At 41.5% G+C, this 128,406-nt stretch overlaps 7 protein-coding genes and 1 pseudogene across 8 annotated transcripts in view; 6 read left to right on the forward strand and 2 right to left on the reverse strand.

Moving 5' to 3' along the window:
* The window catches only part of chn1 (chimerin 1), an 8,619-nt gene extending 8,526 nt beyond the window's left edge, over positions 1-93 (forward strand). The window contains exon 7 of the mRNA XM_061088978.1: positions 1-93. This exon is cut by the window's left edge and continues 79 nt beyond it. Within this exon, the coding sequence (XP_060944961.1) occupies positions 1-93 (93 nt within the window).
* A 5,027-nt stretch (positions 94-5,120) lies between these two features.
* Positions 5,121-12,119, forward strand: LOC133021721 (acetylcholine receptor subunit alpha-like). The gene is made up of 9 exons (XM_061088687.1): positions 5,121-5,163; positions 6,093-6,235; positions 6,329-6,373; positions 6,967-7,076; positions 7,545-7,740; positions 8,963-9,200; positions 11,213-11,436; positions 11,669-11,905; positions 11,991-12,119. The coding sequence occupies exons 1-9, from the start codon at positions 5,121-5,123 to the stop codon at positions 12,117-12,119; spliced, it is 1,365 nt and encodes a 454-aa protein (XP_060944670.1).
* Positions 12,120-14,067: 1,948 nt separating this feature from the next.
* Positions 14,068-23,811, forward strand: gpr155a (G protein-coupled receptor 155a). Its single transcript, XM_061087977.1, has 16 exons — positions 14,068-14,205; positions 14,332-14,861; positions 16,126-16,525; positions 16,876-17,044; positions 17,142-17,297; positions 17,834-17,917; positions 18,003-18,123; positions 18,232-18,316; positions 18,536-18,626; positions 18,743-18,956; positions 19,067-19,156; positions 19,277-19,407; positions 21,033-21,128; positions 21,214-21,278; positions 21,422-21,559; positions 21,961-23,811. The coding sequence occupies exons 2-16, from the start codon at positions 14,408-14,410 to the stop codon at positions 22,154-22,156; spliced, it is 2,490 nt and encodes an 829-aa protein (XP_060943960.1). The 5' UTR covers positions 14,068-14,205; positions 14,332-14,407; the 3' UTR covers positions 22,157-23,811.
* On the reverse strand, positions 23,756-27,809 carry scrn3 (secernin 3). 2 transcript variants are annotated; one of them, XM_061087979.1, is made up of 8 exons: positions 27,746-27,809; positions 27,362-27,542; positions 27,077-27,258; positions 25,970-26,169; positions 25,277-25,489; positions 24,574-24,736; positions 24,296-24,476; positions 23,756-24,190 (listed from the first exon to the last, which is right to left on the reverse strand). In XM_061087979.1, the coding sequence occupies exons 2-8, from the start codon at positions 27,515-27,517 to the stop codon at positions 24,029-24,031; spliced, it is 1,257 nt and encodes a 418-aa protein (XP_060943962.1). In that variant the 5' UTR covers positions 27,518-27,542; positions 27,746-27,809; the 3' UTR covers positions 23,756-24,028. The 2 variants fall into 2 exon arrangements, with proteins under 2 accessions (XP_060943962.1, XP_060943961.1); XM_061087978.1 differs by having other exon boundaries at positions 27,362-27,545; positions 27,746-27,799.
* A 610-nt stretch (positions 27,810-28,419) lies between these two features.
* cir1 (corepressor interacting with RBPJ, CIR1) lies at positions 28,420-33,400 on the forward strand. The gene is made up of 10 exons (XM_061088356.1): positions 28,420-28,582; positions 29,061-29,155; positions 29,416-29,489; positions 29,617-29,630; positions 29,752-29,804; positions 29,904-29,952; positions 30,414-30,534; positions 31,328-31,434; positions 31,703-31,788; positions 32,188-33,400. The coding sequence occupies exons 1-10, from the start codon at positions 28,511-28,513 to the stop codon at positions 32,891-32,893; spliced, it is 1,377 nt and encodes a 458-aa protein (XP_060944339.1). The 5' UTR covers positions 28,420-28,510; the 3' UTR covers positions 32,894-33,400.
* Positions 33,401-35,528: 2,128 nt separating this feature from the next.
* On the reverse strand, positions 35,529-37,260 carry sp9 (sp9 transcription factor). Its single transcript, XM_061089143.1, has 2 exons — positions 37,240-37,260; positions 35,529-36,827 (listed from the first exon to the last, which is right to left on the reverse strand). The coding sequence occupies exons 1-2, from the start codon at positions 37,258-37,260 to the stop codon at positions 35,529-35,531; spliced, it is 1,320 nt and encodes a 439-aa protein (XP_060945126.1).
* Positions 37,261-40,802: 3,542 nt separating this feature from the next.
* Positions 40,803-80,612, forward strand: LOC133021997 (obg-like ATPase 1; annotated as a pseudogene).
* Positions 80,613-86,290: 5,678 nt separating this feature from the next.
* sp3a (sp3a transcription factor) lies at positions 86,291-93,648 on the forward strand. The gene is made up of 6 exons (XM_061088177.1): positions 86,291-86,471; positions 86,830-86,927; positions 88,805-89,975; positions 90,879-91,065; positions 91,171-91,367; positions 92,199-93,648. The coding sequence occupies exons 1-6, from the start codon at positions 86,465-86,467 to the stop codon at positions 92,489-92,491; spliced, it is 1,953 nt and encodes a 650-aa protein (XP_060944160.1). The 5' UTR covers positions 86,291-86,464; the 3' UTR covers positions 92,492-93,648.
* The last annotated feature ends 34,758 nt before the right edge of the window (positions 93,649-128,406 follow it).

Consider the following 128,406-nt stretch of genomic DNA (forward strand, 5'->3'; position numbering starts at 1 on the left):
GCGGACCTGGACGCCATCACAGCGCTCAACGACATCCGCTACCAGAGACAGGTGGTGGAGACGCTCATTAAGAACGAAGACGTGCTCTTCTGAACACAGATCAGGACTTTTATACAACAGCCCTCTAATCATTCTTTGGTGTAAAGACTTGATTACTGTTTGTATTACACGTAGACTGTATATTAAGATGGACGACAAGATGGCCCCCCCCGAAAGTAAAGCCAAATCGCTTGATCGCCACCTGATGGCTGGCTGCAGTGTTGGTCATATATCCCGCCTCATCCATGTTAGTGGATGGGACATGGAATAACTAAAAATATCTGAAATAGATTCTCTCTCTCTCTATTTTTGATTTAAATTTGTTATTTGAAGCTGTAAGAACGGGATTAAATGTAATGATTGACAGCTGAGACTGACTCACGATTACCACTCTGCAGACTCTGTCTCAAAATGCACAAGATGGCAGCGTTTGTATCCGGGACATTTTGGCTTCACTTCTGGATAATGGCGGCGAAGTGGAGACGCATCATCCATCTCTAAATACAGTCTATGCTTTTACATCTATTGATACATTTTTTTAATGCCCTGTGTATGGACTAGTGCTGACCCAACATCTGTCCTCCCCTGTGCTGGGCGTGGATGATGAACCTGACACTTGTACGTACTCTTTGTCTCCCCATTTTTGTCGGGGGATTTTTCAGAAGCTGACAGACCAGCATGCATGGTGCGAGGTCTTTGTTGCATTGTAGTGGTGACCCAGCATGTGTTAAACATCGAGTAGCGCTGTGATTTTGCTTTTGTCTGATTTTGTAGAAGTTTTAGTTCACATTCCCATCTGCCCCTGCGCAGGTATTTCTGTGAAACGTTGCATAGCTGGATGTAAAAAAAAAAATGTTCTGGGGTAATTTCTATGATGCTGTATTTTTTTATCTCCTGTTTCTATGTAACCTGCAGTGCTTAGTTGAATGAGCCTTTCCTGTTACTGAGTACACACTGGTACATTTGCCTGATTGTAACATTTCTGTTATAAACAGCATTATTTGTGAATTTAATTTTTTTAATGTAATGTTTTTTATAAACAACTTGTGCATGATCACTTTAATTTATTAAACCTTACTCTGACAAAATCAAATGCTTTCTGAGTCGTCTGAACTGTAAACCTGCATTCATTATTTTTGATGGCCACTTGGCTGCAGCAGAGACAAGCTGCATGTTTAAAGTCATGTTTATGACCACTTGGAAATTTTGAGTCCAGTACAAATTTGTATTTTTTCTCTGACTTTGGTCTCCACCAACTGCTGAAGGGAAAATAATCCCCATGTTGTCACCATTCCTATGTGTCTGTGTTCCATCGACCTGGCAACCGCCTTCAAATTTTTAATGATCATTTATTCTATTGTTTATATAGAAAAAAGGAATTATTGTTATCTAATTTAGTTTTTGAATGTCATATATCACATATGGTAAACAACAGTCATGTGCAAATAGACTCTTTCCAGATATGGAGATGCAGTGAGGCAGTGGTGCAGGTGTAATGCTGCCTATGTAGTCAGTTTATTTCAATATGCTTTTATTTTAATAAAAGTAAGTCTGGCAATATTTTATATTCATGGAGAAATCGTGTGAAAAGACCAAAACCAATACTAAATTTACCTCACAACAAATTATTGTCTGTGCAGTCAGAGCTAGAGGTTATTTTTGTTATACAGTATAACAATGGTGGTTGAATCTATGAGTAAGTAAATAGGACTACATACAGTATATACTCAGTTGGTGACCAGCTGGATAAAAAACAACAACAAAAAGAAAAACTTGGGATTTTGTAATATCAGCTGTGTAGGGAAGCTCCAAAGTAAAAAGAGATGTTGTTGATTTTGGTCCTTCTGTGGGAATTGTTGACAAACAAACATACTCAGTCTAAGCCTTATGCTTTAGGTAATAATGAAATATATAACTGTATATAATAATTATTGTAGTTTAAAAAAATTGACATTAGCCACATATTTCTCTTTGGCCAGAAAATGACCGTGGCACATAAGAGTGATAGTCCTTCAGTTCTGCATATTCATAATGACAGGTTGTGCCTAAAAGCCACACGTCATGTGACTGTACACAAGCCCCCCCGACAACACATCAGTCACACTGATTCAGTGTGTGATTAAAAACAAACCCACAATACCTGAGGCAGCAGCAATGTAGCACTGGGAAGACTGTTAATTACTGGATGTATGTGCAAACAATGTCACATCAAATTTATGCATTTTAGTTTTAATTACCCAAAGGTTATGTCTTTCCAGGCAATTTCCATAAAGCAGCCACGCACAGCCGTCAGTGGCGTATCACATGATCCCTACACTGTTCAAGCTCAAATGGATTAGCTTGGATTGTATGTTTATCATATACAAAATTTTGTGTTAAATCCCATTTTTTTCTCAGCAGTGAATTTGGACATATGTCATATGACTTTATGTAGAATTATTATGGACAGACATATATATTTTGTTTTTTCTATACCGTGTTGTCTGCATCTTCACGTTGGGCCACCCCCAGCATTTAGGTTTTTGTGCTTCAATTCCCCCACAGAACATCTTAGTCGCATCACTTCTTGACATTTAATCTCTTGGGTTGTGTGACCACATCACACTGAGTTAATGTTCGCTGAATTCAGACTTGTCTCTTATGATTGTGTGGCAAAATTGGATTTTCATCCAACCGTTTAGCCTCCCCCTCCATTATCGGCCATTTTAAATATATCATGCATTCATCTACATCAGGTATTGAGTCTAAAGGGGGTAAACCGCGCCAATGAAGCTATCGAGCTTTCTATCTGTGATAACACCGCGGTGAATTAATGGTCACAAAATGTATGATGTGGTGGATGTGCCTTATTCACAGTAATGAGAGTAGATCTGAAAGGCTGTGATCCATGAGATAAGTGACCTTTCTCTCTTGTGTTTGCTTGCCAACAGAAGCTTGAAATAATCACAGTTATTTTATTTCACATGAAACATTCGTACAAGAGTAACATTTACTGTATACAGTGCATTTTTTAAAAAAGCTAACATATTTCCATTACATTAAATGCAGCAACACTGAATCTTCATATACAGTTTAAGTGTTCAAAATGATGAAAATATAGGATTTTCAAATTCAAGGAATAATATGCAGTGTACTCAACATTTCTGTATTTATATTGGGATTTATATCATGCAGTATTTATAACTCAACACACATCATAACCTTTTATGTGAAAACTCTAATCCTCTTAATCTTTATAAAGGCATTGTGTGTTGTCCAGTTTTAATCCAGCGCCTGCAGATATCACGTCAACACTTTCACTCACATTCGATGAGCATTTATTCACTTGCAGAGCAGATATAAACACACAGCTTTGAGTAAGAGACCGCCAGAGGTGCTTACATGGTGTGAACTCAGGTGACTGGGGAGGGAGCGAGAAGTGGGAGGTTTGAGACAAATCTCTCTTAATTCAGACGTTGCCAAAATGGTCATTTTTCTCTAAGTGAGATGAATGAGGCCTGTGGTTGAGTGACTGGCTGATTGAGCGGATTGGGGATGTGAGGAAATTGAGTTGCCTGACCCGACACGGGCCTGACGGGGTGGGGTAGAGCAGAGACAAGGGTGGGGGTGGGTGGGCATGGGTGTAACACCTGGCCCTGTGGATACAAAAGGTTGTTTGAATATCTGATGTTATCTAACATCATTTTATTATTCATTCTCAGGTCGGCAATTGGATGTGAGAGGCACTGTGAAAGTCATTCAAAATGTTCCTTATAACTGCATTGTATATTTTCTGATAACACTTTGCATTGTCCTTTTAAAAACATTTAACAAGCCTTATAAAATAAAATTATATTCAAACAGCCTGTGAACATCCTTATGTGAAGCTGTATAAACAGATAATAATTGACAACATATGGACACACATAATTTAAATGTCTTTATAGCTGCTCACAATTATATAATAGTGTTTTAAACATTTATTAAATGTTTCAGTAGTGGTTATTTATGCTGAATGTGAGACTTTAAGTAAATTGTTATCATTCTTAAACATACAGACAATTCCAAGTTTTTTTATTATCAAATAATCAAACAAAAATAATTCACATTCAACAAAAACATATAATAAACACATTTTCCTGCTTTTCCCTCTCATCCAATTGCCATTCATCTTCATTTAAATTCTAGGAATCAAGGTTTGTTAAATTTATCTCATCCTACTTGACTTAAATCAAATTTTAGTGTTTAGGGATTTGTGTTGTTTTTTTTACAAAAATACACATGAATTTATCAAAAAAAAAACAGGTACACACAAATTCATACTGTACATACATAAATCTCACACACAGTATAGTTACAGGAAATGAATCTGGCTTCAAATGAGAAACATGTTGTCCCCACTAGAACTTCCAAAACTTCCAAACTACTAATAATGTTATTTGCTTTATAATCTTGTATGAACAGGCCACCTTATAGTTAAGATTTTACTTCTTAACAGTTGTAGGAAATTTTAAAAATCTCAATTCTGAATAATAGATAATAAAAATGTTCATTGTACATTTAGTATTAATGGAGGTGATATGCTAGGAAATACTATTTCCAGGTTAAAAAATAAACTTGACAGGGCTTTATTTTTAAATTTAGGGTTAAAATCCACAGCTCTAAATATGTCATATAATTGGAAACACTTTTTAAAGAGTCAAAAAATTATATTTGGACGTTCAGATCTGAAGCATAAGTCTTTAATTCCTAACACAAGAGGAGCTGACGGCAGTGAGCATGTGTTGCGTCTCTGCACCTCCTTGTTGTGTGTGGTCAAGTTCACGAAGGGATATTTCAGTGTTGGATTACTCTGGCATGTTGATCTTATAACAGATGACAAAGTATGTGACCCTCTCAAATGACAAGCATTGGCAGCCAGTCACTCACATCCGCTGCCACACAATAACATCGAGGCTGCCAGTGGAGGGTCTGGAGGTTGTGCATGAAGTCAGTTGCCAGTGCTGAAGAAATGTTTTAGATGGGTCGAAGCTTTTTAATTCTCAGGTGATCAACAGACAGCGTGTTGAAGTCGGATCGTGCTTTTGGATTTAGTGGCAAGGATGAATACTTTGTTTTTCATTCTTCATCTGCTCATTCTAGCAGGTAAGAACCTAACTTTAAAACTTTAAATGTGTGTAGATAACCTGCATAGACATATGCATTCATATTTGAATTAGCTTTCGTGTTTCAAGTAAAGTTTAGTTTGAAAAAGTTAGAAAAGAAAACACTAACCCTTCTCTTTATTAATTTTGATCGATGAAACTGCTCCTGGGTCATTGTAAGCTGATCCAATTCAACAAACATAACTAATGAGCCAATTTTGCCTGTTGGTCTCCATATGCTGAAGTCCCCTGCAGAATTATGTTCAGGCGATTCCTTAGTTTAGCGAGTTAAACGACTGGAGAATTCAACTGCTCAATCAACGTGTCGCTGTAAAATGACCTCCGTTTCAAGGTCAGCTGAAATTTGAAAGAGGATCCTGCTCTAGCTTGTGACGGATATGCTGCAGAGAGGATATGTCTATAAACGTCGCCTTTACTGGGGGGCCTTCACATGCGTTTGAATGCAGTGTAGCCAAATTTAGACTCCAGACCCGACACAGTGAATAGACACGGTTATATATACACACGGTGCATTTTAACGACAGCATACATGTTTGTGAACATGTGCTTGAATGCAGTTCACACACACACACACACACACACACACACACACACACACACACACACACACACACACACACACACACACACACACACACACACACAGAGACGTCATACACCTGTAGTATGACACTATCACTATCGCATCTATTTCCAGCTCATGGTAACTCAATTCATCTCAAGTACCACATGTTCTTAAAGGAATATTCTACTTTGGCACAACATAAGTTTTTTCCAACACACTCCACAACACTGAAGGGTCAGACACCTTCTCCCCCTAAAAAGAGTAATTTCACTATCCAAATGCTGCCAAAACAAATAACCCACTGTATCTGAACACCTGTACCTGCCGTGTGTTGTTTGTTTTAGGGGCCGCCTGGTGCTCCTCTGATGAGACAAAGCTAGTTAAGATTCTCTTCAACGGTTACAATAAGGTTGTCCGTCCTGTCAACCACTTCAAGGACCCGGTGGTTGTTACTGTGGGCCTCCAGCTCATCCAGCTCATCAGTGTGGTGAGGACTCATGTCACACTCATATCAAACCTCCTGCAATATTAAGATTCACTGTCACATCCACTGTCTGAATACGTTCCTCTGCATCCACAGGACGAGGTCAACCAGATCGTAAGCAGCAATGTGCGACTGAAACAGGTTCGGTTAATATATTCTCAAAAATTAAAAAAAATATTATTATGCTTCTAACTATTCATCAATGCCTAGACATTAATTATTTGTGTCATGCTCAATATAGACTTGAAGAGTTACAAAAAAATACTGATAAGTCATGAAATTAAGCATAACAACTAATGTAAAACCACAATATTGAGCTTTTTGATTGATTGCATTAAAATGCATTGCATTTTTTTGTGCCATCTTATCTATCGAGGCTTAAGTCAAAGTTGCGCATCCTGGTCATCTGCTCCACTGATGTTTCTATTTCTCCTCATGAAGACCTTTGTCATGAGGAGACAAGCTTGAACTGATGTTCAAGCTAAATCAGTAACATTTAGTAAGATTATGATAAAAGATACGAGCTGCATCATTCAGCCTTGAGTTTGAAAAGGTCACAGATGATATTTAGGATAAGCCCTATTTTAAATTAAATTATAATCTTCTCTATATGATATGTCCCCACTGGTTGTATATATGTGTGTATGGTGTTTTCAGCTCTTATTGTTTTTAATGAAATAATAATGATTGTGATACCTGATTTACTATCTGTTGCTCTGCTTGTGTTTTCTCAGCAATGGAAAGATGTGAACTTGCAGTGGAACCCGGAGGATTACGGGGGCATCAAAAAGATCAGAGTTCCCTCCACTGACATTTGGCGGCCTGACCTGGTGCTCTACAACAAGTATGTCACCGGGCTATATTTGATCCGTGTCCTGTGGGTCTTTGTTTTCGTTTTTTCCAAAATCCAGTCTCTTTTCATTACGATAAGCTTTACGTGACCAGAAGCATCCAAACAATCAGCCCACCTGTCAGCGATGTTTCTGAATCACACTTTCCTAGGCTCCAGTCTGGAGCGTGTGAAGGCTCAGATTTCATCAGGCTAAATCTGGCCTCTGTATTGCACCCTCCCCCCCCCCCCGATCACCCTCCTTCCCAGTACCATATGCTGCATCTTACACACTGCTGTTTTTCCCTGACAACTAGCTCCACTGCCACAACAACTTGTGCCGTCCTGAGTGCTGGTTGGCTGGGCAGTGTGACAGCAGCGGCAGCCCACCCTCCGGCACTGACATGTCCCCCCACGTTAACATTTAACTTACTGCCGTCCCCCCATGTTGATGATGCTGCCTGTGTCTCCCTGTGCCCGCAGTGCTGACGGTGACTTTGCCATCGTGCACCAGACCAAAGTGCTGCTGGAGTACACCGGGATGATCACGTGGAACCCACCTGCCATCTTCAAGAGCTACTGTGAAATCATCGTGCTGCACTTCCCCTTTGACCTTCAGAACTGCAGCATGAAGCTGGGAACCTGGACCTACGATGGAAACCTAGTCGTCGTCAATCCTGTAATTCCCGTCACACACATGTCTCAAAGGGAGAAGCTCTATATGTTGGGAAACACACATATTCTCATTCTGGTGAAATAGATGAGAGGATTCACACCACTCTCATATCTGTCATTTAAGATGATTGAACTAGTTGAAGCTGAGCCCAACATTTTAATCATCACTTTAACAATCCAGTACCCTTGAAATGCTAGATGAACGCAAAAAAAAGTTTAGAAAAAAAAGCACTCGTATAAGAAGTGGCACTAAAGAGCAACTTTTCTGAATTAATTAACAAATCGCTGTCAACATCAGAGGGCGTCGCCTAAACAGGTCTATTAAATAAAGGTGGCAAAATATACAACAGAGATGGCTAAACTCTCCTAAAACCCCTCATGAGGCTAAATGCAGCAGCCTATTAGCTTTTCCTGCCAGCTCCTTGGTAAAATGTGCAAAGAGTGTCAGAGTGAGCAAATCAATGTGAGTGTTGGTATGTTTCTATCAAGTAACAGAACCGAAACTGAAATAGAAAAAAATAACTAAAAGTATACAAATATCTCAGGATGGGAAAAAAAAGGGCCATTGCCTACACATAGAGGATTCAAAAGAAAACACTTTTGAAATAACCAACATGTAAAAACAGCAAATTCCAGTTTTGTGGGGAAATATATTTTTTATTTACCATTGGACCAAGGCAGGTTACCTTTCACCTGTTGTTAAGCTAACCTAGGCGAACCGTCTTGCAATTGCAGCAACGGAGTGGTTTCAATCTTCTCCCCTATTCCTCAGCAAAAAACACAATGAGTGTATTTCTCATTATGTACAGCTAACTATATTAATAATAACTATTCCATCACCCATTAAAATAGTGTATTGTGAAAAACCAATGGTTTAACATGATGCCACATTATCTCTGAGCAAACGTCGTGAAGCATTTGGAACAATCCTTCATCAGGGAGTGTGGGATGTGGACACACAACAAACACAGTTTCCATTTCCCTAATAAACAACCCTTTGAACCCACAGAGTACAAAATCAGCTTAAGGGAACTGTCACCAGGCACAATCCCCCCCAAAACAAATGTAATCTCTTTAGCATTTTACAGAGAGATTAGTGCAATCACATCTACAGGTAACAAGATTATAAACAGGAGAACATTTTTATTTTTAAGAGGAAAACAGCCAACTTGAACTTTAAAGAATCATCCTAAATTCGCTCCCTGTTTATTGTTTCTTTTTATCAGGACAGTGATCGACCAGACCTCAGTAACTTTATGGAAAGTGGAGAGTGGGTGATGAAGGACTATCGGGGCTGGAAGCACTGGGTCTACTACGCCTGCTGCCCAGAGACACCTTACCTGGACATCACCTACCACTTCCTCATGCTGCGGCTCCCTCTGTACTTCATTGTCAACGTCATCATCCCCTGCATGCTCTTCTCCTTCCTGACCGGCCTCGTCTTCTACCTTCCCACTGACTCTGGTATGTTGACAGAGCTGCCGTTTTCAACTTTGTTTTCTTTCACAGGGATATGAAGTTATCGATTGGTAGTGCGATTATGACATTATGTCTCCCAGATCTGCACAAATGCTTTATAGCTTCTTCCCTGACACGTACCACATCCTTCCACCATGTTGAGTGGTCATTCGTTGTACACTTTTTGTGTATTTTTGCTTACGAACAAACCAAGATACAAATAAACACACAGGGGCGAAAGCATAACCTCATTGGAGAAAGTCATAACAACAAACCCATAAGGGTAAAATGGGATTAAACTGTCCACGATCCTCCTTCCTGAATAGACAATATTATATAAGGCACAGCTCTCCCTCTTTGTTGATATTTAATATCTTGTGTCTTCTTATGCACACACAGATATTTTTGCAGGATGTCATAAATTGCATCTATTGCTTGTAAATCTCATTGTCTCTGAGCCAGTTATTCATCCTGTAGCAATTTATTTCTGTACTTTCCAGTTCATAAGATACAGGTTATGTAACATCTGATATAACCAGGCTGTGCTTGATTTGGCTTTATATTCTCCAGTTGTTTACAAGAACTGAAGGGAATATGTTCTATGAAAGTAAGAGTTTTAAGACAGGATTGACACCACGTCCAACAGACAGTTGGCTTAGCTTATAGCACAAACACTAAAAACAGAGAAACTGCGAGTCCTAACCAGGGTAATTTAATTTACCTACAATCCCCTGTACACCTCAGTGATGGCTCATTTCTTTATTATCAATGTGTTCTTGATACTCACTGATAACATGTTCGACAAACCCTCGTCTTTAATGGAGCCCGTCACTCTCAGTTGTATTTACACTGGCTCCAACAGGAACTGCACCGCTCTTGTGCACATCTGGCCGCGTTCCCAGTGTGCAGGTCTGCCTCATTACCCAGAGTCCCTCTGTGCTGTCATGTCTGAGAAGCAGGCCTTTGCTTTAATGTATAATACATCACTTGATCCCTGTTTCTGATATGGCCGCTGACAGGATGGTGTACAGCTGAAGGAGAAGCTTGTGCCAAAAGAAACTCTCTCAGGGATAACAGCTCTTACCGAGCAACAAAAACAACATGTCTCTCCTTTTACGTGTTTGAAATGGTGTCAGAATCTGTTTACCTCCTCTTTTGTTGGTCAGGTAAAAAAAAAAAAGTAGCCTCTCAGTCTTTAAACATGATTTGCTTGTGTAGGTGCACAGTGCCGTTATTGTGTTTTTAGAGGTGGACTTATTGAATGATGGGGAAAGTATATATTGTATGTACCATACTCATATAAACCAGGCTCGTGTAAACAGCTCTCCCATGTGGCAGCGTAATAATGAGATTGGATGTTGGAGGCGCCCTGAGAAAACTGAGAATACCGTTTGATGTGACTGCTCCACATTTTCTACTCCATTTTCACAATTACTTCAAAATGTCGTTTTAAGCTCAGACGCTGCAAAGAAAACACTCAGAATGTCTTATTGAATAAGAATAAGAATAAGAATAGGATAAGGATAAGAATAAGAATAAGAATAAGAATTAGAATAAGAATAAGAATAAGAATAAGAATAAGAATAAGAATTAGAATAAGAATAAGACTTTAATCTATTGGACTTTTCACAAAGATTATGAAGTGAAAGCTTTTTATTTTAGATAGCTAAACATTAAAATAAAATTCATATAGGGATGCAAACCTTTTAAAAGTGTTTTAAGAGGCGATTAAAAAGCAGGAACAGATGTAACATGTCTGATCTCAGCTGGTAAGTCGTTCCAGAATTTGGGAGCAAAAAGCATGATCCCCTTTAGTCACTAGTAGGGCTCTGAGAACTACCAGACATCAATAAAATCCTAAAATCGATCCAAACACAAACAGGAAGCCAATACATTTTGGAATATAATGTGATGATTATTAATTATAATGATATGTAGGATTTTTAAAGTTCCTGATAAGAAACATTTTCCAATATCAAGTTATGATGTTAACAGAGATGCATTGCTGTGTCTCCCAGGGGAGAAGATGACTCTCAGCATCTCCGTCCTGCTGTCTCTGACTGTGTTCCTGCTGGTCATTGTGGAGCTGATCCCCTCCACCTCCAGTGCTGTGCCGCTCATTGGGAAGTACATGCTCTTCACCATGGTCTTCGTCATCGCCTCCATCATCATCACTGTCATTGTCATCAACACCCACCACCGCTCCCCGAGCACCCACACGATGCCAGACTGGGTCCGCAAGGTGAGTTCAGCTCGGAGCGAGATTGATGACTGATCATTTTGACTGGAGAGCTGAACAACAACAAATGAATCCATCACATTTCCAAGCCTTGGAAAACTAGTCCTAACCATTTTTACTCTGCATTACATCGCCATCTAGTGGCACTAACACAGATTGACGTAGATCAAACTGCTCTGATGATGTACACTCCTTGACAAATGTGTTGATCCTTTGTCTTTTTTTGTCCTGGCAGGTTTTTATTGAAACTATCCCCAACATTATGTTCTTTTCAACGATGAAGCGCCCGGGCAAAGAGAATAAGAATAAAAGCATCTACGGTGCCGACATGGACATCTCCGACATCTCTGGCAACCAGACCACCTCTGTTCCCTACCAGTCGCCCATCACCAAGAACCCTGACGTGCACAGCGCCATCGAAGGGGTCAAGTACATCGCAGAAACCATGAAATCAGATGAGGAATCCAACAATGTGATGAATTGTCGCACACAGAAAACATCTCTAATCTATGAGTGTAGCTTTGCGTGTATTGACATGTTGTCCCTGTTCTTTCCAGGCTGCTGAGGAGTGGAAGTTTGTGGCCATGGTGTTGGATCATATTCTGCTGTGTGTCTTCATGGCCGTGTGTCTCATTGGCACGTTGGGAGTGTTTGCGGGACGTCTCATCGAGCTGAGCATGCTCTGAAGGCTCTCAAGTTTTTCCTGTTTGACCCATGACCAGTTTTCTCGCTCAATGAGAAACAACACCTTTGTTTGTGTTCTGTTCTCTGTGATTTGAAGAATGGAATCTTTTGTCCATGTACAACATTTTTACACTTAGTATGCTAAAGTGCATTTTTTGTCAGACAAGTTTTGCTTTTCTTCTTTTTCTCAAGGAATATAATGTTTGTGTATGATTTAAATGTTTTATTAGATACAATATTTTTTTCCCCTAGACGTACTCATAGGGGACAACTTAATAAAATGGTTTTGTCCATTTTCAGGATGAAATGCATTCTTGATTAGTGACTGCTGCCAAACCCACTTTCCTGACAAGATTGTGACTTAGCACATTTTGTCCCATCATAATCACTTTAATTTAGGTAGGTATAGGACTTTAATTTAGTTTTCACAATGGAGTTAGGGTGTAACAGGCTGATACTTTTACACTCAGGGAAGCTGTTGGACAACAACCGCTCTCTGAAGCACTGACGCCTACTATTTGACATTTAGATAATTATGCAAATATTTGCCATTGCACTTGTAGCTCTTGTTACAACACATGACTGACAGTGAAGGTAGAGAAACAAAAAGAGAGGAAGGATCATTCCTCCTAGAAGTACAGACATGCAGGGAACAGCAACAAAGTAGAATCCGACAGTTAGGATAAGAAGATTATACATACATTGAAAAATATTCTCCTTCAGGGAAACCCTTGTACCTATAGTGTTTTTTAAAGGGTCTTCCTGATAGATCTCAACTCAGTTAGCTCAAGTCCCTCGTAGTCAGAGCTCAGTACAGGTCTGAACACATCCGGAGAACACACCTTGTTTTGGCAATAACTCTTATCATCGCTTTAATTCCTTGTAATCCTACAATTATTAACTTTGGTTTCTACTAATAATAAAAACAAATTTATATAATAGCAGTATTGCTGTATTGGAATTTTTTCTCCAGACCTCCCCAGTGCCATTTAAAACAAGTACAAAAAAGTCAGATCATTTGTATTGACAACACGTCTGGAGCAACTGACACTGTCTGTCCTTAAACAAGGGAAAAGCTCAAGGTAAAAAAGAAGAACAAATTTAAGGAAATGAAGAATTCCAGGAAAAAAACAAACAAAACAAAAGGATAATTTTCCCAGGAAGATCGGACATGCAGTATGTTGAGCAACAGAGTGGATTCAGACAGTTGGGATGAGCAAATAATAAATAAAGTAAATAGGGTCATGAATTGAACATTGGCTGTGACCAAAATCTCACAACTCATTATGAACACACCAGATGCATTTCATGGGGACTATTTCAGATGGCGGTGCCTTTTTGCTTGTTGCCATAGCAGCAACAGTTTTATTATTATTTGACAGTTAGACCATATTTAAACATTGGGGGGGAAGTGTAGTTAATTACTGGTTCAATATAGGCTATACACAATAACCTAAAAGGACATGAGGCAACATCCAATGACATCGCTCAAACTGTCAAACAAACACAGAAAGACAAGGAGGCGTCTGGGATATTTGCATTTGGCTGAGGTTTAAAATAACAAAAACCGCATGTTGAACACACACACACACATGCGCGCGCACGCACACACACACACACACACACACACACACATGCGCGCGCACACACACCCTCAGGGGTGGGAAGGTCCAGCTAACCCCGCCCCCCTGCTCCTCGTTGAAACAGTTGAAACACGTGATTGGTGAAGTTGTGTTGACAAATCTCGGAGTACGGAGATGAAGAGTGAATTCCGAGACACATGAAGGTGTCCTGCGGCCGTGGACCGACTCCAGGGGACAGTTTGGTAGTTTTAAAATAGTTTAGTTTACCAGCTTCGTCTTCAGTCGTCCGCCGGCTGTTAGCCACCAGCTAGCCGGCTAACTGTGCTAGCAGGAGCATGTGAGGGGGGGGGGGGGGGGGCTCCGCCACTGTCACAGAGGTGAGGGTCACTTGAGTAACTTCCGACAACATGGCTGGGGGGGTGGGACCACTCCCAGCAGTTTAACAACCCGTGTGAACGACTCGTTTCGACAGTAAAATGTAAACTCACCGGGATTAACTAAACACGTAAGGCTGCTTGTGAAGTGTCTGTTATCTGTTTACCTTTGAACCTGCCCATGTGAGCACTTGGCAGAGTTTTGGCAGCGGATGTTTCCACCTTTATCCTGACTGCTTCCACTCCTTCACCTTTAGCCCCGAGCCGTGATCAAAACACGACCTCACCGTGAGCTCGACCCGGGGATGATCGGCTGTCACCGGGCAAAGCGCGATGAAGCCCCCGGGCAGCACCTCCACCGCCGCCGGCCTCTTCAACTTCTCCTACCCGGAGGAGGAGGGAGCCATGGATCCGTCGGGTCTCTCCTCCGGCACCATGTCCATCGAGAAGCTCCTGCCGGCTCTGCTGCAGTGCTTCGGGATCATCCTGTGCGGATACATCGCGGGGAGGGCGAGCATCATCACCTCCACCCAGGCGAAGGGACTCGGCAACTTCGTGTCTAAGTTCGCTCTCCCGGCGCTGCTGTTCAAGAACATGGTGCTGCTGGACTTCGGGAACGTGATCTGGTCGTTCCTCTGGAGCATCCTGGTGGCCAAGGTGTCCGTGTTCCTGCTGGTCTGCGTCCTCACGCTGATCGTAGCCAGTCCCGAGAGTCGCTACAGTAAAGCTGGGCTCTTCTCCATATTCGCCACACAGAGCAATGACTTTGCTTTGGGATTTCCTATAGGTGAGTGTCATGGGTTTAGACCTGTCGCCACTAACACTGCCTCTAGTTCACTGCTGCAGCTGAGATCATGTTGTCTCGATGCTTGTTCAGCCATCATAACAGAAGTATAATATTTACACTGTAAACTACCTTTGTTTACCAAAGTTGAGTAAAGGGCTTTCTTCTTTTTATATTTAAACGTGTTTCTTTAGTCATTGAAGGATTTATTCTTTACATCTTTGATCTCTCTCGTACATGCTAATACGTTTTACAAAAACAAAACTATAAATACAAAACTCAGAATATCAGAACAATAAACCCATAAATAAAAGGAATACAGTTTATCGGAAGAATTACCAAGATATGTTAAAACAAATTTGGAGGTGGTGTCTGTGTTTTTTGACCCAAGTAGTATTCATAATCTTGTACACACACACACACACAAACACACACACACACACTTGTGGCTTTGTATGTATGTATACCTCTGATCATGCTTACACTCCACTACCAGTGGTTGAAAAGATAAATGTGCATGATATCCTGGAATAATCTGGCCTGATTGTCAACCTATAAAGAAAAGGATCAGGCCGTGCAATCTTAGAATAAAAATAATATCTGTGATCTAATTCATCAACAGCAATATCCCAAAAGTCCATTGAACATTTTATCTTGGTATAATCTATGGCGGCATCATCCAGAGTTACGCTCATACTCTGTTTACATACTTGTCATGCTTTCTATTATCACATTTAAAAAATGACCCAACCAATGTAAGAATGAATAACTGACAATCATGCAAATTTAAAATGGGAAGGAAATTAATGTCAGAAGATGTTCTTCATTTCTGTTGTGCATGATATATAGCAGCAGCAATTTTAGTAGTAAAACATGCTACTCCTACAGTTTTCACTAAGGGTATTTTATTTACCTTTCACCCCACTGACTAAAACTTAAGCAACTTTATTATAACATTGTCTCTGCTGCAGGAGTCTAGTCTGAGCCAAGTCATCAGGCTTCTGCTCTTTATTTAAATTTATTTAAATTTAAACCTGCAGACTGTTAAGCCAGTCATTGTTTTGCAGTGGCTTGTTTGTTGGTGTTTGTCAAGTCATGTATGCTGCAATTATGATGCAATCAATATATTTTCTTAAAGGGTCTGATATAAAAACCTAATGGTCATAAATGGGGAGGCAAGAGGCTGCATGTGTAATGGTAGCAAATATACTTTGTCATTTATTAATCCACAACATACTGAACCACTCTCCTTCATCTTTATCCCCAGTTGAAGCCCTGTACAAGAACACCTACCCAGAGTACCTCCAGTACATCTACCTGGTTGCCCCCGTGTCCTTGATGCTTCTGAATCCCATCGGCTTTGCCTTCTGTGAGATCCAGAAGTGGAAGGATCAGGGAAACCACCAGCAGAGCAAACTTAAGATAGTGGCACTCGTGGTTTGGCAGGTCTTAAAGAACCCCATAGTGTTCATGGTTGTCATCGGCATTGTCGCCCACTTTGTCCTGCACCAGACAATTCCTGCCTTCATGGCTAACTTCCTGGATGGCTTGGCCAACGCTTTCGGGGGAGCAGCCTTGTTCTACCTGGGTCTGTCCATGGTGGGCCAGCTGGGAAAACTCACCAGATCCACAGTTGTTACACTGATATTACTCATCACCGCAAAACTGTGAGTTAGAAAAATTTCTACACATCTGCGCATGATGGTCGTGACTGTGTGATGACCTTGCATTTTTCTAATGAGACATGTGGTAGACGTGTAGAGAGAGAGTCAGCAGGTGAGAGCTTTGTGAAGATCTCCCAATACATTATTTAGCGTCAATGGTTTAGATGACACAGAGCTTTCTCAGACCACAAGCCTTTCACCAAATGGATAACATGTTATGAGATCTCATGGATGTGCAGCATCATAATAGCTTGTGTATATAAATATTGTAATAGTGCAGCACTTTCACAGAGAGTGTTTACTAACCCCTGGAATAATGGTATATGACACCAGTCTTTTGATGTGGCTTTCAGGTTGCTAATGCCCCTGATTTGTAAGGAGATGGTGGAACTGTTGGACACCAGCAACACCAGCTCGTTGAACCACTCCAGCCTCTCCAATTATGCCTTTCTTTACGGAGTGTTTCCAACCGCGCCGAGTGTGGCTATCTATGCTGTCTATTATAACGCGGAGCTGGAAGTTGTGAGTTGTTCACGTCTACACACCAACCTACTTTCTGCCATTCACATTTTTTTTCTCTGTAGCTCACCATATGTATTATTTTAATTCCTCTGAACAGGTAACCTCCGGGATGGTGATCAGCACTTTTCTCTCAGCGCCGATAATGTATGCGTCTGCCTGGTTGCTCACGATGCAAAGGATGGATCCTCAGGTTCTGATGAATTCACTGCAGAGTGTCAGCTTTGACATAAGCATAGTGAGCTTAGTTTTACTGGTGAGTCACAGGCAGTCCCTTCATCGTGATTTGCACGTGCTTGTTGTTGGGTAATCTTTTCTAACTGACCTTCTATAGTCTGAATTGTAGGTTTATTGTGTTTTATCTCAATTCACACTCGATAGTTTGAGATAATGGGAAAATGCAAGAACATGTTAGATGTTTGTTTGTAACAATGTCAAAGGGTAATGGAAAAAGTCACCATCATTTCAGAGTGCGTGTTAAGGTTTACTGCTGTACACACTTCCTCATTAATGCTCACTTTCAACTCATCTTTTAAGGAACCTGTTGATAAGAAAAGCAGAAGTGAAACATGTTCCTTAGTGTCTTCTGCAGTATCTTGTAATTCAATGGTTCCTCAGTCTTTCTGCTCATCGGATATGTCATCACGTGGAGTAATTCAAACTCTCCTTTGCTTTCAAAGTGAGCAACCAGCCCACAAAGTTACCGTACATATCAGTTGTATTTAGCATCTGTGCTTAAGTTTGTGCTTAAGTAAACGTGAATAATTGGAAATCTGTGCTTTCTTCTGACAGGTGTGGACTATTGCCGTCATGTTTTTAAGTAAGAAATCGAAAAGGCTACCTCAAATTTTCACAGTCAACCTTTTCGTCGCACAAGTGAGCACATTGTCTCTCTCCGTATTTGTTTTATTGCCCATGAATTAATCTAAAAGACTAATAATTGTCATGTATTGGTCTCTAGTTTCTAACTTGTATCGGGATGATCCTGTGGAACTTTGTGGTGAAGGAAAACAACTTCACTGGCCAGGTCCTGACTTTCACATTATTATCTACTTCACTCTACAGTACCTACGTGTGGCCAGGTATGCTTTGAACACACCAATCGTATCACAACAACTCCAACATTAGATGTTGTGTCACTCAAATGGGTTTGTTTTGCTAATGCTGTAATCTGTATGTTGTCGTTTTAGGTTTAATAGCGCTCTCACTCGTGCTCATGAGAAGCTCAGAGGATCTGAAAGTTCCATCAGGTGTTTTGGTAATCGCGGGCTGGGGGTAAGTCCCTTCAAATAGTAATTTGAACAGAAATGAAACTAAATCCCTGATGAAACAACGTTAAATGAACATCTTTACAGTTGTATTGTACCTCCTCTCTCTTAGCTGAAAATGATCAAACACTCATTACTGTTTGTTTCATGTACACAATTCTAGTTCACTTAACAGGTTTTGATACTGTGAGTGACTTCATTGTTGACTTTGTCTTTATATTAACAGGATTCCAGCCTTAGTAACGGCTGGGTTGCTCATTTCTGGGGCAGAAATATCCTACCCGATTGACTCATCATTCTTTTACGGCAGACCACAGGTAACAACATTATGGAAATTATTATCCTGTCATCTGTTGTCTGAGATTTGTGTGGGAACCAACTAAGAATTACAAAAAAAAGTCTGAATGCTACTAATATTTTTGCCAATCGACAGATAATCTGCACAATAGTAGTAGCTTCCCTGAGCATACTGCTGGGAGGCAGCTCGCTTGTTTGTCTTAGTCGAGGAAGCTGGGCACAGGATGACCAAATCCTGGAGGGAAACTCTTCGCTCGATTTGGCAGAGGATCTGGTGATGGAAGTTGAACCCGAGAATCAGAATCCTTTTGAGCCGGTCACCTCGTCAGGAGATCTCAACAGCAACGGCGGTACTTTTCTCTTGTGATTTCTCATCTGCTTCTTCTGGTATGAATGCTGTGTGGTGGAATGCTATCATCAGAACACAGAGTCAGTCTCACGTTTTTCACTTTGTTATCAGCATGCCTCATATGTGACTGTGCACCGCCCCAGCCCATGCCTGATATGATCACCAGCACAAATACGAACAACACACCAGTCAGCCTAACAGGTACGGTATTGAAACACAAATAACATGTATTTCACCACACAACGACCATAACACTTTAATTTGGTTTAAAAAACACACACGATTCAGTATTTTAAATCTATGTTCTGCTGCCCCCCTCAGCTCAGTGTGAGAACAAGTGCGTGTCCACCGACTGCCTGCTCGTCCAAGTGGAAGAGCTCCAACAGGTCGCAGACAGACAAGTGGCTCGTCATGTGCTCTTGTGTCTGCTGCTGACTGTCAGCCTGTTTGCTGTGAGTAAACCACCACCTTTCACTTCCACACATGAAGACCTCTGCATTATTACATCCAGTGCATCACGAGCCAAATCAGACAAATGACTGACCCAGTGTTAATTTCGTTGACGATAACGATAACGAAAAATATTCGTTAACGCCCCTTTTCCCATGACTAAGACGAGACGAAGACGTAACGAAATGGATCTCTGAAAATAAAAACTATGACGAAATCTATTTTAATTTTCGTTAACGAGACGAGACGAAACGAAAATGTTGGCGGATGACTAAGTCACAACAATTTTTAAAAACATAATCGTATCAGGCCGTCATGAAGTACCTGGAGCGGCGAGTGTCTGTGTGTGTGTGCGTGTGTGTGTGTGTGTGTGTGTGTGTGTGTGTGTGTGTGTGTGTGTGTGTGTGTGTGTGTGTGTGTGCTCCCAGATGCGCTCCGGTCCCGCGGCTCCGCCCCCTGCCGCAGCGCACTCGCTCAGAGAGACAGTGAGATCAGAGCTCGTTCACATGCCGGTCACTGACTGACCGGCTGCTTCTTAACTATGGAAACAGTGAAAACACGGAGTTTCTCTGGTCTCAGCTGCTCTGAGATCAGCGCCGCAGCCTCTCGATCAGAGCAGAAGCTGCAGTTGGTTTATACCGAGCTTCACTGTCCGCCTCCAGTCTGATCTGCTTTCACTTTTTGTTTTCACATTTCGCCAACTAAAATATATAGGCTGCAGCTATATGTTTTTATTTATTTAAAAATAGGGTACTTCTTATTTCATACATTTCCCACAAATATGGGGATGACTCAAATAACCCTACATAGTTCTGCGTTAAATTTATTTCAAAGTAGGCCTACACTTGCCTGTGTATTTTCTTCTCCTCTTCATAAGCATTTGGTGTTTCCCTTTGTTGTAACAGGTAAAAATAAATAAAATGTCATCAGTTTTCTTTATTGTTGTTCTATAATTTCATAAATGCAATAATCTACATATTAGTATCGTATAACTTTATATAAAATTTTATCAGCTTTGTTTTCAAATATGTTTTGCGGCTCCAGACAAATTTTATTTGGGGGAAGAGGGGGCAAAATGGCTCTTTTGATAGTAAAGGTTGCTGACCCCTGCTAAAGACCTATAGGAGGGACATCTAATGGACAACCTAAGTACTGCAAGCTAGACTAGTATGCAGTTGTAGACACAACACCGGGGGTCCCTGGACCTGAGAAGGGAAGATAAGGAGTTTAATGTGGCTATTAAATGTGACTAAAACTAGACTAAAATGTAATTTGTTTTCGTCGACTAAAACTAGACTAAAATGTAATTCGTTTTCGTCGACTAAAACTAGACTAAAACTAAGAAGGATAAAAATGACTAAAACTAGACTAAAACTAATATGCATTTTCGTCAAAAGACTAAGACTAAGACTAAATCAAAAATAGCTGCCAAAATTAACACTGGACTGACCTTTGTAATTTCTACCCCCCCTGTCAGTATCAGAGGAAGATTTCTCCAAATAAACCTGTTCAGAAATAAGAGATGCAATAATAGACTAGCATTACAATATGTGGTTTTGAGAATCTGAAAAAATGTTTGAAAATATTCCCCCCCCCCAATACATTTTCTTAATTTCTGCTTTGACAGAACTTGTCCAGCTGCCTGTGGTTACTCTTTTACGTTGTTCCTGGTAGACTCTACTTGGAACTGCAGTTCTTCTGTGCTGTGGCCAACTATGGACAGGTCTGGCTCCAGTTAATGCATTACCAAGAATATGAGTGTGTGTTGTTGCACCATACCAGCGTCAAAATATTATTTCTGTTTCTAGGGTTTCCTCTCCTTTGCTCTATTTGGGCTGGACAAGAATTTGATTATATTACCATTTAAAAAGAGGTAAAGAATATTAATCTTCCCAAACTCTCACACTCTACATACATTTGTCAGGCAATGCATATGTATACATTACATGTACTTACTGTATTATAAAGTGTATTGTTAACATGCCTTTCAATTATTTTTGTGAATTTTTTTTTGAGGTTATATAAACTGTGGTATGGAAGGAAGCGAGAGCAGCCGCTGCAGACGGATTTACCTGAGGAAGTCAGGATGACCTGCACCAAGTTCACCAAGTACCACAAGGACCAGTGTTGTCATGACATTGTTAAAAAGAGAAGGTGAGAGCACACATGAGCTGCTGTCAGACATGCACTTAACACCGGGATTTGTCCTGTAATTTCCCAGGGGGCCTGTTTGTAAATACGCAAATACCCATTTCAGTTGCTTCTGACATTTTACGGCACTTTTCTTGCCAGGTTCCTGGTAAAAAGTCCGGTAAATGTCAGTGAGCCCATGTGAAAATACAAAATGTTGAGATGTGAAAAGCAAACTCCTTAGAATTCCTTATCTCGACATTTTCTGAATTAATGTATTCCCTGGTATAATTCACAAACCACAATATTTAAAAAATCAACGACTGTCTTTGGCTCTGTCTTCTTTATACTCTGCGTCTTATAGCCACCTGTAAACAAAAAAAAAGTGAACCAACATTTGGTTGAATGCTCCTTTTGACTTTCAGGTGTGGGAAGAGGGCTACAGTTGACTGTTTTCTCGGGTGTGAACTTGTGGAGTGGCTTCAGCAGGTCGGCTTGGTTCAGGACCCTGGCGAGGCGGGGCTCTACGGGATGCAGCTCCAGCAGGGCGGCGTGCTCCAGCACATCAGGCAGGAATACGACTTCCAAGACAGCCAACTGCACTACCGCTTCATAAAATAAGACAGAAAGATCAGGGTTAACGGTTCTTATATCTCAAACTTCTGATCATAGAAGTGAGGTGGAGGAATGACACTGATCTTTTAAGAGTGCACACTGGAAAGTCAGCTTGCAGTGCCAGATCCTGGCCTGCACCCAACAGCACAGTGGGGTGTTGAAACAGACATCAGATTGTGATCTTTAGTGTCACATGAGTGCAACGTGCGTGAAACTGAAGGGCCAAGCCACTATGCATTACCTGAAGTTGGTTTTGAAGGGAACCACAAATTAAAGGTTCAGTGTGACGGATTCAGTTTCATCTTAACGGGTGACATAAAACATGAAAGGGCCACCTTTAAACAAAAGTTTAACATGTAACCCTAAACTCTCTAGTTTAATTTGTGAAATATGGAACTGCAGCACTGTTGTCAATCAGGGCGGGAACACGAGCTGTCAGATGATCACACTTGCATAGAAAGCTCCATGTTTTGTCATAAAATCTAAGTAGTTGAAACTGGGAGGAACAGAAGTGACAGTTAAAATCACTTGTGTGGAAAAACTAGAGCTCTAGTTTAGTCCAGGAAATCGCTCTTTAAATTCGAACAAATCTCTAAAACAGAACAGAACAGATGCTCCTCACATTCTCAAATTTTAAGTTAATATTTGCTCTTCACTGGTTGATCATTTACATATCTGTGTTCCTGACTCTTGAGGTGATGTCACTACAGCCTTTAATCTGCAGTAAAGTTTTGTTTTGTTTGAAATTTTAACGTAACTAACTACAAGACTACTAGACTGAAGGTGTTTGCACTTAACAGGCCGATTTTCAAGATAAGCATTTCTAATCCTTTGGGGTGGAACAAGACTAGAACATTTTTAATGTAGTAAGTACACTGGAATTTACAGTACTCAAATTTTATGGCATTATGTGAGCAGTAATCCACAGGGGGGTGCAGGTAAAAACTCCTGAATCAGTATTTCCTCTATGTATACACCTCAGATTTTATTTTTGCTTTCCTACCAAAGATACTCGCCAAGGAAAAAAGGGAAAGATGTGGTTTTTTAATTCTAGTTCATTTTTATATTTTTTTCTAGTCAGTTTAATGTATGATTAACTTTTGTTTCCCCAGTTATTCTTAACTGGAAATGTATGATTAATCTCAAATAATGTTGCTTTGCTCACCTACAGCTTAGCATGACTCTGCACTGATATATAACAGGGATTGTGTGTGAGCAGTGCACAGTCACACACAGTTCCAAAAAACAAGCAACCACTTTGAACATCTAAAATAAACATCCTCTGTATTTCCATTGCCTTGTTATATCCGTTAAAAGTTTTAATAACAAGAAGCGCAAACAATATTTCAAGAAATTACAAAGGCCATTATCATTTTTACATGGACTATATATGAACCTGGAGATCTCAGGAAAGTTGCTTTAGTAGGAGCTGCTATAATTCAAAGTTTCACTCAGGTTCATATATATATATTTTTAATGCTGTTAGAAACTTGTTTTTATTTTTTAAGTGCAACTATTTGAGTTTATTACTAACTCAATCAAACATGTTGGTCTTTTAATAAAAACATTTAATTTACTGTTGAGCACACAATGTCTGTCAAAGGCTGAATGTTTGAGATTTTTATTTATTTAAAAATAAAATTTACAACTGAACCCTAAAATCGTGTACCTTGTCATCTGTGCATGAATGTCATTAGAATATTGAGTCCATTCTGTACAACATTTTACTGCCTGAATATCCAAGGCTGCTTATTTTGTTTTGTACAATGTTGTTATTTGATTATGTAAGCATGATGTTTGAATTTGGACCAGACTGAAAGGCACAAACCACACTATTGTCACCCTTGAGAAGTGGTATGAGGTTAAGTCTCAGGCTTTTCAGCTCTTGGTGTACGCAGCCATCTCCGCCTGGACAGAGTTCGGGAACAGATTTGCGAAAAGATCAGGCTGCTCAACACCATGTGAAAGAATCTTCTCCATCTGTGACATGTTCTCCTTTTCCAGCTGCCTCATCGACTCTGTGATCTTCTTTCCTCTTTCCTTTAAAAGTCAAAGAGAAGATGATTACATTTTATGCAGATCGTGACCACGCTGAACTTATCGACACATGTAGGCAAACTACAGGCTTGAAGTAAGTTGTTGAACCTTGTGAGAGTCGATGATGGCGGTCACCACTTGGTGTTTGACAAACAGTTCGTGTTTGCGGTTGGGTTTGCTCTGAAAGCGCGGTATCTTCTTCACAGGATCATCTGGGCCGTAACTGGGAGAAGTCGTCTCCTTCAGCTGATTGGTGTGTTTCACAAAGATAAAAGGCTTGAATACAGACCTGTAAACACAAATGTCATAAGTAAATCATCACAAACTGCAGTAAAACAAAATACATAAAGACGTCTCACCAGCTGAGGTGATTCCAAGTTCCTTACCTTTCAGGGTCTGGAGTGGCTGTAAAATAGTGAACCCCTGGCAGAGCAGGATTGGTGGGGATCACAGACACCATACTTCCTGTAGTCATGAACGTCCCCTCCATGTTGATGCCACTGTCTTTATCCCTCAGGATGCCCATCATCGTCTCAGCTGTGATGTGGCCTTCAGGAAATAAAACCAGCACATTCATAAACATAGATTTGCCTGATACAGTCCCACAATTCCACTATGAAGGAAAAAAGAATTACATGAGTCTAACTTAATAAATGTAGAAATATATAAATAAATATATTTAGTGAATTAATAAAAAAGCTGAAATAAATGAATACAGAGATGTATAAATAAAGTCATATAGAAAATAGAAAAAAATTGTATAAATATAGAAATAAAACCATTTAAAAATGTACCAATACAGAAATAAAAGAAGTGTAGAAATATGTCAATGATAAATCAATTTAAAAAAGGACAAAAATCAACATAAATAAATGCAGAAATGTAGAAACACCTACAAATGTATAAATATATTTAAAAAATGAACGAACAAAAACCTGAAATAATTACATGTAGAAATGCAGAAATAATCTCTTGAATCAATTGAATCAGATCTTTATTTTTTTTTATCTGTATTGTATTTCTGCATTAATTTATATTTATGTCGTTTTTTGGCCCTTCATATTCCACAGTGAAGTGCACACTACAAACCTTGGCTCTTTTCCAACAACTTCTTCCCCTCACAGTAGCGGCTCCCTGAGGCCTCAATTCTGGCCGTGGTCATGTACGAGAAGACTGTGGCGAAGTTGAACTCAGACTCTCCGTCCCACCAGCCTTTGCTTCGTGCATATTCCCTCAGTTCTGGATGTTCCTTGTCTATCTTAGACTTTATGCCATACTGGTTGGAGATGTTGCGATATCCACCTATGACAAAAAAGGTAAAATGTAAGGATCAGTCATCCAAATAAATACACACATTTAACATGTACTTACCAGTGGTCCTGGTGGTCAAACTATCTGATGGAGATACTTGTATACACTATATATGCTGTGTACTTGGCATTAGTGCATCAACTTCTCTCCACTGAATACCATTCTAGTTTATAAAAAATCGAATCATTCCATCACTAGTTTAGATTTGAAGCAACACTATGTAACTTTAAGTGAACAACAGCGCCCTCTGCAGCAACATGTGGTGATTAATTCTGTTGAGCTCTTGGGTTTTCATACAGAGAAAAACAAAGATCTTGACCGGAGCTCGGTCTGCGTATATGTTACTATGAAGTTTTCACTTATGATTAGAAAAATTGTAGGCTGAAAAATAAGACATATTTTGAACTCTATTGCAAGAGCAAAGCTGACAGGTGCTGATACCTAGGCTCTTTTTCTGTAGGTCGTTCTCACCTTCCACTCTCTCGGCAGCCCAGTGCTTCCCTGATGTTTCCAGCAGCCAGGCCTCCTTCCTGTCTGAGATGAGGAAGCTGTTGTGGTAGGTGAAGCCGGACTGATCCTCCATGCAAGATCCTCCCTGACCGTATTTCTCCAGCAGCTCAGTTATGACGTCCACCGCTTTCTCGGCCGTGTCGGCTCTCTCAAGTCCGAGCCTGTGTAAATTGCACGGTCACAGCTTTACATGTTTCTCACAAATTTAGTCTGAACTGACAAAAACCATCGTAAGACAAAAACGATTCTGCCTGGTGCTTTGTTTTTAAAGTTGGCTTTGCACCACAAGATTAAAATATTTGGCAGTAGATTATTCAAGACTAATATTCAAGCATTAATTTAAACTGAAACTAGACTTCCTGTATAGAAGTAAAGGATGTTTGTCTTCTTCCAGTTTCTGCGTTTACTCTCTTTTCCATTTGAAAACACTTTGAAACGTGCTATATAAATAAAAAAGCATTATTATATAGTGCATTAGGTATATCACAAATTATAAATAGACAACTCATGTTGTTGCTCTTTACAGTTTTATTGCTGAAGCTTCAAAACCCCCTCACATCTTTTCTCTCATTCAATGTGAGCATCTACCTTGCAACATCCTGTAGCTACTTTAGATATTACTAATGTACGCTAATGTTGGTAGATCTGGTCTGATCCGGATCAATCAGGGGGCAGATCCATGAATTTTGTGAGATGTTTTTCCACATTTTCAGTTTTCTGAGGAAAACACTCATAGATCTTGAGAACAAATATCTAGAAAATACGGATTACTGACATCTATGACAGTGTGAAATTTAAGGAGAGTGTTGGGCCTTAGTGGAGTTATTCAGTCCATTTAGTCCCATTTTAGTTGTCTAATTTTGTGATTCTTGAATCAGTTTTTCTTAATTCCTTTATTCTTATTCGGTTGTTTATTTATTTGTTCTCAGAGCTCTTCTGGAAAAGAGATCTTAACCGTAATTTCCTAATTATGGAGGCGACATGTTGAAATACAAATTAAATACAGATTTTAAGAAGTTTGGCACCAACAAAGGTTTACAACCACTAACAGCTCTACATGTGGTTTACCTGAGAAGATCCATGCCGAGAAGAGCCTCATCACCATCAGCACTCTCTCTGCCCCACACTGCCTCGTTCCCAATGCACACTTGATGCTCATTGGCACCCATCTCCGCCCCCCACAGCCAGGCTGGTCTGCTCAGCACCACTGCATACGTCTCGGCAACCTGGTCGATCTCTATGTACGTACACTTAGTAGACAAACAAGACACAGGGGCAGAAGTCTGTTAATGGTTGTTCGTTGAGGAAACTGAGGGTTGAAGGGCAATAACCAGCTGTCTGTGTGTCACCCACCTCAACCTTCTCCCCTGCATCGTAACATTTGGCAGGAAAATACACCACCTCCTGCACCTCATCACTGGGCCTGTCTGAGTTTTTCCCGAAGATGATGCGCTGTCCCTCAGTGGAGGGGGGCAGAGCCACAAAGGTGTCACAGGAGGACGGCTGCATTGTTTGTTTTCTGTCAGTCTCGAACCTGCTGAGAGGAAACACAGAGAACAGTCCCACTGGTCAGATAACATGTATGACACATGTACAAACTTATGTCTAATGATCACATCTAAAGATCTACTATCTTAGTATAAACTTCCACCGCACTAAAGCACATTATGCAAGGATTTAGGTTCAGATAGAGACCTAAATAATTATATTAACAACAATCCAACAATACAATCTCACCTGTGTCTTCCAGTCAAACCGAACAGTCACTGTCAGTTTCTATTCTCCTATGTGTTACCACGTGACTACTCTCTGATACGGAAGCACTGCCGTCACGTGACCCGGAGGAAGTCGGTTTTGTATTCGTAGAAAGGCGAATGGAAAACTAACATTTGTGCACGTTTCACACTTTTCCCTCACAATTTTTACACACTTATATTTTTTTAAAAATGTACTATATATTCAGTATTATATTTGTGTATTTATCCTGTAATCCAAATGCTGATATTCTTAAACTTTTTAGTATTTGCTTATAAAACAGGTCGGTTTTGCTTTTCTAGCAGTCTTCTGATTATGTAAGAAATAGTTTATATGTTATATGTTTTCCAGTGTAATTTGTATTATAGAAATGTTTGAGATATGTCACATGAATCATATTTATACCTCTTTATCTTCATACACAAAATAAAAACCTGCAGTGTTTTATTAATATATATATATATTTTTACATGTGTAGATCTGTGATACAACTGCAATATAATGCTTTATATATTTATGCATATTACATTAAGTTTCTATAATAAATGCAGAAAACATTTTAATTTGCTTCATTGATTCAGCGGCTCTTCCTGTCTGTAATAACCAACGTGGAACTGACTTCACGCGGCCATGTTTGTTTACAAGCGGCTGCGCTCACGTCACTGTTAGCTCGAGTTAGCTCCACGTTCTTTCTTCAGAAAACGTCACAGACTTTGGTTCACTGTCTGAGACCATCACCCTTCCACCATGGGGAAGTCGTTTGCCAATTTCATGTGCAAGAAAGATTTCCACCCTGCGTCGAAGTCAAATATCAAGAAGGTGAGCGCTAGCTACTGTTAGCTACAGTTAGCTTCTGTTAGCTACAGTTAGCCTACGGATTGGAGTTATTAAACAGCAGGTTAGCCGACGAGCTAACACGCTTTGGCTACTTTTGCTAGCCCAGGTTTCTAACAACGACCACACAGTTACTTGATATAAATTGTTGATATCCGTCTTAAGGTATTATGTTCTGTATGAAAACCCAGTGAAGACAAACCATTTCAGGGATTTATGTGACGACGTAATGGAAGGGAGCTAATGCTAATGTTACTGTTAGCTAAGGTTTGCTTCACCACTAATATCAAAGGCTAACCACTCTTGTCCCTATTAAATAAACTGTGGTTAGTATTAAATAAGACAAATCATATCCCATAATATGATGGAATGAATCAATACACCTCTGATAACATTATGAGTTGACATTATATTGAAGCCCCTGCAGAATATGTGAATCCTCCTCTTCATTCTTAACTCACAGGTATGGATAGCAGAGCAGAAAATAACTTTTGACCAGAAAAAGCAAGAAGATCTTATGCAGGCGTACCTGAAAGAGCAGGATGTGTACGACAACAGGTACGACCAATACACAGCATGATAACAGAGATAACTTACTATTGCGTTTATTTTAAATAAAGGGTTTTTGTGCATTGATTGGTGCATAATGAATGTTTTATTCAATAAATGGAAGTGATTTTTTAAACTTTAACTTACCATTTGGCTAAACTGCTGAGGAGAAATCCTGTGGACTTTTACCGGAGACCTCCCCCAAAAGTCACATGTTGAAAATGCTATTGTGTTTGTTATTGTTTGTAATGTTATTGTCTAACCCGTAGGGTGTTGATGGGGGATGATCGTGTTAAAAATGGCCTGAATTTCATGTATGAAGCTCCACCTGGAGCATCCAAAGGTAAACACACACTTGACCTGAGCATCTGTGGTCCCGTCTAAATAGTATATTCTGTCCTATACATTTGATTTTGATATTAACAGTTTAAAGTGTGCTCTTCTTTTCATATCCATCTTCTGTCCTCAAGAGGAAACGAAAGAGGTAAAGAAGAGAAAATATGAAACCCACCCAGTTTCGCAATCTGTATTTGTCTGATATTAAACACACTTTAAACATCTATACAATATATTATAGTTTATCATGAAATGTGTTTATTTGTCAGGACGGAGAACAAGAGTATAAATTTGAGTGGCAGAAGGGCGCTCCTCGAGAGAAGTGAGTGGTTGACTTTATACACGTGGACATTTTCTGCGCATGTTGTCCAGTGCTCTGATAGAATTTGCCTTATTTTTATCCTTTTTTTTTTTTTCGTAGATATGCAAAGGATGACATGACCATTAGAGATCAGCCGTTTGGAATCCAGGTGCGTGGTGAATTGTATTTACTTCAAGAAAATGTACATCAGTGATTTACAACATGTGGTTAAATTTAAGGAGGTTGTGGTTAATGGTATAAGAAACTGAATGAAATATAATGTCTCCAACACGATTATTTATTTTTCCTTTCTCTGAAATAATCAGTACATTTGATTCTCACACAGGCATAACCTGTGCATATGTATAAAGAGATTTTTATCACTGAGGGATCAGAAAATTAAAATGGTCATGATCCACTGTTTCAGAACATACATTGTATTTGAATGATTACCCACTGCACTTTTTCCAAAGTAAAACTAGAGCTTGTCAGTTTAAAGTATTTTTCTTTTTTCAAATTGGTGTTCCTCTCAATATGTGTAGCATATTATTTTTCTTTATTTAATTATCAGGCATGCATCTAAGGTATTGAGACGACTGCATGTAATGTCTGTTGTTGTTGACTTCACAGGTGCGCAACGTGAGATGCATCAAATGTCACAAGTGGGGCCACGTGAACACAGACAGAGAGTGTCCTCTGTATGGCCTGTCTGGTATCAGCGCCACCTCTGTGGTCACAGAGGAGGTAGCAGGTAGAGTACACGCAATACTTGATTGAAAGGTCATTTTAAACATGTTGCCCTGCTGCTCCCTTGTTTATAGTGTGGTCATTTAATGATGACATCAAGAATTTATAGCACTGAACTAAAAACAAGTAATAAACTAGAATAAACATCAGCAGAGAAGCACATGCAAATATTAACGCATAAATATTTGATGAATATGTAATCAGTCAGTGTTGAACTGATGTGTACATTTTACCTCCTGAAATTGGGTTTACAGTATGTATTTATACATTTTTGGGATATGTATAAACTATTGTTATTTTTGCAATTTAACAACAGTAGAATAATTATAATGTGTGTAGAAATAGAGCAGAGATCCAGAATATCCGTGCGGCTTGATATTTGTGGCTTTTGTGAGTCACTAGACGTTGCAGCTTGTGCACCACCTGTACGTTCTGCTCCCAGGTTTCAGCTCCATTCTACAGCTGATTCTGACTTCCGCAATCAGTGAGGGGAGTAGTAAAGTAATAACGTTTTCCCGAGGGAGAGTCCAGTCAGTGCATGGTGTTGATGGTGGAGTACTGTAATGGTCCCCCTCCTGTGCCGGGAGAAAAAGTGTAATTGTTGTGTATTCTGATTCCCCCTAACTGCTGCTTTGGCAGGGAATGATATTGTATGATTTGCGCAGCCGGAAGTGCAGTGAGTTGATTTGATGTCCCATTCTGTTAACAAAGCCACCCCTGAAATTCCCACTGTGGAGATAGTGGTTGGTATGGGTTTGACATCAATGGGACTCTGAGGCTGTGATTTGTGCTAACAGGTCCGTCGATGCACCCCTCAGAGTTAATGGCGGAGATGCGAAACAGTGGGTTTGCCCTGAAAAAATGTGTCCTTGATAGGAATGCCACGTTTTGCGATCCATCACAGGTAATTGTCTGTCTCACGCGCCCGTCTTTGCACACATTGGTGAATATAGGAAAACACACATTCTCTGCCCTTCAGACAGAAAAGACTAAGCATATCTATAGCTCTATATATAGATTTATGGATTCTGCTAAGAACAACAATAATGACGAGATGACAAGATACAGATGAGATCTTTCAAATGTTATGTTTTTTTCGTTGCTCAGATTTGCCTTTTGTGAGCAGTTTTTAGAAATTTCAATATAAATTTCAATGTGCTTTAATTTGATAGGAATATGTTGCCAGTGATGAAGAGGATGATCCTGAGGTGGAATTTCTAAAGTCATTAACGTCCAAGGAAAAACAGAAGCTCCTCAGGTAAAAATAAAGCACAGTTTACTCGTATTCAAATATTAATGCTTAAATTAATTAAACTGCAGGATAATTAAACCAAAATTATAATGCATTTTGACAGTTTGAGCAACTTGTTTGGCTTGATGTTTATAAAGTAACCTGAAAAGAATTCCCTTAAATGATCTGATGAATTACCAAATTACCACGATGTTGTCCTACATAGAAATAAACGTATGTGTTTACAAAGTAAATATCAGGTGATTTTAAATGCTAATATGAACGTGGTATCACATGTGCTTTCCATTTGGGTGCTGTGTTTTTTTTTATTTAGCTTGCATGTCCTTGCTTCATCAAATTTATTTGACATCTGTCAGCTGCGTTGTTGGGAAATTAAGATTTTTTTGTTTTATTATTATTTTACAGAAAACTTGATCGTCTGGATGAGAAGAAAAAGAAAAAGAAGAGCAAAAAGCAGAAGAAGAAAAGCAAAAGAAAACAAAAGAAGAAGCATGAAAGTAGCAGCGACTTCTCCTCCAGCAGCAGCAGCAGCAATGATAGTGGCTCAGATTCAGACGACCATGGCAAGTCCAAGAGCAAAAAGCGAAAGAAGAACAAGAAAAAAGATTCCTGTCGGGATAAGAGCTCCAAGAATGAGCAACAAGTCAAGAGTGAGAGAAAGGCATCCTCCCCTCACAGGAGCAGGTCACGGAGCCCTCACGCCGGACAGCCAAGGCCTGAAGAGGAGCCACAGAATTACAGACAAACGCGAACAGAGAGGGGAAGGAGTAGGAGTCGAGATCGCAGCCCGGAGAACAAGATCAAGTCGGAGGGAGGTCAAGAGAGACAGAGGCGCACCAGCAGGGACAGGCAGAGGCCCGGCAGCTCCAAGGCTGGTTGGGAGGAAAGCCGGAGCCGCGACAGAGGCAGGGAGGAGAGAGGTTCAGACAGGCGTCGCAGCGGAGATGGAGAGAGGAACAGAAGTGGCACAGATGGAAGGAGAGGTAGAACAGCAGATGGGAGGAGCAGGAGCAGGGAAGGAGGTAGAGAAAGGGGGGGCAGAGGAAGGAGTAGAAGTGGGAGCAGGGAGAGAAAAGAGAGGAGCCAAGACCGAGAGAAAAGAAAGCGCTGACTGTTGTTTTGAAATGACTTTTCTTTTCCCCAAAACAATTGCAATGACCATGTGATGTGAAAGAATTTAGATTTTTTTTATTTTTTTTATCACTTTAGTCGTAGTGAGATGTGATGTAAAAGAAGTTCTTCAGGTTATCAAACAGAGTCACTCCATTTAAACTCGAATTGCAGATATTGTGCACGAGTCTCGGTTTCCTCCAGTAGAGGGAAGCAGTTGACAGTAAATATGTGGATGCAGCTCATCGCCTCTGTGTTGTCTAGCGCCTTATGAAAGGGTCTAAATTAATTGATAACCATTTGAAGCAATTTGCAGCCGTGATCTGTTGATGGGAAAATGTTGGACTCGTTTTCATGGTCAGTTGGCCACGAGACGGACTAGTTCTGTTGCTGCAGTTTTATTAATTCTCACTTCGTTGTGTCTTTTTTTGGTGGGGAATTATCGACACTGTAAAAATGACTGAAAACCCTTTTATTTTTTATTTTGTGATTAAATGTGTAATCCTCATTTGAATGGCTGTATTTGTCGCGGGTGAAACGACTGTCTGCGTCATAGATTTGACGGAAGAGGGGAGATTGAGGATTAATCTGTTGATTGGTTAAGTTTTAAATGCTCTGGATGCCTGATATTAAATTATACAATTTTGCGCATGATAAATAATTTTTGAAATATATTTAAAAAAATTCAGACCGTGTCCTAGAATGACACACAATCAGGAATTTTTTTGTACAGTTGTGCAATGTGTCTATGAGGTTTTTCGGGCGTTAAACAGAACTAATATAATTTCAGTCCAGCGAGTTGATACAAATAATACAGAGCAAAGTTATAATTAATGCAAACAAGTGTTTTATTTTTTGGGGACAATGTATTATGTTAAATTTAAGAATGTATATTTTTACAATTCAGATTTTCAGCCTAAATGTTTAGAATTTATTTGACATGTTCAGTCTCCGATCTTGATTTTTTGCTGACAGATAAAATAAAAAAAAGTCGACAATTAGCTTATACTTTATACCAAAAAAAAGATTTTAACACAATTTCTATCGCTGGGTAAAAGCATTATTTTAACCTGCAACTTTCAGATATATTTTCCCTTGAGTGCTGCTGCTGCTGTGTCTTTATGTATTTGGAGGAAATTCAAATTGTCTAATTTGTTACTTTTCACTATCTGGCCGTTTCCTAGAAGCTGCTGTTGCACAAAAGGAAATGGAAATAATTTCCCTCTATTGCCTTCTGGTCAATTTAACATCCTCTTGAAAAAAAAAGAGAAAAGGAGCGGGTGTCTGGGTGAGATGCTTTTCCCCCCCCTGACGTATATTCCAGGTCCTGGACTCAGGCTGTAATTATTCCTCGGCCCTTTTCTCCCTGACAGTCGGACGCTGCACTGGCTGAGCACAAAGAAGTCAGAGAGCATCCTTGAACCCTTTCAATGCGGGGCCACTGATATTCAAATAACACGCAGCCACCATTTGACTGCGCTGAGCAGAGACCATTTCAAATTCAACATTTGCATGTGACTCTTTGCCCTTTTCTCTTTTTTTACCGCCTGAAGTTAAAAAAAAAACTGTTCCCATGTAACATCTACGTGGTTTTTGGCAAAGAGGGAGAAAAAAAGACGCATCCTTATTCTCGGTCCATCGATTGGTATGCAAATGAAAAGCAGTTAATTTGGACAATTAGAATAAATATTCAGGGACCTTTGTCATCAAACCCCCTCGGAACCCCCCCGATAAAGTGGAAGTGAACAAAAGATGCCTCGGAGATTAATTAGATATTTGATAAGACACGAATCCCTAATCGCAAATACAAAACACATGGGGCTGCGATGTGCTCCAAGTCATAATTAATAGCATTTAACAAGATTTTCATTTAGGCATGAAATGTCTTTTCCGGGGCATTAAACATTGATTTATTCCATAGGGGAAATAAATAGTGAAAGTCAAGGTATTATAGGCCTATGGGTGATTTTAAGAAAAAAACCATGAGAATAACATTTTAAATTATTTCTTTTTTTCCCTCACACAAATAATTAAACAAAAATAAATATATAAAATCCGCATCACACAATTACAGCCTTTTTTAAAGATGTTTTAATTACGATAAAATGAAAGCCTTATACGTGTGACTTTATACAGGTAAACATTTATATATAGATATTTTTTTAGCAAAGAAATAAAAATGGTAAACCAAAGTTGGAAAGAAAGCTGTGTACATACATATCCACAAAGTGCGTCGAAAGTAAACTCCCTGATTTCCAGGATATACCAACACGAACAAAACAATCAGAGCCAAACATTTACATGGAAAATAACACATGGATAGTTTTAGTCGTCAATATACAAGATGTCACTCACATTGTCCAACCAAAGTTCAACAGGTTTCCGCGCACCCTCAGCAAACATCCGTTTCATTTTCAAGTTGTCCCTAAAAATGTCTCCACAGGCCGGGACAGTAAATCAGAGGATTTACTGTGATTTACTCGTTACGCCTGTTTGGAGAATATTTTTTTCTGACTTTGTAATTGCCTCTCGACACATTTTCTCCTGTATTGTCTGTCAGATAAGACCCGTGTTTCAATGCTGTGCAGATTTTGATGTGTTTTTGTTTTTTTTGGGAGGGGGGGGGCGCAGCCTCATCAGGGCTCGTCGTGAGGAGACGGGTCTTTGACATTGATTCTGGGATCCACACCCTCCATAATAAGTTCTGGGGACTCGGACCTGGGGGTCTCCAGGTTGCTGGTGTCGGTGTCGCTGTCGCTGCCCTTTTTGCTTCCGCCCGCCGTGTGCGTTTTGATGTGCTTGCTCAAATGGTCACTGCGCATGAAGCGCTTGTTGCACACCGGGCAGGCGAACCGCTTCTCCCCGGTGTGAGTCCTCAGGTGTCTCTGGAGCTCATCGGACCGAGTGAACCTTTTGCCGCAGAAAAGCCAGTTGCAGACAAAAGGCCTCTCGCCGGTGTGCCACCTCAAGTGCGCCTTGAGGTGAGACGTCTTGCCGTACACCTTGCCGCAGCCGGGGATGTGGCAGCTGTGGAGGCCCTTCCTGCGCAGGCTGGCCCCGGCGGGTCCCAGCCGCTCGGCCTCCTGGCAGTTCGGACAGTCGCACGTCGCCCGGCCGGAGTACCGCCGGGACGACCTGGAGGAGGAGCTGCTTATTCCCGAGCTGCCCCCAGAGATCATGGCGTTGGCGGCAGAAGCGTCCGTGTACGTGGGGATGACCGTTTTGAAGCCGTCCTGCGTTAACAGGTGCTGGCCGGTGGACAGGAGGTGGGACGCGGAGGGGCTGATCCCCGTGGAGCTGAACGCCGAGTGGGTCAGCGAGGAGAAGTCCGGGTTGTAGCCGCTCAGCTGGGAGTGGATGGCCTGGGGCGTCCCGGAGTGCAGCGAGGACTGGAGGGAGCCGGCGGGGTTCTGCACGTCCAGCCAGGACCCCGGGTTCGTGTGCACGTCCCACCACGACGACGCTCCGTTGGCTACTTCGCCGGAGATGGTGGAGTGGAACCCGGACTTGTACCACGACTCGTACGGGTGCGCCATGCCCACCCGCGGGTACAGGGTCTCTGCTGACGTGTGGACCTTGGAGATAAACGCCGACTGTCCCGAGTCTTGCGCCGAGACGCCGGCGGAGTTGGAGAACAGCCCGCTGTAGTCTGTGGAGAAGGCGGAGGAGGTCGGGGAGGTGGAGGCTAGGCAGAAGGCGCTGTTACTGGAGCCACTGGTCGGTGGTAGTCCCGATGACGCGCGGCTGGTGGCCACCGCGAACCCGGACAGGCTGGAGCCCAAGTTGCAGCTGGAGGAGGTTCTCTTCCACGGATGAAATCCACCTTTGGAGAACGCGCTGGAGTCGGGTAGAGTTGTGAGGGGACTGGTGTTGCCGATTTTGTTGCAGGTTGCCGCCAGCATCGCTAGAGGTGTAGTTCCAAACCGTGGCTCTTCCTGGAGGAAACACAGAGAAAGTTGGACTTAAAACAGGCAACAACACAGCTGGGAGGGATTCACAACAAAACACAGCGTCAACAACTCTATTGTGTAACAGTTTTAATTCTTAACAGTGAACTGCAGTAAATGTGTTTGGAGATAGAGGAGGCGAATCAGGCCACGTTAAATGATCTGTTTTACGCTGCGTAAAACACACAACAAAAGGCACTGCATACGATTAACATTTTAATAAACTCATTCATCAGCTGCAACAGAGAGACCAGGCAGTAGAGTGGACTTTTAATCATAAATAACAACCCACAACAAGAGACGCTGTGGAAACTCTGAACTCAACAAACTTTGAGGGAAAACGTCAGCCACAACAACTTTACGCACAACTTCAGCGCACAGATCACAAAGCCGGACTCACCCCAAGTATAGACGTAGCCATATCCAGGGTCTGTGCCGAGGTGAGGAGTGTTCGCGGTGTCTGTGCTGCAGCTACACGGCTCCAATGGGACTCCAGACTCACCGTGTCCGACGCGGGTCACACGGTTTCTCTCTTGGCTCGCAGCTCTCGACACTACCTAGTTGTAGAGAGCGTGTTCTTTGAAGTACAGCTGGCGAGGACACGCAGCCAATCCGAGCGCTGCCTCCGTGGCCTGGGCTGGAGTCAGCCAATCAGAGGCTCGCCCGCAGACAGAAACACCAAAAACCCCGCCGTCAATCATCTGTTGTGCGCGGCTTCTGCTCCGACTGTCATACAAGACACGATTTGGTATGTTTTCTTTTTTTTAATGCACACAGTTATTTTTTTTTTCTTCTACGAATTCTCTCACACGAAGCTTCAATGTCTCCTTTCCATTTTGCAGAATTGAGTTCACACGCCAGTTCTCCAGGAGGTAAGCGTTTCACTCATTTCACCGCGTTTGTCGGTTCTGGCACAACGACGCGTCTCCTTGTCCGTGCAGCTCCAGGTTTCCCTTCCGATGTTTTTTCAATATTCAGATCATGTGCAAGACGTCACGGGAGGAAACTGTTGCCATTTAAATTGCAGAGAATCCTGGAGGATGCGAGAGACGCTGCTTGTGCTGATGACTTTATAAAAAAATAAAAAAACGCGACTGTAGTCAGTGCATGCTGCTGCGCGCTGTATGGCACAGTTTACGCACGGGTGGGGAGGGAAACAATTTCTGTGATATGCTCAAGCTTAAAAATTGAAAAGTCCTTGTTGCTTAAATTGGAATAAAAAAAAATGTCAGATGGAGTAGTTTATTGAAGAAGCCCAGAATCAGGCCTGAAAGCAGGCGTCGCTTCCCTTGCCACGGTTATATTATTTAATCATTGTCTGAATAAAAACGATTTACAGGAGGGAAATTGACAATAGTTTACCTCCAGCCCAAATTCCTCTTGCGTCCATGCTCGTGCGTGTTCTCCCCCCCCCCCCCTGCTTACTTGTTGGGGCAGTGGAGGTGAGGGGTTAATTAAAAATGACAGCTCGCTTTATCAGTGCGCACAGCAGATCCCCCCCCTCCCAAAACACAAAGTATTTTATAGGCGGAAAAAGTTGTAGTATCCAGGGGGCGCCCGCTGTTAGGCCGCCAGTCATCTCCATTAAACACATTTAACAGGAGGCACGATGCCCGTCCTGTAGCTGGGAAATAAACATTTAATGCCAACATTATTACGCATTTAATTAAACAGTGGATAGTTTAGAGGGGGCCGCGTTTCACCACTTCTCCCTAAAAAACTCGCCACTCTCCTCCTATATATTTTTTTTGTCTTTTATTATCACCATCCAATGGGCTCAGCCAGCTTATGCCACAGCTTGTTGTAAATGCTCGGCGGGATAAATGGCATAATGTAAAATTGACCTGCTCCGATGTGAATCATCACCCCCTTTAAAAGTTAAAGCAATTTTCCAGAGAAAGGCTTGACCGAAAAATGTGCATTACAGTATTCAAAACGGGCAAATAATGCTCCATTATGGAGTGTGAATGCTGCCAGTCAACACAGGCGCAATTTGTTCAAACATTCTTTTTTTTTTTTTTTTTTCCTTTTTTGCGTTTAAAACCCCACCTTGTTGCAAAGGGTGAATAAAGAATCCTTCTCATCAGACAGTGAGCGCTGCCAGGAAAATGGAATCATCTTTGCAATCATGACAATTTGGCAGAGTGCTGTTAACAGTATTAAATGTGGGTGCTGGATAAACAAAGTTGATTGTCGCTAAAGAAGTTAAATTAATTTGTGCATTAAATGGAAATCAAGGTAAAAAATAAAAGTATGTTCTCTGCATTTACAAAAATTTAAATTGATTCACCCTTGAATTAAGTTCACACTATTGTTTAAAAAAACATAATATCACAGTTTAATTTATTTGAAATTAATATTTGAGATATAATGTTTATATATATACATATTTGTTCTGATGTATTTTAGGATTATTTGTATCGTCTTGCATTTTTATAATCAGCAGTTCAGCTTGGAATAATGATGCCCTTAAGTTCTAACAAAGAAAACTGCATTGGACTTTTATGCAACAACTCACTATACATGTCTTTATAAATATAAATGTCTTTCAAAGGAAATGTATTTGTAGCTTGAACCCAGAATAATCCGATAATCGAGCATTTTCAAATGTTTACCTGAGACAAAGGGAGGGAGAACATGATCTTGCCTTGTCATTCAAGTGAGAATTTTGAGTCGAATCTGTAATTCTGGACTCTATTCGTGAGCCACTTCTCTGTGGCAATTAGGAGCCTATTACAAGCCATTAGATTGATCAATGTACCTTAAACAATGGGAATGATTTATATGGTCGAACAAAACGCTCTGCACCTATTGTGATGAGTCTAAGTGGGGGTGCATCCATCAACAAAAGATAAATGATTAATTCAGACCCATTCATTTGAATTCTCCCGACAAAGCAGAGCCCCACTCGCCTCAAATCCAGATTATTAGAGGCTCATTTTCTGCATGTTAAACCAGACAGCCTGCCGGATTGGGTGATGGTTTTTGGTTGTGCCCCTGTGTGTTTTAATTTGTATTTCTACTGAGGGAAGTTTATTTGAGGACATTTAACTAATTGTTGTAATTTTGTGTGCTCGTGTGGTTACACCTGTTTCTCTCAAAAGGGGGTTGGAGGAAAGTGCAAGGATGTTGTACTTTATTTCTCCGGTGCTGAAGCTATTTTTCTGAGGACTTACAGAGGATGCTTGCTGAATTTAAAAAGTGAGTGCAAGTATGAAGATTTTGTCAAGATGCTTTTACTAATGATATCTTATATTTAGTTTGTGATGGTGCACTTTATTATACAAACACTGCTTAAAAACAGTATTTATCCTCTATTTGCTCCTGGTTTGCTTTAATAACAATGTCTACACTGCTATTTCCCATGAGTCTATTACTTGCACTTTGCCAGATCAGGGCTTCATGCATGCAGAGGCCACAGCAAAGACAAATGTCATCAACTTACTGTTACATTAAAGTGCAGCCTGAAATAAACTGCTCAGGAATTAATGATTAATTTCTATATGAAGCGTAGGGGAAGTGAGAAACCGGCTTGGAGCTGTCAGCACACAGATCAAAGTCCTGGATGTCTTAAGTTAAACGACTGTCAGGCATATGATTCAAACGTTAATAGAAAAGCAAGCAGCTGTTGTCAAATCCTCTGATAAAGATTTACTCATCTTTCTGAGCCCCCACCTTTCAAGTCCTCTGTGGAATCTTACAGCAGCTCATCAACCTGCATTGATAGTATCGAATGCTAAATTTGGCCGCACAGGTCAGCTCGCCGGCTTACAGGCTCGACTTTCATTTCCAGAGGCTGCATGTTCTATTCTGAGCTCGGGAAGGAACCAGCCAGTTGAAGTGCAGTCGACTGGTTGCATTTAAGGACTTTGCTTAGCCCATTTTCTGTCAATGACGCGTGTGTTTGTTCTCCCTTACTGTGGTGGAAGTCAGCAATAAAACCTAAAAACTCAAGTGTGAGAAATGGCTCCGAAGAAGGTGCGTTTAGTTAAGGGAGCGCTCCATTCAAAAGCAGAATGCACTTTAGATTATGTAATGGCATTTGCTGCTCCTGACTGCAAGACGTCTCCACATTGTCTTTATTAGGGAAAAGGAAATGATGCAGCAACGCCTCCACCACTGATTGGAAGATTTGGCACCTCATTGAAAATAGGAATTGTTGGCCTTCCCAATGTTGGGTAAGTAAAAGCTTTTTTACTTGTCCATAAATCTGTAGCCTTCTTGCCAAGCACTGCATGTTGTGTTCACTACAAGTGCCTTCTATGAAACTTTGTAAGGCCAGATGTTAACTGAATAATGTAAACACTGAAGTCATGAAGTTAAACTTGAAGACATTTATCAGACTGTGTTTCACATTTTCTGACAGGAGTTGCTGCACACAACACTTTATACTGAAACAAGTAAAATGTTAAAGCAAAAGAAATCCTTCTACATATACGACAGTCCATTTTTTTGTCCCTGAACAACCTGAGGACTTTTTCTGCTGTTAAGCGGTTGAGAACCATGTGCCCCCATGATCGAAGGATCAAATCCCACAAGAGCTTTTCATGCAGCGTCTTCCTATGTCCTTACTATCTTTGTGTCTAAATAATGGTGTGAGACTTCTTATAGCAAATTAGTGAAGGTCTGTGTAGTATGTATTCAGTGTGTCTAAATGCGGGTTACATAATTATGGCTGTGTGTTTTCAGCTGTAGGAAATTGTTTCTCTGTACCATCACATTCCATCCAAATTTGAATGACAGCGAGCAACAGTGTACCTTTCTTCCTCAATCTCTGCTGCAGGTAGGACAGACAACTCTTGTTATAATGACACTGGTGGTCATTAAGTGAACTGCACTCAGGATCATGTACTTCGCAACCAAGTTAGCGTGTTCCCACTGTAGGCATGACTGAGAATCCTGGGCATCGGCCCAAACAGTGACATGACATATACGAGACTACGATACGAGAAAACGTGATTGATTGACATCATGATGATAAATTTGGTAACTAATGTTACACTGTCATCGCAGACTGTCTATAAACTATGAGTCTCTGGTGCTGGCAAAGTGCTAAAACAAACTGTGGAGATAACTCCGGCTGTGTGATAAAACTTTGTTATGTTTTTTCAGGATTCATAAAGTTGTTTTCAGCTTTTGAATTGAACTGGATACTCTGCCGTTCTCGTGACATTGGTCAGATCCATAGACTGTATACAAATTACAAATTCCCAGGTGTGGAAAATGAAGCCAATGTAGAAGTGCATGAAACCAGTTTTGTCTCGAATGACCAGCAGAGGCGACTCCACTGATTGCAAAAAGAAGTTACTTTCTATAGAAGTCTGGGAAAGTGACCATACTTCTCAGGTCTTCTTCATTACATCATCATGTTTATTTTGTAAATCATGGCCCAGGTCAGAGTAAAATAAATAGATAATAAAACATGGCGTGCACTGGGGTGTGGATACGGCGTGATTGATCGCTAGTACCAAACAATGGTTGCAGGTCGCTGGTAGGTGGGCGTGTAATGTCCTCAAGCTCTGAATCAGGCTCCACCCCTGCTCCTCCAAATATGGTTACTGCTGGTTTCAAAAAACCAAGATGGCGCTGTTCAGAATGCCAAAAGTCGAGGTGTTAAACAGCAGCTCACAAACCTATAGCGACGTCATGGTGGGTTGCCACGTGATCACATTCCTGTCATACCAGATGGGTTTCTCAATATCAATCTTTTTCTGTGCCAATGTGGTTTGTGTTGGAGTCAGTCGTCTGTTGACATTATCGGAGTCCATTCCTTAGTTAGTCAGTTAGACAGCCGAGGAGGGGTGAATAAAGAATGCCACATCCTTTTATTGGAAATGGTGATTGGCGATGGTGATTATTTGTGTTTGTTAGCAACCTCTAACCTGTTTGTAATGGTAAGGTGGACGATATGTGGAGAATCTGTACTGCAGGGACATTATGTGTGAGTTTGTGTGTACGTGCGTGTGTGTGATGCCGACACACTTTCTCACACTGTCTGCATGTCAGACCTGGACGGACACATCCACCTTGTCCGCGTCCACCAAGACCTTCAGCATCATCCCTGACAGGGTCTAATCACCGGGCCGATCCTGCAGGGCTTCTTTCATGACCTTTAGAGAGAGGTCATCCGCTGTCCACATGACAGGTTCTCATCTTTTTCAGCTCCTTACATTTATTTTGTTTTCAAGCAGCCCTGAAAGATTTCCCAACGTGAAGGGACAGGTAAGACCCAAGGTGACGTAACTTGGTCAGTAAATAAACCTGTGAAATTGAAGCCCACTATTTTAAATGACCACCTTAAGTATATAGTTCCACACCCTATATTGATAATGGAGAATAAGCAATCGGTTTAGATTGAGTTTTCTGAAGTTGTTTGTGCTTCTTCCGTCCTACCAGACTTTGGATCCTATTGCACAGAAATCTCTTCAGTGGCCAGTGTCTTGATTTCTACTGGTCTATTAGAAGTAGAACTCATTGAGGTTGTGTGCTGACAAACTACAACTTGTCAACCCTCTTACAATTTTCTTTGTGAATTCACGTTCACATGCCAGCCTGCTGTTAGTTGGGCGTGACTGGCCATTCTTCACAAACAGGGGAAACTTGAGAGTGTGATTCAGCCTGCCCTGTAGCTATTTCTACACCATTTCTAGACACTTTTCTGTTTACGACCAATTCTCCTGCTTGTAGACACTAAAAAGGTTTGGTTTTGTTCTGAATGAGGAGTTAAATGGACAAAATGCCTCGGGTCAAAGTTTTCCTCCAGTTATATACGAGACACATAAGGCTACCGGTCTTTTGTCAAGTGCATCAACACAGACCTCCTCAGGAAACTCATCATTGACTGGTGTTCAAATGTAAATGAACAAACCAATGTGAGAAATCAATATTCATAATGTCTTTGTGAACAACTTTAATATACTAAGTAAACAAAGGCATATTTGGTCCATTTTTTGGGGACGTTTTAGACAGCTCAGTTGTTGACAGACCACAGTTGTTAATTAATTGTTGTGCTGTGAAAAACCATTGTTAAAATAACCTGGTTTTCCACTTTATACTCAGTTTGACTCAGGAATTCTAAATATTAGAAAGTTAAAGCTATCTGTCATTCAATAGGGTTTTGGATTGGCACTATAGCTTCTCCCAGGACAGTTGGGTCAAACAGACCATTGGATGAGTCGGATTAAATCAGATTTAAAAGACAAAGCAATTGGTGACAAAGAAGTCAAGGCCAACCTAGAATACAATGAGCCCTTAAAACCCCTTTAAGACCCAAGTCTGCTTTAAAGTAAACTGAGTCAGACGACCGAGTCAAAGTTATTTTAGAGTCTATATGTAATTTGTGATATGAAATCTTTCAATGACTATGATTAAATGAAACATTCTTTGTATGTTCTCAATATACTTCTAATTATACATTTCATCCCCATCATTTCCTGCATGCTCCGCCGAGACGCCTGAATGTTCCTGATATTGTTCCTGTTGTTGTGAACTCACCTGACCAGACAATCTCCTGTTTCATTATTTACAAAGCAAACTGCAGAAATGTATGCACCCACATTTTTCAGTCAGTTTCCTGAGCTCTGGAAATGGGTATTCTGAAATATGGTCATGTGATGGGTGTAAAATAAATACTTTTGTCTGCCATTTTCCTAATCGTCATCATTAACCCTGTCCACCTCTCTAGGTTTACATAGAGTTTAGTCTTCATTTACCTAAATCCATGTTTTTATATTCGCCTTACCTCCATATAAGAACTCCACCACCACCCTGATCACTTTTCCTATCATTGATCTGCATATTACACTGTAATTCACATTTTATTGTGTAACTAAGAAATTTGCTTTGTACTTTTTCATTATATGACGTCTTTTTTAACACCTTTCAGTGGTTGCAATGTTACTGATGTTTTTAATTCTACGCGCCAAGGTGACCTAAGAAAAGCCTTCACGTAGAACAATGATCTAACTTTATATAAGGAATTAATGCATGCACTTTAGCAATCTCAAGCAATTTCATGCCTATAGGACTTAGCAAACAATCATTTCAATGTGAAGAGTGAGGGGATAAGACGGAAAGTCCTGGATTATAGTTAACTGCCATGCCATCATTACTCTTAGACACTCACCATTGTCTGTAGATTTTTGAAGTACACTTGAGCTGCTTGTGCGGCAGAAAATAAATCTCTCTGTGATCACAACATGGGGCAGCGTTCGTGCAATCCAGTCCAACAGCTGAGATCTATCTGAAACGTAATTTGCCCCTTCGATTCCACCTACAATTGATCTATTATGGGATTATTTGACCTTGTAATTTGGTGTAGTATTTAACAGAGCAGTTTTGATTCAAGTGCTCAAATATACAATCCATTTAAAATAACCTTTTCCGGCTTACAGAGAAAAACTAAAAAAGGCAATCCTGCATAATTTACTGGAGTGTTTCAGGATCATTCTATCAAACCATCAGGCTCTGCACACTGGCTCTTTCAGATGGCCTGACCTCGCTGCTGTTTTTATTTTCAGGAAGTCGACCTTCTTCAACGTGCTGACAAAGAGTCAGGCTGCAGCTGAAAATTTCCCCTTCTGCACCATTGACCCAAATGAAAGTAGAGTGCCCATTCCAGATGAACGCTATGATTTCCTCTGCCAATTCCACAAACCTGGCAGGTATGGGGTCTCATCGTTCATGTTTTATTCACACTTCAGGTCTGTAGTCTCACGACGGTGCTCCTGCTATAGGTGTGAGAAAAATGTAATGTTGATATGTAGCTGCCAGTTCTGTATGATGTATATTCACCGCTCTATCTGAGGTGTTCTGTTGAAGGAAAAGCACCTGCAACTTCTGCCCCTGGCTGTCATATACGTTTCTAGAGGCTGTTAAAGTGGACTGGATTCAGATTGGTGGTGCGACACACACAAATTACCAGTGAGATGTCTCATTTTTGACAGAAAAGAATTGGCAAGCAGAATATCAGAGGAACGTTTCAGTACACACAGTTTAGTCACCAGAACTAGGCGTCTGCTTTTCAAAGAGCACCATGAATCTCACTACATCCCGGTTCTGTCTTATTAGCAACACAGTCAGGTAAACACGTGCAAAACAGCATCCAGGGTTATAAGTAAATACAAAACAGGAATAAAAAATGCATGCTGTAAGTTTGGTGATATGTATATGTGTGCCTCACGAAAAAAAGAGCAAAAGCAGCAATGGATTGAACCTAAACACAATATTTTACATTAACTAGACTCAGTAGAGCTCATACTTCCACCAAGGCCCAACAGCCAGTCGTTTTTATGTAATCCTGCTGACAAACCAACCAACCAACAGGGTGAAAGCATCCTTGGCAGAGGTAATAACACCATTGAGCCACACTATTCCACTGGGCGACATTCTTCTTCATAGCATTGAACTACACACCTCATCGAATGTGTATGAATCTGACTTTGAAAATAGTCCCTAACAAATGCTCAGTCTACTCCTGTTTGAATAATATGATTAAAATCTACAGTACCCAATCGATTTGAAAAGTACCATCACCTTATTTAAAAAAGGGAAACAATACATTTATGAACCAATGAGCATGGAGCTGGCTGCCACACTATACAATAAGGTTTAAAGAAAGAAGTTTTCACTATTGACACTAGTGATCACTTTGTTGTACCTTTTGAGACTATAATTTATGGTGATTTTAGATTGAATTACATAATAATGACATTTTTAATATTTTTTTATTTGTTTGTTATTTAAATTGTTTTATTAATGATTCAGTTTAATTCAACAGCTTCACAAAAATCCTTGAAAAAACACACCTCATGACTGGCACCTCAGGGTAAAGTTTCTAACAAAACTAATTTGTTAAATTTAGTACAAATGTGAAGTAGTTTTTGTTTTACTAACGAGCCACTGATAATGTTTGAAGTCTTAAATGTCGAGCATTTTTTTACTTTTACTTCTTGGCTTGCAGAGACATCCCAGCATTCCTTAATGTTGTCGACATTGCTGGCCTGGTGAAAGGTGCTCACTCTGGCCAAGGCCTGGGAAATGCCTTCCTGTCCCACATCAGCGCCTGCTGGCATCTTCCACTAGACACGTGAGTCACAGGTGGATGTTTATATATCCCCAAAAATCATGTATGTGCAACAACGTCAAATATTTTATTTTGTAGAAGTTATACTATCAATGACATTCAGTCGCCAGCCTTTTTTCAAGCAAATGCAGTAGTTGTGTCGTTACTTTGCTGGTAGGACACCTTTGTGTGGTGGGAGCCAATATCAATATCACAGACAGGTTTAATGAAGTCAGAGCAAACCTAACGTTCCTACTGGGACGTTTCCTGAATGAGAATCATATATGTGAAAGGATCTGTGTCTGGTCGAGCTTCACACAAACGGTATCATATCCTGAGGCTTGGAAACAGCACAAGACGGTGGAGAACGACAACCCCAGGTTATTGTAACGTGATTCTTAATGTCACTTTTGATTAAGTTTGAGTACAACAGAGGTAAGTAAGTTATTAACAATCATATTATGAGAACGGAGCTATTCATTTTCTTCTACTCTCCTTATTGTGAATAAACTGTTTTTTTCATGACAGATCTAATAATAATAGATACAAAAAATACACAACTACTGCTTATACAGCGTAACAGTGACTGCCTACTTTTAGGAGTAACAGTTTTGGTTCTGCAGGTACATTTCCAATTCATTTTCTCCATTGACAGCTCAGAAAGTCGTTGTAAGAAGAGTTTTTAGGCAGACCCAAACGAGATGAATCCTGCCCATCAAACATTTGATTTGGAGCAAATAAAAATTTTAAATGGGGAAAGAAAGGCAAAGGTACGAGACTATGTACATAATTTTTTACTGCAAATAATCACTTTCAAATGGCTACCAGTGCTCTTCTACTTGAATTTACCTCGTTGTAGTGATTTGCACCCCCTTGATCCTAGCTGACAGGATATTTTGTGATTGTGGTAAATATTTCCATGGTAACAGCGAGCTCCACCAATCAAAGCCATCACTATTATATCAAAGGATTATCATTTCACATTGTTGTAGCTTGTGTTAAGTCTACCTTGGATGGTTAAAATATTATGACTGATAATCAAAATCTTTGTTCAGAACATATTGACACTGCTCTGCTCTTAACCACAGTAAAATAATTACATTTATGACATTAATTGTTGTAAAAATGTAAAAAATGATATACATTTGGAATTATTCGAAATACTGCTACTCTGTGAATACACTCCTGTGTCCCTCCACAAGTTCCCCTCTGTCTCAAGTTCTTCTGTGTGTCTCTGACATGGTCTTTGTCTTGCACAATTAAAGTGTTACACGCTAGAATAATTCAAATTACAGCAACTCAAATGAATGAAGGGACCCTTTTTAGAAATAGCTGAATTTGTTTACTGATCGTGTACCGTTATTGACTTTCCCTCTGTGTGAAAGGAGCTCTGATTAGAGAGTTGGTGGTGGCAGGCGGAGAACAGCCCATAGAAAGGGTTCAAATTAAAGCCATTTTCCTGCATTGTTCCTTAGCTGCGTCTCTGTATCCCTAACAAGTGTATTACTTCTGTTCCGGTGCAGTTTTAAAATGGCCCTTCTGCCTGATGTGTGTGGTTTGTGAGGAGTGGAAATGGATGACCACCAACTGACCGTAAGACTTGACTAGTGTTATTCTATATCTTTTTAATTGTCAACAGTTCCCTTAAAAAATACCACCCAATTGTATTACTCCATCTCTCAGTGCTTACTTCCGCTCTGTGACCAAAGCATCATTCATCGCAAACAAAAACAGAAATATTTGCTAAGACAACACACATACACCCAGTTACCAGTGAATGAATCCTACCTTCAGGAAGGTAATTACTCTCATTGTGCAGGCTGTAGATTGTGGAGCTGTTGAACTGCAATACATCATCAAGACAGGTATTTCTGGTATTTAGCCCTCATGGTTATACATGGGGTGGAAACACTAAGAGAAACACCTGTCAAGACAATTCATATATCCCAGCTACATTTAAAGTGCATCGCTGCTTAAAATGAGGATGTTTGGAAATGATGCTGGTTCCATTTCAGTTTAAATACTTTGGGGCTACAGAGAAATGATGCAGTCGCCTGTATTCACGTCCTAATTCGTTCTTGTTAGTCCTGACTCAACCACTAGTGGTAAATGCTTAGCTTTTCAAACACTTACAGTTCCACCTCATCATTGGTCCAATTAAGGAAATCCCTCATCTTACTTTTCATCATAGTGATTTCTCACTTGTAGAATTTTCTGAAAGTGAGCAACCAACTGCAGAGTAGACAACCTGCTTTCCATGTTTTCATCAGCACACACATACCCAGTGTGAATGAGTGATCACACTATGAAGCTAAAACACTCATGTCTACTGACATTATTTTATTTTCGAAACGAAAAACAAAGTATGAATGTGGCCAAAAGCCTCTGAACTGACCACAAAGTCAAATCAACACCTCTCAACAAAATTTTGCATTAATTTTAGAAAACCACAAGTTCTATAAGGGCCCAACAAATTCTACAGTGATTCTGTATTGCTTTATTCTTACTTTCGTGGTTTATGTGTGTTTTTATATACGTTATTATGTTCCTTTGATATGGACTAAATGTATGCTGTACATCCTCACCCAAAACCAACTCTTTTGTTTCTACTCGCACCAAGACAATAAACATCCACAAGAATTCAGCAATCGAAAGCTTCTCCTTCTGTGTGTGTTTACATCTATCTGCTGCGGCAGGCCATTGTTTCCACTCTCCCTTAGAAACAATGTGGTATGTTTCACAAGTTAACCATTAAACATAGCTGGTTTTGTTTTGTAATTATATCTATTTGGTGTCAGGCGGACTTCATAGCTCAAGCCACTACTTTTATATAGCCTGATTACATGGTTGTGGGGATCACACTTTTGTGTGTCTGGAGTGGTGCGTTGTTGTTTGTTTTGTGTAGTAATTAGTAGAAGAGTCTATAAAGATACTATGGAGAGATGAACAGCGTTAATAACATGAAACAGCTCAGCGGGATTGCTAGTGCAAACCAAGAACACAAGCAATTAACCTGAATCTGATAAAGATAAGTTTGCAAACTTGTCAAACTTCAGAGATCAGCTCTAATTTTCAGCCAGATCTGTGTATGAGTCCATTATTCCCTACATCGGTTAACAGATCTTTTTCGAGAAGTTATGATTTTAAATTGTTATGAGAATAATCCTAGAGAAATACATATGTCACAGATGTTTTACAAAGACATGACGGTGTATTACCCTGATTCACCTTTTTTTCCAGGGAGTAGACTTACAAGGACGTAGACGTAACGATTATTTTTCAACGTCTAATGACTTGAAACGTCTGTGTAAACAGTGGATTTGCTTTCAACAACACCTTCCAGAAACTATTAGGGCACATGATGATATCCTGAAAGCTGATTCTGATGATTGCCTGGTGTTCCCTGGTCTCATAACCAAATGGTTTGCAGGCTAAGTGCTCCCAGCGCTTCTGCAGTGACTAGAACGCGGCTGGATCCTCGCCGTCTGAGACAAGACACAGACATGTTCTACTTCATCCGCTCCTCTGTTCCCTGCGAGCAGCCCTGCCAGCTCACCTGGCCTAATTCCCAGATGTTTGGTTTCCAGCAATTAGATATTTGAATGCTCTCATGGTGCAGCCCCCCCCCCCCCTCCCCTCCCCCAATTCACCGTAGGAAACCTTTAGCTCACTTATTTACAGTTGCACGACACTCAGTAAGAATCTAGCCTGGAGATACTGTGGTGTAGCAAATTTAATCTTGAGGGACTGGCTGTGGTTGTGGGCAGCCGACTGGAAAGTAGCTGTTATTTTTGGCGTTGCCTCTTCTCCCACTGTGATATTCAAGCTTTCAGCACCTGAACTCCTGGTTAAGTCGAGGCCCATGCACCCCTGCCCCCTCTCCTCCTCTAGTGCCTGAAGGCGACACAAGTCCGTCCTCCAACGTTATAAAATAACTGGAATAGTTTTGAGAGACTTTAAATTGAGAAGTTACGTGAGCAAATATAACCTGACGCTATCCTTTGTGGAGCTGAACATTTTTGTCTATTTTTCAATTAGTTAGCTACTGATTTGACAAGTAATCCATTATTTAAAGCATTCCTCAAGACAAGATGATAAATATTTGAGGACTTGCTTGTGTTTCCTGTTGACAACGAATGATAGGAGGATTCAACGGAAACACATGGTCATTGACTTTGAGTGGCGTGACGAGATACAAACTGCATTGTGTTTCCGTTGCGTTGCTCGTGCTCGAAGTTGAGCAGACTTCAACTTTCATGCTGCAGCAGAGGCAGCCAATCAAATTGTCTTTAAACAAGTACAAGCCGATCAAATCCTGTTGCTGCGAATGAGGAGGCGGATCGAGGCAGTTGGTGAAGCTGGTGTGGTCGTGGGTCGAATTTCCCACGAACTTCTATTTAGTACTATTCTATTTTGTACAAAGCGTGAAACTGTGATTGCTGTCATTATGATGATTGCGTCAGCATCAAGTATCGGGCGCGCCCACTGTCATTGCAACACATTGAAATGAGTCCTGCATTAGACTGTTGGATAAGTTCAACACTTTAGGATCACCCAAACCTTTTATTGAATAACTGATGTACAGTTATTAAAATGCAATTACAATTGTTGTCAGTTTGCACATAATTGGTTTCATTATTTATCTTATATCATGCACTGATGGGTCACCCACACAGAGTGCGTGTTAGTACAGAGACGACATCCTTATGAACGTTTGGGGTAAAATTCGTTGTCTTGCCAACAGTTAGAAGTTCGACGCGTTGAATAAAGCTGATACAGTCTATGTGTTATCTGTTAAGTGAATTTTGCTAACTGGTACTCGGACAGAGCCAGGCTAGCTGAAAGATGATTCGCCCAGTCGCTGAGCTAAGCTATAATACAATCAGCTTGTTTTAGGTTTATATCCACCACACATGAAGGACAGTGGTGTCAATCTTCTCCTCTAACTCTTGGCATGTAAATGAATACGACCTAATCTTTATGTATTTCATATGCAAACACACAGTTAATTTTCACTAACAGTGAACGTAGACAAAAGGCTTGTGCCCACAAGAACTAGCACTGTGCTTAAAGCTCAGGGGGAAATGCTTGTGTTTTATAGTCTTGGATACGAGGGAAACACCTTCATAAAATAATATGGTTGAGAGACTATTCTTAAGATGTACGACAGAACACTAAATTATTGTTCCCATATATCAATGTGCTTCAATAGTAGGTGAGAGTTGTCTTTTTACTTTAGGAACAATCTGAAAATGAACAACTTAGTTTGTCTATTAAAATACCTGTCAAACACTTTGGGAATGTTAACAGAATCCGACTTTAATCATGGGTCAAGTCACCAAAATGTCAAATACACTGACTTGTTCCTCTTCGAGAAAATAACCCCACTTACTCACCTAAAATGTTTTCAATTTAAAGATGTCCAATGTTGTCAGTGAGATCCACTTGAATCAGTATTAGCTGATGAATATCTGAATTGGAGAGAACGAGTGATCAAATTAGCTCTCTTAACAGCATCTGGCACGATATTTGTGTTTTGGAAGGTTTTTCATTCAGGAGTCATCACTCACTCCACTAATCGCTTAGAGCAAACAAATCAAACTGTGATTGTTGAGCTACAGGCGCTGAGAGCAAACTGGATCGACTGTTCACTGATGATTTATGGCCAACCTGCCTCCTGACTGACGCCGAAGTGGCTGCTGTGCAGGAATTCAGGCTGATCACTCACCAATTCACACATTCTCAAACTTGACAAACATCCAAAACACCTGAGTCAGCCCAGTGACTATGTGTGTGCTTGAATGTGTCAGCAAAATGGTTGTGCAATCCCCTATTGCATCAGTGTCTTTAAAACGACTGATATTACAATTTAAAATATGACAACAGATAGTTTAAAAGGGAGAAATCCTCCAAAGGTGTATGAACGTATGAAATAGGCAATGCAATGCTGCACTATTGTAAATACTGATAGTAAAAACACATGATTTAACAATAAAATGTTTATATGAGTTATAAAAGCCTTGCAAAGATGACCTCTGGGGTTGATTTTTACAAGAGGACATTCTCCAGCAGTGAGATGATCCCAGCTCACTGCATGTATGTCTATAGTGTTAGCCTGCAAACATGCTTTCCTTGTTTTTAATACTAATCCACACTCACAGGGCACGTTTGAACAATAGGCATAATTCTGTTTGTTATATAGTATAGCATTTTAAAATTGTTTTAATGACAAACAGATCATAGAGAAAAAAAATGACAAGATCAAGTGTTAAAAATGAAACTAACATTTTCTGAAATATTCACTTGTATTGTAACTGACACTGTAATCTGTTCTTCTATAATTTCATCTATATTCTATTTTCTATAGTTAGATTTACTATAAGTGCAGCTTTCTCTTTATTATTGGTGAGACCTGTGCTTTTAGTACAAGTAATTATTATTTGTGGTCCTCTCAAATTCTTGCAGCACATGAGATTTTATATATCTTATATAGGGTTGTACCATCTGCCGTCCTTGTGTCTTATTATCTGTTAGTAAAAATAACAATTGCCTAATAATTAAATCAGAAAAAATAAGCTGCTTGTATGTGCTTCCTTGTTTATGTTACTTGTGTTGTTTTAACCAATATAGCGATTCTAAACCTTGCTCATTCAGCTGCACAGGGACCGTCCTCCTTTTGTGTGTTTTCGGCCTGTGTCGAGGTGCTGTCACAGCATTTAAATGAGCATTTTGCTTCAGCGAGAATGAAGCGTTTTTGTCAGCCTCCACTCATCATGGATGATTAGAGCAAAATGTCTACCCATCTTGACTGGAGATCGCCACGGCCCCAGATAACATGCTTGGTGATTGAAGGTCGCAATATTTTGAATTCTAATGGGGCTGCAAGATGAATTGCCTGAAATAGACTGTAGAATCTGCCTGCTTCCTCCTCATGCCCCCCTTGCCTGTCCGCTGTGAAAAGAACCACTGGGAATGGCAAGGCCCGATGATCATAGAATTATTGGATGGTGATTCTAAACCCTTCAAAGAGGAGTTGCTATGGAGATCTCGTTCCAAACTGTGAAATGATTCACCTTTGAAAGGCTGGAGGGCCTGAAAGCTGAACACATCATTGTTCAGGTGGCGGTTGGTTAGGAAATTGCTGGTGCCTGTGCAATCAGCAGCACTATAGTAGTTAAGGATCTAAAAAGGTTTGTTCGCTGAATGATGTGGGACAACAGTGGTGTGCATATGACAGTTCCTTTCAATCACGGCACTCTCATGCGCCGCAGTTTAACAAAATAAATGCAATGACAGAGGTTAAGCTAATGATAAGGGAATTAACACTGTTGTTTTCTGTCTGAGCTCATGAAAACCTGCACATTCACTTTACCAGAACTGACTTGTCTGAACGGCTTTTCCCTACCCTGCCTGTTTTGCAGCCAGTGACGCTACACATAAGATGCACCTTTAATACTTAGTTTGGTGTGAGAAACCACGACTGACAGCAGATTACACAGACACTTTGTGAGGAACTGATTTTAACACCATTTCACTGGGATCTATCATGAATGATGGGATCATGGAGAAAACACGGCTGAATCTCTGAAGGGCTCAAACCCTCCATAGACATATGCAAAGACTGATTATGCTGCAAAATCTGTCAGCACAAGACAATTTGCTGTTGATTTCATGTATCCCAAAAAATGAATGTCAAGAAGATATTCCCTGAATGAACATAAATACCCTTGTGTGCATTGCCAGTGTTTTTATGCTGGGAAGACATCCATAATGTGCTTTTCCTGACAGACCCATAAAATAGCTTTTACTGCTCTGAATACCAGGAGAATTGCGGCACTGACTTTGCATGAACATTTTAAAAGCAGTGTGAGGAATGCACGTTCTTTAGATGTGCTCTTACCCATCTTGCATGTGAAAACATGCACAGGAAGTAAGGAGTCAATGAATACTGTAATTTAACTGAATTATGTTGACCACATATCCTCCCAGGTAGCAACATCAGAGAAAGCAGCTCAATCAGTATTGATCTCGAGTTGACTCAGATGACTGCCTTGTCTGTGTACCTGACAGAACAGTAATGATATAAGCTAGCAGGAGCACGCTTTTGGGGCTTTTAGATGTAAAACTTGTACTGGAAAGCTAATTAAAAATATTCCTGAGATGCAGAGAAGCTTGCATGCTGGGGTTAATGTTAAAACATGAACAAAGTACCTGATACATCTTCTTATCTTTGTTCTTATTCATTTTTAAATATAATATATGAGTTTTATCTTCTCAGGCTACACCATCTTGCAGTGCCGCTGTAAGTCCATAATTTTAGAGCTTAGCCTGATCCCTAATCAGGCCATTGAACACCACTCACCCTCCACAGACTAATCCCTTTGTTCTCTCAATAAAGGAGCACCTGTTAATAAAGTCTTTAAAACATACACGATTTGAGATGAAGCAACAGCATGTAAATCGTGAGACAGACCTGACTCCTGAGACGGGGCCTTTCCAACCTCTTTCTTGTCCCGTTTTATTGTGTGTTTTACTGTATTGCGTGTAGCTTTGTGTGGCTCTGCGGCCCTGTAAGCGCTGTCTCCACAGGCCCAGTTGTTAAAAGACTAATTGTGGAGATTGCCCCTCAGATTTCTCTCCTCTCTTTCTCCGTGTGCATTTGTTCTCCATCTCTAAGCCCTGAATGGGGCTGGGGGGGGGGGTGAAGTCGATGTGAATGTTAAATTAGGCGAAATTAATTAAAGCAAATTACCTTGGAATATGTGGCAGTCAGAGAAGAGTGTCAGCTGATAACTAAATAGTGAGTGATCAGCTGCTACTGCTCCTTCTGGTTTTTTTTGTTAGGACCCATAACTATGGTCTGAAACTGTTGATTATATTTTCATAGAGTAAAAAATGTTTTTCATGAACTATTTTCATATCGTTGTTTCCAACGCTTTCATCAGCAGTGTTTTTTACCAATCATTAGTGGTTTATTAACCATGTGAAACAGTTTTAAACCTCTTTGCTCCTAATTAATATAAACTCATTTTTACAACAGACTCATGCATTTTCCGTTGTGTATCAGAACTGTACATCATTATTGTTTATAATGTATGTATATTCTTGCGGCTAGCAAAATTATTTCATTGCATTATATGTTCTGAGCTCAAGCAGACACAATAGCAAATTTTCATTCCAATCAGTGTTGAACAGGGAACTGGTAAATTGGAGCAGCAAAACAATAATTCCACTGATTAGCCCCTTTCTGTGTGGCGTAAGTGAACTGTTTATACTGTGGAGTACCTCTGCAAGAGGAGAGGAACCAAAACAGCCTGATTAGGCAAAGAGTAATTGGATAAGTTCATTTCACCATGAGGACCACGCGCAGGATGACAGCTTGCACAAAAGTCTGCAGCTTCTGTTGACTCGCATGAGTAATAGAGCCGCTAGTGTAGGACTTTTGGTTGTCTGCTGATGATGTTTGATGTAGATTGTGAAAGCACTGTAGTTAAGTTACATTAGAAATCAGGTACTTTTGTCCCTTCTTAACCCAGAAACAAGATATGATGTTCATGTGGACGTGCAGGATTACTGGGGAGTTCATATCCGATCAGTTTACAATTCGGTGTCCCTAAGAATTCAAAAACACGTAGAACTGGTCTCCGGGGTACTGATAGTGAACAAGCTTAAGAGTCTGCGAACATGCTAGCAGCTAAATTCAATGTTGATATGGCGAAGTTTAGCGGGTGTGATGTTTAACATGCAACATATTACCATGTCATTATGATTTATCCTCTAGATGAAGTAGTATCTAGTACCAATATGAATATGTCTGCACCATATAGATGGACGACATGAATGAATCCCAAAAGTGAAGCCAAAGCATCTCCATTACAACCTGGTGACAGGCTGCATTATAAATCATAGACCCCACTTCCTCAATGTTAGTTAATGGGACATGGGCTAAACTAAAAAGTCAAAGTGGGAAGTACACGTCCAAAAAATCACATTGATATATGTTTAAGTGTATATTCTTCTTCATTGGTTTTAATTAGTTATTTGATGTGTATCAATGTGTGTATCAATTGGACTTCACCACCGCTGCTCTGTCTCTCAACCACTTTGCCTGTCAGCATTCGTACCCAGGACATTTTAGACACATTTCTGGATAGTGGGAGGAAGTGGAGACGCAACATACATCTTTATATACAGGAAATGGTCTGAACCAAATTTCATGGCAACCATTTCAATGGTTGTTGAGACCTTTGACTCTAAATCCCAGATGAGAACAGTGGGGCTGGCTCTAGAGCAAACGTCAGGGGATCATATTAGTCATTAAGATTTGTCCTCTGGTGTCCACGAAAACCTACAAAAAGTTGTTGCATTAATCAGATTAGTGGAGTGGCAGCAGACAACTTTACTGCTGTTCAAACCCTCTTTCTATTCAGCTGCCGTCACGTCACACGTGATGCAGCTCTGCAAACAGTTGCCTGCATATTAGTAATGCTGTTGTGCATCATGCCGACTACGCACATCTATCTGACTCATTCATATCTTCTACGTGTATCACCGTTAGGACTCGTTGAGAGATGATGTGACAGGCGTGATGAGTAATGTGGATCACTGCGGTGACGTCATTGCCTCGCAGGCCCTCACCTGTCAGCAGCCCGTCACACACTCGGGTGTCAACGCGTGAATGTGGATTGTTGATAACTTTTTAGTGACTCCACCATGCACATTCCAAACATAGTGTCCCTCAACACAGTAATACTTAAAGCCAAGTTATCATTTGCCTGACATCCACTTCCCTGTTGAAGGAGATGGCATTCCCATTATGCCCCAGTGTGATGCTCCATGGCCCTTAAATCACTGTTGTTGACTGAAAAGTGTGTCAGTATATTCCAAAACAGGGTTTACATAAATCTAGCGTGAAGATGCTCCAGTGGTTGTACTTAAGAATACCTTTGAGTTAGGCCTACTTGTGCTTAATGTGAGTATTTCCACTTTACAACATTCTACTCCACTACACTTGAGGAATATATGTTGTACTTTTAACTCATCCAAAACATTGTTGCGTCTGGGGAGCAAAAACTGGTCCGATCCCACAGAAGAGCTGCTCTAGCTCCCATGCACAATCCCTCCACCGCTGTAATGAAAAACATTTTTTACAAATTATGAATATTGTATTCTTCCTCCTTAAATCCAACACACTGGATCTTTAAAGTTGCAGCTGATAGGTTTATGAAATAGTTTAAACTTGCTCCATTGGTCTACTACAACATTGTTCTTACTCATTTGTTTTTGTATAATAATCCAATTATGTAATAATAATAATACGTCCTTTCCATGATTTTTTATTTTTACTTCATCAAGCTAATTTTTCTGACAATACGTTTTATTGTAGGGAATGTATCTATTGAATGTGTTATATGTTTTACACTGGAGCATTACTACTCTAACCGAATTTTGTTTAATATTAGAAAACAAATGGTTCACAAATCGTATGAGTTGTAAATCAAAGGAAGCACGAGAATAACATTCAGGGGAAGCGTCCTCTACACTTGCCACTGGTGATGTGAAAAGCTGTCACTCATGTGACAGATGTACACCCCCCCCCCCCCCTCCCCCTGAGCGCTGCTGGAGAATCCTGATGGTCTGCTTCAGAGCCTCATTACCTAATCACCAGCACAGCTACAGCGGCGATGCAAACGATTAGTGGAAGACTGTCCTCTGTCATTTATGATTGTGGACATTTTTCTGTTAAATTATACCCTCCTTTGTTTATTTCTCATATTTTCTAACTGAATAACTCATAGTTCTAAGGCTGTGGTGCAGACCTGAGCGGGTTGACAGAGAAGCCGGTTCTGTTGCACTTTAGGTCGAACTGACTTTGACACTGTAAAGTGGTTTCTTACAGTTCAGACACTTAAAGAAGGTTTAAATATAATCCTGAATATTTTATTGCATTTGTTATGACTCTCCTGTGACCCCCCCACTTTCCTCTTTAAATAGATGTTTTTTTCCTTTTTTTTCATTCTCTAAAGCTAATGGTTCACTGAACTAAATCTAATAGTTGCACAATCGATCTCGACAAGTCCGTGTCGCTCATTGTGTTGCACTGTGGTCACGTGAAGCCGTGTTGTGTCCTGTCGCCGCAGGTGCTTCTGAGGACGAGGATATCATCCATGTGGAGGGGACGGTGGAGCCGGTGAGGGACATGGAGATCATCCACAAGGAGCTGAGGCTGAAGGATGAAGAGATGATCGGCCCTGTTATTGACAAGCTGGAGAAGACTGCCATTAGAGGCGTTGACAAGAAACTCAAACCAGAATATGTGAGTCAATGTCCCAGCAGGCCCTTTGCTCTCCCTCACAGCAAGGCACAAATAATAACCCTCCCACACACACGGCCAAGGAGAGGGAAAAAAAAACGTGTGTTTTTTTTTAATCTCCCTCCAATATGTCTCACCCCTCCCCCTGCCCCATTTCTCCCTCTCTGAGATTGAAAGTGATCAGAGGTCAGGGGTTTTCTGCTGTAGAAATCATTAATAGAGAGTTACTTATTCAGCTGCTGACCCCGGGTCGCAGCACTGGGCTAATGAAAGTGTTTCCACACAGCTCTTCTCATATAAAGTAATACTCAAATCATGGCACCGCTCTTGCTCAATGCTCATCCACCTACAGCGAGATATTGTGTAAGGCCAAACAGAGGGTGACACGCAGGCCTATACCTCGCTATGAATACCGTCAATGTTTAGAATACTCTTTGACAGGGGAGCCTCGGTCATATGAGGTGCAGGGCAAAAAAAAAAAAAAGGCGCAGGGTAGGATCAGAGAAAGAAGAAAATCCATATACTGGCTGTCAGATTTATGCTGATGAGCCACACGTTCGGGTGGCCGTATTGTTAAGGTAATGAGGCTCAGCACCCAACTTTAGCCATGATTTGGCTGTAAATGTCTTGCGATGCAGCTTCCATCACCGGAGCGGGATGAGATGGGCCCGCTAGTGAGGGGAGCCGGCCTTTCACTGGGAGCGGTTTGCCCAATTTCGGGCCCCAACAGGCCGAGGCTCTGACCACTCATTACGCTAACGAGAGGGGCTATTTCACCTGCTGTAGAGGCCCCTTGCCTGGTTGGGTTGCCCACCCCCCCCCCCTCCCTCCGTCCCTTCCAGCCAACAGCACTTCCCCACACCCCTGTAGCCCCACAGACAGGAGCCATTCAGACAAGGCAGGTGGCCGTTTACGCACATAATTGCTAACAATTTTAGGCAATGAATAAAAATGATCTACATTACTTGTCAAAGGTTGTGCACACGTCGGCGAGTGAGGATCTATAGAAGATCTCTTTAGATGGCAAAGAATGGCACTTATCACCATGCTTTTAGATGGGGAGGTGTGTGTGTGTGTGTGTGTGTGTGTGTGTGTGTGTGTGTGTGTGTGTGTGTGTGTGTGTGTGTGTGTGTGTGTGTGTGTGTGTGTGTGTGTGTGTGTGTGTGTGTGTGTGTGTGTGTGTGTGTGTGTGTGTGTGTGTGCGCGTGCGCGTGTGTGTGTGATTGTCTCAGGCTGTGGCTGGCATTTGCCATGCTCAGCTGTGCACAGACATGTATACACATCTTTATGTCTTGTGTTTACACATCTAACTCTATATGCATCTATATGCAGAAAGAAACAGCCGTGCTTGCAGTTTATTTGGTAGATAGCCACGTGATGATATAAAAAATATCTTCTGCAATTATACACATTGTGATTACTTCCTTAAGTATTTTGAAATAAGATCTGATTTTCACTGTCACACTCAAGCCCTATAGGATATTATGTTGACTTTAAATTTAATGACCAAAAATAGCTTTTATCCTGTTTGTTGTAGATTTTATAAATACGATATATTGACATTAAATTGAGAGGGAAACCTATTTCATCATTTAGAATTATGGTTCTTATTACATATAGAAAAATCAAATAAGACTAAAACATGTCTATATTTTTTGCGTGGGTTCATCAAGTCTTAAAACAAGTCTGCCATAGAATGTAGGGTGAGTAGAAAAGGAACTGCATATTTAGATATAGAAAGATATAGAAATAATTTAAAATTACTATATGTCTTATTACTGAATTATGCTTTAACATTGTAAACTAAAATGTATAATTTAGGTTATCTGTTGGGAAGTGGGCAGAGTTAATTAAAAAGAACAAAACTAAAGTTTATATCTGGTTTGAGTTTCACTTGCTCTCTGCTGCAGAATGAGCTCACAGTTGCAGATATGAAGATAATATCATTTTCAGATTTTAACATCCAAATCAGGAATATTGGATTAATTGTAGAATACTTTGTCAATCTTCTTCTATTAGAATTAAAGAGGTCTTTTATATTTCATTGTGAATTTCACACTGATTGTATTTCCTGCCGGAGCACACTGTTACATAGATATGCATTGTTTATGAAAATTCAAATCCATTTTGCTGGTGCTGTGTTTACAAGAACACTGTTTCATCGCCTTTGTCCATCTGAATCCTCAAAATCCCTATCCTCACAAAACAATAATAAGAAGCCGGCCCACCAGCGGCGCTTCATGGTGGCAGGCGTATGTGTTTGACCCCTGTGGGACCTATATGCCTTTTATTAACACCTGCCTGTTAGAGGAACGCTGCACGGCGGCTGCGAGCTGATGAGGGAAACCTGGAGCGGGTTCGGCCTGTGTCACCGGCCGTTTGCTGTTTCCATTTCACAGATGATTAATCTCTCTGTGAAGACTTGGGCCGGCGCGGGCGGAGTGTATGCAGCCCTTCCTGCGCTCTCTCCCGCTGGCTGCACTCTGGCTGCCTGACTAAAAGGCCTTTAGAATTCCTGTGGAGAGAGATGTGCAGAGAGTGAATGCAGCTGGCTGGGGGTCAGTGTGTGGAGCTTTTTCTGCCATTGTGTAATTGAGGCTCTGGCAGGATTTTTTCCTCAGTTCTTTCAAAAGGGAGTATGATTGTGAAGTGCTGCAAGGGTTTGGGGAGGGAAAAGGAGGTAGGGGGAGTGTTGCAGGGGGTGGGGGAGTTTTTATATGAAGGGGGAGGTCAAGTTGACAGGAACAAAAAGAATGTGTTCCGCTAATTTCTGTGGGGCTGGATCAACAATAATGGGCTCAATTTCTTTATTACAAATTTTATAACTACCTCCCACCCTTTTTCCCGCCCTTTTCCGCTTCCAGATCCTGTCGAGGCCCAGTCTTGCCTCTGGTCTCAACCCACAAGTACCTCGGAATTGAATGTAACATACATCGCTGGAAATGCTCAATATTTTCTCCAGAGGAAGCGTTTAATAATTTGTTCGGCACCTCACTAGTACTCATCCAGTATGACTGCGTTCTGCAAAGTGCCTGAGGAAGGCCCAATAATTTACACCTAACTAACCAACTTCCAATTAGTTTCCCCACTCTTTCCAATTTAGTCTCTCTCTCACTCTATCCCTTTCATTAAACAGTCCCGACGGAATATTGATGTGTTAAACTGAGACACCCCAGAAGGCATTTTGTCATGATTTAAAGGAGGGAAGGGGGTCTCGCGCACGCTATCCCCCGTCAAAGCCAGACCACTCCTGCCTGAATGCGAGCACAGCCATTGTTCATTTTGGCATCAGGATGCCATGCATTTAGGAAATAATTACCCCATACCCTGCTGGGTTTATATTCTTTTTCATCTCCTTTAATGGTTTCTTGTTCATTCTCTTTTAACCCCAAACAGGACGTTATGTGCAAAATCAAGAGCTGGGTAGTGGATGAAAAGAAACATGTCCGCTACTATCCGGATTGGAACGACAAGGAGGTAAGACTTTCATGTTAGAGTCAAATCTATTAATGTGATTTATCTAGTCGTTTTATCCAAACTGAAAAGAAGTACAACTGCTTCCCCCTCTCTTTTCTTCCTCTTGAGCAACATGTCTTTTGTGCCAATCACATGTTTTTATGTCTTGTGTTGTTTGTATTTTGACCTTTTTGCAAGCTAATGACATCTTTCCGTGCTGATCTCAATTTAAAGGCTTTATAGTCGCTCACCCCAGAGGCTCAAACACCAGACCTTAAGTCGGTGCTGTCCTCAAAGGCTCCTTTGGAAAAGTTTGGAGTCTCAGTACATGCCCTGTCTGTCTTGATCGCAGATCGATGTGTTGAACAAATACTTGTTTTTGACATCCAAACCAATGATTTACCTTGTTAACCTCTCTGAGAAAGACTACATCAGGAAAAAGAACAAATGGTAAGTGCCTCAAATGTGTTTCTGAGGCACCTCACTGCATCCATTAATCATTTCCGCAGAGCTTTTCTTCAACTTCAAATCGATTCCTATAAACTTTCATTGAATCTGCATCACAGCTCTAAAAAGCATGTGTGCATGCCTCTCCATATCTGCATGTGCCGGGGTGTGAGAAGTGTGGGAGTGTCAGTTGATCTACTGACTGTGGTCTCACGCTGACAGAGAGGGTCATATCCTTGCGAGAGGATCCGCCTGGAGGTGGCACATGAGTAAACCCCAACACAACATCCAGCCCCTGCAAACCCCGAGCAGCCTCCAGACCCTGCAGTTCATTAAGCACAGACAAGCATATGGTCTCAATTTTCCATCAAAACTTCTCATTTCCATACAATATTAAAGAGCAAGGGCCTTAAATGACAAACTTAAATACACATATGTACTTTCAAAGCCAAGCTAATAATAAATATTGTGTGGAGACAGAAAAAACCGGTCCTTAAATATTTTCTGTAATTGTTTTGCACTAAATATTTGTCTTCAGGTATCAAGGAGCTTCACTTTGCAGCCGTAACATTCCGACTCCACAATGACAACTCAGGCTTCTGCTCAGCTGTGTGTTTTGCTCTTTACAGATAAAAAGGGATTTGCACTTTTTGCTTTGCAACCTGAACTCACTGAGAATTACCTTAAACACACTAATAGACACATCTTCCTTTTGTTTGTGGCGCTATGATCCTCCACACTTTTAAAAGTAATGTCATCTGGCCACAGTGAGCGCTGATCTGGAAGGCTGGTGTTAGACGTCCATTACATCTGAAAGGGCTACTTTTCCACACTAGCGCCGTTTTGTCAATAACACCAACTTGTGGATTGTTATCACACTTTTCCAATTGCCCTCTAGGCTTGTGGTGTCAGTTCTTCCAAAATTTGTTTTTAGTGGTTTGCTTGGCAGCATTGTATTACAAGGAGGAGTTGTTTACCCACGACTGTTTGTTAAAATGTTCCTGACACGAAAGTATGACTGTCAGACAGAGGGGAGGAGGGAGAGAAGTCGTAAATCAAATGATTCATGGTATGTGGAACATCCGTCATCAGTAGGCAGAGAGGGTTGTTTTTTCTTCCTCCATGTTCAGTGTGTGTGTGTGTGTGTGTGATTTTTAACTGTCTGAAATGCAATAAATCTGTGTGCGTTTTTTAAAGCAGGCAAACAGTAGTGCTCAGGTGTCCTGAGGGCTCCCCGGTGAACAATGCCGACATCAAAGTGTTGGTGTTTGACAAGTGATGAGTCACTTCCCTTGTCCGGAGAGGAGCTCACACCTGTATGGAGATGATTACAGGTAGATCTAGTTGGCCCTAATTGTACAATAAATGCTGCTCTCAGCCCTAATGGCAGCTAGTCTGCAGCAGAGACGCCAGACTGCCATTTGGCTGTCGCCATGCTCCCGTGTTTTTCCACCGCCACAGTTGAGATGATGATACGGTTAAGGTCTATTCAAAGCAAACAGCAAGACAAATTGCAATCTCAGCTTTAATGTGCGTAGGAAAAGATGGCGAATCCCATGAGGCAAATAAGCCAATTTTATCTGTGTCTCTCAGGACACAGCAGTCAGGCCATTACACAGTTTCACTTTTTGTTGTTGTTATATATTTGCTGTGTGTTGCCGAGTGCATGCTGCCAGTCAGACAGTAGGTTAGTGTTGTTTATTCTAGCAACATTCTTTACCAAATATGATTTGTGGGGTTTTCCTCTTTGAAGGTTATTGTGTTTTTTTATTACAGACACTTAATAGCAGGCTGTAGAGACACACACGGGCAATAACAGTAGTTGTCTCAGACTTTCTGAGCCTCCAAAAAACTGTTTATTGTTAACCAAGATCATCCTCTTTGGAGTGTGGGAGCCACATACCAGGCTGCCCTTGTTTAGACAAGAATACACCGTATTAGCTTTAGCAAGCCATCATTAATGGAGGGATCAGACGAGGAGCAAGGCCTCCTTTCATCCCCAGGTTCTCTGCTGGAGACAGTACATCATTTACTGTTGAGAGGAGCACATGGCTCCAATCCTATACAGTGTATGTGTATAAGAATGCGTACATGTGCATGTTTGAAGTCTGTTTCAGAGGCGACTCCATGCTCATTTGGATGCTGGCGTAATTGCGGTGTGCAGATCAAAGGGACTCTGGCCGAGTGATGTTCCAGAGGAGACTTTACCACACAGCCCTCTCCTCTGTGCGGATGGGGCCGCCTGCTGCTCACCGCTCCCCTCTCCCCTCCAGCCATGCACTGCCCCCTGCACATCCCCGCTCGTAAAAAATGATTAAGGCTGCATTTGTCATGTGTTTATTACTGAGAGGCATTGCATGATAGGGAATGGCATCTACAAGAGTCTATCGAGAGGCTTTCTCCTATCCTCGTGCTGCTTGGAAGACTTGGTCACATGCCGTAGTTTGTGTGTGAGAGAGGGTCATTAGGACACTGGTGATGAGGGCTCGGGGGGCTGCAGCCGGCCTAGCGTTAGCATGTTTTCACTTGTTCAAGAGAGTTGCTTATTAAGCATGTTGCCCCCATCGTCATTATCACTCTTTATTTTGATATTGAATATTTATTTAAGAGAATGAGGAGCAGTCACAATTTGTGGAAGGCAAAAAACACGGCTGAGAATCCTCCAGATATGCAGTGATGTTTTTCTTTCTTGTCATTTCTTTCCCTGATATTTCTCTCCTGATATTTTTCTCTTCTTTTGGACAATGTCTATTAAAGTAAATTGGTGCCTCTTAAGTAGATGTGTTGACCTTTAAGGAAACTAGCAAGTGTGACCTGTCTGTGAGTGCCTCTGCGGCGTGCGTTCTCCTGGTGAGTGTTAGAACTGCAGGGTATCTTAGCTTGAAGCCTCTCTCTCTCTCTCTCTCTCTCTCTCTCTATATATATATATATATATATTATATATATATATATATTATATACATATATATATATAGGAATGTATTAATATAAGTACAGCTATATTATAATATGTTATATTATATATATGAATGATTTGCCTCTCAGCCTATGTGAGATAATGTATTTTTGTTTTGGTATAATTCAGGTAACTACACAAGTCAAATAGTCAAATAGTAAAGTTGATGTATGATGTATAAATTCTCAACTGCAAATAACATATATATAAAATCATCCTGACTCATTACAGCAGCAGATCGTCAGCATGAGGTTGACAAGAGATCATGTAAAAGTATAAAAAAAAGAATATGTCCATGACTCTAAAGTTCAAATGACACCTTGTTTATGGACAGCATGTAATCAGGACACTTACCTGTGTCTGATTTCTTCAAACTGAGGAAATTAATTTGTTAAAGGGTAAAAGGAGAGGGCTGGAATTATTCTATCTTTTGTCCAATTGTCAAAAAATCTGTAAAAAGATAAAAAATCCCCAATGAATTGATCCAGCAATGTTGTTTGTGAACACATTTTACTTCCCCTTAAATAACATTTGCTGAAAACTCAGCAGTTGAAGGAAATTATTTGTAATACCTCTGTTTTATAAAGAGTAATGCTTCAGGTGGGCGGGAGGTGACATGTTTGGAAAAGGAAATCCAGCCACGGTCACTCAGGGAGGAGAACAGCAGGGAAATGACTGGTTGTGAGTCTGATATACTTCAGTTGGCCTGTAGGAGGAGCTTTGACAATTAAATTAGATGAAGCCCGGGCATGATTTTTCACTGTGACACTTGCGAGCCCTCGTGTCTGCAGAGCTTCAGACCTACTTACACAGAAACATATGGTGAAGCAGATCCTTTGGTGTTGACACGTATTTTGTTAAATTCATGTTTTTGTTTTGAAGAACCCCAGTAATAAGTTAAGCATGCCCCGTTGTTGTTGTCTGATCATTTTGACAAACAGCCTTCTTTGAGTCGTACCCATCAACACTTTGAGACGAAGGGGGAAAACAACTGAGGTGGAGGGGCTGCTGGTGGTGGTGGAGGGGTGTACTATGACTCACTGAAAGCCACTCCATGAAAGCAGTCACTGCAGCCCACTCCAGCTCCTCCAAACCATAATTCCCATAAACACTAAACTGAAACTTTATTGAGTGCAAAACCACTGGCTCCATCCAAGATTTTAGGAACTACCATCGAGGGAGTTCACTTTTCAAAGTGCTGTGGGAGATGTATGATCGCCCGCTCCCTGTTTTTTTTTTGTGTGTTTTGTTTTGTGCTCGTCCACTCTCTCCTTGTGCAGTGTGAGTTCCAGGAGAAACACTTTCCCATGCTAAGATGTGTACCCATACTGGCCACAGTGGTTCCTAATGGATGCCTTCAGCTATAGCTCTCGATGAGAGAAAACAACAGGAGAGGTTGTGGTGTAAAACTGGAACAGATGGCGCTAATAAAAGTCCTGTCGGTCCAGTTAGTCTGGTTATTGACTGTCCCGAGTCCAGATAATGAAAGGACTTTGTTGACATGTCACACGTCACCCTGTTGTCTTTGTTGTCGAGACGCAGCGCTGCTGGTGTAACAATAATGAGACTAATGACCCTAAATCCAGAGACTTTTTCCATCCCTTGTTTTTTCTTTATTGACCTTACGAGAAATCATTCTGCTCCTCAAAAATCCAAGACAGACTCTCAGTTCTCCCTCGTTTATCGGGTCCGAGCCCAAGGTTGCTGTGTCTGAGTGAGTCTCCTGCAGTTCATAATGTATGGAGACACCTCTGTGGCAGCACAACATGCTCGCTCTCGTCCGAGGGGCGCCGTGGGAATTGTTTCCCCCCGTAAAGCCCGTAGCCCCGGCATGGCAGACATAAAAAGACATGCGAGCTTCAAGTCCTTCTAATGATACATTCTGATTGTCGAGCTGTGCTTTTTATTATCTTTGCGATAAGGTTAAGACCGAACACACGTGCACGCCACGGTGAGTCGCCTGCAGCCTTGGCAGCTCTAATGAGACAAATAAATGAATTTAGTGTTGCCACATACAGCTCCTGAACGCTTATTATCAGGATTATTGTTGAACTGTTGTGAATGGGGGGAGGACGGGAGAAAGGCGATGGAGGGGGGGCATGATTGGCTGATGTTACATATGTCCTTGATTACCTTCCTTCTACTTTTATTCTAATAAGTGGCATTCTTTGTACTCCCTGGGACAGCTAGACAGTCTGACACACGATGAGAATAAATATTGCATGTGGTAGACATTAAGCTGTCATCCTGGGAAAAAAAAGAAGAGACGGAGAAATCCGTGTGGCATTCTCCGGCGCTACACTTTGCCTGCTCTTGTCACAATTGTCACATCTTGATGACTCCCCCCACTCTACCCCAGCCCCCTTATTTTCTCTCGCCCAGTCAACTGCTGTAAATGACAGTGGATACCCCATATAGAGAATTATTTTTGGGTGATGTAGAATGTACTTGTCTGGGTTACTGTTTGAATTTCTGATGTTTGCCTCTTCCCCCCCCCCCGTCGACTTAAACAAAGTCACGGCTATGATAATGTGCTCTCGTAAAAAACACACACCAAAAAATGTAATGGTGTGTTTGTTAGGGTTTTATCCATCATGTGCAAACGTTTAAAGTCTCAATATTCCTTTAAACTTGTTTGAAGAAAAAAAAAGAAGCTTGTTACCAGCACATCCTTGAGGTTTATCCGAGGTGTGATGTGAGATGATGCTCTTAATTAAAGCTGCTCCCATTGTGCCCGCGCCGTGTTTCCTTCAGCTGCTGATTGCTTTGAAGGCTGAAAGAAGTTGACAATATTGGCGATGTTGTGTGCGTCTGTTTGTGTGTGCGTCAGATCTCCTCTTTCTTCTCTCAGACACCGATGTGTAATGCCATTCAGCACGGCCACGGCCGCAGGGAGCAGAGAACGTCTGCACTCTTGTCGCTCAGGAGCTCACCACTGGGAGGATGAAAAGCTTCCCACAGAGCACCCTGACTTCCCAGCCTCAAAAGCCGCCATGAGCTCATACCTCTCATTTCTGTCTCCCTTCACGGAGGAAGGAAAGAAGGGGGGTTGGTGTGCGCTCTGCGTGCCACAGCATCCTCACCCCCCCAAGCATGCTCGTCCCTGCAACGAAGAGGGGACCCACGGGTTTATTACTCGGTGAGTCTGTGCCAGGCGTGCACAGATGTGCCACGATTTGTGATTCGGGTTCAGGTGTCGGCTCTCTGACCTGTTGGTTTTTCCAGGGGATGTAGGTAGTGGATTATTCTTCGGCGTTCAATTGCATCTGAAAGGAACACAAACTGGAGGTGACAGCACCACCTTTCACAGGCTTAACCCGGGCTAAGCACTCCTAATAAAGGCCAACCTGTATGAATGTGTGTCAGACGCAGGCCCGGGTCATTGTCTCAGGTAGCTGCCCCTGTACTTCGGAAGCTCCCATTGTTTTCTCCTCCTGAGCCATTTAAGCAGATCAAAGCACTGACAAAGCCCAGGGAAGCCTCAGGCATGTGAAACACAGGAATTATCCCCCCCCCCCCCCCCCCCGGATTCCCACACAAAAAGACAGATAGACTATAGCTCCGGAGGGTGGGCCCCCTGTGGGACACCTCCATTCAGAGCCAATCTGTTGTGGAAGCTGCACTGGGGTTTGTTTTTTTAATTTTGTCTTTTCAACAATATGTTGTGCTTAAGATTAGAGGCATTGTAAATACAGCAGGTGTCAAATTTTGAAGATTAGAAAAAATTAAAATGACAGCTGTTAATTTCATGTGGTATAAACACACATGCAAAAATATTATGCTGAATAATACAATAATAATGTTATACATGCAAAAGTTTGATTCCCTGGCTTTGTGTTGAGAGCAGCAGGCGAAAGCACAAACACAGCTCGCTCCTCGAGACTTGTTTGAGCCTTCAAGCCGGTGAATGATTAGCAGAAATAATGTCCCTGTCACCCTTAATCACATTAAAACGTGGTTAACATTTAATTTTCCCCACTTGATATGCAAAAATTTCCAGTTGATTTGCAGCAAAGGCCATTGGAATTCCATTATAAAAAGAATAAAAATTTCAGGCATCATTTGTTCAGAGAGGGATATCAAGAGCAGAAAGTGCTGAATCTTTCTATTAACCGAGCAGTGAGAGATGTGCACTTAATGCTGGGACATAATGGGAGACTGACAAGGCGCGGACACATGCACGTCCACACACACACACACACACACACACACACACACACACACACACACACACACACACACACACACACACACATACACACACACACACACACACACACACACACACACACACACACACACACACACACACACACACACACACCCACACACACACACCCACACACACACACCCACACACACACACACACACACATGTTTCTGTGCAGCTTAGACTTTCAAAACATTTTTATGTCTTCACTATAGAATTTCTCAAATGCCTGTAGATTGATATCACTTTTCTCTTGAAACGTGTGGCTAATAAGCAGGAACATTAAATCTGCACAGTTGTAAACAGACCTTTATCAAATTTCTTCTGAAATACAGATCTACATGAATGCTGTACAATTTCATGAATGACAGAAAGACACGACCAAGATGGAAACATCAGCGGCGTGTTTTACATAAACATTTTCCCCCAATTTACACCAAAATCCACACAAATAATTGGTGAGGACATAAATGCAAGTTGCAGCCGCGCCGGCCCCGGAGTTGACAGGACTGGTTTTGGGAGTCATGTTGACGGAGCATCACAGCTCTTAATTGACAGTGCTTTGTTTCTGGAGTTGGGAGAAGGGGGAGTTTCATGTTCCTGGTGCAAGGTGTTTGTCTGGTCCCGTGTCACTCAGTGCAAGGACCCGGAGAACCCGAACCCCCCCGCCCATGCTCATTTGCAGCTCACGTTCTCCGTCTCGGCTCCACATTATTAAAATCATCCCTCAGCCTTCCACCAAGAGCCTCTTTGTTACTTGGCTAGCTTGGCTCGGCTCTGTCAAGTCTTCACCAATTACAGTCTCAGGTACAATGGTCTATTCAAAGGATCACAGCCCTTGACTGGTGTGGAGAGAGTGATTTGTGAATCATTATTCAGCCGCCTGTAGAGAACGCAATACCTGAGGAATGCAAATAACGTGCCACCAAATAGACAGCTGTGCTGCTAAAAGTGACAAACTACAGCTGTTATTATCTCAGATTGGATTTTTTTCCCCCTCTCGCAGCGCCTGCCATCTCCTGTGTTTTCAGGGTTTTGGATTCGACTAAATGTGTTTTATTTTCCTGTCCTTTGTTGGTGAGACATCGGCTGCCACCTCAGCTCAGCGGCAGTCGCACACAAGCTCTGTGTATACAGTGTAGTGTGAGCAGAGAGGGAAATATTAGGTTACGGCTCTTAATAGATGTGCATCTGAACAGACAGACCAACTGGCATATGAGGCTTTTGAAATTTACCCTGTGGCTTGTTGGGAAAAACAACCAATCAAAGCAAAACTGTGATCTTCCTGCAGCCGGTCCTCTGTCATATATTGTATATTGATAATCATTAGGTAGCTGCAGTGAGATGGTGCTGTAGATGATAAAGCGGTGACATTGTTATTGGAATAGATGTGGCACAGAGGTGGTCGGGTCCCTCCCAGTCTTTGATTGTTATGGGCTTTAAACAGGAAACTAGGATTACAGATAATGACGGGGACCCCTTCGAATCAATCCAGCCCAGGAGCTCTGTCAGGGCCGGCGTGTGAAAATGGATTTGTGTGAAGCTGTTCTTTAAAACCTGTCCAATCCCAGCCCGAGAGCTTGTGGGGCTAATCTCATAATTGCCCTAACCCCCTTTATATTGTTCTGACTGCAAGTTACCATTAAGTGTAAGGATATCTTTGTCCTGCAATGTCAGGTGTCCTGCTGGACTGCAAGACAACAGAAAACAGAAAAACACAGGCAGTTAAGAGAAGGACGTTTATAAGTAATAAGGGGTGGCGCCCTCCTGGTGGCTTCACGGTTAATGTTCAGTAAGACTCTCATTAGGTGAACAACTTTCTTTTCTTCTTTTGTAGAAAAAATTGACAAAATAGCAAGATTTCTGTTAGTGCTGTAAACTGGTGGGAAGCAGCTAAGTACACTTAAGTTTTGTATTTTTTATATTATTCTCTCACAGCTTACAGTTGCCATTTACTTACAGGCAGTTAAAACCCAAAAATATATTCCAATAAACTGTTTGTCTTCCAGTTAATTGATTTTATTCAGTAATTCAGTCTTTAGGAGGCGGAGTTATAGTCCTACACACTTTCCTGTGCTCCCTTTAGATCAGTCACACATCCAAAACCCCTAGAGACTGTGTCTGCCCTCCGTCCAATTCAATTCATTAAATCAAAAATAAACAGAGGAGGAACTCCACATAAATGACTAATAGAAATGATCACAACCTCTGCAAAAAATACAACAAAACAAGAAAATTAAATGTGGAATCTTCAAGATTGTTAAACTGTGTATGAGGTAAATTGCGATTTGTGAATATGGGATACAAAAATACAAATTGATTGATTGACTGATTATATACAATCTAAAGATGCACACCATTAGAATATTACTAGTAATTAAGTCATTGTCAATCTTTTCCATAATTCTTGTGCAGCACCTTGTCTTGTTGTTTCTTTATTTTTAAGATGCAGGCAATATCTAGAACAGTCGTTGAACGAGGTTGGTCAATCTAAAACTGAAATGGCTTTAAGAAATATGATTTGTACTGTAAATATATAATCATCTTGCACATTGAGCACTTTCATTTGTAATATTTGCCATCTACAAGTCATGGAGGGCACATTTAATTTGTGAATCTGCTTTTTGCAAACAGTCAAATCAAATGTATAGCTGAAAAACTTCTGTGGAAACAAGACTCAAACTCGGATGGAGAATCCTCCTTTGGAGTGCAGTCTCCTGCAAACACTCATATGTTCAGCTGCTCTCATGAATATGCATGCAACCGGCAGATAACGAATACTTTCGTGTTAATCAACTCTTTCAACTAGTTCTTGTGGACACTGTTTTTCTTTTCTTTTTTAAACTCAGGTTGGTGAAAATCAAGGAGTGGGTGGACAGTCATGACCCCGGCGGCCTTGGTCACCCCCCCCCCCCCCCCCCCCAGCGGCGGCCTGGAGAGCCAGCTCCAGGCCGCCAGTGACGAGGACAGGCAGGAGCACTGCACAGAGCACAAGACGCAGAGGTTAATTAGCATTCAGTCTCCCCACACTTATTATCAGCTGTGTCCTCCATGCACTCCTTTAATTGCATGTGCTGATAGAATAATAAATGGCAGAGTAATTACCATCATAAAGAAAAGGATCCCTCTTCTTACCGAACAACTCAGTCAAAGGGTTTTCCTCTAAATTAAGTTTTTAACTGTCATCTGTCATCCGTAGGTATAATTATAACTTGGGCATTTCGGGTTTATTGTTCCTGTGTGAAAACCTCTATGGAGAGAAAAATTGTGACAGCAGAATTTTTTTCCCCTCCTCTCGGCGCAGGACAAGGCATCGGGTTGAATTCTTAAAAAATGCTAAATGAGTCTACAAGCTTTGTAATTAATCAAAGAAACCATTGGAGAGTTGAATGTCTCACATGAAGCGAAGTGACCCATCTTATTCACTTAATGGGTTTATATCGGAATGAATGGGGCTTCGCTGCCGAAGTGAACTTTGTCTGGGCGTCAGTGGCGATAAAGAATACCTAAACAGTTGGTAGCCCTTGATTCGAGCTGGATTTTTCTGTCTCCACCAGCGGCCTGTGCAGGATCATCAAGGCAGGCTACGCAGCCCTGCAGCTGGAGGACTTCTTCACTGCCGGACCAGATGAGGTCCGTGCGTGGACCGTTCGGGTAAGAGCCAGCTGGCTGCTGCGAACATACATGGGAGTGCGGGGGAGTGCACCACATGCACACACTCACACACACACACACACACACACACACACACACACACACACACACACACACACACACACACACACACACACACACACACACAAAGGAATACACTCTGTGTCCCACGTTCCACCCTGCTGGCACCCTCACTGATATCACACACTTTCAACTTTGTCATGGTTGTGCCTTAGCTAGTCATTACAGGCCAAGGATAACTTCAATTACTGGTGAGCTGCTGAACAGTGAAAGTGGGGGCTACATTGATTGAGGAGGGCAACAATTGATTTTGCCCATTACGTCCATGAGAATGTTTCCATCCTGTGCAGATCTGCCTGCCCTCCTCCTGCCGCTGGAGATAAGGAGCCTGTGCATTGTGCCTGCCTAATCTGTGTGACGGAGGCTGTCTGTGCCAAAATTGATGTCGCTTTTCATTCGACTGCTTGTGGGCCCGGCCGGGGGCTCCTCCTCCCTGTGTGTCTCAGTTTACTGAGCGCCGCCCGCCAAGACCTTTGTGCAGCGGGATCGCAGGACTTACATCAATACAGATGTTGGCTTTGCATGCTTTCATTGTGTTGTTGTTGTTGTTGTTGTTTTTTTCTTGAGCAAACAGAAGAGAGATATAATCAGGTATTTGACCAGTCGGGAGTTTTATGTTATAAACCAGTGTAGGTGGTTTAATATTGTAGATTTTACTTTTTGAAAAACTTTCGCAGTGTAAGGTGTATTTAATCATATATATCCATTCGATAGTTCAATTACTTTTTCAAAGCATGATGCACAATTAAAAAAACAGCTAATTTCAGAGAGCTTCTCCAAAACGTCTTATAAAATATGCTTATTATCCTATTTTGATAAGGAAAAAAGACATTATCTCAAATACTGTAGTAAAATTTGCTAAAATCCAAATGACTTCTTTACTCAGAGGACATATGCATAGTTAGCAGTTTAGTAGGTACACTTAGCTAAAACCAATGCAATCTGATGTCCTGCAATATAGCCTCTTTTCATAAAGGTTATAATGTTTTGTTGGTGTTGAAACTTTTCAGAGAGGTGTTTATTCAGATGCATGGTCATTTCAGAGGCTGCAGTTAAATGTGCTCTTAAAATGTACAGTGATTTGTACCAAGGAATGTCTTTCACTTTGTCCAACCCATCCCTGTCATTAAGGATATAGACGTAATAACACTAACAGAAAAACTGAAATAAGGTGTTTTTTCAACAGTGATCTGTTTTATGTTATTTTCAACCAAAGTGGGAAACAAACATCAGGCTTTAGAATAGTGAATTTTCATTTTCTCAATATGCTAAATCTTGATACGCAAAATCAATGTGAAATACTGAGAATGTGTTTGATGTGTTAATATCTCAATCTACATTCAATAGCTAGTAATACATACTCCACAAAAATGATCTGAAACTATATTTCACATTATCCCACAAAGGACAGAATTAATGAACCATTTGTGCGATAATTTGGTTCTTAACTCACAGAAACGCTGAACTGAATTCACAATATCTTTTGATATATTATTATGCAATAAGTTTATTCTAAGTTGACAAAGAAGAAAACAAATAAGTGGAGAATAGTGTGCAACTAACCCCCTGGTCAGATATGAACACAACACATTTCAGTTATACAGTATGAGCCTCAGACCTCCTGCCAACAGGAAGCCCCACGCTGCTGCCTCACACAAGAATTCTCATTTTGATCAGAAATGCACATTTTATATCAGCCTGGCAAACTGCAATAATTGTCTTGATTCTTTTGCCACTGACTGCATCATACAACAAGAATAACACACCACCAAATAAGGGTAACTTGGAGACAGTACAGCTGTTTTCAGACATGACCTGTGGGTAAAATCCAGAGAATTGGCTTTGCCTTTTTGCCTTTCACACATGCACAACACAGCTGGGGATCACACATTGGATTCTCCTGACTTCCTCTGGACGTTATTCTATGAGGCCAGACGGAGAAAGTCCACAGAAACTACGAAGCCTCTCACTCGGACATTCGCGTTCACTCATGCACGTCCTCTGGAGAAAATCCGGAGGATCTGCGGAGTTCAGTGCAAGTCGGAAAGCAGCTTATTGAAGTTAAGGCACAGACTTTTTTCTTTTATGGCCTTGTGAATGTGTTCGGGCCAGAGGGGAAGGTGAGCTCACCCCCTCTTATTTACTCAGGAAACATCACGTTTAAGCCGAATGACATCACCAGGTTGAAACTCGTCTCGGCGTGACTGATGTCCTCGCTATTTACCCCCCCAAAAAAGTCTCGAAAACACTTCAAAGACGTTCTCAAAAACCCGCCTGTCCCCCCTCGACATAACTGATTACAGGCAGCCTTGATTGTGTGTGAGGGGCATTTAGTCAGGTAAGCATCAGTGAGTAACTATATTAAGCCAATACATCTTGCATTGTAAAAGCTACACTCAGTAATGTCGTGTTCCCCAGTCCTTTAACATGGTTTATTAGGCAGCCTCGAGGTGACCATTATCTATCAACCTGCTCTGCATAGCTCTTAACTAGGACAATGTGGAGCTCCTGCAATGCGCCCGTGTGAAAAAAAAAAATCCCTCCCTTAATCTATTTTTCTCCAGATAGACAAACCTTGATGCTGATTAATGGTAGTTAAACTCACAAGCACTCCGTCAATGAGATTGCAAAGAGATGGTAATGTATTAGAGTCATTAAATACGCATCATTCTTTTGGCATGAAATATGTTGACCCCAACCTGATTATATACATAATTACAACTGCTCAACAGTTCCTGAGCACGGAGCTGAAGCGCTGGGGGGGGGGCGAGCAGGTCGACGGGCAGGAGTCAGGAGGATACACAGCAGCCACGTCACTTATTTGGGCCATTTGTCATTTGGTTTTTGGTGCATATAAATTGCACATTTTACCTGTCAAAAGAGGATTCAGAGTGCAGCCAATTTATAAATCCAGTGAATTGTTATTTCGTTCTTTTTAAAATTGCATGGTTTGGAAGATACGTCCCTTATTGTGTTTTTCAAGTCAATTTAAAAAATATGCTCGAGTACTATAGCGCCCCATCTTCAACAGTGAAATATAGTTAAGTGTTTGGATTTTACCAAACTCCGGAGTGTCACAGCAGTGAGGCCTGATGCAGTCAGCTCTGTGCCACCCTGGCCTCTCACTGCAACACCAGCTCTTCTTGCTGTCATGACCAGAGAGCCGAGCAGTGACCCACAATGAGGCAAGATTGCTTGGACAGAAATCAATACTGCCACGGAATGAGAATCAGAAGGCATTGATAGCAGTGCTGGGTCCTTATCGGCGTCCGGGCCGCCCTTAGCAGGGCATGGCCGAGTGGAAAGCTATCCAGAAATCACCACTGAGGCAAGAATACCCCCGACTGAAAACAACCCGGAGTGATGCTCGCGACGCTATCGCCCTATCAAACACTGTGTCGCTCGCATGCTGTAATCCATCTTCTCCAAAACAATTCATTTGTCCTCTCTTTTCCTTCCCCCGTGACAGAAAGGAACTAAGGCTCCACAGGCTGCGGGGAAGATCCACACGGACTTTGAGAGGGGCTTCATTACGGCGGAAGTAATGAAATTCCAGGATTTTAAAGAGGAAGGCAGCGAGAACTCTGTCAAGGTGAGCAGTCAGGGTGCCAGAGGAGATGAGGGGAAGTCTCCTGTGATCAGTGGAGCTGACAGTCACCGCACTGCTCCGACTGCAAACTGCTCCTCACCTTTCCTCGGGGGAAGAAATTACTGCGGCACACTCCGGCACGGCTCCTGACAAGCCAGCTGATTCTGGCTCTAAACACTGCCATTCTGCTCCAGCTGTGCATATCTTTATCACAATGTGTCTTAACTGGCTGATGGTGCCTCTTGCTCGTGGCTCGGCTCAGTAGCACAGAGGCAGCACTTCTTCACCCTCACCAGGCATTTAGCAGATCTATAGAGCGCGCTGTTAGCTTACCGCTCTCTCCGTTGCCAAATCCCCCCCAAGCCACTGGCGGCATGTGACAGTGATATAAAGCGGCGAGTTAAATAAAGTGTGAAATTCCTCATATTAGGACTGTTTCATGGCTGCGTGGCACATAAATGTGACTTGCATATCTTATTTTTTTTTTTTATGATAGCCAGTGTTTGTTTTGACCTTTTAACTGGGATGTGGGTTGTTCATGTGCACACTGCTGTCAAATGTAATAACTGATTTCATGGTGAATTTGTGCAGACAATAACTGGGCGTCTGCTGCAGCAGGTACTTTGCCAGTGACTCAAAAATGATTTTCTTTACAAGGGTTGCTTCAGCTTTAGCATCAATTTGGTGTCATATCAATAAACTGTAGTAATGAGTGATACAGAATTAATAATCAACACAACAGAATGCCTTTCATATTGAACAACATTAAACATTTTTTATATATAATTTAAATGTATTTTATGTATAGACACATTTTTAAATATAATTCTCACGGCCCATAGTAAAGCGCCTACCTCCGGTTGTCTTATGAAACCACGTTGAAATTTGGTTTGATCAGCATCATATGACACACACTCATAAATATCAGACCACTAAACATGCCAGATTTGTTTTCATCATGGTCTGTGAATTTTTCTCAGAGAAATCAATGAAAATGTTGAAAAATCTCACAATGTTCCCTGGATCCGCCCCCTATCCCGGATCTGAGACTTTAATGGGTTCTTGCTTTGGTCATCCTCCAACGCTCCGCTACATTTCCTGGAAACAAGTTTTTTGCATAATCTTGCTTACAGCCAAACAAAGATAAAAACCAACCAACACACAAAGGGACAGGGGTAAAAAAACAAAAAAAACTCCTTGGCAGAGTTAGTTAGAAAACACAACAACCAATCAGAAAAAAAGCAGTTGTTGTTGTTGTGTTTTGTGATCTGCACAGAGCTACCGAAAGACAAAAGAGTTTTAATTTGCTCCCAGGTAAATGTACCTTTTAATTAAAACCATTACCAACCTTCATATTTGTATTAAGTTAATGATGGCTATAAATGACAGCAGACATCTTTAAGCTCCCGCAGGTCACCGACAAAAAGGGTCTGTAGTTTCTGGGTATCATGAATTATTCTCTGAGAAATAAATATAAATAAATATGTTAAATATGTTTTGCCAAGTAAAAGATCCGCACCTTCATTTAATGGGTTCATCCCTGAATCATAAAGCATCCGTCCACTACGTTTTGTGGTAATCCATCTTTTAATTGTTTTCAAAATCCTGCTAAATAACAGACAAACAAACAGAGACAAAAACATAACCTGGAGGCTATCAACTGAATTACAGTAGAAGTTAACCTTGCATGCGTATGTGACATTTGTTGGCAGCAGCTGTAACGTGCTGTTACAATCCCACTATCACCACCATCAACTCCACAAGCCCACTCACAGACTCCGCTAATGTGATCTTACAGTGACACACAGGGACCTGCGGGGAGCACTATGAAAACATTCAAATCTCTTCACTATTCAAGTCTCTTCTTTTTAAAGACGCATTTAATATTTAATGCAGCAGCAGTGTATTGTCCACTCCCCTCATAAGCGGCAAACAGAGGGTGAAACGTGCCGGTCTCTCTGGGGTTCGGCCATTGTTATCCGGGCTGGAGATCTGAGTGTCAGCTCCTTACTGCATGCTCTCTCACTAATCCCTTTTTGAGCCTCATAAGAACATGGAGCAGTTCTGACTGTGGCATTAGGGCCTGTGCTATTTAATGCCAGTTGTGGGAATAGGCCGCCTGAATAGGGCCAGTGTACGAGGATATCACATTATTAGTAATCATATCTGCTTAAGCCAAGCTTGCTGCTCCAGATGGCTGCTTTCAAGTGCAAATGAACCAGTTAGACATGTCTGGTTTAATACACACTCAGGAATCACAAATAGCCATTGATTTTCTTCCCCCCGTCTCCCTCTCCATCCAGTGTTTCTGCTGGTATTGAGCTTGGATTAAATGGTCTCCTGAGCCTTTAAAGGGACATTGATTCTTCTAATTAATTGTGCGCTGTGCAGAACCAGAATGCATAAACCTGTCCGTATTAGCACTTCAAGTCAATTATTTTTGAGTTGGCCAGGAAGGAGAACAAACACTTACTGTACACAAAAGAAATGTTAGAACTTGTTTGGTTTCCTCAAGAAGTTTGATAGGGCTGTAATCAAAGACATATTAACATTCTGTGCTTGGGTACATGAAACTGGAACCGGCAGAGGAGAGGATTATTCACTCAGTGGGAATTCAGGCGCCCCATTGGAACAAAAACATGGAGGCCCATGTGTGTGTGCGTGTGTGTGTGTGTGTGTGTGTGAGAGTGTCTTGCAGTAAAGTAATTGAAGGCAATGAAATAAATTGGAAACTAATCTTGTGGTTATATTCTTACATTCTAATTTTGGGCTCCATATTGTCTACGGTGCCAATAAATATTTTGTTAAAGTATGTAACAGTCTATAACCTGTCCATCCTAAGATGCTTTGTTTGGTTTATGATTGTTGGCTTTTGATTCAGTTTTTATTTTTTACCTCACAGGCATCTGGAAAATACAGACAACAGGGAAGAAACTACGTCGTGGAGGATGGAGACATCATCTTTTTCAAATTTAACGCACCGAATGCGCCGAAGAAAAAGTGACACAAGAACAATCTGTTTGTTTACATAACTGACTTTATTGTTACCTCTCTTTTCTTGGCTGATACACACCGCCAGTTCTTTCTTCATCCACCCGTCCTGTAGGATCAAATCCCCCCTCGGGTGCCAAAGCACAGGTTCAGTAAACTCTGACAGCTTTGCTATTTAAGATCAGGATTGGCCCCCACTCCAAATTGTAGCAGCATTTGAAGGAGCATATTACTCTCCAGATACTTCATTAATCTCCATCACGGGTGCCAGCCCTGACACAGCTGACAGCGGGGACAATGCCACCTGCTCCTCTCCCCCTTCTGCAGATAATACATGTTTTACAGTAGCCCAGATGTCTACACTCAATAAAACATTTGACAAAAACCAGTCTGTGTGTGTTTTGGGATGTCTGTATTGAGTGGGAAGCTGCATGGGGACGCCGATAGCGGTCCTGCCGACCACTGATTAGAGAATTAAAAGACACAGCTGACACTGACTGTAGCAGAGCGGGGACAGTTATAATTAAATCTGTTAAGTGATGCTGATTTTAGAAGGTCACATGCAGCATGCAGGTGTTTTTTGGGCCAAAAGAATTGGTCAGTTTAAATGATTATTTGTAAAGCTACGGAGGTAACCTTTAATTCACACTTTTTATTAAATGTATGATTGATGAATACTTGCGTCCTCCCCTTCGCTGTCGATACAGTTCTCATCCTCAATCTTCAAATATACACAAATATAGCATCTTTGTTGTGTTTGCAGTCTTACTCCCATCCCTCCACAATGAGGAAATTACACACCTACAAAAGAAATATTAATTCAAACCATATTTCCACCCAAAAAGGCCACATTTTATCATTTTCTGTATAGTATGAAAATAGAAGTTGACACAATCCACAAGCACAAGCAGAAAACGATTCCTGTTGCTTGAAGTAGTGTTTTTCTCGCCCCTATACTTTGTGTGTAAGTGTTTGTGAAGCTTTTATGCTGATGGAATTGTATGGCGGCAGCCGCCGTTCTCCAAAGTAAGATTGTGTTCTCCATGGGAGTCCCAACAACGAGCGGCAGATCAGCAGCGCTTTGCTGAATATCTCGTAACCATTAAGATTGCAGAGAACAAAATGGCCTTTTGATGGGAACAAAAAAGATTGAATAAAAATGGTCATTTTACAGGGATAGCATTGCATATCCAAGTTTTTGGATTGGATGTTTTTATGGAGTCTGTGCTACAGCAGCACAGAGAACAGTGTTTGTCATGAAAATAAGGTGGATTGTAGTCTTTAAGGTTTGAGATCAGTGGCAAAATATAGCATAGTGTTTATTGAGGTTAGATGGAACAAAGGACGATTGACAAAATGTGCATCAAATAACATTAAGCCTTCTTTTTAGCTGTAGCATTTACCCCTGATAATCACTTGTACACATTCCACGAAGCAAATCAAATAAGTTATTGTGACCAAGATTTACTCCCAGACAGTATCCTGTGTAAAACAACAGGCTGTTTTCTAAGTGAAACCATACAAATCCTCTGCACAGCACAATGTGGCTTGAGACAAAACTGTTTTTGCATTCTTCTCCGGGTGTTGGTGGTGTTGGCCAACCTAAACCCTGCATAGAATATCATTCATCTGGTCTGTAGTCTTGAAGCTCGGGGACTGACGAGTTGCTCCCAGTGGTCTGAGTTGTGACACATTTTGTTTTTCATAAAGCGACAGTAAATCTTCATAGAGTGAGTAATAAAGATCATTGGGCTTCCTCTCTATCCTGGTTTCACAGAGCACATACATGTGAACATGTAACCAGTGGTTAATAATACAAACAAATTGGTATTTATAGAGACTAGAATGTGATGTAGGTGGGTTGTAGAAGCAGTCGGACTGGTAAAGCCTCCCTGAGAAATAAAAGAAGTCCAGGAATGTGACAGATTGTCTGTTGCCTCAAATGTTCTGTCAGCCCCATCAATCAAGCGGTGCCACTGTGGCCCGAGGCCGACCGCAGTGGCATCACACCAAGAAGGGCACAGAGCGGAAAGCTCACTTTAAAACACACCATGGACACTCTGTCGTAAATCACACACCAAAGGCCTTTTAGGAATAAAACAAGATTTATGTGTGAGTAAAAACAAATAAACATATAAATAATTAGAGCACTTTTCACAGCAGTAACTGTGCTCAGGGGACTGCGTTGGGAAATTCAATGGTTCTTATAAATGTTTTGTATCATATTATTACAGAGTGGAAATGATCTCTATTTTGGATGACAATAGCCAAGTGTTGCCACGCTGTAATTATTACCATTGTGTGACTTGTCTGCCTGACATTTGTGCTATATACTGTACACAGAATAGACATGAAATCAATATAGATTCAGGACTGGATTAAAGTAACAAATGTTCATGCATATGAGGGTTTAAGCAACGTTTCTTTATTGTTTATGTTTTTGTTTCATGGTGAGACTGAAGGCTATGATTTACTGCTTCCCTTGTCAGTGCTAAAAAAATGGCAGTATAATGTTTGCAAGAAAAAAAGCCATGAACAGGAAAAAAAGAACTTTATTCATAACTTAAGGCTGACAAATTTGTATTTCTCTTATGATGCCTTATTGTGCCATTACAGTTTTACTTTAAATTTGCACATTTTATGTATAATTTGCAGAAAGTGCAGCAAAACATGTTTTGGGCAATGAAGTAATACCAGTACAGGAAAAAATAAGCAGTTAAAAATCAGCCAAAACTAATCCTATGCAACAGTCCTGCAATATCGGCTTATTTTACCATACTTGCTTTAAATGAGATACATCGCATATAGCTCAGCATTCACTGTGCACTGCTATACAGCAGGTAACATCTTTCATTGTAACATAGAAACTATATCTTTGTAGTCTAGTTGTTCATGTGTGTATATAAATTCATATATTTTATAACAATTATATGTGCATTACCTTTTTTACCCCATTGTATTTTATCATGTTAAGTTCAGATGTTTTTTCTTACTCTGAATTATTTTGTTTATAATAAATATGAACCTCCACAGTAAAATCTAATTTGTTGAAATGCAACATAACACGTGAGACATGACAGAGCTACCTCTGAAGGGGCAAACAATATATAATGTTGTTTAATATGATGAAATACTATATACAGAGCAACAGGTAAAAACAAAAAATGGAATCAAATGCAAATGTAATAGATACATGTGAGTAAAAGAGGAAAAACCCCTGTGTATGTGTGTTTGTTTGTGTGAGTGTGCACAAACAAAGGAACCCAAAATGAATGAGAAGGGAGGAAACTTTCATGTTACTGCCTTTGAAACCCTCCCTTACGTACAGCAGTTACAGTCTCAGCTCCTCGGACAAAGAACAGTGTGGTGGTTCCTGTCGCAGCTGCCTCAGCGTCGCCTATTACACACATTTGATATTCCATACACACTTCTTCTCTATGTAGCACCAGTTTCAATTTTCTCTCACAGGTCCCATTTACAGTGTCCCACAAGGTGCCTCCAGCAGGGGCACTTTCTCTCTGTGGGGTCACTCTCTCTTGGACCAGCCATCATGAAAACAACTGTCAATATGTTAATCTGAAACACTCAGAGCCATTGTGGACTCGCTCACTTAGTCCTCTCAGCCTCAGCATCTCTGCACTGTCTGCCACAACAATGACATCTCCCAGATGATATTGGGAAGAGGCTTTTTTGCATTTAATAACATCTTTTTCTTGTAATTCCTCATCCATTATTTCATGCAGATCTGTTATTAAAGCATATAATCTGTATCACATTTCCCAGCTATAATCCTAAAGGAAAGTTAAAGCTAGACGGCCTGTGCATGCAGAGAGAAGGTCGTGGATGCGGCTGTTTACAGTTTTATCTATCACTGGATCCTTGTGTACTCAAAGTCCCACTGGGTAATTGCCCTAAAAGACTTCACAGCTTCCTCTCATGAGGCGAATACAACACAATGTTGATACAGTCTCATTTCCCTTGTATGCAACTGTGGCTGGAGACACTGTGGAAACATCACAGGCCTGAAGACAAACAACACGCCGCAGCTCTGTGTCTCGTGTGGGCCACGATGTCCTGCAAGTTTGTTTTGTTGTTGTTGCTTTTTGGGTTTCCGACTTTTCCCGTTAACTTGGAGGTCTTTGTAGAATCGTTGATATGTTTCCAAGGACTCTTGGAGTAAGACAGACACAGCTGCAAGGTTTTTCTGAAGCTGCTTCCATTGGCCTGTGTTTACCTGACACTTGGATTGACAGCAGAGTGATTGGAAATATCCACCATTCACTGCTGTGAGCTCCTGAGTGCACAGAAAGTGCTTTTGTAGTCTGGCTGTAATGGGCCAAGTTTGAATTGAAGGTTGAGAGAAATAGCCTCACTGCAGTCGCTCACTGTGAGGAACTGACACACCACAAGTAATACTCAGAAGTGGGGTCCTGATAGCATCACAGCCACAGATCAGGTACAATAGGATGCAGGTTCTCATTTCAATGCACTTTCACAATGTCGTAATGTGCACAATCAGACGGAGGAGAAGAAATCCACTCAAATGCAAACTCCGATTGTGTCTTGATTGTGTGTTTTTTTGTTCAAGTAATCATCACAAAAGACAGCTTAAAACTCAATTGCAGATTACTTTCTAATGCAGAAGTACGACAACGCCACGGTTAGTTTTCAAAGACACAAGTCGACAAAGATAAATGGCATCGTGGAAGAATTCAGGTGCATCGTGAAGTCAGATTTTTATGTAACTGTGCCATTGATCGAGTAAAGTATACTTGGTAAACAAAAAATTGCAAAACCCTGATCTACAGAATTGATATGGGAGTATTTGGTTGTGTTGTGAGTATTTGGTAGTGTGGTTGGTAATTGGTTGTGTTGCAAGTGTTTGGTTGTGTTGCAAGTATTTAGTTGGTTGGGTATTTGGAACACATTTTCTATTGGCCATTCGTTTTGTCTATTTACATGTGTTTTCTAAGTTGCAGTACCTAAGGCTTTCATAGTCACCATACTTAGGTACTTTGTGAACTGTAGTTGTGTGCAATATGTTATCATTGCATGCATGCACTATTTGATCAAGGCTGCGTGTGTGCAATACTTTGTCAATATTGCAATACATGCAACAGAGAATATTAAAGTAATTCAACTTTTTTTTAATTTACTACACAGGAATCCCTGGCAGAAGAGATACAGTCTCTCTGCAAGACCTTTCTGGTTAAATAAGGGATGAATAAATAAAAAGGAGAAACATACGTGGTGTAATGAGTTGCCAACCAGTGACTCAATGAGCCCAGTGTCAAGGTTTATTGTAAATGTTAAAGGTTTGGGGTGATATAAGTGATTATGTAACAGCTTGACGAACAAGTTGTGGTCTTGAAATAAATGCTGAAGTGTTTGGTTAATGTAACTGCAACTCTGAGTCTGTGTCTTCAATACAACTTTTCAACATCTTTTATTTGACACACTTCACAGGCTGCATGTCTCCTGGTCCCTGCTTCACTGTGAAACCTGCAAACAGCCCAACTCCGATCCACGATACTGTACAAACCAACAATGCATAATAAACAGGAAGAGGCCAACAAAAGATGACGGGCGCGTCGGGGGACCAATCGCGACGCGGCGTGCGCAGCGAGCGACCAATCAGCTCGATGAAGAACGGGCGGGACTTCCGGTGCGTGACGCAAACGCGGCTGGTCAACAGCGCAGGCCCCACCCTTTGTGTTCCCCCCTCAGCGCCCGTCAATCAAAATACAAAGAAATCTTGACAGTTTATCACCTGATTTTTTTACGCGCATGCTTTCGATATAATCCGCCGATCATGTCCGGCTGCTTGTGACTGTCACGACTCTCCGGTTCACGACGAGTCCCGCCATGACTGGTACGTAACATCTGTCTCAGTGCTCGGAAGCTAACAGGCTAACAGGCTAACAGGCATCCTCCGGTTACATTAGCTCGCTAGCAAGGGGATGTGTGTCGGGGATCATGCTAATCACCGCCGGGGTAAAGTAGCTTTAGCAGCTAGCTAGCTTAGCTCGGCTATCGTTAAAAGTCAGCTCGTCTGGATCCAGTCGAGCCCGCAGTGCTGTTTCCTGCACCGTGCTTCGTAGCATTAGTTGTGACCGTGTTGTTAGCTATCACAGCGATGCTATAACAGCCCAGCAGATGCGTGTGTGGTGTGTGTAGCTAGCGTTAGCTTCGGCTAACACTGCCTAACCTACATGCTTTTTACCACACAGCACCAGAACAGCCATTGAAAGCAGAAGAGATGGCTGCCATGGAGGTGGACAGCAGTCACGGCGACTTCCTGCCGCAGGAGGACGGCAGGGGCGGCCAGGTAAGGCGTCTCTCTCTCCCGGGGGGGCTAGCGCTCATTATGTCGCTGCTGCGGTGTCAGTAGCTGAGCGGCGCTAAGTGGAGTTCACACATTTCAAACTTTGGGAGGTGGGAATTGTCTCAGGAAACGGAGAATCCCGCCTCCTACGCTGGGGTGGAAGTGACAGGCCAGTTACAGACAGCACCGCCAGGCTGCCTGCCCCTGGGTGGCTGCTGCCGGCGGGGCTCGAACACAGGACGAGGAAGTCCCTCCAAACTTTAGCGCCCTAGCAGCGAATCACCACTTTCTGTGTGGCCGCCCACTCCCTCTTCCTTTTTAAAATAGGCCGTCCCCCCCTCGACCTGCTGGCGACCACCTGCACCAGGGATGAGTCCTAACTTTATGACACCGTCATCAGAGGTGGAGAGAGCTGCTGCTGGTGCTGATGCTTCTGAGGTGAATCCTTCACCCACAGCACAGCGAGGCTGAGCTGGCTCCTGCTTCCATGGAATTGCATCCTCTGTAATTTGGCTTTAACACAAGACAAATGTGTCATTGCTACAACTGGAATGTGTTTACAATTTTAAGTATTTAAACAGACCAAGTAAGGACACCTACATCCATCTGGCCACATGACAGGCTCCTTAAAGGGATGTATGGGTGGATGAAGAGTCCACAAATCAGTCTAAGAGTTTCGCGGGTAAACAGTGTTGCAGCCAAATCTAATACAATTGAAGTGCCTGGGGGACGATTCTTCAGATGTAATAAAACAACAGAAAAAAATCCTAAAATGCCTCTATACTGCTCTCGTGGTGTCATCCAAGGAACCAGCATTCAAATTCGACTTGAAACAGCGTCAATAACATGTGTTTTAAGCCTGTTGTTGAGATTGTATTTATAGTAAATTAAAACTGAATTATCGCAGAAGAGAATGGCAGTGTAGAGTTTATAAGAAAACTCTGCGATTGTCTCTGAGAATGAAATCCCCTGTTAAATACAAACCATGGTGTGTTTAACTACTTCTTCTGCTTAAATAAGACCAATTAAGGAGAGGTGGTGGACTAGTGGCAGAAACTTGGACTATGGGCAGAAAAGGTCTCTGGTTCGTCTCTGGTTCGACTCCACGGAGAAACAACAAAAAGACGAACCTGGATTGATCTGTCCAAAAATCCAAGAGGATTCTCCCTGCCCTGTCTAGTGCCCCTGAGCAAGGCACCTTACTCCCCCAACATCTGCTCCCCGGGCGCCGTACACGGCTGCCCACTACTCTGTGTGTCCTGCACCAGATGGGTGCCTGTGCATGTGTGTGGGATAAATAAATGTATCTTAAATCTTAAATCTTAAAAACACTGTGCCTACAAAATCTTAAACAAATCTCAAACGGATGCATGAAATGATTTTCAAAAATCTGGCTATGACAACCAGAAGATAAATGGAACTTTTAGGTATGTTTGGGTCGAGCATGAGCCGCGGCAGGCCATAACATTTCCCCTGTGTGTGTCTGTGTGTAACAGTGATGATGCACAGCAGCACGACAAGCTAATGATGTTGTCTGATGAATGAGCTGCTAGTGTCAGACCTCAGTTGTGACTTCAGGATTACAAATCTTTATTTGTAATAAAGCTGTGTCGACCTTAAATGTACTACAACTAAAAGCTATGGATCATATTTTTCTTTGTTCTTGACCAAGGGAACCAAACTTAGACTGTGAATAACAATTTACTCCAAATTTGCTTCCCAATATTTCTTGTACTAATCCTCCACAATATTGGGCCATGTGTGCAGGCTATAGCTAGGCTGTAACTTGCTCTATCTATTTAGATTACAACAGGGGCTTGATCTTGTATTTTTTATATGTCAACCATTTTCTTAAGCAGACCTCTGATTCCTCTCCTCAGCTCACTGGGACTGACACATGGGAGGTGTTAACACCCACAACAAAGGATGAATCTGGGATGATCCAAATCCAAAGTCAAGGAATATTAACATCAAACGGACAGTATGTTCTTCCTCTTCAAAACCTACAAAGTCAGCAAATCTTTGTGACATCGGGAACGGCCTCCTCCAATGCCAACGCAGTGCCTAACATTCAGTACCAAGTAATTCCTCAGATTCAGACCGCAGACGGACAGCTGAGCTTCTCCACATCCAACATGACTCAGGATGCCACGGGGCAGATTCAGATCCTGCCTGACGGTAGCTCAACTGCAAACATCCTTAATAACAACCAGAACCTCATCTCACAGACTGGTAATGTCCAGCAGATCCAGGGGGTTTCTATCGGCAGCTCCACCTTCAACAACCAGGGTCAGGTTGTCACTAATGTGCCTATGGGTTTGCCCGGGAATATCACTTTTGTTCCTATCAACAGCGTGGACTTGGAATCCCTGGGCCTGTCCGGAGCTCAAACTATAGCAACAGGGGTCACTGCTGATGGCCAGTTGATTATGACCAGTCAGCCTGTGGATGGCTCTGAGAGTCAGGTGAAGCAAGAGGTTCAACTCACACAGACGATACCAGGCAGTGACTCGAATGCAAATCCTGACCTTTACGTGCCAACGTCTTCCTCTGAGCTGCACATTTCAGTAAATGAATCAGGTCTGCTGACACAGGATTCGTCGTCGTCGTCAGTGGCCAATGAACAGGCCGACTCGAGCTCTGGCTACATCCAACAAAACCATGAGCAGAGCATCCAGGTGTCCTCAGCCACACCCATCATCCAGCTGCAGCAGATGCCTGTCCAGACCTCCAACGGTCAGGTGGTGCAGTCGGGCGGTCAGGGTCTGCAGAACGTCCAGCTGATCAACCCGGGGACCTTCATCATCCAAGCCCAGACGGTCACGGCTTCGGGTCAGATACAGTGGCAGACCTTTCAGGTGCAAGGAGTGCAGAACCTGCAGAACCTCCAGCTGCCGACCACACCCCCCCAGCAGATCACCCTGGCCCCTGTCCAGACCCTGTCCCTGGGGTCCGGTCAGGTCAGCATCAACACGGGTCAGATCCCCAGCCTGCAGACGGTGACGGTCAACTCCATGGCCCAACAGGATGGAGACACAGACAACATTGGAGGTAGGGCAGCTTCTTATTATTATACACACATTATTATCTGACATGAGTGTGTACAATACAAACTGTGCTTGACTGACATATCCACAACTCTCCTATTGGTGCTGATGCTCCTGGTAAGGTTTGACCAATTAGACCTTCATTAGTCTTATTAGCACATGGAGTCCAATGACTTCACATCATTTGTTTAAAAAAAAAAATGCTGTCACTTTCACATCTCTCTGAAAGGTCCATTTCTATATTCTCCTACGTACGAAATTATTGCATCACTACTATGAAACTTAATGGATTTTTCTTTGTGTTGCTCAAAACACACAATCCACAGTAACACTTGTGTAGGCTACTGCATCCAGTGTATTTGTCTTTGTGATATCTGTAGTTTGTGCTGCCTCCCTGTCATGACTCAATAAGACGCTTGGACAGAGAAAAGGACTTTTGATGTTATTAATCAGAACTGTGTTATCTATAGTTCAGTCTATAAAATCGTGATGAAGGCAAATATACAGCTGCTTAATGAAAAAAAAAAACATTTCAAATGTAGAGTTTGAATCACATGTGGAGTTTTCATTGTTAACAGTTTACATGTATTGTATACATGTAAATAAGCATGTGTTGTGCACTGACACAATGCATTGTCTTTAAAGCCATCTTGTGTTAATGCTGGTGTTTAAATTTTTTTTAACTGTTGCAAAGTTTATTTAGTTTAATAAATTAACTATTAAAATAAGTGATGACACTGATGTATTTTCTGTCAATCAACTAATTATTTTATTGCTGTGTTTGATGTGGATGCTGTGCAATTTGCCACCATGCTGCCAGCAAAGCACAATCGTAAAATACCTCTCTGGCTTTTTGTCGTGTTATTACCAGAGCTTGTGTTGACATTAACACACACATTCATTTCAGACATTCAGATAAAGGAAGAGCCCGACTCTGGAGAGTGGCAGCTGAGCAGCGACTCCACCCTGAACACGAGCGATCTGTCCCACCTGCGCGTCAGGCTGGTGGATGACGACGACCAGTTGGGTCAGGAGGGCAAGAGGCTGCGTCGGGTGGCGTGCACTTGCCCCAACTGTAAAGAGTCAGGTGGCAGGTTAGTAATCTCCACACTTTGTGAGTTGTTTGGGTGTCGTGGCTGCCTCTGCAGGGGTAATAAAGCACGTCTGGAGCCTAACTGTCGATGCATGTGTTTTCTCAGAGGATCCAGCACGGGGAAAAAGAAGCAGCACATCTGCCACATCGCAGGCTGTGGGAAAGTATACGGGAAGACGTCGCACCTGCGAGCACACCTGCGCTGGCATTCAGGGGAGCGACCTTTTGTTTGCAGCTGGATGTTCTGTGGGAAGAGGTTCACACGCAGCGACGAGCTGCAGAGACACAGGAGAACACACACAGGTGCCCTTTTTTTGGATCCCTTAGTGTTTGCACATCAGGAAAGCATCAGTGTAATGTTCTTGTTTTTGCTCTTCAAAATGTGAGTCACAAAAGAAACAACAGCGTTTTCCCTCCAACCTGAATTAATATGTAAAATGTCAGGTTAGGAATGAAGACCACTGTGGAAACATATCCAGATTTTACAGTCTTGATAGTAATTTTCCAGTTCAGAATGTTTTAACAGTTTATGCAGCACCATCATTTACAAGATTTGTTAACCGATTATTTAACAAACATTTCAAGAGATGCTAGTAATGAGCTGTGGCTTTTATATTCATCCCATGGTTCTTTATTGAGTGTGGACTCAGCCTCTCATCGGCTCGCCTGCTCTGTTTTGAATTTTATAGAATGTTCCTTTGTAATTACAATCGTTACTCATGGGGTGAAATGCACAACATGTTTATTTGCTGGTTTTGAGGAACAGGTTGGCACTCAACTGTGACTGGGTAATGAAACAATATTAATAATTATCCCAATATAATTTCCATCAATTGCAATATGACAAAACTCTAAAATATGGATTCAATGCTTATGCAGTGAGGAGGTATAACACATTATTGATCTACCTATTTAATACAGGGATTAAAATATGGCTGTACACACAATAATAATCTATTATTTCTATCAGCTCTGCCCTTCATTTTCTTCTCCGTCTGAACTTCTGTGCCACTGTCTTAAACTTATATCTCTTCCTTAAAAACATATCCTCCAGACAGATGACAGGGTTGACCCTCTCCAAATGTATTCACCACCAAACTATTTACCCTTCCAACTGTATTTTCTCTCTGGCAGGAGAGAAGAAGTTTGTCTGCCCAGAATGTTCCAAGCGCTTCATGCGGAGCGACCACCTGGCGAAGCACATTAAAACTCATCAGAACAAAAAAGCCATGAACTCTGGCAGCGCAGTGGTGGCCGCGATGGAATCCGCGGGGTCCTCGGACAGTATCATCACCACGGCGGGCGGGACCACCCTCATCCTCACCAACATCCAGCAGGGCTCCAACGCCGCCCAGGACATCCTGGCCAACGCAGAGATCCCGCTCCAGCTCGTCACCACAGTAGCGGCCAGTGAAGTCATGGAGTGATTTACACTCCGCTTATGAACTTGTGCAAACTCCATCATACTGTATACTCCTACCTGCGTTTTTATTCAAGTTTTGGAAGAAAACTGAAATTATAAATATATATATACATATATATTTTAACACGAAAATAGTCCGACCATGTCCGTGCTCAGTTTCTAATGAGGAAAAAACTAGTATTGGAGACTAAAAGAAGGTGGAAAAAACATTGCAGTAAACACACAAAGAAATGCCTTATTTTGTACAATATTGTGTAGTTGCAAATGTAGGATGCCATTTTGTTTTGAATCTACTAATATGTTAATGTGTTTTTTCATGACAAATTATTGGTAAGTTGAGCAATTCTCTCCTCCGCCTTTTTGCTGGTGGTTTGTTCTGATGAGGTAAAGTATGTTCCATAATGCTCTCAGCAAAGACTCAGTCTCACCCCTGAGATCCTTTTATCCAGCTCCAGTCATGTTATTGCTTCTGTTCTCGCAAATCTCTTAATGTAACATGTTTTATTTTCACTGTCCTCTTTTACAGTCCGTCTGCTTGCACATTAGCGAACCTCCTTCCTGCGTTTATTTTTAAAAAGACAAACTCTTCACACAGACGACATTGCAGGTGAAAATGAAAAACAATCAATTTTTTTGTATTGTAATTCCTCTTGAACATAAAATGTTGATATGATATATACGTCATTTGCTTATTCAATATTTTGACCAAACCACTATTTATATCGGGCTTTACATCGAAAAATGCCTTTGTGATATTAAAAGTCAAAATATTTCCTACGGTTCCATTATATGTAATTCAAATGTGTTTTCCTTCTGAGGGAGGATTTCAAAACAAGGAAAAAAAACTTTAATTGTTATATGAAGAGAAAAAGCCATTTTTTGAAGATAATTGCCAAAATTTGACTACAAACTCAGGGTGACTTGTGACTGTGTGATACGAGTAGAGTTCATCACCCCTCTGGCTTCTGGGACAATGAGGGTGTTGTGGTAATCAGATGGACCAAAGGCTGAGGTGAATTAAGCTGTCACCACGTTACCTGTGCTTGTTAAATCTCACTGTCGTTTTCTTTTTTTTGTAACAATAAGAACGACCCCTGTTATGGAAACAGGATTCTTCAGCAGTATCTTGCTCCTTCACTTCTCGTTATGCATTTGGGGGGGGGGGGGGGAATCAGTGTATTACTAAAAGCGGTACTCTTTCTATTAACAGCACTGTTCATCTTGTTTGTTGATAATCCTTTTTTTTGTTAATGAAAAATATGTTTTGTATACTTCCCAAGAAACCACTTTATATCCATCGTCAGTACTATTGTTTCTTTCTTTGTTGATACTTATGGTTTACTTTACGTTGCATTGTCCTGTTCCATATTGTTTTTATTTCTGTTTCTTAACCCCTCAACTGTTGAATAGTGAATGTCACATGAGGATAATTGTGTATTTTCTTTAAATCCAACCGGTTGCCACATGGTCCTTTTTCAGGAGATTACACTTCAGCCTTTAAGTCAGATAGCACAGAACGCAAGATGCTGTAGAAACACTCAAACACCATCTTCCTATTGTGTACTAAACACTGAAGTTTTATCTTCAATCCAATCTTCTGTATAAATATGTCAATATAACATCAATATAAACTCTTCTGTCACACTTGAATATCCTTTGGATTTTTTGCTTTATTTAAAAATTCAGTTTTTACATTTGTCTCGCTTGTACCATGTCTGTTATGGGAGGACGGCCTGATATTCCAGACTAAATAACAATGCACATCCAGTTTTCGTTATTCTTTGCACTTGAAACGTTTTGTTTCTCGTGTCATATCATCAAGCCAGGCACTGCGTTCTCCACCCCCGCCCCCCCCACCCCAAAGGGTTTACACTGGGCCAGTAGTCCAGTAGATGTCACTGCAGCCAAGGGAGCAGGACACGACGTGTGTTTGACCCCCCCGACCTTCCCCTGGTGTTGTGTTCCCCGGGATGGAGACAGAAGTCACCGGGGCCAAAAGGAGGTGTGGACCCTCAATCAACCACGAGTTAATGTCACACGGAAATGTCAGGAACATATTCTGCTGCCGGAGAACAAAGTAGTGTCTCATGACTTTGAACCAACCCAGCAGAGTTAACACCTCATTCTCTGTGACCTGGATTCATGAGGGGAACAGAAGGAAAAGCTTTTTAAATGAATTGCTGCGTCTTGTTTCTTTAACACAAAGTTTAATGTCCTTATAGTTTGTTAAAAATAGACCTTGTTTTATATTTTTGGATAAATGAAGCTGATATTTCACCAGCACCTAAGAGCTGTATCACTTTACCTCTTTACACTAAATGGGACATTTACATAATTAGGTAATCTTTAATATGAGGCTCAAACAGCATGAGAGAGATGAAATGTCTCTCAGCCTTCACCTGGCTTCAGTGCCTGCATGTGAACATAATTAAAATGATAGTCTATGAAAAGCTTTATCTGGTAAATCAGAGTGAAGAGCACATGCTTTTTGAGTCTTTGTCGATTTGTTGAAAACGAGCGAGGAAATGTGGTCTGTGCCGTAAAAAAAAAAGGACTCGTCCTTTCTGTCGTTCCTTTCATTTGCATAATTTAATGAATCCAATTCATTGTAATGCAATACCAAGTGCAGCAGGAACATAGAATGACAGTTTGAGTTAATGAAATGTGTTAACGGTATCATCATTTACTTGTATGTTAATTAGTCCAATTAATTTCCCCTGCTCGGTAATCTGAATATTGTAATAATCTTTGTTTCCCTGCAGGAATGAAATCTATGATACACACACCTCCGGGGCCGTCTGCAACCAGAGCCGTGGGTTTTCCACTTGTGTGGCAGATTTGAGTGAGTGCACGGAAATGTTTTCAAATGTGAGATCTAGGAATGTTTATGTTTTTTTAAACATTTCCTATGTCAGATTTTTTAAATTTGACATTCCTTAAGCTTTTATGATGTAAATCACACCCACTGCTATGAGTGCAGCGGGGAGCGGAGGGCGAGTGTCTGGTGTCAGTGGCAGGATAACTTTGTCTTGCTTGACAAAGTGCCATCACCTCATAGCAGGAGGCAAGTGTCTCCTGGCCTCTGCAGATAAAAGCTGCCATTGGTGGGCGACCCTCCCCGGCAGCTCAGCAGGTTTAAAAAAGGAGGAAGAGAGAAATGATGCGGCTGCCGAGCGTGACTCTGTGCACGCTGTCCTCTCAGATGACCGCCCGGACCGGAGGTCAACTCTGTCGCACTTCTCTCTATGTTCTCAGAGGTTGATGCCATCATTAGATTAAGATGAGCAGAGGCTTTTACAGCCACGTTAATGAATCTGGCAGCTTCAGTTTATAATTGTTAAATTAGAAGAAATACACATGAGCAAGTAAAGCTTCCTGTGGATTTGATTTGCACGTCTTTGCAGCACAGACTCGGTTCTTCATCACTTATGTGGTTTGAATATAATGTGGCACAAAATCTTCCAACGGACAATGACACACAGTGTGACTTTAGCAAAGGGAAGATTCTTATTTTCAGTCACGTGGCCTTAAAATTGTGTTTTTGTCAACGACAGGTAGCGATTCAAACATTTCTTACACTACAAGTTGTTTTGTACCAAATAGCTTTGGTTCTTCTGGCTCAGTTTGAATAGCAGTGTAATTGTACACGGTGCTCAACTTCTCTTCCAATTCATGTGCAAAATGCATAAATACAATACATCTGCAGAGGCAGAGGAACACTATAATCATGCAATAACATTTCTGAGTGTATGTGTGATAGAATTCAAAATGCTATTGGGATTATGGTTCTTAACCATTGGGAGGTAATGTGAACTGCGGGCAGAAATTACTTATTGCATTATACTGTCCCAAATATACAAAATACTTCAGGGAGCGGGCTGCTTCTTCCCTATCTCTGCCCAATTTGAACTGTTTTCCTCCGTTGTTGAAGGATAGGCCTGCAATTTTGCAAAATGACTATTATTTGCCTTTCTCGAGGAATCAACAACTTGAAAGTACAGTGCAATGAATTGTTGGGGTTCTGCAGCTGCATTCATTTACAATGTGTCTTTTCTCGGAAGCATCTCACAGGCTTTAGAGCATGACGCCTTTATTTCGTTTTTCGTTTTGGATATAAACCTCCGGGCTCATCATAAGTGAAAAGCTCTTACCTCCCTGCTTAATATTGTGTTTGCTGCAGGGAACTAATGGTGTTTTTTTCTGATAAACCATTAGAACATTTCAAACTACATTTATAAAAAAAAGTGGCTTGTGATTCCACATTCCTGACACAGTCTTGCCCTTGATCAACTACAGAAGGCAGACAATAGCTTAGATCATTTTCCCCAGGCAAGGAAACACAGCATGGATCAACTCAATAACCTGATATTCCCTGTCTACTGAATGTGGCCAATTTAGCAAAGGTCAGCGCCTTTTTTTTTTGATTCCAGAGACAATTTGGTGACCTCCCTCCGGAGCCCCAGCGGGACCCGAGGAGACAAACAGAATCGTGGAGCTGCAAAGTGCTCGTGTTGACATTGCGTTCAGGTCTGGACTTCTCAAGGTGAACAAATACCTGGTGTGGGACAGAGGGGGCCATTATGCAAACCTGATAGCCACGGCAAGCAGTCACATGCCTGTGACCGAGTTTGTTTCTTGTATTTTTCAGTCGTTATTTATGGAGTCAGGTCGGGTGGTTAGAGAAGTCTGGGCCGCGTGTTGTTGGCTCGGCTGCAAACCGTCTTCCGTCCGCCCTTTTATATGCTAAAGAGCCGTTCACAACTTAACCAAATTAAAAGCTCTTGTTTCAGGGGAAATTACGGCCTTACGATGGTCTCGTTCCGGAGCAATCAATCTCTGCCGTCTTTATTGTAAAATGTCCCTCTCCTGCTGTTTTGCATCTATAGAACAGCTTTTTTTCTTTCTAGAACAAATTGTGAAAATTGAATCTCTAGACAATGAGACAGCTCCATCAAATTTTCCGCATCCACCTTTGCCCTCATTCACAGTGTGCGTCTGTTTTCAGCGAGGACACAATTGTGCGAGAGAATGTTAGAGATCCATATGAGAAGATTAGGAGCAATCATCTTTAGCCGTTACCCTGCAGCACTCGTATAGTTGTCCCACTGTACAAAATAACTCTGTCTTTGTTGTGCACCTCAAGGTCAAACGAGACAATCGCTTCAACTTCTGTGGACTCGAGTTGGACGGAGAAAAAAAAAAAAAACAGTATTTTCTTTTGGTGACAAGAGCTGGCCCTCAGTGTTACTCAGCCCATTGAAAACGATTTCAGATATGAAAGGGGATGTTTTGTATTTGAAAATGTACATTAAACGGTGTCAACAACATCCTGGAGGTCAGACAAGAGTCCCCCGCGCAGACTGAATCGGGCTGCGGCGCCCGAAGACTCGACACCCCCCTGAGTGGCGGCTCTGTGATGGCTCTCAGTTTCTCTCGTCATGTCCCTGGCAGCTTTGACACAGGTAATATGCATGCACGCTGACAGTGCCTGCGATGTGCTGCAGAGACAATGATGTACATATCATTTTCCCCCCTGACTGATTGAAGACTGTAATCTGTGCTGGACTTTCTCTCTGATTACACACGTCTCAGGGAGCAAAACAAGGACTCTGAGCCTCCACTGGGCACCGGGCTCATCCAGGGCTTTCAGCCTTCAAGAGGACTGAAGTCTGCCTTTAAGGTGAGCTCAATTTTCGTCCAATTTACACTATTGTTACAAGTGTCGGATAGGATGCATCTGGCAGATAGTGGTCAAACAGTGGCTGTCTGAAGATGACATGGGAACAGAGATGTATCTGGCACCCAAGGTCATCCTATTCCCATCTCCGGCACAGTTGTGAATGTTTAGAGCTGGTGTGAAGAGAGAGAAACAGAATCATGAATTTTACATTCAGCAGCTTTGTGCTCTCGGACAAAACATAAAGTATCTCTTGCAGCCACACAGGCCAACACCAAACTTGTCCAAGGAGAGCGGCCATGAAGCGTGGACAGAGAATATGTTGCCGGTAGCTATAATACTCTGAACCGTCCTCTGTGCAAACAGTGATCCGCTGGTTTAATGAGGAAGCAAACCCGTGTTTCAAGTTTTATTTTTATTTTATGTTAGCAAACAGCGCACTGAGACATTTAACATGCTCTTAACCTGCCTGCGTAACCTTGTGAGGTGCACTTGTGTCTTTATGTAAAACCTGGGAGATTCCTCTGTTGACAATAGGTCAATCCTTTACAGAAGGTACCTAGCACATTACAAGGTTGGTCTCGGTGGAGAAGTAATGGGTTCTGGGCAATTGACCAACCTGCCATGCTTTACTGCACCTGCACTGAGTTAGAGCTGTCATCATTACCACTTCCTCCAACGTTCACCCGCAGCAACCCAGACACTCCCACCAGCAGCGATATTTCACTTCGGTGGAACATTTTCACTTTTTTTTTATCGCGCGTGCCTCCGTACACGAGCGCCGGCAGCCGAAGCAGTAAGGTAACCGCTATCGGGCTAACACACTCACTAACACATAAGACTAAGAGATTCCCAAGAAAAGACACAAATCTTCGAGATAGACTGTTGTAAAATGTCTGTACTCATTTTCTCTCTGTGTCAAAATATGAAGAACGTGAGTTTAGTCTTTGAATGGCTTTTGGACTTATTCAAAAATGATTGCGAGAGAATTGGCAGTTGGAAAATAATCATTAGGCAGCTCTGTTTAAAAAAAGAAAAAAAGCAGTTGAAATGGTTCATTAAAATGAATCAGAAAAGGCAGCATGTCTCCACGTGTTCGTTAATCAAGTAGCGCTGTTAGGAGGAACCTTTGATCTAATTTGTGTTTTGCGTCTTTCTTTAGAAAATTATTTTGCATTCAAGGGAGTGCAGCTACAGCAGAGACAGGTCAGAAGTCAACGCTGTGAAGGTCACGGACGCACGCGTACACTGATACTAATAACAAGGCCGTCTGAAACCTGATTTAATCAACATTTACCACGTAGTTACGGAGTTAAGACCATTGAGTTGCACTAGCCTGAATAAATAGAATGAAAAGACATCTTATTTCTTAAATGATATCACGATAAGGTCCATTTAGTAGCCTTTACGTTATGTCCCTTTGTTTGCTGTTTCATTCGTTTGTGAGCAGGATTACACAAGAAACTGCTCGATGGATTACCATGAAATTTGGGGGAAGGGTGCCGATCCAGATGAGGGGGTCGATCCAGGATCTTTTTTCGCACTTTCTTTAACATTGTGAGATTTTGCATTTTGCGTCATTTTCCTCAATTTCCCAGATAATAATTAATAGATCCTGATGAAAGAAGGCCTCTTCAGGAGACTGATTTTTATGAGTGTGTGCAATTTGGTGCAGATCCAAATAAAAATCAGCCTCCAGTCATTTTAAATGTGGTTTCAGAAGGGCGACTGTTGGTAGGTCTACCTAGTGCTCTACTGAGTGGCAGATCTTGTATATTTTCAAATCTTCCACTTTTTACAAGGACTTTAAGCTCATAAGACCAATGTCACAACTGTAACCCAAATAAATATCTCTTTCTTTTGGCTTTAAATGATCCGAGCCCCTCACTCCGTATGTTGCATTCAGGCTTTTAAAATGGTAAATATCAGAGATGATCAAGGCCTCAGCCAAGCTTGCCTACAGCAACTTTACTGTGACTTGCAGATGTTTTTCCCTCAGTTTTCACATCCTCCTCCCACACACGTCTTTTATCAGTATTTGCCGGATCCAAAACGACCAGCTTTGAAAATGAAGGAGAGGAACTTTACATTGTGCCAGAAAAAGGAATGGAAATTACGGGCAGTGTCAGATAATTGAGCTTGTCGTAAGAGACATGTTAATAACAGACGAAGATGCAGAAGACTTGTCACTCCGTACCCTGGGTGACAGACTCTCTCCGCTGTTGATGAGCTGTTTTAGAGGGGAAATTGTTCTACGCAAACACCATCGTTATTACAAGCTGGCAAGCCGCGCGCTTGTGTACCCAATTCCGCTTGAACTGACAGAATCCAATTGACCGGCACATATTCATGCACTTTATTTTCTTTATTCTCACCAACAATGCAGATAATTACTGCGGCAAGTAAAAACTGAAAATAGAATTTCACTGTGTCCCAGAAAACAAAGCCGGAGCTGTCTCAGCAACACGTCTGTGGAAAGCGCAGAGAGCGGGAGACTTTACTGTAAGACGAGCAGCAATCCAATATTACTTGTCAACTTCAAACCTGCTGGAACCGTATTGGCATTCTGATCTTATACAGAACAGAGTGAAATGACTGAGATTCGTTTCACATTGTCACTGTCGTCCCTGCATTAAAGCAAGGCCACATGCAAACCTTCATTCAGTAAAGCTTCATCAGAGCTTTGTGGTTTTATAGTCCTCCCTTTTTTTAGGGGCCTCTGTATCCATCTCTCTGTCTCTTAGGTAAACGCATCAATCTACTTTCACAAAGTTTTAAAGTTATAAAGCAAAGTTATAAAGGCCTGAAATTACAATATATCCGTTTGAACTTGGAATTTGATTCATATTTCCACTGTGTTATTTTTGTGTACTCTGAGGCAACAAAAGAGAAACTGATAATGTGTGCAGAATATATTGGAAAGTGTGTGGCTCTCTGGGTCACTTTTATTTGAAGATTTCATTATTTTCACACTTATTCATTTGCAAAGGAAAAACATGCAAGCAAGCCTTTTTTCCAGAGGTTGAATAAAGCCATGTTTTAATAAAACAAGCCACATTTAGACACTAAAATCATATTTAAATACTGTAAACCTATCTACTGAAAAAGCTCCCAAACTTGTTTTATATTAAATCACTGGCGTATTAACCACTGATTGAATGAAATTGGGCTTTTAATCTGAAGTCTGAGTTGCTTATTTATTTTTCATTCCTGATCTTCTCATGAAGCATTTTTCAAACCCAGTGTCCGAACTGCCAAAAGAAAATAGTCACCGTGTTTTTTAGTCTGCAACAGATATTTATATTGGTAATATTATACATGAAGAGGCTTTTAAGTACAGAAAAATGTAAATGGACATTTCTTTGATGAGTTTAACAAAAAATGTATGACTAAATAAATAAATATACAAAATAAAATATAAATAAACTAATTACCTCACTAAATGTATTTATCTGTCTAAAAATGACAGAAAAAAGATACTGGTGTGGTTAAATGGCACATTTACCCTAAATTTCACGCCTATCATGAATTCCCTCGGGAGTTAATGTAATCAGTGGAGAAGCGAATGTCTCTGATGCTGGTGCCCTCAGAGAATAGCGTCCATGGTGGGGCGGTTAAGTGTCTCCAGGAACCAGATCACATCTGCCGGGTTCACGTCCCTCTGCCACCTCTAACACAGCTCATTAACATACTGGAGCCATGTTCCTGCCTCATGTATGTTTTTCTTCTTCTTTAACTTTGTTGCCGGACCCACAGTTTCTGAGGATGTGTGGCGATCACACCAACGTTACTGGGGGGGGGACCTTGGTGTCGCTGTCCAACAAGTCGTCCGTTATCTGAGGGAAATGTGTGTCTGTCCAGAGGTGAGGGCGGCTTTGTGCTCTCAACCAGGCCACCTCTCAGCCTTTGTGCCAGTAACAAGCTCAGCTCAGGCTCCACCGAAGCGAGAAATTGTAAACTCTCCTGAGAGGCCCAGTGGAGAGATAAGGGCTTAGTGTTTGCTGGAACTGTGCATGGGGATGAATCAGATACGGCCGAGTCCCACGCCAGAATGGGAGTGATGATACCTCCCCTTCTATGGAGAGTTATGTTTAATCCCCTTTGCCAGTGTATTCACTTGCAAATATTCCTGTCACCATTAATATGTATTAACATCCTTCACACACTGTTCAATACAGATTTATCAGACTCTATTTTCCCTCTTGTGCTCGCCGCCGTCTCTCTGCTGCTCTTGAACCGCAGCTTGTGAAGAGGAGAAAAGAGGCGAATGTACTGCTGATGTTCAAGCAGCAGACCTTTGGCTGGAGATCCTGCAGGGTTCAATACAGACCTGAGCAAATCCATCACACGTTCAGTATTGACTTGGTCAGATGCAGTTTTCATTTACCTTCCAAACATAAATGGTCCTTGATGTGACCGTGAGATCTTTGGCAAATGTAAACTGTTCAAATCTTTCAGTAACATTTCACATAAAATGCAGCAGGTTCCTAAAAAGTCTCATATTGTGCTTATCTGAAAATGACAGATAACCGACACAGACTTTTTTTAAATTGTAAGATTTTATATCTTTATATTATATTAACCAAATACTTCATAATACAATTTGGTTGACTTTGTATTTTTCAATTTCCAGCATAATTTCTCCTGAAAATCTGTTTTTGTTTTTGTCCTTACAAGGTTTTAAAAGCTTTAAATGTGAATCTGCAGACACTTTAATGAATTTATTAAGCTTCACATAAATATTCTGTATTTTTTTGTGTTTTCACAGTAAAAACCACAGTAAAATAACATGTTTACCTTTGTGATGCCCCTCCCATTTACTTTTATTTACCTGCAATGCATTTCAGTTTTTCTTTTAAAACAGAAGGAGCAAACAATATCTGCAGGCACCTTGTTCACCATTCTGTTGATCAAATCTAAATCAACTATGTGATATTTGTCACTGCTGACACTTCACTGTAACTCTCTTTTAATCTGATGGTAATTGTGAAGTACAGCACATGATGTAATCTAACAAGATAAGCTTTGTTGGATGGGGTTTGTGTGATATTTTGTCTGTGTTTCTCGTTCTAATCCAGACAAAGCCGTGAGAAGCTCATTACAGCCTGGTGAGGCCTTAAGCCGGTGCTGCCTGCATTAAAGCAGCCAAGAACTGTCTGTCAGCCTCCTGGCAGAGCCCAAATCAAGCTGTCAATTACTGGTTGTGTTTATGGAAATTACATGTTTGTTAACATGCTGGAAAAATGTTCTCTCGGCTCAAGCAGGTGAAACAATTTTGCTCAGAAATCACCTTTCAAATGGATGAAGGTGATCCTCATCAGATCACAGACACGAGAGGCATTTTAACTCTCGCCGTCTTGATACGTGCGAGGAGCAGCCCCGACACACGGAGCCACAACCAACAATCAAAGGTGGAGTCCGTGTGTGTGACGCTAGCGTTTTTGTTCATTAAGTAATTTCACTCAGCGTTGGCTGATGTTCAGCCTCTTTGTCTCAAAGCCGCGAAAGCTCGGAACTGACAACAATGGCAGCAGTGAAAAGAAAGACGTGTTTGATCCGGAACAGTAACTCATACGGTTGACATGCAACCACACAAAGTAAACATAACATTAAGCCTATTTTATTAAACAAACAAAAGGTGAATTAACCACTAGAGGGAGCAACAAGCTCCGAATCCTAATCAAGATTTTCAAATTAATAATAGAAACGCAATATTTCTATTTTCACTTAACATATGTGTATGTTTTGCAGTGTGAAAGGCTTACCAGTTTCCACCTGAACAATGGCTCCTTTGAAGAACAGCTTCAGGTTAAATAGATTCACAACCGTGCCGTGTGGAGATGAAGCCATTTCTACCTTTCAGTGTAATGTCTCTGGTGTTTATGTCAATTTCCCTGTTGATTTTCTCCCACATAAAGGCCTTGATTTCAGCCTCCCAATGATCATGAAATTGAGCCAATCGACATGCATATCTCCGATGTCTGGTCGAGCTCATCTTAGACAAGGTAATTTTCTCCGAGCAATTACCATTGTAATGTATTCTGAAGTCAGGGCTTTTTCTGCTGCTTAGGTGAGCCGCTGACAGCATGTTTTGATTTTTAAGCAATTGTGCTTTTCACTCTGAGATCTCGCCCAGGCCTGCATTTCTCCCTATGTAACAACCCGCCATGATTCCATTATATCACATTAACATCTAATTACCTCACTCAGACCCACAGCTATATTGAAAAGCCACTGCGAGTCCTGAGGTTTTGACGAAGCTGTAAGTAAAGATGGGTCGGAGAGGGGGGGTGGGCGTTTGGGGGGGGGGGGCCGCTGGATGTTTACAAACAAGAAACTCCCAACTGTAAGACATACCCAATTCCCAGTGGACCCATATTACCTGTCAGGGACGATGACAATGCCCTAGAGAATGTCACTGTGCAGTGAAACTGTCATCACACAATTACTCTCACCATTACTGGCCCTACATCTCCATGTAATGACTGTGACACACTTTACAATTCAGATTGTATTCTCAGTCATTGGCACTTAAATGCTGCACTCCGTTTTATGAAAAGATAAAGATCTCTGTAATCTGCCAGAGCTCAAACATCCCTTGAAAGCTTGTCAGGCGGCGTTTTGTCGTTCACAAGAAGTTGTCATAGCCCGGAGCATCTCCCTTTTGTTGCGCTGGTGAAAAGTGTCTTTTTGAGTGTGCCATTGTGAGCTTGTTGATATGTGCTCGCCGAGACACGAGAGTCAAACTGTGTTCGGGCTCAGATATCTATGGGAAGTGCGATGCGCTGCGTCTCGTTCGGCTCAGAAGCAAATCAGCACGGAGCTTCGGAGGATCCCTCAGACACGTATCATCGAATCACAATCCGAGGGATGCCTGTTGTGTTCTGATGTGACTAGGGTTGCAAAATTCCAAGAATATTCAAAGTTGGAAACTTTCCATGGGAATTAACGGGAATTAACGGGAATTAACAGGAATTAACAGGAATATAAGGGAATATACGGGAATTAACGGGAATAAACTGGAAATATTGTAGGTAATTTATACTAACTGTATTTATCTTGTCATATACAGACAAAAATATAAACATTTTTTTTGTCATAGGCTGATTTGAGCCCTGAGGAAACTTTGGGCACTTGACTATATGCTTCTGCATCGTTGTGTCATTCTTAACATAGGTCTTTGCACAGTATTTGCCAATGTACACAGCCTTTCCTTCTACATTGGATGGGGTGAAATGTCTCCACACATGAGATAGTGCACGTGGCATTGTTCTGTAGAATAAGATGAGAAGAAAGTTTGTAAAAAAACACTAATGCAATGCCATAGATATAAACAGTTAGCCAAACAATTGGAATCGTCTGTAAATATATTTTACAATTGATGGATAAATGAATGGAAATAGGCTAGATGAACAGATGAACAATCTTCAATCAGCATGCTAATATATTTTCCCCAGTAATATCATCTGAACTTACCTGACTAGTCCTGCACACTACAGCAGGCCTCAATAGCCCTGTTGTAGTGTGCAGGATGCTGGGAATTATCTGTGCATGTGATGGAAGAATGCACAGTGGAGGGTTGAAATTCAACGAAAACTCATTCAATAGAGATTTGAATGATGTTTTTATTGCTCAGCGTCTAATTTGCGTATTTTTTTTTTCTTCAAAATTCCTGACCCTAACTTCCCATAGAAAGTTTCCAGAAGGTTTCCAGAAATTTACCGGAAACTTTCCGCCCCTTTGCAACCCTAGATGTGACTCAGACGTTCAGTGCACACTGCCCTCGGATTTACATTTAAACCTTCACACTGGATTCTTGCATTGTTTCGGAAACGGATTGAGATAATCTGTACTTATATTGTCCTCAACAAGTCCCATCAAAGGCCATAAACTAAGAATGCATCAGTCCAAGTTGTCTTGTTCCCCCCCCCCCCCCCTCCACCCACCTTTCCTCTCCATTCTTTCTCCACTCCCCCCAACCGGTCGAGGCAGATGGCCGCCCACACCTCGTCTGGTTCTGCTGGAGGTTTCTCCCCCGTAAAAGTCAGTTATTTCTCTTTACAGTCGCCAAGTGTTTCCTCGTTGATGTTTTTTGTGATTTGATGTTATACCAAAAAAAATTGAATTAAATGAAAAACCAATATTTTGCCCTAACCTTAATTATTCTTGTCTTTGGCAGAAAAGGCTTCAGAGGATGAAGACTTAAGGCCAATTTACGATTCTGCGTTTTTGAAAAAACGGACAGATAAGACCGCCCTATCCGTCGTGAAACACCCTCTCCGAGCGCTACGGAGAGCTTTTCGTACAGGTCTGATTTTTCTAACTTCTCCGTGTTGTGTCGGAGACCCGACCGACAGCTCTTGGCTGTGATTGGTCCGCGAACGACATCATTTCCTTATGACGTCATTTCCGTACGACGTCATTTCTGTTCGACGTCATTTCCGGACCTGTAACTTCCTGATTCACAATAAACACAACTAAGATTCTACGATTAATGTGACGTGTGTGTTAAGCCAGCGGAGTTGTCCGGCTGACGGTGGCTCGTTCGAGCACTGAGGGCATGTGTGTACGGTCACAGACGGTTATAACGAGCTTTCAAAACGGCGCTAGCAGGCTAGGCTAGCGGGCTAGGCTAGCCACCATGCTAACTGCGGTGGTAACAGTGCAAGAACCCGCCGTCACGACTTTAATTCCACTTCTATCATGACACTGTTTCTATAATACCGCCAGGTTAGAAGCAAACACTGGGTAGTAGTTAGTGTCGGGAGTCCCTGCTGACTGTGTGTGGAAGCTGGTGGGGAGCTAGCTTCAAGCTACACGGAGCTTCAAGCTGTGGAATCAGCAACACAGTTCGGAAACAAGACCGGGGAACCGCTGCGCTAAGAAACGATAACATCAGCATTTTGACCCGCTGGGTGTCACTTTATTTAGTTCTGTTAGTTGCCATGGTTCAGTGTGTGGGACCAAAGGTAACAGATGTAAACAGAGACACGTGGACTTCTTCTTCCCAAATGGGGTAGGCTTCTCTGAGCTCGTCTTCCGTTGCGCCACCTATGGGTTTGGCGGTGAATTTTTTTCTACGTACAGTGGTCGGATTAGTAAAAATCAAAAAGACTCTTCGCCCCCCGTGGAGCCCTCTCCGAGAAACGGATAACGTAGAAGTATATAAGAGCCTTTACTGTTTGCATTCTGTGTTTTTTCTTTTAATTTCTCAACACCTTTTCTTTTTATTATGTGTTCTTATTTTGTTTAAAACTAAAACTATGAGAGTTTTTCAATATATTTTATAAAGTGTCTCCGGCCCACTTAGATCTTGAAAAACCAATCTCAAAAACATACTTTAAACTTCAAAAATCCGGTGAGTGTAGGCATTGCTCCAACTGGACTATTTTTTAGTTAAGGATAATTACACATGGAGTGCTTCAGTGGGGATTCACAGCAGTGCATGATGATACAGTGCATAACTCCAAATCAACAAACTAGAAGGGTGTCTGGCGAGGACATACCTCTGTCAAGGCTGATGCTTTCTCTTGCCATGTTAATGAAACCGAAAAACAATTCTGATGCATATCCACTAAAATCCATCCAACAGTTAAAGGTTTTTTTCCCTTGGGTCATATCCCACCCTTCCATAAAATTTCATGGGAACTGGTTCAGTAGTTTTCGCATAATGCTGATAGCTAATAGGCACGCAGATGAAAACATCACCACCTTGGTTGGAGGTAACTACGTGGTTGATTCATAGCAATGATGGCACACGTCCTCCAGTACAACAGGGAGGCTCACTGAACAGAACAACGCATTCTGACTATTTTAAGAATTTTTATGGCAACACAGACACACAAGATTAGTCTACAGTGACAAAACGTTCAAAAAGAAGAATATTGTAGCGATAAGGCGCTGAGCTGTGGTGGCAACAAAGAGACATTTTGTTAAGCTGTACAGATAGCAGCAACTATTGAATATGGAATATATTATCACTTGCTTCTTCGGTAACCTGGAAACCTAAATGTGACCGGAGGAGATCAAATTCCTTAAAAAGAGGAAAACAAAGGTTTGCTGAGATGGATGTGATTGGCTGAAAGTATCAGACCAAGCAGGTTTCTATGGACAATGTTCATCACTTGATTCCTTTTTTCCACATTTAAATTTCCATACGATCGAATCTGGAGACGGTAACAACTGATGATGGATCAGTTTGTTTTGATCTGTTGACATTAAACGGTAGAGTCGTTGTAGCTTTGCCTGATAAAGTCATTTTGGTGTCTTTATGACATTTGTTGACCGTGAGAAAATATACAGTCTGTCACCAGACTCACCCTTCAGATTTCAGTCGTTTGGCCGATCTGGGATCAGTCCAACTGCAAAGAGCCAGACTGCCGGGCTGCGTGCGATAGCAGATTGCGTTTAACAAGCCAGATGGGTTGTAATCGTCTGATCAATCCAATGTTTGTGAGCTTTTATGCCTTTTGTTATGGTTTGTTTTCCTTACATGCTATTTCCTCCGTTGATTTGCCTTCCCTCGGGGGGGGGGGGGGGGGGGGGGGGGGGTGTCAGAAACACTTTTGCTGCCTGGCCACCGTTAACTTCTCTCAGGGTTTGTGGACTCGCACGTATTGTGTGCTTCTCTGGAGTCGGGCAGCTCCTCCCATGACAGCGACTGGAGCAGCGTTATCTTCCCGCGGCTGTCGGCCATGCCGCTGCAGTCTCACTCTTCACCTGTGTGGCAGCGCTGTGTGATTAACGCTGTCCTGCTCTCCTGTGCAGTGAAGGAGAGACTCTTCTCTGCAGCTCTAGGGAGTAAAGAACCAGTGTGGATGCTTTGTAACGTCATTTCTTGAATTCTCAAACAGGGATCAACCTGTGCTCTCACTAAGTTATCCTTGTTCCTGCAGCCTCAGCTTGCTTCACACTTGAGGCTGTGAGACACACCGATGAGTCTTACTTAAATTTGTACATTCTCTTCGTCTTATATTGCAGGCATTGTTATTTCCATGCCGCACGCAACAGCAGGCTCAATCTCCAATCACAACGTAAGAGTTGGTCCAGATGTGAAGAGGTGAACCACTGACTGCTCCCCCTCGCCTCTCCTTTACTTTATCACAGTAATTGAGACTTTTTTTTCACGGCACTCCTTTTTTCTCTTCTTGGATACGTAATGCTCTGGATCAGCACGCTCAATCACAGAGAACTAATTTGACTGTATTGTTTGACAAGTGTCCCTTTCAGCTTGGTGCGAGTGAGACGCAATCTAAGAACAATTATGCCATTTTCTGAGAACAGTATGGGGCAGGTAACAGCTATTTTGAATTTTCACAGGTTAAATGTAATGGCCACTTTAAGTGCTGTGTTTCAGAGGGTTTTTTTTTATGAACACAAGACTGCTGTTGCTCAGGGCGAGAACACAAAGTGGAATACTGGCATTGTGTGTGTGTGTGTGTGTGTGTGTCTGTGTGTGTGTGTGTGTGTGTGTGAACATGTATGTTATATGAATTGTTAAACAGCTGGTTCTGTCACTGTCTGCCACGTGAAAAGAGGAGCGAGTCATTTCCTATGAGGAGAACTTCATTCTAATTCTGCAGCACATCAGATACCTAATGTTAAAAAATGGAGGATGAAAGAGTCTGGATGTGCGCTGGCATTTGAGAGGTAGTGAAGTGACAGAGCTCAAGGTTGCAGAGGACTGGAGCCCATCGGAGCCTCGTCTTCCAAGCCCCCTGTTGGACTTTTACATTTTTATCACTCCTGATATTTGTTCTCGATGGCAAATTAACAGCCTTCCTTGTGCCATTCAGTTTCCCTTCCGAAGACAAGGCTTAAATTCCGTCTAACTGCCTGAATTTACTACTGTTCTATTTTTCACACGACAGAATCAATGCCGGCACCGACGAGGAGAGGATAAAAATTTATGGTATCTTGCAATTTAATGGTTGAAAAGATGCAATTTGAAAGATCATAAATTGTGAAGGAGCTTATGCTTCATTGCACTTGATTCAGTGCTTGCTGTTAGAACTTGATTTGCGAGTGTCTGCAAAGTGTGATTAACGAGGCGATCAATGTGCAGTGCAGCACACTATGGCACTCCTAATGCTCTTCATTAGAATAAATAAAATAAATTGACTGCAGCTCTGTGAAAACTCTGTAATGGTTAAAAATCAAAGAATGTCATCCCCCAGCCCAGGATTTAGCTCCTCTCAGCCGGCATCCACCTTGATCACATTGTCCTGACAGCCTTGTCTCTGAACCTGCAGGGGCCCGGAGACCAGCTCGCGGTGAAAGGGAAGTAAAAGGAAGTGGTGTGTCGGCAGGGGGGGGGGGGCACAGACTATTGCTTAGTTGACTGGTAATCATAAATCGGAGGGCTTTTGTGCCGCAAGTGCCTCGGGGGGGAATGCAGTTTGTGAAGTACTAATGCATGAAATAACATTTCAAGTTGATAAACGGTCTGCAGAATGGTCAGTCCGGCGCAGATTGCTCTTCCCTCTTTCCTTTTCCATGAAGGCATATTGTTTGTAATAACATTTACCAAGAGAATTTATTCCACTTCATCTCATGCTTTCTTGCCAGACAGCCTGGTGGAGGGAGGTTGGACTCGGCTGTAACAGTCACTCCTCCCGCCTGTCCCCCGCTGGATTATTGTCTTTTCAGATTAGACCACGTCGGGCTGGCCACAATACGAGCTGTCACGCAGTCACTTAACTTGGCCCTGCGATTGATTTCTTGCTCTGTCTCCCGTGTGGCTGTTAAAATCAATTAGCTATAAGTAACTGGGCAACAGAATGCATTTGTAAATGAGCTGGTATTGATATTTTCATCTTTCTCCATTAAAAGCAAAGTATCGACTCGAAGGTTTATGTTATGTGTCATGTTGTCTTTTGTCCACACTGTTAAGGGGGGGGGATATGAACCGTGCGGCTGCAGATCCATGAGAGTGCAGCGGATGAACATCCAACACCATGCACAACATCAACAGTAATAGTCTACACGTCAGCTAAAGCAAATATCACATTCATAACATCGGGAGCAGCTGCAGGAAGAATCCAAGGGGATGCATAGGAAACATATTTGTGCTCCGTGCTCTGTGCAGGAAGATGATGACGGCGATGGAGTCCACATGGCGACCAGAGCTCCTACCTGCTCCTTTCTTTGCTCAACACCTTTGTGGTGTACGGTGAGTCACCTCTGCTGCCACTCAGCTCAACCTTTATCAACTCTCTGCCCATTAAACATGACCTGAGTGCTCATTTTGCATGGAGACGTTTAATTGCGCGCCGCTGAGGCACTAGTCCTAATAGGCTAAGTGCCGGTTCCCACAGTGACTGCCTGAACTGGATATGAACTGCAAAACTTCCCTCCCACCTGTGAAACCCCCCCCCCCCCCGAAACCTTTTCATTATTGTAATCATCTAAGAAATCACACTTTTCTGAGCTAATCAAGTTAAGTTTGTGCAAATTAACCAATAAATTACAGATAAAATCATTTTGTTCTCACTAATTCTGCTATTCGTTATTAATTAATTTATGAATCAATTATTAACGTTAAATGCCTAAATCATATTTGACTGATTTATATTGGTTGTTTTTTATCCACTTCGTCACAGGTGTTTTCTGCCATTACTTCCTTTCCCTGTCTGGTCTGCAGTGTTAAAGGGAGAGTTCACAGACAGAAACATTTTTAAATTCACTCATTATCTACTGACCCCTATGCCAATGGAGGGGTGGGTGAAGTATTTGAGTCCACAAAACACTTTTAGAGTTTCAGGCGTAAACAGCATTGCAGCCACATCCAATACAACTGGAGTAACTGGGGACTGATTCTTTAAACGTATAAAAAAACAACAGAAGAAAAACATCAAATGCCTCCATATTGCTCGTGTGGTGTCATCCAATTTTCCGTTAACCCCGACATCCTTAATCGTCCTGAAACGACGTCTTTTACACCATGTTTGAGTCCAATTTGAATGTCGAGGCTCGTGGACACTTGAATGACGCCACAGGATCCGTATGGAGGCAGATACTTCAGTTGTATTGGATTCGGCTGCAACGTTGTTTACCCCTGAAACTCCAAAAGTGTTTTGTGGACTCAAACACTTCACCCACCGCCTCCATCAGAAGAGTGGTGTGTAGGTAACAATCCCTTTAAGACCAGTTCAGACCGTCTGTGTCTGTGTGACACCTGATTATTGTTTAGTCCAACAGAGAAACATTCACATATCAACCCTTACCTTTACTTACTGTAACACCTGAGTTAGACCCCAGTTGACTGGGAGTCTTGTTGATGGACTGGATGGTCGTCGTCCTGATGGTCAGTTTCTGCAGCGTTTCTCATCCAGGGACTGTTCCAGTTGTCCATAATGGGAGGTTTCTTTTCCTGTCCCCTGTTTTCCTGATATTTCCGAAGCAACTGTGGGTCAAAGCCCAGACATGGTGGCCACTGATATATTCCATGAGAGAGCACCGGATACCCTAAAGTAATTATTACAGCATCTCGTATTTTTGTGTGTGTTTTTTTTGTTCTCTTGATGATTTCCCTGGGCATCTCTTTACAAATGGAGGACAATACGTGCAATCATTTCTATATTTTTGTTTTCCACCGTCAGCCAGAATACGGCTAATAATCCGTGAAGGCCTTTTCTTTCCTGAAAGGTAAACTACAACCGACTGCAGCCAAACGGGACAGGGTCAGCGCGGAAACAAAACAGATCAGGGTTTTTTGTTTGGAGAAGGCTCTGTGTTTCCATGAATAGCAGACAGCACAATTTTATTTCCAAAAGATCACTTCAAGATCATGTTCAATTACTCGGATGAGACAAACAGATGTTGTCTGGACAGGGAAAACCTTGGTTTTTTTTAGTACATCGTGAAGTTTATGTTTCAAGTTTTCTTTTTCACTGACGGCTCAGTGTGAGGTACAACAACCTGGAAAGCAACTGCATCCATCGCTGTTCATGACGTTGATAAAACTATCAAATTTACCACAGAGAAGTCTTTTCATGAGTTTTGATGCAATTCAGAGTTATTTACTGCAATAAAATGAGAAATAATTGATGTAGTAATGGGTTACCTTGGATATATGCAGAAAGCAGCAGTAGAAGAAGTACTCAGATCATGTACTGGATGTTATTTGAGTTAAGATCAAGAAGTTTTTATTGTAAAATACGAAAAACCTCACACTTCATATTCAAAGTTAATGTAATTTATTAAAGATATTATAGGTGATTCATATTATAGATTATTTTAGATGTATTAACATGTTATTGACTTTTTAATGTAACTAATTGTGACCATTCATATACTGTTGGGCAACTTAATCTATGACAAATAAATACATTTTAGAGGTTAAGCATTTAGTTTGGCATGAAATATCTTAATCATTAAAAAACTATGAAAGTGTGAAAAGGATATTGTCGAGTAAAGGGTACAATATTTACGTATAAACAATTTTGTGTATTATAAATATGATTTTTTTACACTCAAATAAAGTAAGAATATAAATAAAGTGAATCAAAACTAGTCAGTGTTTTCATATAGTAAAAGACGAACCTTAACTCAGTTTTAATCAGTATTCAAAACCTCTACTTTAACTAACACTCCATTGTTCAGTCCATTTAAATAAGTCATACCTAAAGTACAGTCTTAATTTAAGCGTTCCAGTAAATGTTCTGTCAATCATTGCACACGAGGGATTTAAAAAAAAGGTCAGTTTCATGCGTATTTCTTCAAAGTGTGTTTCTACCAGATCGTGTCGTTTTAGCACAGAACATGTTTTAGGTTTCGTACCCAGTGAATCATTTTCTCATCATTAAATTTTCTCGAGTCCTTCCGCTCCCTCCATCCTCCTCTGCTCTGAGGAGAGAAACCTCCAACGCCGGCTCTCCATTACTTCCTCACACAGGGATGTGGTTGTGTCAAATCATTTGCTTTGAAACTTTAACAACACACTCCTCATCCTGTGGCAGCGTAAGGAGCTGGGAGGGGGCACAGGGCAGCCGAGTTGTGAATAGGCCTCATCAGCGAGGGTGAGGGTTCAGATCCTTATATTAGTTATACAGGAGTCACCCTCCCCGACCTAAGGCAAATAAGCCACTTAACGCAATTATTTGCAATCACTAAAGGTGGTATTCATTGTAAAAGATTTTTCCTTCCTTGCCTCCACATAATTTCCCATTGTTCGTGTGAAAATGGCAGCTAAGAGAGCGATTGGAGTGTTATTGCAGAGAAGGCCATCTCCTTTTTTTTTTCACAAGACCTCTTCAAAGTCTGAATAAACTTTCAAATTGTGTGATAAAACCGAGCCTTATTGTGCGTTGACCCTCGGTGGGGGGGAAAGCGGCAGGCTCCCGCTGCACTTTGTATCGGGGCTGATTTGTAAATATGCGTTTTTGAAAAGCAGCACAATACTCCATCATGAATATTTCAGCTGTTACACATTTCACGCTATTGTAATCCTGTGGCTGTTTTTATTAGGCTTATCAGAGGGTATTGTGGTCGGAGGTATTTTTCTTTCAGCCGCACGCTCTCTGCTACCTGGTACCTATAGACGTGGAATCACACAAAGGGAAAGTGTCTGTAATAAACCGCTCTCACGGATGATGACGAAGAAGAAGAAGTAGAAGAAGAAGAAGAAGAAGCAGTTCTGCGAGCAGATGAATAATTACGGCAAACTTTCTAATGTTTATCTGTACATCTGTCTTTGTTTGATTACAGTTTCAGGAACAGAAGCCTCACTCTTTGAGCCTCCTATCTGCGCTGGGCGTTTCGTGCCGTTTGGTAATGCAAACCAAATATCAAACTAATTAGCAATTCCCTCACGTTGCTATACGTTTTTTCGCTCTGCATATTTCTGCCTTCCAGATAGTAATGCAATTAAGCACAACACTTTTTTTTTCCCTCCTCAAAATTGCTTAAGTAGATGTAATTAGGGAGTGAATGTTTTGATGAGGAGAACTTGTACCATATATCCATAAACAGTCTGGGAAATCATACAGTGGCTGTAGAAGAATGTATTTGTCGTTTAGAATAAATGCTCAATGTTTTAAGTCTATTTGAATTTAAATACAAAACTCTCAGGAGTTTAAATGTGTTATTTGTGAGAATTATTATTCCTCTTTTACAATGTAAGTCACAGAGCCCACATTCTGTGTGAAGCTGAAGCCGAAATGAGGCTGAGGCAAATCAATCAGTTTGAGTGTGAAGGACTTTTCTTTCCCTCCAGAAACGCAGCATATATTAATACTAAATAACACAACAGACCAACACTGTGCCACTGACTGACTGACAGTCTCCTTATCTGATTTGTTGATGCAGATTTTTTTTCAATTTCTCTCAACAATGGTCAATTAAGGATTTTTTTTTGTTTAAGTGAATGAGCTGTGTTCTCACAAGGAATCAGGAAAAACTCAAATGATGGGGATGTGGACAGAAATTACACAACAACAAATTTTTGAACTTAATTTGGTGTCGTCTGAGCTAAATCCAGGCTTGACAAATGTGAGGTTTGACACAGACGCCTCTCTTGAACGTCGAGCAGTGATCACAGTCTGACTTTCGTGATTCTCAGAAACTGGAAACAAAACCTTTTCGTACATCTTAGAGCTTTTCATCCAATCAAACCACAGTTTCCTCTGTGTGTGTTTTATAGGCCAGGCTTGCACAGGCCAATATGGTGGACGTGTTGACGTATCAAATACAGCAACTGTATTATAATTTGTCTATGTATTTCAAACCAAACCAATTAGAAATGATTCATCTACCTCAACATGCAAACAAAAGCTTCTCTTTCTCAATATTACAAAGACTTAAAACATGGACTGAAAAATGATCATCAAGTTGAACTTTGACACATGCAGCTGATGCATGGAAAAATAAAGATCAAATGATAATAGAAGGGGTTCTTATTTTAACTTTTACTACCCGTTAGTACCTTTTTTTACTTGAATGTTCATGAAGTGATAAACAAATTGAACATTTGTTTTGAAATGATACAGAGTCTGGGAATTTGACAGTTTTCCCACTTTCCAGAAACAAATGATTCTCCCCGGTAATAGATCTTCATTTGTAATTGCTGAAGTCGGAGTTAGTGTCAAGCAGCAGTAGGTTTATTTGCTGAACAGCTGCCTTTCTATGGAATCAAATGACATACGTTATCCGGATCAACCTCAAATTGCAACAGGTTCCTCCTTGAGTCATCCTTCACAAACTTTCATTGAAATCAGTTGAGTAGTAGTCAAACAAACAGATGAAAACATAGCCTCCTTGTTGGAGTTAATTGTGGATAAAGAGGCATCCAGAAATGGAGCCAAATGAGACAAGAAAGCAAAGGTAAAGCTCTTTATTCCAAGTGCAAATTCAAGCCAACATTTCAGTTGAGCTTCAGTTGCACAAAGAAGCTGCAATCCCGCAACTTTCCTTCAAGAAGTTGCATAGTTAGTTACTGCAACTTGCATGGCATTGTGGTTGAAGTGAATGATGCAATACGTAATTGACAGTAACTTACTGTATTTTTTTGTAGTAGTGCTATGCATGAAGTATTGCATTAAGATTGTCTTCATTTAGGGCCATTCCACTATAATTTTGTGTATCCTGTGCATTATATGTATTTTATATAAATTGGTATTGTGTAATTTTGACTACGATAAACTCCCTTTATTCAGAACAAGAAACTGAACCAGTCTCTCCTCCCAGTGCAGACGCCACAGACTGAGCTGAGACTCGAAGAACTTGTGGTGGCATGTGCAGCATCTGTATGGAAACCGGTGGCAGCATGATGCGTCACAATCGCCTCTGATCAGCAACAATGGAAATAAATAATTCATGCTGGAGGAAATTAGTCTAATTAGCAGGCAGTTTGGGTCCGTTGATAAAACTGAGGACTAATTCTATGAAGGGCAGGAAGCTCTGTCATCAGTCAGCCCTGAGCCGATTAGCATCTATTATGAATGAGGGATGAGCAGCCTGGTGAAACCAAGTGTGTCCACGAGACAAACTTAATAACTCCTGCGATGGGACAAACTTCCCCGCACCCTCCACCCCCATGCACCTCCTCCAACATACACACATATACATATATCCCCCCCCCCCCCCTCATCTGTCTGCGCTCCCATCCTGCAGGTCCATTGTGAGCAGGTAGAGGCACGCCGCTGCAATGGAGGGACTCGCTCCTCTGTCACCCTGACAGCTGTGAAAATGCATCCGCCATGCTGCATTAAGGAGCCGCCACAGCATTTAACACCACACTTCCACACAAAAGGAATTGGGGGGGGCACCTTTTTCTCTTATGTTCCCATTTTCCACGTCCGTCCACCAGATTGCCGGCCTTTAAAGCAACTATCACTTCCTTCCACTGCCTTATTCCCTGTTAGGATTTGTTTTAGCAACATCCAGCAGTAAAGAGGTGCTCTGTGGGATGTAGGTGTGAAATCGGTGAAGCAACACAATGCCACATTTGTTCCTCTTTCCTCGCAAGAGCAACACAATCGAGGCCAATTAGAAGTAAGCGTGGAGCCGGCGTGACGAGCAAAGGTCCCGGTATCGGGTGAGGGGGGTGGACAAGCGTGGGTGGGGTGGCCCTGTCAGCGCCTCATTGAGGAAGATAACAATAAATAGCTAATAATGAGACTTAATGAGCTTGATTGAGTTGATTTGTTCTGGAAAAAGTGCGGCAAACGGAGGATGGAGGCGACGCGATGAGAGACGGATTTTAATAGATAGGAAACTCTGTTGGGGCTTCGCTCCACAATGGGGCTGCAGAGGGAAAATAAGGTACAAAGGGACGCTGAATGGATTCTCATGAGACATATCGGAGATAATTAGATAAATTTCACACTAACATAGATCATTCACTCAAGGACATGATGAACATGTTACACTTCTACAGAGGATTGCATATATATATATATATATATATATATATATGTACATACAAGAAACGGCTGGTGAGATTATTTTCAGCTTACATGTTTCCAACAAGTGCAATATGTTCATACAGTATATGAATGTCGTTAAATGCTATTATGGGAGCCGTAATGACTGCCAGATAATTATCCCTCCCACTCAGACTTGACGGCTGCTGAATTTCTCTCATTTCACCACATAATTGTCTGTGATTGAATTGGAGATTTCATATACTTTTCCGTTCCTTCGGGCTCAGCTGACTTTCCTCGGCGATGCTGCGTGGAGGTTAGCACGAGTCAGCCCATGAATTGCCCTGTAAACAACATGCAATACTGAACAAAGTTTCCCTTCGCTTTTTTTTCAAACACGCCTCTCCCAATTTTCCCTTGAAAGCGACCGAAAAGTCAGATGAAGGGAAGTTTAATTAAGTAAGAACCTGTTGAGGAAGATTTCCAATCATGGTCTTCAGAATGAGTGCATTCAGCGTATTCATCTTCAGGCGATGTGCTGTCTCTTTATCCAAGTGTGGGCTGGAGTTCTCTAGAGGGACCCCAGTTAATTGAATACATTAAAGTAGAGCGCCGCAGGCTTTATTTATTTTTCTACTTTAGTCAGACTTGTTTAAAGGAGACCAACTGCTGATGTTTGGCCCCTTCTAGAGTTGAAATGGTCTCTACACTGGGAGAAGCACGCAGGAGTAGTGGTTGGAGAAGAGATTTGATGTAATCCACAGCCTTATTTATCCGCCATGAACCCCTGAGTGAGTCTAGTTTATGTATTTGGCAGTCATTCAAATGTGCATCTTGGCCCTTGGGCCTTTGTCCCATTATGTTTCTATAGGACTCAGTGTAGTATTTTCATTTTGTTCCCTTGGACGTTTGTGTTCTGCAGCTGGAATCTTTCCCCCTTATAACTTTTATGACAAGATGCATAAGCCAACTTCACACATGTGGGAACATCACACAAGTTAGGTTTATCATCACTCAGGTTGCAATACTTTTTCTATATGGTGAAAAAAAACATGAATTCACATCACATAATTTGCATTTTGGAAACATTTTGTGATTTTTTGAGAAAAATATTCTGCATTTGTTTGTTAGCAAGATTATGTCAAAACTACTTGACATGAAAGTTGACAGAAGGATGTGGTATGGGTCCATTTAAATTAGTTGTGGAACCAGATCAGAGGGTAAGATTCAGGAATTTCTTTTCACTTTCCTCAACATTGTGAGACATTTTTTGACATTAAAACCGATTTTCCGATCAATAATTCATTGATCTTGATGTAAGAAGTGGATTAAGTTGCAATTTGATTGTACTTAAGGGGACTGTTGGGTTTGATGTAGTTTTGTGCCCTGCTTCTTGTTGCACGTATTTGAAATTTTTTGGGGATGTAGACATTTTTGTTAAAATCAATCACTTTTAGGTAAAAGTCTCACGTGTTTTCGTAATAAAAAAAAAAACTTCCCTCCCTTCATGCATTTTTTTTGATAAAAAGATTCTCACTTTAATTTATTCCTCAGTCCTCAAGAGTTGTTACAAATACAAAAAAAGTTAAATAAGTGAAATGCTTTTATAGGAGCATATGGAGGCTTAATGCCTCCTGCAGCATCTGCAGATTCGGTTCTGACCCTTTGCTGCTCGTCTTCCCCCGTTCTCTCTCCCCATTAGATACTTATCCTCTGTTCTCTCGAAAAATGTCTTAAAAGAAATGTTAGTTTTCTGAATCGCTGCTTGTAGACACTAAAACTTACACCATTGAAGGGGAAGAGGGATTTCATTCCAATTATATTAAGAGTTAATGTTGCTTCAATATATATATATATATGTATGACTGTCAGTTACGTCTCATGTAGATGATGGAGCAGATTCTTTAACAAGCTGCCTGACTGGTGGAGCTCGGGGGTTTTAACATCATGTGATGTGTGAATTCCAGACGGTGGCTTTCTCCCCAGAGGGCAGCGAGATCAGGTCCCTGGACAATACTCATTAGTCAACACGCTCTTCACCTCTGTCGTCACATTCATCACAGCGACATAGAAAACATACTTGTACAAGCACATCATATGCTCATTAATAACCTGCCTCAACATCCATCTTGCTGGAAATGGAATTAATTTCCTTGCTGTGGTGCACTTGTTCATTTAAAGCAATTGTCAAAAGATCCTTATTCTTTGTTTTGCTGGGGAAGATTTGCCGCATCCCTTCAAGCATAGTTGAAATAAGATAATGAGATACATATTATTTTGCATTATATTACACTGACTGGACATCAGTGAACAGAAAGTGGTTTTGAAAGGTTACAAACTTCCTTTTTTCTGATAAAAGAATAAAAAACAGGAGTGTGTGGCTCTTTAAGGTGTTTTTGCTGTCAGAAAGTTCATTAAACTGGCCACAGCTTAATGGGAATACGTAAAACGCAGTAATTTAAATACAGCGATGCCTTTTAATAAAAAGGATTGAAGTGAGATTTAAAATGATCAAGGTGATTAAGAGCAACTGTGCTGGACATTTATGTAGCAGGACCGCACGTAATGAATAAAGATTCATACTTTAGTCCCAAATTTAAATTTTTGCACAGAATGTGCCTGATGTCGGCAGCTTTTAATCACCTCACTGACAGGAGTAACTGCTTTCATTTAACCTTGACTGAAGATCATGAATTCTAAAGCATTTAATTGGATACATCATTTACCAGAATGAACAGAGCAAATTTTCACCAATTCAAAGGCTCAGATTGACAGACAGTGGCAGTAAGACCCACCACAATTAAAGCTGATCTGTATTCACTGGCCCTGTCACCCATCGCCATTAGTGATGCGACTGTTTGATCATCTCTGCACAGAAACTTTGCTGAACTTCACCTTGTTTTGAAAGGGCTCGGCGATGAATGAGAGACGGTAGGTGGAGGGGCTCTGGAGGATAGCGGCTCCCCACACACACACACCCACACACACACGTCCACACACACACCTACATCTGGAACCAGATGCACCTCTGGTCTAACTGCTGTCACCGTCCTCAACAGCACAAAAGACAACAGTGCAAGTCTCACACCATTATATTTATTATCTCCATCAGTGGCTTAATTGAAATGTTTCAAAATCACAACATAACAATGGCGTCTCTTTGAGACACTGGAAGTAATGGCTTTGTCTCGTCACTCTCTGCAGACAATTGCCCCAGTGATGTGAAAAACTGTGTCAAGTGGTACACAGCGAAATGTGCGGCGCACACTTAATTGTTTTCCTGCCTTTGACTTCAGAGAGAACAAATTCAATCTGTGTGCCAGACATTTCCTCTGTGACTAAGCCTAACCAGCCAAAGCATGTTTGGTTAAGCAACCAGCCCCAGGGTTAAAATTTCACATTTTGCAATTACAGTTTTTTTTTTTTAAATCCACAAAAACGCATTGTGTTATTTAAATGAACATAGCTGTGGGATGTTTCTGTTAACCAGATCCAATATCGTGGTTCTCAAAGTGAGGTCTGGGGACCCCCGTGGGCCTGTCTGACTGCCCTGGGGGGTTCTCCCAGAAAAATGAATTGTAGATTAATTTCACTCTATTTTAACTCGTAATTTCATACAGTGAGAATAGAGAGTGGAGCATCTCTTTTTGGGTCATGGACAAGACGTCTCTATATGTAACTGTGCTGAGACATTTAATGTTTCACTTTCTTGTGAAAATAATTGAGAATCCATTATTTCTCTTGTGAACAATGCATCTTCATTTCAAGAGGATTCACTCACAGACACAGAACAGACTCAGTATAGACTGTGTAAGTCAACCAATGCCCAACAGTCATTTTACGAAACCACATTTAAATTCACTAGAACTGGGTTTTAATTGGGATCTGCATCAAATCTCACAGACCCATAAAGATCAGTCTCCTAAAAATGTCAGATTGTTTCACGACAATGTGAAAAATCTTGCAATGTCATAGAAAGAATTTCTAGATCTGAATCTGCACCAAAACTCCGTGGGTTCTTCCTTTCATCAAGTTGCACCCCAACACAAAATCTCATGGAAATCGGTTTGGTAGCTTTTGCGTAATCCTGCAAACTAACAATCCTCCTTTGCGGAAGTAAATATTGAATCTGCATAATATCACAGGCGACAGCTCGGGACACGCCTCAGACCGAAATGCTTTCATTCAATCCTCTTGGGTGGGAAAAAAAGAAATCTTCTCAGAAATTCTGCAACTGCTATGATGCACGCCGGCCCGTTCCAGCTGGAGTTGATCAGCGCTGACATTTTGGAACAGACGAAAGGCATGTTAAAGGAAATGCAGATTAGGGAGACCAAATCAAATCCACTCAAGTGTTGTTCATTCTGCCCCACCACAACACAAACCATGTGTGCTGCTTTTAAGTGGTGAAAATAATAGTAAGATTATAGAGTGGTCTCTGGTGCTAATTGTCTAAGAGCTGTTTTTCTTTTGCTCCCATTAATTCCTGCTTTAAGAGACGGGCCCCGAATGTTTTAACTGGATTTGGGGGAACTGTTAGCTTTGGAGATATTGTTTGATGGCGAATGTAATGAGGGAATCATCATTTCAACATGTGTGTGGCGAGACCGAGCTGGCAAATGTTGGCCGGGACAGCTGTCGCAACAGATTTGAAATGTGAAGAAGTTGATGTTGCCTGGGAGGGGGAAAGCACTCAGCAGCCGCTCACTGATGTGTTGTTCTCAGGCTCGGTGAGGGAGAGCGTCTGACAAGAAGTTTAAAGCTTGAACAACTTCACACAGTCACAGACTCCATGGGAGAAAAAGTGTCGCAATTAAAAAGCCTCGGATTCATCCTTATCAGACATTCTATCGTTAAAATGCCATAAAGCAAAAAGCAAGATTGCGTCACTGGGTTCTTTATTTCCCTAAATTCCCCTCCACTCAGAATTGTTTGCGGCTTATTGATTCTTTCACTTCAATGTGAAGAATGATGAAATGCATAAAGGCTGTTATCCCATTCATCTCCTGACTGGGGGAAGTTTTCTCCGTGCTTGTGTCAAAGTTTAGGACGTGTGTGTGAGCAGGGTTTGCTCACAGTTACACAAGTGTTATATGGGAACTAAACACACCAAGAACACACACACACACACACACACACACACACACACACACACACACACACACACACACACACACACACACACACACACACACACACACACACACACACACACACACACACACACACACACACACACACACACACACACATTGTCTCTCCTTTGAGGGTCACAGGAGGAGCTGGAGCCAAATGTCCAATCCAAGTATCCTAATATTTACTCTCACATTCACACCAATGGACATTTTAGATTTTCCAATTAACCAAACAACAATCTGCATGTCTTTGGACTGAAGGAGGAAGACTACTCACAGATACTAGGGAGTACATGCAAAACTACAGAAAGACCCCCGGCCAAACTGGGATTCAAACCAGTAACGTTCTTGGCACCACTTTTTCAAGTTGGGAGAAGTAATAGATGCAACATTATGTTCACATTTCTCGTGGACTAACACATCAAACACATTTATTTGTGGTTTTCTTAAATGAGGTATAAATCTAGAACTTTTACTTTTCTTCACTTCTGCTGAAAACACCAAACCCTCCATCTTAAGTCTCAACTGCTCTCAAGACTTCCGCTGTGCATTTCCCACCATGGTGCAAGTGCTCACATGCACCTTACTGAATAGGTCAATCAGTTCCTTTTTTTTTCATAAAGTGAATAAAAAAAAAGTCAAAAGCAAGCCGTCCACAAAATCCATTTATCCATCCACTTTACCTCCCGACGCCCCCCCTCCTCGTCGCCTTGCAGAACCAGCGGAGGCCATCACTTCTCCGGAGTTAATGGTGACACAGGGCCAAGCAGCATGCACAGGTGCTTTCATGACTGATTGATATTGTTGGGTTTAAGGCTATAATATTAACCAAATGGCCCAATTCTAAAGTGCCCATAGGGACTTTCTTTTTGTTGAAATGCCTTGCTGCCTGAAGGGACGGCGGCGGCAGCCATTGGTTCGTGCCAGCGGAAGTGGGTGGGCACGGCAGGAAAGTACAGGACCTGTCTGGATGAGGGCCCGGGATGTGTAATTATCACCAAGGATTTTAATCAGTCACCGGTGCATCTTGAAAAACAATCGAAGAGAGGGTTGTTATTATTCCAAAATGTGCTGTTGTCAGTGGAAAGATTTTTATATATTTTTTTTTAAGATTTCGGGTGACGTCTTTGTCCTTTGGCTTGGTGCCTTTTCTTGTCTGTGGCCTTTTTGACGAATTTATTGGAGCGACTTCTTCACGAGCGTCTTTTAGCCCCAAGTTTGAAAGAAAGACCCCAACCCCCCCCGTGACGTGGTGCAGGATTGATGTCCGGGTTATGTATATTCCACGTGTTACTGATTTGTTTGGACAGCGTTGCTCCACCGAGAAGCAGCAGCTCCATGGGCTCCACGTCCATTTGCCCGTGGAGCTGGATTCATGGCCGGCAATGAGAGAGAGAGAGAGAGAGAGTTAATGAAGTAAAAATTAATGAAGCACATGAGCACCACCATCTCCAGGCTGTAAGCTCCCTCCATGCCCCATTTATAATGTATGATCTCAATAAAAATCAATCCAATGTAGCGGTTCTCACTGGGGGTAAGAATAGATTTACCGATTACAGCCCCGTGTTCCCCTGGTCATAATTACCCACTCGCCCACCTTCCCCTTGCTCCCAGTCGCTGGGCTGCCTCCTCACCCCACCACAGACTCCAGTGGGATCGTCAGTGGCTGGAAATGAGCTCATTGCCAGCACGGACACTGCGAGACTCTTTGGAGAAGCTCTTCCTATTTGTGTCGTTTGTTCTCGTATCATCAAACGTGAAGGGAAACGTGAGGTGAGGCACTTTGTCCCTCCTGCAGACTTGCTGAAAGTTTAAAAGCAAAGGTAAGTTGGGGCAAGTTGCCTGTATTAGAGCGCCCCCTTCAGGTGTCAGGCAGCACCGTGTGTCAGGAGAGTGGGCTTCTTCCTGCAAGTGGTGAGATGCAGCAGTGGTTCCGATACAGCTCAGCCCAAATATCTATCAGAAGCTTTAATCGATAATGACTGTTTTCTATTTTTAAGGCTTATCTCATATTTCTAATGAGTCTCTTTTTTTGACAATAGCTGTGTTAATGCTCACAGTAATATTCTTTGTCCAACATGAAAATGCAATTAAAATAATCAAAATTATTCTCAAGTGTGCAATCTATTATGCAAAATGTGTAGGAGCACTCCTAAACATTTTCTAAATTATTCAAAGCCTGCTGCCTGTTTATTATTTACTTTATTCGCCATTTGTAAAGGGTTCCTTCATTTTCATTTGCTCTGCATCATCAGTGTTTACTCTTCCTCTGGCTTGCGAGTCGTCCTGGAGCTGAAGTTGTAAACAACACGAAGCTCTCAAACTACAAAACGTCCAGTTTAACTCATCTTACCAGAAAAGGAAATGTACGGAAGCCCAAGTGGAAGAGAAACAGTTTTTTTTTTTCTGATCAACCTACACATTGCTGCAGACGTGCAGGTGCAAAAGCAGGATTTTCAAGTTCAGATGCCTGATGTGCCTGCCCCTCCACCGCCGTGAACAATTCTGTATTTATAATGTCATCTTATCACGCTCCCCTTGAAGGCAGCAGCAAGTGCACTTATGCCTTCCTTTGTTAGGGTGAGTTGGCAATTTCCTGTGAGATGGAGCTACTGCCGGCAGCCCCCTTTTTCCTTTGATAATGTCCCTGACACCTGGACCGAATGCTGTTTCCATCACTTTGCAGCCCGGAACAGGAGGAAAGCAACATGTCATAAGCTTCCTGCCACCCAGAGTCACTCACTGTGCATTTAACAGCACTCTCCTCGCCGCACTCTCCAGGAAGTGGAGGTCAGACACACACACACAGGGAGAGTTGAAAAGTTGTCTCACTGCATCAAGATTTTAGAATCACATTTTTTCAAAGTCTTAATGTTTATCTTCATGTTTCATCGTCAGTATTTCATACTTATACGCGGTGTGCCACGCTAGGAGCTGATTAATAAGCAGCAGGCCTGACATCCTGTTTATTACAGAGGCTTGACGGACCAGTTCTAAATTATAATTAATCAGTTGATTCTGACCCACAGATTGTGATTGTTCCCTGCGAGATTCATTTATTCAGCTTTTTCTTCTGGCTCTACTTCAACCACCGTCGACCAGCAGGACAAATTAACAGTCTTCATCCTACCCTGCAGCCATAATGAAAATATCAGTCAATCAAAATCCATATTATGCTGTGAAGCCCTATACAACATATCTACAGAGCTGCATACAAATAGAAAACTGCAGAATAAGGGGCCCAACCCGGGATATTGATGGTTAAAAGATCACGTCCACCTGAGGCACCACAGCGCTGAGACTGTTGAATGTTGACTTGCAATAAAAACAGATAATATTAACTTTCTTCCTTAATTCCAGGAAGTGGGAGCGCAGTGCATGCTGGGATGTGGGGCCCCTCTCTGCGACCTGTCTGCAGGTCCGTTGATGTATGGCTGAGGGGCCGGTCGGACCCAGTCAGGCTGCGTGTGGCTGCTCACTGTGCCATGGCACTCAGGGCACTTCAACCCCCAGTCCCTCCTCACAGGTACCCCGCCGCCCGCCACCGTGCGCTACTCATTTACTGCTACACTGGTTTTCATAATTAGCGCCGCAAGGCCTCATTAAATCTGCTCTAATGAATAAATATTGTATTTCATAGCCTGATTACCAGATCAGCTCAATGCTTGAGCGTTGTAAACAATTACTTCCCTAAATATTCATCACCCCAAAGTGGATGATCATTGGTATTTAATACAGGACTAGCATTTTCAAGTGCATCTTTATTATACTAATAATAGTTTCTTACTAATAATAGTAAGAAAAGAAGGATGTTGTAAGTTTTATTTATACTGTTGTGACCGAAGAAAGTATGAGGATAAGAGGATTTTATTTATGTGCCAACTGCAAGGTAAATTTTAATCACTGACCATAATTAGTTCCACTGATTTGCTTTGTGAGCTGTTCTTGGTATTCTGTTTTCCTCATACAGTGAACATAGGACCAGACGAAATCTAACACATTCTACAGATTCCACAAATAATAACAAAGGTTATATTTTAATATTATTATGGCTGTTAAAATATGATCAGGCATTTTTAGGGCCAGAGCACTGACAGACACTGACAGACAGTGAGGCGCTAATGAAATTGTAAGGATTATTATTATTCTTTTTCAGGCAAATTAATTGGCTTTTTGAGGGCTTTAACATGCCCGAATTCTTACCAAAATTTTCAGAGAATTAGATAGTGGTGAAAATTAACTTTTCATATATTTTCAGTTATTTACATAGTGGGAGATATTTTGCAATGATTAGGTGGTTGATGTTCTGTGAAATTTAGAGGTTCAGTATCTTGCCAAGGGAACTTTGGCAAGCAGATGGGTAATAGTGGGGATTGAACCTCCAACCTTCTTGTTGAAGAAAGACAACTCTACCCCCTGGTCAAACGAGCACTCTACATCCTGGGCCACACCGCCTCTGCATTAACATTAAGGCTAGGATTACCTGTTCACTCCCTTGAGAAACTAATGACAGGAAGAAGATGGAGACATTATTGTGTGTGTGTGTGTGTGTGTGTGTGTGTGTCTGTGTGTGTGTCTGTGTCTATGCTGCTTTTGATACACATACCATTGTATTTTCTACTTTATTACATATATTTGACAGCCTTACTTAAAAGTGACTTTTATATTTTTGGATTTTAAATACTGGATGATTTAACATGCTTTAATAACCTATTGTTAGAGAATAACCCAGTAGTTTCCAACCTTGGCTTGTGACACCTTACAAGAATCATTGTTGTTCAATGATATTTTATTATATTGTTTTTATTGTTGTGTCAATACGTGTGTAATTAACAAACACCAGATTTACAGTCTTAATTATGACTGTACTGTAACGGTAGGAGACTATTTACTGGATTTGTAAATCAATATATTTATTGGATTATAAAATCGTTTGAGCTAAAAACTGTTTCAGTTTTGCTCAGGTGACACTCACACACACACACACAGTCTCTTGAAAGTGTGATTACTTTAATTGCTTTGAAAGGTTCGACCTCTTGGGATTGTATTTTATGCGAAAATCTATCCAATCAGAATGTGTCTGAGGTGACCAGCCGACCTGCTCATCATGTAAAAACACACTTGACCTATAGTTCGTGCATCTTGTCAGAGGTTTCAGGTTTCATCATTTAAATATGTAATTTACAGTGAGCAAAGAACTGCTTTTATTTTCCCAAATATGTTTCCAAACGTCCTGAAAAGTCCA

This window comes from Limanda limanda, chromosome 16, assembly GCF_963576545.1.
Source record: "Limanda limanda chromosome 16, fLimLim1.1, whole genome shotgun sequence".
NCBI classification, from domain to species: Eukaryota; Metazoa; Chordata; class Actinopteri; order Pleuronectiformes; family Pleuronectidae; genus Limanda; species Limanda limanda.

Coding starts and splice junctions, on each gene's coding strand:
- gpr155a (XM_061087977.1), top strand. CDS start 14,408: ATGAAGCCCCCGGGCAGCACCTCCACCGCCGCCGGCCTCTTCAACTTC. Junction 18,627..18,742: donor TCTTTTACGGCAGACCACAG/GTAACAACATTA, acceptor GCCAATCGACAG/ATAATCTGCACAATAGTAGT. Junction 21,279..21,421: donor ATATTACCATTTAAAAAGAG/GTAAAGAATATT, acceptor TTTTTTTTTGAG/GTTATATAAACTGTGGTATG.
- LOC133021721 (XM_061088687.1), top strand. CDS start 5,121: ATGAATACTTTGTTTTTCATTCTTCATCTGCTCATTCTAGCAG. Junction 6,374..6,966: donor GCAATGTGCGACTGAAACAG/GTTCGGTTAATA, acceptor GTGTTTTCTCAG/CAATGGAAAGATGTGAACTT. Junction 11,906..11,990: donor CAGATGAGGAATCCAACAAT/GTGATGAATTGT, acceptor TGTTCTTTCCAG/GCTGCTGAGGAGTGGAAGTT.
- scrn3 (XM_061087979.1), bottom strand. CDS start 27,517: ATGCAGCCGTCCTCCTGTGACACCTTTGTGGCTCTGCCCCCCTCCACT. Junction 27,259..27,361: donor ATGCAGGGGAGAAGGTTGAG/GTGGGTGACACA, acceptor TTGTCTACTAAG/TGTACGTACATAGAGATCGA. Junction 25,490..25,969: donor GGCTGCCGAGAGAGTGGAAG/GTGAGAACGACC, acceptor TTTTTGTCATAG/GTGGATATCGCAACATCTCC.
- sp9 (XM_061089143.1), bottom strand. CDS start 37,260: ATGGCTACGTCTATACTTGGG. Junction 36,828..37,239: donor TGGCTACGTCTATACTTGGG/GTGAGTCCGGCT, acceptor TGTTTCCTCCAG/GAAGAGCCACGGTTTGGAAC.
- sp3a (XM_061088177.1), top strand. Junction 89,976..90,878: donor AGACACAGACAACATTGGAG/GTAGGGCAGCTT, acceptor CATTCATTTCAG/ACATTCAGATAAAGGAAGAG. Junction 91,368..92,198: donor ACACAGGAGAACACACACAG/GTGCCCTTTTTT, acceptor TCTCTCTGGCAG/GAGAGAAGAAGTTTGTCTGC.
- cir1 (XM_061088356.1), top strand. CDS start 28,511: ATGGGGAAGTCGTTTGCCAATTTCATGTGCAAGAAAGATTTCCACCCT. Junction 29,953..30,413: donor ATCAGCCGTTTGGAATCCAG/GTGCGTGGTGAA, acceptor TTGACTTCACAG/GTGCGCAACGTGAGATGCAT. Junction 30,535..31,327: donor GGTCACAGAGGAGGTAGCAG/GTAGAGTACACG, acceptor TTGTGCTAACAG/GTCCGTCGATGCACCCCTCA.